The 144,179-nt window shown below is 31.6% G+C and overlaps 9 protein-coding genes across 13 annotated transcripts; 6 read left to right on the forward strand and 3 right to left on the reverse strand.

Moving 5' to 3' along the window:
* The first annotated feature begins 7,653 nt into the window (after nt 1-7,653).
* Nucleotides 7,654-11,999, forward strand: LOC118042667 (uncharacterized). Its single transcript, XM_035050373.2, is given in 4 exon segments — nt 7,654-9,086; nt 9,570-10,700; nt 10,703-11,418; nt 11,531-11,999. Coding segments are annotated over 3 exon segments (3,111 nt in total). The 5' UTR covers nt 7,654-7,786; the 3' UTR covers nt 11,383-11,418; nt 11,531-11,999.
* A 19,506-nt stretch (nt 12,000-31,505) lies between these two features.
* On the forward strand, nt 31,506-38,600 carry LOC118042668 (clathrin interactor EPSIN 2). The gene is made up of 14 exons (XM_035050374.2): nt 31,506-31,730; nt 31,972-32,086; nt 32,201-32,252; nt 32,678-32,757; nt 32,841-32,919; nt 33,187-33,270; nt 33,366-33,511; nt 33,779-34,117; nt 34,589-34,630; nt 34,727-34,822; nt 34,914-35,065; nt 35,839-36,062; nt 36,688-37,585; nt 37,708-38,600. Exons 2-14 carry the CDS (start codon nt 32,052-32,054, stop codon nt 38,151-38,153), a joined length of 2,673 nt encoding a protein of 890 aa, XP_034906265.1. The 5' UTR covers nt 31,506-31,730; nt 31,972-32,051; the 3' UTR covers nt 38,154-38,600.
* Nucleotides 38,601-40,630: 2,030 nt separating this feature from the next.
* On the reverse strand, nt 40,631-48,094 carry LOC118042669 (uncharacterized). The gene is made up of 9 exons (XM_035050375.2): nt 47,596-48,094; nt 47,290-47,501; nt 45,784-46,065; nt 44,021-44,143; nt 43,517-43,667; nt 42,276-42,496; nt 41,316-41,352; nt 41,080-41,222; nt 40,631-40,980 (listed from the first exon to the last, which is right to left on the reverse strand). The coding sequence occupies exons 1-8, from the start codon at nt 47,963-47,965 to the stop codon at nt 41,104-41,106; spliced, it is 1,515 nt and encodes a 504-aa protein (XP_034906266.1). The 5' UTR covers nt 47,966-48,094; the 3' UTR covers nt 40,631-40,980; nt 41,080-41,103.
* Nucleotides 48,095-48,453: 359 nt separating this feature from the next.
* Nucleotides 48,454-50,391, forward strand: LOC118042671 (protein WHAT'S THIS FACTOR 9, mitochondrial). Of its 3 annotated transcripts, none has more exons than XM_035050382.2 (2): nt 48,454-48,681; nt 48,966-50,391. In XM_035050382.2, the coding sequence occupies exon 2, from the start codon at nt 49,031-49,033 to the stop codon at nt 50,270-50,272; it is 1,242 nt and encodes a 413-aa protein (XP_034906273.1). In that variant the 5' UTR covers nt 48,454-48,681; nt 48,966-49,030; the 3' UTR covers nt 50,273-50,391. The 3 variants fall into 3 exon arrangements, with proteins under 3 accessions (XP_034906273.1, XP_034906272.1, XP_034906271.1); XM_035050381.2 differs by having other exon boundaries at nt 48,455-48,681; nt 49,026-50,391; XM_035050380.2 differs by having other exon boundaries at nt 48,456-48,681; nt 49,029-50,391.
* A 1,423-nt stretch (nt 50,392-51,814) lies between these two features.
* Nucleotides 51,815-60,783, reverse strand: LOC118042665 (sister-chromatid cohesion protein 3). The gene is made up of 22 exons (XM_035050372.2): nt 60,553-60,783; nt 60,313-60,475; nt 59,994-60,106; nt 59,728-59,820; nt 59,391-59,554; nt 59,060-59,296; nt 58,805-58,949; nt 58,537-58,715; nt 58,274-58,419; nt 58,069-58,196; nt 57,549-57,722; nt 56,900-57,061; nt 56,609-56,809; nt 56,396-56,530; nt 56,111-56,314; nt 55,851-55,995; nt 55,524-55,630; nt 55,125-55,259; nt 54,381-54,646; nt 54,092-54,216; nt 52,325-52,606; nt 51,815-52,012 (listed from the first exon to the last, which is right to left on the reverse strand). Exons 1-22 carry the CDS (start codon nt 60,586-60,588, stop codon nt 51,999-52,001), a joined length of 3,354 nt encoding a protein of 1,117 aa, XP_034906263.1. The 5' UTR covers nt 60,589-60,783; the 3' UTR covers nt 51,815-51,998.
* An 8,628-nt stretch (nt 60,784-69,411) lies between these two features.
* LOC140955310 (cytosolic sulfotransferase 17-like) lies at nt 69,412-69,878 on the forward strand. Its single transcript, XM_073407712.1, has 2 exons — nt 69,412-69,648; nt 69,732-69,878. Exons 1-2 carry the CDS (start codon nt 69,412-69,414, stop codon nt 69,876-69,878), a joined length of 384 nt encoding a protein of 127 aa, XP_073263813.1.
* Nucleotides 69,879-72,364: 2,486 nt separating this feature from the next.
* LOC118042670 (uncharacterized protein At3g49140) lies at nt 72,365-81,785 on the forward strand. Of its 3 annotated transcripts, none has more exons than XM_035050378.2 (12): nt 72,365-72,531; nt 73,372-73,495; nt 73,746-73,971; nt 74,180-74,201; nt 74,300-74,364; nt 75,502-75,618; nt 75,709-75,807; nt 77,254-77,407; nt 78,143-78,252; nt 78,579-78,728; nt 80,322-80,417; nt 81,498-81,785. In XM_035050378.2, exons 1-12 carry the CDS (start codon nt 72,489-72,491, stop codon nt 81,609-81,611), a joined length of 1,320 nt encoding a protein of 439 aa, XP_034906269.1. In that variant the 5' UTR covers nt 72,365-72,488; the 3' UTR covers nt 81,612-81,785. The 3 variants fall into 3 exon arrangements, with proteins under 3 accessions (XP_034906269.1, XP_034906268.1, XP_034906270.1); XM_035050377.2 differs by having other exon boundaries at nt 72,366-72,531; nt 74,099-74,201; XM_035050379.2 differs by lacking the exons at nt 74,180-74,201; nt 74,300-74,364 and having other exon boundaries at nt 72,366-72,531.
* Nucleotides 81,786-82,114: 329 nt separating this feature from the next.
* Nucleotides 82,115-89,154, reverse strand: LOC118042672 (uncharacterized). The gene is made up of 11 exons (XM_035050383.2): nt 88,567-89,154; nt 88,258-88,352; nt 87,725-87,782; nt 86,912-87,106; nt 86,281-86,357; nt 85,607-85,689; nt 85,335-85,386; nt 84,868-84,936; nt 83,954-84,040; nt 83,790-83,851; nt 82,115-82,668 (listed from the first exon to the last, which is right to left on the reverse strand). The coding sequence occupies exons 1-11, from the start codon at nt 88,682-88,684 to the stop codon at nt 82,437-82,439; spliced, it is 1,128 nt and encodes a 375-aa protein (XP_034906274.1). The 5' UTR covers nt 88,685-89,154; the 3' UTR covers nt 82,115-82,436.
* A 10,142-nt stretch (nt 89,155-99,296) lies between these two features.
* Nucleotides 99,297-99,770, forward strand: LOC118042692 (late embryogenesis abundant protein At1g64065). Its single transcript, XM_035050412.1, has one exon. The coding sequence runs from the start codon at nt 99,297-99,299 to the stop codon at nt 99,768-99,770; it is 474 nt and encodes a 157-aa protein (XP_034906303.1).
* Nucleotides 99,771-144,179: the final 44,409 nt, after the last annotated feature.

Here is a 144,179-nt window from a genome sequence, read left to right on the forward strand (position 1 = left end):
CGGATCTTGTTGCTCGTGTTGTCTTGAGTTTCATAAATAAATAGAGTCGGATATTACAAAACGTGTACGCTTTCTACATACCAAGAAAACAAATTAATTTAATTATAAATCCCCTATCGATTATTAATAATTTATTCTGCTTAGAAGTATGATTGTGGTTGTTTTTTAAAAAAAATTAATATTAAAATATATCAAAATAATATATTTTTTTATTTTTAAAATTATTTTTAAAATTAACACATCAAAATGATTCAAAAATATAAAAAATTTTATTTTTAGTAAAAAAATCATTTTTTTTAAAGTGCTGGGAATGCAATATCATGAGCTTGGTCCTATGTAATTCTAAGCAATTGGTCTGGTTTGTCGATCAAAGAAATTTTCCTTTTCTTTTTTATCTTAATTTTCTGAATCCAAATCTTAAGGCTAATAATATCCTTTATCATTTATGTGATCTAGTCCGAATGTCTAGTTCTTAACATATCTACTAAAATACATTTAATTTTATTTTTTTTAGAGTTTGTTTGGAAACACAGTGTAAATCACATTTTCTTAATTTTTTTTAAAATTTTGCTTAAAATAATTTTTTTATGTTTTCAGATCGTCTTAATGTACTGATGTCAAAAATATTTTTTTTAAAAAAAAAAATTAATGCATTTTTAAGCGAAAAGTACTTTGAACTATCACCGCAACCACAATTTTAAACACATCCTAATCTTTCTTCTTTTTTTTCCCCATAAAACCTAACTAAAGAAGCATATTGAATATTATTAAATTTTATAATTGAGTGTAAAAGAACCAATTCAACTTGAAAATTTAAGTTGTTAGGTTAGGTTTCAAGATACATTTTATATTATTTTCTAACACTCTTCTTAAAGTAAAAGACCTTTGAGTTTGAAACTTATACAGGCTCATTCTATCTTGTATTTGATTTTTATCAAATAAATATAGACGGTGAAATTCAAACTTGTAATTGCTTAATCATCAAGGTTCTAATACTATTTTAAAAAATTAATTCAACCTAGATGAAGGTTGATGTATTCTCAACGTAATTTGCAAACTAAAATTTTATTATGTAGTCCCTAGAGGTGGTTTTTCTCAAATAGAAATGGACAAATTAATAACTAGTTAATTTGATAAGCTTAAATCCCTCTCAAGAATCAATTTGTTCAAAATTTAGTTTAGATCAAGCTTTATTTCAAATCAATATTTTCTTAATTAAAACATCTTTGAATTTTTTTTTAAAAAAAACCATAACCTAAATTGACCATTGACTATGGTCTCAAGTTTAAGCTATGTAATTGTTAATATGATAGCTATTAGAGGTTTACATGGTTATTAACTTTAGTATCCATAGAATTAGTTAAAATTCATGCAAGCTGACCCGAATATCTATATTAATAATAATAAAAAAAAATCAAGGCTTTGAATAGAGTTAAACGATCGCTACATAAAATGAGACTAGGGTTAAATGAAAGGCGAGCAGCTGAAGTTTTACCATGTGATGAATGAAGAAAATTTAATATGTTGATCATAAAGCAATAATTTCACGTACGAAGTCCTTTCTTTTTTCTTTTTTGAATGCTAAAACTAAAACTTCTAAAGAGGCTTTTGACTACTATCGGGTGTGTTTAAAAATTTTGAATTTTTTATCATTTTAATAATCTGATATTAAAAATAATTTTTAAAACTAAAAAAAAATAATACATTTTAAATAAAATCATTTTAAAGTATCTTCATTATCACAACTTTAAACTGATAGTACGTGACAAAAGGAAAAGACAACGAAAAAATAAATAACCTGAAGATGGCATTTGGAATATAATTATCCACATTTGTTTACCATTAAGTGAATGAATGAAGTAGGGATGCTCTTATTCAGTTTGGTTTCATCTAAGGAGATTCTGTGAGACACAAATTAAGTTAATCAGGGAGTTATTTTTTTTTTCTTTTTTTTTTTATTAATAAGGATGTTTAGGTCAGTTTGCGCATACCTCAACTAATCTTACGGACCCTGAAATTAACGACATGTAAACTTTTAATGATTCTGAAGTAAGTGGAACTCAAATAGGTAAAATTTAGGAAGCAAATCTAAAGTTTAATTAGTTAAGTTACACTACTCAAGATTATGAAGTTGTTTTTCTTCTTTCATCTGGTTCTAGTTAATTTCTCAAAAATAGTTTTTTTTTAAACTATATTTTTTTTGAATTTTTTTATGTGTAATTAAAAATATTTTTTTAATATATTTTAAAATAAAAAAATATATATATTAAAAAAACCTCCAAAAATATCTTTTGGTTTCGCATAAGGAGCTACTGTTGAAGTTAATTCAGAGTTATTTTTCTTCTTTGATCTGATGGTGCTAATGAATTTCAGTATCTTTCACTTTCCCTGATATCATTCAAATTTATGATACATAATTAATTGATATATAATATGGATATATTATGGAATCCCATGCATGTAAATTATTTATATTTTACAAATCATTAAAAACCGGATTAAGTAAATCAAGTCTGATAACATCAATTTCTTACCTAATTTATTAAAGTTCTTCAAATTAACCAACATTAATAAAACAATGAGCCAGAAGCCATCACACTTTTGTTTGATAGATGAACTACGCCCGAGGCATTATTATTATTATTATTTTATTAACATAGATCTTTGAACTAGTTTATGAGAATCTAAATTAATTTTATAGATTTTAAAATTAATAACCGTTGATATTTGTGATATATTGAAATTGATAACAGTGTAAAATAAACCTATGCCCTAATATTATTAATGAGGCTGTTAACTGCTTCACCTACTGCTTAATGATGGGTCTAGATTTGACAGCTCCTGAGGGAACCCGAAGCCAGCACACTTTTCTGCAGCACGTTTTTAGTTTTATTTATTGTTTTTCACTTCTTTGATATGTTTAACATGCTGTTTAGAAATTTTTTAAGAAAAATATTTTAAATTAATTTTTTTAAAAATTATTTTAATTTATTAATATCAAAAATAATTTTTTAAAATTAATACATTTATAAGTAAAATAAATTTAAAAAATCAATCATTATCATATTCATAAATACTCTTAGAATATTAACTGCTTGCATATCATTACTTCTTTCAAATTTAATAACATTTACCATCTAATTTTTTATTTTAAAAAAAACCCTCAATCACTCCCCCACCCTACACCTACTTTACTTTTTTTTTAAAAAAAATTCTTTTGTAAACACATTTGATCCGGATACATATGAATCTAGATCTTTATTTTTTGTTAATTATATATTTTTTATTTTAGTTCTTTGTATACATTATCTCTTGTTGTACACATATTTTTGGATTAATTTCAACTTGCCCCTTGGATAATTAGAGGTCGTTCAAGCTTTCCTTTTGTACTTTCCATTAAATAAATGTCTCTCTTTTTCTTTTTCTTTTTCTTTTTCCAAATGTATATCATTGAGCCTCCATCATGAATTCTAAAGGAAAAAGAATGTTTCAATCCCTAAGATCTTGAAATATGATCAAATAGCACCCTTATATATATATATATATATATATATATATATTAAAAATAAAAACAAGATTTATAAATATTGAGATTAATTAATTCCCTTAACTGATATTGAGATATAGCCAAAATATATGATTGCATACCCAAATAAAGCACAACCTAGCTAATAAACATGCAAGTAATTATCTAATTATTTAACACAAAATCCCATATACACAATACATTGTATAGATAATCATGGGGTATTTAGAGTGGAGTAATAATTATTTTTTAAAGTATTTTTTTAAAAAAATACATTAAAATAAAAATAAAAAAATAGATTCTTATAACACACCGCTTGGAACGTAACGGAATTTCTAGATAAAGATTAGTTGAGTGTACAATGAAGCAAGACAGAAATCTTGGGAAATAAATGGCAAATACAGCTGCTGATGTCTTTGATTAATGGAGTTGATGACTCTATAGATAAGAAGCTAATCAAATAGGCAGAAGACTTTAATTAGTCGATGTAATTTGCCTTTCTTGGCCACTCCATGATTCACATTAGAAGCCTTGAAAAGGACTTTGAATGTTGTCTCTTTCATTCCTAATATTCCCTTTCGACTTCAGTGTTTTCCACTAGCCAGCCAGCCAGCCAGCCAGGCTGGCACTCCGGCGGCCTGGCCCTCCAGCAGCCCTTCTCTCTTCCAAGCAACATGGCAACAAAAAGGGCAGGCAGCAGTGTAGATAATGCTAATATAATATTACTACTTCATCACTAACAACTCATGCCCTATTTTCAATACTTAACACAGAAACTAAATGTAGACTTTTAGAGGTGGTGATGCATTACACGGCATTGATTTCCCTGGAGTGAGACAGAGCTGGGAATTAGGTGCCTTTAATTTCAAAGAATTCGCAACATGTTCGTACAGCCATTTTCTCCATCTATCATAATTGTGAGAGTTGTTCCATTCATATTTATTGAACCCAATTTAGAGGTTTTAAGGGGGTAAGCTCTCGTCATGGATTCACGAGCTTAATTTAAGTGATTTTAAAAAAATCAAAATAATATAAAAAATATAAATTATCAATAAAGTTTTGCTCAGATTATGGGTCAATTCAAGATTTTTATCTCTCAAAATTATGAGAGTTGTTCCATTCATATTTATTAAACCCAATTTGAAGGTTTGAATGGGGTAAACCCTTATCATAGATCCGTGAGGTTAACTTAATTGTTTTTAAAAAAACATCAAAATGATACACCAAAATACAAAATATCAATACGATTTTGCTCAGATTGTGGGTCAATCCAAGATTTTTATCTCTCAAAATTGTGAGAGTTGTTCCATTCATATTTATTAAATCCAATTTACAGTTTTGAATAGGGGGTAAGCCCTCATCATGGATCCACAAGGTTAACTTAATTGCTTTTAAAAAAAAAATCAAAATAATACAAGAAATACAAAATATCAATAGGGTTTTGCTCAGATCATGGGTTGTTTATCGTAAAACCCAAACTGGGTCGGCCAAGTCCCCGTGCCGGGCTGGTTTGGTATCCATGGTTTGATTTACAAGCAAGAAGATGTTCCATAAATGCTTCGGAGGTTGAATGGGGTAGTAAACTTGCTGGGTAGTTGATCATTTGTCATGAGCAAGAAAGGGAATTCATTAGGTCAAATTAATAAATAAAAAAGTAGTAGATTTTTCATCATTATCAAGCTGATTAATTTTTGACAGCTGTGTGCATGAACTGGGATGACTCTAAAGACGATGACTTTTATGCAAATGGCCTCGCGAGGACGGTCGGCCGATGAAATGGAAACTAGAGATGCAATATGCTCCATGTGCTTAACAGATATAACTATTGTAGACTTATTCTAGGTTAACAATTTTAATGGAAATAATTCATGCTGATTCTGGTAAATGTCCCATCAAATAAATAAAATCACTCAATTCTGTCTTTTGAATAATAATAGTTTCTAACATTTTTTTCTCGTTATGATTTAGGTTTCAAGTTTTTCTTTTTTTTTGAAGTAATAGTGTATTCATTTCATTATCTTCTCCCCCATTCATCAATAAATACAATTTCTTGATCATAGAAAAGAACATCAAATATTCTAAGAGTCAATTTTTTTTGTTTTAAAAATATTTTAAAAAGAATTGATTTTTTTTCTTTGTTTCAAATATTTTTTTCTTTAATGTTTTCAAATCATTTTGATACGCTGGTATTAAAAATAATTATTATCTTAATATATTTCGAGTAAAAAACATTTTAAAAAACAAATATTATCAAACTCTCGAACACCCCTTAAAACACACACATACTAAATTTCTTTTATTTTTTTTTACATAATCAAATGACCGCTTTGATTGGATGAAAGAACTATATTGTTAATAAAAAAAAAATTAGGTTCAAAACCGAAAAAAAAAAAAAAAAAGGAACCAATCTTCTTTTGTTGATAAAAAATTTAGAATAGTTTTTAACTAATTAGCCTAATAAAAATACTATACACGATATACCTTTAACTAACCTTATCTAAAACAAAAACCAAATTGATTAATTATTGCTTATTAAGGGACAAAACCTCAATCACTCTTCTTGCTTGCCAGGTCGTTTTCAGGAAAGCAAGGGGACATGCAGATGTCTGAAGAAATAAGTATTTGGCTTCCACTATCATTATTTCACTGCACTCATAAATCAGAATAATTAACCATTTTCTCTTTGACAGCTTATAACATGCTTGTTTCGGCTGTGTTTGCACCGAAAGTTTCAGGAAATTTTGAGTTTTGTTTTTTTTTAAAATTATTTTTTATTATGTTTTTGATGTTATAAATTAAAAAAAAAAAAAAAAAAAAAAACAGTTTAAAAACCTACTTCAACCCCACTCAAGCATGTCCTTGATATGTCTCTCTCTTCTTTCTTTTTTTTCCACCTCTCCATGGTGTGTTGCTCAAAATACCCACAAAAGCTGCACTAGTACTTATAGCGACCACGTCTCATAATTGAGAAATCACATGCAACATTTAATATTGATTAAAACATGGCCCAATGATAAGAACTTGAGACCAAGAGTTTTATTTTCTTTATGATCTCAGATTCAAGCTCTTGTGATTGTTCATATGATGATCATTGGAAACTTATATGGTCGTTAACTCCAGGGCCCGTGGGATTAATCGAGATGCGTGCAAGCTGATCCGGACACCCATGTTAAACTAAAAAAAAAAAAACATGGCATCCAGATAAAAATATATTAAAAAAAATTAAGCCTTCCGTCCGTGAAGAGAAGTTGCTTGTGATATTCCCTGTTAACGTGCATCGTTGAAGAATTAGGAGAGGTTCGCAATCTACAGAGCCATGACAGGCAGTAACGTGAAGATCTTGCTTTCTTTGACTCTTCTCATTTCTCTCATAAATCCTTAATTAATATAGCATTGTTTTCTTGAAGATCCTAGAGTTCCTTAATTAACACGATTTTAAACATATTTGAAGAATTTCCACAGCACAGCCGATCGATGAACCTGTACTCTGCTTTTTTAAAGTATTTTTGGACTGTAAGGGTTTGTCGTTTGGGATGTGCTTTTTCGAGAGAGAGAATAAAAAAAAAAAAACCCCACGATGTTTCAAATAATAATGATAATAATAATAAAGAAATTAAAGATGGCTAGAAATTAGTAATTGGTTAAGAATTTTCTCATGAGATTGTGAAAGGGAAAGGGTAGGATCAGGTCGTGATTTTTTTGAGTGTGAGGCTGGAGGCATATCGGAGCTGCCACCTGCCTTCTTTGACAAGTATTAGAGGAAGAACAATATTTTATAAGTGAACTTCTCAGAGCGCTAATAATCAAATTTGGACTTCAAAAATATGGAAAGTTTATGAATCATAAGGTGATAGGAGGCCAGCAATAAATAAATGAACAGGGGCGGGGAGGGGAGTGGAATTAATAAAAAAAGGACTTGAAATAGCGAATTAAATCATGATTAAATGATTAAATAGAGGAATATCCAAGAGCACAAAACGGTGTTTGGTTTTTAAAAAAGAAAAAAAGCATGGAAGGCCAGCTTGAGAACCCCATTTGCTAGATTAATCTAAAGACCAATTCGTACTGGTCCATGATGATAGCTCTCCTTCAACGACCGTAATTGCTATATATACTTTGTGTTCCATGCATGCTTTCTCATCAAAAAGAAAATAAAAGGACGAGTTTTTCCTTCACCTTCTCTCTTAATCCAATAAGAAAGAGAGGTGGTGTGAAAGTCCAAGACATTGCCGATAGCTGGTCGGATTTTCAGGGGGAGGAATGACTGGTTCTAGTGGCGGCCCCCTTAGGGGTCGTCTGTGGCCTCAAGTGGCAGTGGCATTGACTATTCTCTTTGTTGCAAGCAATGTAGGTTCGGTCTCAGGAGATGCTTATGTTTACAGTTCTCCACCTCCACCACCGTATCTATACAAGTCTCCACCACCTCCTTCTCCTTCTCCACCACCTCCTTATGAGTATAAGTCTCCACCACCTCCTTCTCCTTCTCCACCACCTCCTTATGAGTATAAGTCACCACCTCCTCCATCTCCATCCCCACCACCACCATACATGTACAAGTCACCACCACCTCCATCTCCATCCCCACCACCACCATACATGTACAAGTCCCCACCACCACCCTCTCCCTCACCACCACCACCATACATGTACAAGTCCCCACCACCACCCTCTCCATCACCACCACCTCCCTACATGTACAAGTCACCACCACCACCCTCTCCATCCCCACCACCACCATACATGTATAAATCCCCACCACCACCCTCTCCATCCCCACCACCTCCCTACATGTACAAGTCACCTCCACCCCCAGTACATTCTCCTCCTCCACCATATTACTACAAGTCACCACCACCACCTTCTCCCTCACCACCCCCACCATATTATTACAAGTCTCCACCACCACCCAAAAAATCACCACCTCCACCATATTACTACAAGTCACCACCTCCTCCCTCACCATCACCACCCCCACCATACTACTACAAGTCACCACCCCCACCTAAACATTCACCACCTCCACCTTATTACTACAAGTCACCACCACCACCCTCACCATCACCACCCCCACCATACTACTACAAGTCCCCACCCCCACCTAAACATTCACCACCTCCACCTTATTACTACAAGTCACCACCACCACCCTCACCATCTCCTCCTCCTCCATACTACTACAAGTCTCCACCTCCTCCTTCACCATCTCCTCCACCACCATACTATTATAAATCTCCTCCTCCACCTTCTAAATCTCCTCCACCTCCTTATTACTACAAGTCTCCCCCACCTCCAACTAAGTCTCCACCTCCTCCAACACCATACTACTATAAATCCCCACCACCACCTTCACATCCTTTACCACCACCCTATTATTACAAATCTCCACCACCACCTAAAGTCTTGCCTCCTCCATACCATTACACTTCTCCACCTCCACCTGTCATTTACCCTCATCCCCACCATCATGATTTAATAGTCAAAGTGGTAGGAAAGGTTTACTGCTACAGATGTTATGATTGGGGATATCCAATGAAGTCACATGATAAAAAGCATCTAAAAGGTACATTTTGTTTTAAATTGATTAAGCTTTACTAATATTTTTCCTTAAATTTTCACATACATCCCCATTTTTGCTTTCTTGATTTTGCATAAAATGCATATATTTTTCGTGTTTCTAATTCATAGGAATGTCTCTAAGATATATGATTGATCCATTTTCCAAACAATAATATTAATGCTTGATAGCGACCAACTTATTAGGCATATAACTTGATTATGGCTATTAATTATTAAAAGGAACCTAATTCTAATTAATTATTTTATTTAAATTAACACTAATGCACACATGCATATTATTTTGAACATCCATGTTTGAATTTCCATTCCAAATAAGGAATTGTGGTACCTTTACTAAGAATAAATGTAGTTATTAGAGAGGGTAAGGAATACTATCATTTATTTTAGTTTGATTTGCACAATAAACTTGCTGCTGTTGTGTTAGTAATGACAATACATGCTCATTTTTTTGTTGTACATGGAATAGGTGCTGTGGTGGAAGTAACATGCAAAGAAGGTACAAAGAAGGTCAAGGCTTATGGTAAAACCAAGATCAATGGAAAATACAGCATCACGCTGAAAGGTTTTAATTATAGCAAATATGGAGGCAAGGCATGCAAAGCCAAGCTTCATATGGCACCAAAGGGTTCACCATGCAGCATCCCAACCAAACTACACTGGGGTAACAAGGGTGCCTCTCTAAAGGTGAAGTCCAAGACAAAGTATGAAGTTGTGCTGTCAGCTAAACCGTTTGCTTATGCTCCTAAGACCCCTTACAAGGAGTGTGAGAAGTACAAGCCTAGTCCTGCTCCATACTACTACAAGTCACCTCCACCTCCTCCTCCAACTTACATTTATAAGTCACCACCACCTCCACCTTATCTTTACAAGTCACCCCCTCCACCACCATATATCTATAAATCACCACCACCACCAACTCATTCCCCACCACCACCATATTATTATAAATCACCACCACCTCCTTCACCATCCCCACCACCTCCATACTATTATAAATCTCCACCACCTCCATCTCCATCACCACCACCACCTTACTACTACAAATCGCCTCCACCACCTATACACTCTCCTCCGCCACCATACTACTACAAATCACCTCCACCTCCAGTTCACTCTCCTCCCCCACCATACTACTACAAGTCTCCACCTCCACCATCTCCATCACCACCACCACCATACTACTACAAGTCACCACCTCCACCGGTTCATTCTCCTCCACCACCATACTACTACAAGTCACCACCTCCACCATCACCATCTCCTCCCCCACCTTACTACTACAAGTCACCTCCACCACCGGTTCACTCTCCTCCCCCTCCCTACTACTACAAGTCACCACCCCCGCCGGTCCACTCTCCTCCCCCACCCTACTACTACAAGTCTCCACCTCCACCAGTTCATTCTCCTCCACCACCATACTACTACAAGTCACCACCTCCACCATCACCATCTCCTCCCCCACCTTACTACTACAAGTCACCTCCACCACCGGTTCACTCTCCTCCCCCTCCCTACTACTACAAGTCACCACCCCCGCCGGTCCACTCTCCTCCCCCACCCTACTACTACAAGTCACCACCTCCACCGTCACCATCACCACCACACCACCACCATACCACTACAAATCACCTCCTCCACCGTCGCCATCTCCTCCACCACCTTATTATTACAAATCCCCGCCACCTCCATCTCCATCCCCTCCACCCCCATACTATTACAAGTCACCACCACCACCATCACCATCACCACCACCACCGTACTACTACAAGTCACCTCCTCCACCATCACCATCTCCTCCACCACCTTACTATTACAAGTCACCGCCCCCACCATCACCATCACCACCACCACCATACTACTACAAGTCACCCCCTCCACCATCACCATCTCCTCCTCCACCCTACCACTACAAGTCTCCCCCACCACCCTCTCCTTCACCACCACCTCCATACTACTACAAGTCTCCCCCACCTCCCTCACCATCTCCTCCACCACCCTACTACTACAAATCCCCACCTCCCCCCTCACCATCTCCTCCACCCCCATACCACTACAAATCCCCTCCTCCACCATCCCCATCACCTCCTCCACCTTACTACTACAAGTCTCCTCCTCCACCATCTCCATCCCCCCCTCCTCCATATGTCTACAAGTCCCCACCTCCCCCTTCACCATCACCACCTCCTCCCTACTACTACCATTCACCTCCCCCACCAGTGAAATCACCTCCACCCCCAGTTTACATTTATGCTTCTCCACCACCTCCAACACACTACTAGGCTCGAAAAACTCCTCCATTCATCACAGCAAATCACGTAAGTGAAGCTTCTATTCAGTCAATTCTCACCATCTCATTTAGTGCCAAAACATTTCAATCTGTGCAGTGTAATTAATCAGTTCACGTTTCCCACTGTTATCGATTTTCAGGTTTTAATTCAAGCAACGTAATAAAGGAAGGCTCCAGTAGCGAAATGTGCAGATACGAAGCATCCCATCCAAATCCACTCAATAAGGGTCTAAGTTTTGCGTCAGAAAGCTACAACTTTTACCATTCTCCAGTCTCAAACTTCAACGTGACATTAATCTTCCACATCATCATCTTATCATGTTCAAGTATTGGTTGTGGCTTCAAAATGCTCCTCAAGATCAGGGAGTGAGATGGGAGAAGAAGTAGACCCGGATTTGGAAGTGGGCTTTTAATTAGCAGATTGTTTGTCTCTTCTTTCTTTTTAAATTTATTGATCAAATGGGGGGTTCCATCTAATTTATTTACTGTTTGTGCCACCGTACAGCCCAGTTTCATCTGGGTTCTATTTATTATGAGCAGTTGTTGTTTCCTGGACCTTCTTGTGCTTTGCAACGAGGTTGTTCGTAATAAACCACCACCTTCCTCTTCTGTCGCTCTTGTTTTTGTTTAAATGCCGCCATTGATTAGTAGCATGGCAGCAGCGAGCTAGGGCTTTCTTCCTTCTGCCCTCTGCAAACCAGAGCATCCATGGCACAAGCAACTTCAGTTGACCGGAAAACAAACAGAGGGAATTATATTACTGATAAAAATCAAGAAGAAAGAGATAAAACAGCCACACTTTAAAATTATTGAGTGCCGTAGTGGGTGTCTGCTTTTTCTTTGCTGCCTCCTCCTTTCTGTTGATTCTTTCAAAAGTGAAAGTGTTCAAAGGAGAGAGACGACAAGCCTTCGCATGCATGCGCTGGACCCATTTAATTCAAAAACCTTCGAAGCTATATACTAAGAGATTGAGACGTCAACATAATTGATTGATTGTAGAAACTTGAAAAATTAACTCTTTTTGTTTGACGTACATAGAGGACTTAATTATAATTAATTGTCTATTCTTTTCAACATTAGTTTCCATTTTTCATCAAAATAAATATGTTTTTTTTTATAGCTTGATCTTGGGTACAAAATCAGACAGAATAATTTTAATCATGCCTTGATTCCATAAATAATCAACTAAATATAATTATTAAATCCAAATTTATTTAAGCAATCCGCCGATTCAAAGCTTGGCTTAGCCAGTTTTTTTTTTTTTAAATTTCTCTTGTTCAAGACCACGTCGTTAAAATTGAAACAACATAATTTTAAGATTGATCCACATTAACCCACAATCTAAACTTTTCATCGGATAAGATAAATCTGACCCTGTTTGTTTTTGTGTTTAAAAAGTATTTTTAAAAAAAATTTAAATTTTTTTTATTTTTTTCTTTACTTCAAATTAATATTTTTTTTTTAGTATTTTCAAATTATTTTGATATGCTGTCAAAATATTTTTTTAAAAAATAAAAAAATTATTTTAATTTATTTCCAAGTAAAAAATTATTTTAAAAAATAATCAGCAATCAAATCCATATCTAGCATGTAATGAATATATACTGTTACATATACTTTGGATGTGTATTATTAGGAAGCATATCCTTTATTATAGACCGAAAACCCAAGAAAAAGATTGCATGCCACAGCTAAGGAACTTGGATAAAATATGTTTTTGTATAAAAAATTTTTTATAAAAATTTAAAAATTATTTTTTTTTGTTTCAAATTAATTTTTTTATTATTTTAGAATTATTTTAATGTATTAATATCAAAAATAATTTTATAAAAATAAATATTATTTTAATATATTTCTAAACTATAAATTTTAAAAAACAATCATTAACTTATTTTTAAAAACTTACATTTTCAAAATAAATGGTCAAACAAGTAGAACCTTCCTGCAATCAGACAAAAAAGGTTAGGTCACTAGAAAGAACTTAACAGCCACATGTTCTTCCGTTTCGTTCCTTTCTTAAAACGGTAGGTATCCTGTTATCCTCTCACGGAATATAAAAATGGAAGCATATGCTCTGGTTGTTTTATGGTGAAGGCACGGGGCATTAATTATAATTTAATCCCTATAGTTTAATAAAATTACTTAACTGATCCACTAAGTATGACAAATAATTAAGTAATTTATTAATTAGCATCGTCCATCATTAATTTAATGATTTTTCTTACCAAAATCCCTTCCCTTCCTTGTAAAATCGATTAAAGACTGGGTTTTAAGTGGCTTTAATTAATTAATTAATTAATTGTCAACTATAGGGAATAAGTCACAGGCAACTGTGGAGCAGGTGAAGTGAGAGTTGGGAGGTCTCAATCTTGATTATCTGCACGCCCCATTACAAGCTTCCAAGTCTAAAGTTCGAGGGGTCGGTCCATATGATATCAAAATTTAGATTATTATAATTATTGGATTTGTTGTCTTTCATTTAATTGCATTCTAAAGTTGAAAGTATTTTCTGATCCTCTTACAAAAATAATTCTCAATGAAAAATTGTTTTTTTTTAAACCGCCGCTTAATAAGTTTTTTCCATATAAAGCTTTGTAAAGAAATATTAAAAATATAGTAGTTTTTTGGAGTTATTTTTTATTTAAAATATATTAAAATAATATTTTTTTAAAAAAATTATATTTGACTTAGAATATCAAAATATCTAAGAATATAAAAAATAAAATTTGATTAACTAGGCAGCAATTTCAAACGTACACTGAATCATATATGCCAGAGGACGTGATTGAGATGTTAGGGTTCCATAATCTTTGCATTTTTAATTATTAATACTTTCACAATTGCTTCTTTCTTGTTTTTTTTTTTTTTTTTTCTAGATTCTAACACTTGTCAATTTCACAGATTGTTTTTTTTCTTGCAACGCCATTATGTCTATTGGACAACACAATAATTAAGTATGATTGTTAAACCTAACATTTGGTAAGTTGATGTAATTTAAAATTTGATTTAAGCTAGTTTTATTTTAAATAAATAAAAAATATTAATTCAGTAAAATTTAGTTAAATTCATTTAAACATAATCAATTTATCAATTCCAAAAAAAATTATTAAAAAAATGATAATTTGCAGGTGAAAAAAACCATTGTTTCATCTTTATTGTTTTCGTCACGTAGTAGTATGTAGATATTTTTTTTAAATAAATTATTTTTGAATCATTAATTTTTTAATAATTCAAAAAAAATTTTAAAAAATAATTTAAAACAAAAAAAATATTAAATTTTAAGCAAATAATATTTTGGTGGCAGTGTCAAACCCTCTCTTAAATATAGTTAAAAAAAAAAAAAAACACAAATTATTGTTAAACCTACTCTGGCCTGTTAGGTTAACTTCAAAAATATAAAATTCAGATTTTAATTTGGATTAAGTTTATAATTCAAATTTTAAAACTAATTGACCTAGCAAATTTTTAATAGCTTGTATCACATCAATGTTAATGATTTAAATAATAATAATAATAATAATAATAATAATAATAATAATAATAATAAAATAAAAAAACAATTGATTCATGCTAACATAATGACTCAAACTCTAGGCTGGGTCTAATAATAATGACAAGACATATATATATGTTTCCAATCCAAGCGAATAAGTCGTACATCAAGTATTAACATAAATAATAACTTTCGTTTTTTTAATTATTATTTTATTTTGCTGATTCTAATTAAATTATTTGAATATCAAATGCCACCGCTTCCATGTTTGAAAGGGCATCTAGAATTTGAGTATACAAGTACATTTTTATTTTTATTTTATTTTTATTTTATTTTTATTTTTATTATATGTAAATGGCTGAGAGTTCAAGTAATCCACGTTGGGAAGAAAATTCGATTGCTTGGAAACCTAATATTACATTAACAATTAATGCTGAGAAATTAATTAGGATTTCTCGGTGCGAAAACTATAACTAAAATATATAAAAAAAAAACTTTGAGTTTATAAATTTTGAATATTAATAATGATAATTTTATATTTTGTTGAAAAATAATACACAAAACTATTTAAGTAAGAGCTAAAATCTGCATAGTTAATGAAAGTTGAATAAAAAATTCCAAAACTTAATTAAAAAATAAATTAGAAAAATAGATAAAATTATAAAAGATATTTTAAGTATAATTTGGGCATGAAAACAACTTTATTTTATTAAAGCCCGATCCAACAAGCTTGTAGAATGACCAGCAAAATTCCAACTAAATTCAATCATTATATAAAAAGTTATTTTTATTTTTTAAAAAATCATTTGATGCATCCAAACTTTTTCTTGATATTTGTTTAATATTATGGTGCATTGTGCTTTTTAAATGTAATTTTTTAAAAAATATATATTAAAATAAATTTTTTATATTATTATTTGTTTTCATATTAGGACATCAAAACTATATAAAAAAAACATTAAAAAATCATCAATTTAATATTTTGTTATTTATTTCAAAATAAAAACAATCAATTTACTTTTGAAACATATAAAAAATAATAATCATACTTTTGATTGTTATTTATTTCATTTGAAATAATTTAAGAAATTGTGTTTTTTTTTTAATTTTATTATTTTTCAACTTTTTTATCTATTAGATTTGATCTCCATTATTTTGATTGTTATTTATTTATTTGAGATAATTTCTAAAATTATATTATTTTTTTCAATTTTATTTTCATTCAACTTTTTAATTGGTAATATTTGTTCCTCATTATTTAATAAACTTGAAAAAAAAAACACTTTATTTTATAATTCATTTTTCATAATATAGTCAAACACTAAAAAGTATTTTTCAGCTTATTTTCCATAGTATTACCTAACATCTAAAAATAATTCATTTTTCAGGAATATATTTTCCAAGAAAATCACTTTCCAAAAAAAATAATTTTGAGCAAATAAACTGGACTTACACTTGCTTGATTTGATACATGAATGATGTTCATTAGTTATTACTAGTTAAGTGGTTTGCGCTACGCCGCTGGCTCATCTATTATTTTAATAAAAAATTATCATAAGAATCTAAGACCCAAAAATGTTAGGTTTGGTTGTAACGTCAAACCAAGAGTGTTAAGCCTAACTGTAATGCAAAATCCAACAATAATATTTAACTTGTCTACTAAAATTTTTTGTTTCTTTTTAATCTTTCAAAAAAAATTATGGTTTTTCTTCAAAAGTAATAATAGTTTTTTAAAATTTATTAATGATATGATAATTAATTTTACACTTCAAATCAAATCTATGGTTGTTTTTCAATCAAATTTATTTATTATTTTATTTATAATAATAATAATATTTATAATACAAATAATATTATTTTTAATATTAATACTTTTAATAATAATACAAATAATTATATTTAGAAATCTAAGACCCAAGAGCTTTAGGTCTTGATATAGCCCAAGAGAATTGGGTTTTAATGAAGGACCAATAATATTGGGTCAGGCCGAGTTGCAGACCCAAGAGATTTGGGGTATATAGCTAAGCTATACCCAAGCTCATTTGAGTGTGGCCTCCTTTTCTTGTCTTAAGTTTCTTGTGTTTGGAAGAAAATGCCTAACCCAAGAGAAAAGAAAAAAAATAAAAAATAATTATTGGTGAGTCCTTATAGGGGCATGACCCAACGCTGATGGGTCCTGTTAGGGACATGACCCAAGTGATGGGTCATGCTCGCAGCAGGAGCCAAGACTGATGGGTCTACCGGTAACTAGATCTAAAGCTATTTTGAGTCTTTGTTGGGGCAGGACCCAACTTAATATATTCTCTTTTGGTGTGACTGTGCAGTCAGACCTAACCTCAATATATTTTTTTAAAAAAAATACAAAAACATCAAAAATATTAATTTGAAATAAAAAAAAATTCAATTTTTTTTTCAAAGCATTTTTTAAACGCAAAACCAAACATGTTTTAATAAGAAAATTCAACTCAACTTGAAATGAAAAACAAATTATCATCACCTAACTTTTGTATAATTTATATAATAAAATAAGTCACATTAATTTATTTTCTCTTTACAATATGAAAAAAAAAATCAATAAGCGAAAAGAAACAAAAATTCAAGAGGTAAAAAAATAAAATTGAAAATATCTTAAAATATTTTTTATTTTTTAAAATCTATTTTTTATATAATCACATCAAAATAATACAAAAACATCTTAATATGAATTAAATATATATATATATATATATATATATTAATTTGAAGTAAAGAAAAAAATAAAAAAATTGTTAAATTGTTTTCAAAGCATTTTTGAAAACCAAAATCAAACATGCTTTAATAAGAAATTTCAACCCCACCTCATATGATAACAATAAATAATAAAAAAAATTCAATTTACTACTGATAACAATAAATAATAATAATAATAATAATAATTCTTAATTTTACACTTGAAATCGAATTTATTATTGTTTTTCAATAATAATAATAATAATTTTTCCAATTTTATTAATTATTATATTAGTAAGATTAATTATACTCAAAATAATAATATTGATAATACAAATAATAGTATTTTTAATATTAATAATATTACTTATAAGAAAAATAATATTATTTATAAGAAAAATAATTTTAATTTTAATACTTTTAATTATGATAAAAATAGTAATATTTAGTATAGTAATAATAATATTAAACTTCTCTAGTCCAAGTTTTTATAGTAATAATCTTTTTATAAAATTTATTAACGATAACAACAACAACAACAATTGTTATTATATTTGTTTTTATTTAAAAAAAAAATTATTGTTTTTCTCTATGGGGTCTGCAACCCCTTGGGAGGTCTGCATACCGCAGGAGCGAGGTTCTGCAAGCCCAGGAGCGAGGTCTGCAAACCGCGAGTGGGTCTACGGACCCCAGACACGAGGGTTTGCAGCCTCGCGCGCAAACGAGTCTCAATGCCATGTGTCTGTAGCCCGGGACATGCAATTCCACTTGGCACGCGGGCACCAGGGCTTGCTAGTCTCAACATCAGGTGTATGCTGCCTAGGGGCTATAGCCTCACCAAAACTCTAGCTAGCCTAGGAGAGTGTGTCTATAGCCTCGTCATGCCCCACTAAACAGTAAAATCACTCATAGTTCACATTAAATCTTGATACAGTGCAATCCACTGTGAAAACACTCAAAATCCATAATAATTCTCGCTATAGTTATAGTTAATGCATCCCGCATCAATAATGTAACATTGCCCTTTCCTTCTTTCGTGAACTCTATAAAATATTAATGTGATGCCAACTTAATTTGAGTAAGTGTCTTTCTAATGGCAGACACTCGAGCAGATATTTCTAAAGATGCAACGCAGAGCAACTAGGGCAAAATTTTCTTTTCTTCTGCTTCTGTATGTCTAAATTATAATAGATAAGATTAATTTATCATGGGAGGTGACCACAAGTTTCAACGAGCATTTGAACCAAGAAGATGGAGAAAAACTCAGGCGTGCAAATTCTATCTTTCTGGACATCTCACGGAAACAAAACAATAACTATACATGACGTAGTATGTGCAAATGGCTATCTCTACGAAATTCCCAAACATAGTTGTCGGGTCCGATCCAGATTGACCTCCAAAAATAGCATGGGTTGTTGCGGGTCAATTGGATGATCATTGGGTCGACTATTTTGTTAAAATTACAATATTTTATTTTTTTACAAGACACTAACTTGGTCAAATTTAAACTAGGTTAACCGATCACTAAAGACACTAACAAGATTCGGTCGAATTAATATCTTATCCCATTTAATTATAAACCCGGTTTAAGTTAGATTCTGAATCTTAAATTTATTGAGTAACACGGGATAAATTAAACCGAGTTTAATAACTGTATTTTTCATTAAGGGTGCCCTCACCTTTCCTTGATACACAGCCTCTAAACATTACTTTGCCCTGGGAGCCTTTGATTGAATGTAAAAACTACCGTTCTTGGCGTTTCTCTCAAATAAATTGTCGTGGTTCTGCACAAGTAGAAAAAATATGTTTCAAGACATATTCCAAGTAAATGTAGATGAATGAACATGCAAATAAACGTCAACCTTCAATATCTCCTCCCAGGCAATTTCCTCAGCGCACCAAGAATCTGCCTGGCTTCTTGCTCCTCCATGATTTTGCTTCCTTTGCGGGTTGTGTTTTGAATTTGTTAGAGAATAATATAAATCATATCCTGAAACCTCACCTAATAGCTTAAGTTATTGGGTTGAGATGATTATTTCATATGGTATTAGAACCTTAATAACCTAGTAGTCACGAGTTCGAATCTTACCGTCCCAATTTATTTGATAAAATTAATTATGAAGCATCTGCATTACACCATGGATCTAGTCGGAGGCTGCGTAGAAATATGTAGCAAATGCAATAATTGCCATTCAATCTAGCACACCTCTAGCTTCTGCCATTCTGCCAAGCATGCCCAGGCAATGAGATCCCGGTGGGACTCTATCATGGAAGATATCTCTTTTTTTCTGGGGAAACCTCAATAATCAATTCTCGATTGAGTCGAAACAATTTAACAATTCTGTCCCTATTCATTCAAGTGTGATGCCTGGTATGTTTAAGGCAACATATCAGGCAATCACCAAGGGAAAAATCCCATGTGGAATCAATTATCTGTTCCCTCATGCACTCTGTATGCCTGGATTCCAAATCAACATGCATACACGAGCCACCGTATTTCAAAAGCAGGACCATGTCTCCGGCAAGACCACATGGTGTCAAGGACGCTTGCCGCTTGCTCAACTTCGGGGACAGTATTACAACTCATCACATTTCACCAGCTGGAAGCATTCACAGGGACAGTCCTGCTGCTGGTTACCTCATGAACGTGGGGTGATTTGGAGGAGGAGGAAAAGGAAGAACAGCTCGATGAAGAGGAGATGGTCCGATGGAGGATGATGTTCCGTCTGTTGGTACTCTCTCAAGCACACCAGTTGGAGTTGAGACTCCTGATGTTATCATATTTTTTAAAGAATTCGCAGAGAACAGCAACCAAGGGCTTGGGGTGGGAAACAAGAGATTATAGCCGTTATAAATAATGAACGATATGCATCTTTGAAAATTCTACCAGTCATGGCAGCCATACGCCTGGACAAGAAGGAAGACTTCGCCACGATGAATCTGCAGTTCCCGGAGATTGAGAAGAACCAAGGATTTCCAGATTATGGTAGAATCCAATTAAAAATCAGAAACAGAAGTTGACAAGATTAGGTGTTCTGAATTCCGTTGGAGTTTTGAGCTATGATTTAATGCAACAATCTTAGTTGTTGCATGCAATTTTCTTTTTATTACAACTTTTTTCTAGTTTACTTGGCAAGACATCATGTTTGTTTTTGCTTTCGTGTTTTCATCACCGAAACCAAAAAATATAGCAACAGAAACATAAAGTTGATACTTTTGTCTTGTATTTTTTATTATGGAGAGCTGTAATCCATAACAACCACGAAAGCAAAGCAAAAAACAAATCCAATATAGTTTGTTAAGAATATACTTGTGATTATTTTTTAAAGTATTTTTTATACTAAAATATATTAAAATGATGTATTTTTATTTTAAAAAATATATTTTTAAAATCAACACATCAAAACGATCCAGAACATAAAAAAAATATATCATAAACGTAAAATAATCAAATCATAACCAAAGCTTTTTTAAATATAGTTATTAAATTTGCTCAACCCATAGAAAAGCTTGGATAACCTAAAGATTTTTAGTTGAATCATGCAAGACATTGATTTGGCCAATTCCATTATTACTCAATAAGATTTTTAGTGAAAATCAAATTAAATCAAGATTTAGTCGGGTTAAATTCTTATAAAAAAAGTAAAATGTTATTGTTTTATTAAAAATGATGAGCTGTTCATCTAAATTTATAACCCAAACCTTTTGTAGATGGATATCCAAATTGATTTTTATAACTATGATTGCGAAGAGAACTATGTAACTCTAATATATATATTTAAAAATATATATATATATATATATATATATATATATATATATTATATATATATATATATATCATTATCTGACATGGTTTGGGATGTAATTTTGTCCATTATCGGACTGATAAAAAAAACTCGAGAGGCCCACCATTAACATTCCTTCAAATTCCTAATATTGAAAGAATGGGCTGCATGGGTAGCTACCAGTACTGTAAATGGAAAAGAAAGATTTATAGCTCACTTAAATGGAGCCCGTCGCAGTTAAGAAGGCAAGAAGAAGCAAAAAAAAAAAAAAAATCTGATTTTATAATATTAAAAATGATTTTAAAATATTAAAAATAAATTTAATATTTTTTAAAGTATTTTTAAAAATAAAAAACAACACAACAAATTTAATTCAAAAACCTAGCCTCTGACCAATTTAGGTAGACTAGAAAATCAATTAGTTAGAGGAATGGTGTCCCTCAACATTCGTCAAGGGAAAAATAATAGAAAATAAAATTCAGTTTTGAAGCTTGGAGGATGCCCTGTCCTCCTTCTCTTGTACTCCAACACTTATAATTATACATTCCTTGTTTCCGAGGGAAGGAAGTAACTTTTAAAATATTTTTACTTGAAAAAATTTAAGATAATATTTGTTTTTTAAAAAATTATTTTTGATATTAGTACATCAAAATAATTAGAGGTGAGCTTTAAATAAACTGATTAAACTGGAAAAAAAAATTAACCAAAAAAACCAAACAATAAAAAAAAACTGATTAAACCGATAAGAATTTTGAAAAAACTGACCGGTTCGGTTCAGTGCAGTTTTGGTTTTATAAGCCTGAAACCAAAAAAATCAAATCGAACCGAACCCAAACCAAGCCAGACCGGAAAAAAAAAAACCAAGTCAAACCGGTTTGAACCGGTTTTTTTTAAAAAAACCAAACTGAAACCGGTCGGCTTGAACCCGTTTTGATTGTTTTTTTTTTTTAAAAAGTCGGTTTGGTTATTTGTTTTTTATAAAAATCGAACCGAACCTAAAATGATCACCTCTAAAAACGATTGAAAAATATAAAAAATATATTAATTTTAAATAAAAAAAATTAAAGTTTACCCAACTTCATTTATAACACAATATCAAAAGGGTGCTTCATCTATTTTTAGAGGAATATACTTAAACTTTGTCGAGTGCATAGCATACGTTGGAATGTTTATCGGTAAGAAACACCCAGCTATATACCATATGAGCAAAATAGAGACACAAAACACAGTAACACTGTAATAAGAGATCCACATAGGGTTTAGGAAATCCCTTGTAACATCCAAATCCTTTGAGGGTGTCTTTTGATGGGTGTATATTGCTGTCAAAAGTTTTTTCAAAAAAAATAGTATTTGGTTATAATATTGAAATATAAGAGATGGAGATAGCTAGAATAATTAAAAAAAAAAATAGATGAAATAGGAAAAGAAAATGGAGTTGTATTTAGTAGTAATGTGTAAGATAAAATAAATATTTTGTGTTCTATTTAGTTGACCAAGAGCAAGATAGAACAAAACGCAAAAAAAAAAAATGTCTTACTTTTAATATATATTATTATTAAACTTGCAATATCTGAAAAATAAATAAAGATTTGTTATTTTTATCAAAATACTTTTAAAAAGTATTTGTTTAAAAATTAATTCATTACTAAGAAAATAGTATAATTAAATTATGGTTTAAACAATCATTAAATTATTTCTTCAAATATATTTAATAATTAAATCAATTATGTAATAGTCCGGCCCAACCTGCTGTATATTGTTCGTTTTGATACTTACCGTCCTTATGGTTTTGTTCCTAGTGACACAAGCCCACTTCTTAGCCTGATGCTCCTGTTGTTACCCATTTTTGGGTTCCACTACAAAAAATACATATCAAAAAAATATATTCGGAAGGAATAAAAAAAATATATATTCGGAAGGAATAAAAAAAAATAGAAGTGATAAAAGGATACTAGAACGTCATAAAATGGCTAGGAATTGGTTGAGGAGGTTCAAAAATATAAGAATTGAAATTTGACATTATATTTTTTTATTGATGAGAGCCTTGTTGATAAAGAAAATTCAAGTTGAGAAAGAAAAGTCCAAAATCAGATGTTTATGGACTCAATTAAATTTTATCCAAGGTTTAATTAAATTTATAAAGAGTTTGATTGCAAGAAAATTGATTTTTTAAGTCAATTTAGGCTTTTATTGGAAGTAATTAAAGTTCTGAGGCCTAATAATAATTTTGAAGAGTTGATTTGGTCAAATCAGGAGCTTAATTGCATAATTATTGAAGTTTGATGGCCAATTAGAAACTTAATTGAAACAATCCAAAACTAAGAGCTAAATCGGAAAAGACACTAAAATTAAGGGATCTAATTACAATTTTTATGGGAGGCTTGATTACAAAATTGTAAGAACATCCAAGGACCAAATTAGAAATATCTATTTTTTATAGGAAGATGGTGTAGTTTCAGAGCACTATTTCATCACCTTTCTTCAAAGCCGTTTCAACAGACAGTGGAGCCATTTCAACAACAAAAACAGTAGATTGCTTCAGTTATGGGGAATGTTTCATGGCTACTATTCCTCTACATGTCGTTACCAAGCTGAATGTTGCACCGCAGGGCATTCTTTGGCTTATAAAAGCCAGAGAAAGACGATGAACGGAGAGGGGAGGAGAAAAAGAACGATGAAGGAAAGGGAAAAAAAAAAGACAGAGAGAGAGGGGGGAAGAAAGGAAAACAGAGAGAATTGGGGGGGGGGAGAAAATAAAAGGGGAGAGCAAGAGAAGCAGATTAACCCGAGGGGGTGAAAAAGAAGAGGATAAACAAAAAAAAAACAAAGAGAGGGGAAATGTAAGAAACAAAACAAGGTAGAAGAAGAGAAGAACTGGCATAAGAAAAGAAAAGGCAGAGAAAAAGAAAAGATGAAACAAAGAGAGCACAGGAGATAAAGGGAGGGAATACAGAGGAGAAAGAGAGAGCGTACAAGGTAGAAGAGAATTAAAAAAAAAAAATAGAGGAGTAATAGGGGAGATTACAAAGGGGAACAGAAGATGAAGAGGGGAGAAACAATGGCATCTCTGCAACGGGGAAGAAGAAGAAAAACAATAGCGCCACCAGGCCTCTCAGCCACCACTATAGCCGGCTGCCGCGAATCCAACACCACCACCATGAATGACAGTGCCTCCATTCCAGGTAACACTCTTCTCCTTCTTCTTGTCTGCCCAATTGGTCTCTTGCATGCAGAACGTGTGCTTCTCATGTTTTTGCATCAAGAAAGATAATTAACCGGTTACTGTGTTGAGCACAACAACCAGTTCATTGTTTATTTTGGGCTGCAACATTGGCCTAGCCCTAAAAACAAAATTCAAAAAAATTATTTCAAAAAATATGTGCTTTTTTGCAAGTTTGTTACTGCATTTTGATCAATATTAGTTTGTATTTTTATATTGTAAAGATATAAATCTGGTATTAAAATATCTGGTTTTTATCAAGATATCAAAAAATAAAAATAAAAATATTTTATTTTCATGCATACGACCAAGTCTCTCAAAAATAAAAATAAAAAATAAAAAAATCATTTTGCATTTTCATACAACAAAGAAAATTTTAAAAAATATATGTATTAACATACATTTTGGCTTTAATAACCAGTTTATTAAAGTCACGAGAACTAGGCCAATATTTCAAAAATTTTGAAAAAAATTATTTTGTTTTCTTTTAATATCTAGGGTTACGACCTTATACGTAAGACATATTCTAGATATTAAATTCTTTTGTTGACGTCAGAATTACCCGATAAGATAAGGATCTCCTTACCGAGGAGGATTTTCTTAAACCATAGACGGACCAACAACTAGAAAACACAAAAAGACCTTAAATTTTTATCAAACAATGCAACTTACCTTAAGTAGGACGTATTTGGGGTGCTAATACATTTCCTTTACACAACCAGTCCCCATACCCGATCTCTAAGATCAGTTAGGGTTTCTATTGACCAAAATACTATGTGGCGACTTCCATTCTATTTTTCCACTAATAAAAAACAAGAATTCCTAGTCTCCCCACATTTGTCGCATTAGATACATGATTTGAGAGTAGATGTTTTCGCTACTGACGCCGCACACATGCGACAGCTTCAAAATACATACAATAGGTCAGCGACCGACACTACTCATGAAACCCTGGCTCTGGACGCTCACTTTTTTTATGGGATATCACAAATCATGTCATATAGAATATTTGCAAAAACATAAAATTAAAATCTAACATTGTTGAAGGATATGTAAGATAATAATTTTATCATAAACACGTTATCATTTAACGTCCACATTTTTATCATTAAATCAAATGCTTTTACAGAAATATGATCAGTTTTAATTTCTCTATATCATATATGTTTTAATTCTTGTATCAATGTTTCGGTAATTAAATTCATTTTCTTTCATAATGTTAAAAAAAAACTCACTCATGCGATAACAAAGTTTCTTCTTATATATTTTTTTTTAATATAAATCACTCTTTGGTTAACTAATTCTATTCAATTCATTAAAATAATTACAAATTATTAAATTGTATAAAATAATTTATTGTTTATCTTGGGAAATTGATTTTTTTATATTAATTTGATGAAATGGAAAAACCATAATTTTAATGCGAAATACATTCTTAAAAGGAATTTTTAAAAATAAACAAAAATAATATATTTTTATGTGTGGTAAAAAATATTTAAAAATAAATAAATTATATAAAAAAACACACTTGAAACCAAGTCCAATCACTATTGGGCTTGGAAAACAATCTAGTTTTCATGTTTTCTAGTTTTGAAGTGTAGTTTTCCTTGTCTCTTCGAACATAAAATTAGTTAACAATAACACTTTTGTCTTTTGTCTTCACACTTTTGTCTTTTGTCTTTTGTCTTCACATTTTTGTCTTTTCTTTACGATCAAACTAATGAAATTAGTTATTTGAAAATGTAATTGTAATTATTGTTTAAAATATTTTTTATTTAAAAATATATTAAAATAATTTTTATTTTATTTTTTTAAAAATAATGTATCAAAATAATTTAAAAACAAAAAAAATATTAATTTGAAGTAAATAAAAAAATAATATAAAATTTAATTTTTTTAAAAAAACTTTTAAAATATAAAAACAAATATAGTAACATAGATCATTTTGATGCATTTATATTAAAAATAATTTTTTTAAAAAAATATTATTTTAATATATTTCTAATTAAAAACATTAAAAAAAGTAAGTTTTAAGTTTAACCTACTAAGAGGGCGTTTGGCATTGCAGTGAAAAAATATTTTTTCAAAAAAATAAAATTTTTTTTTTTGCTTTAAAGTAATATGTTTTTGATGTTTTCAAATTATTTTCATATGTGATCTCAAAAATAATTTTTAAAAAATAAAAAAAATATTATTAGCATGTTTTTTCAAATAAAAATTACTTTAAAAAGCATTAGTAAATACGCTCTAATTCTTTCCTAAATTTAGTTTGATTAACGGTTGACTGTTTAAATTAATTGTATTTAATTAAATTAATTTTAAAAATAATTAAAAAAATCAAAATCAAAATAAGATTAATCGACAAGTGGACTTATCAGATGAGCCCGGCCTAAATAACTGTGCCACGAAGAACAATCACCAGTCAAGATGTTGATCATGTCAGAGACTCCAGAAGAAAAGAAATCTTGAATAATAGTCATCGAAAATGACCTGTAGAAATCCACTCCTTTTATAATATCACAATTGAAAAGGCTTTGCTTGTCTTTTCTGGATTTATAGCCACTGTAGAAATCAAAGATATAGAAACCTGTGCAAATTGCTGCCATAGTTTTTAAACCATTTAAGGCAGTGCCGGCAGTGTTTGGTGGTGTCATTAAAAAGTATTTTTAAAATCTTTTAAATTTATTTTATTTTATTTTAAATTAATATATTTTTTATATTTTTAAATTATTTTAATGTGTTGATATTAAAAATATTTTTTTAAAATAAAAAAAATATTTTAATGTGTTTTGAAATGAAAAATACTTTAAAAAGCAAATGCTACAATACTTCCAAACACACGATTAATTATTTATTCGATTAAAGAGTCGGGTCTTGAGTTATCTAGATTAATCCGAGGTAACTTGAAAAAATTATAAAAAAAAAATTAAATTTTTAATATTTTATATGAAAAAATTAAGAAACAATCAATGTAAATATATGTTATACATGTTATAAATAATAAAATTTAAAAGATTATTTAAAGGTTTTTTATTTCACTTTAAAAAGACACTATGTTAATATCTTATCCTTTTAAGTTGGAGAATTTAAACAAAAAATATTTTTTTATCTCACATTGAAAAAACTTAATTTTTTTTTTATGAATATAGAGTGTATATACTAAAAAGTTTTAAATTCCACATTGAAAAAATAATTTTTTTCTTGTAAATACAGAATATATATACTAAAAAATTTCAAATCCCACATTAAAAAAAATAAAACATTCTTATAGTATTTATATTGTGAATTTTAAAAATAGTTAATAACCAACTAAAAAATATATATAAAAAAATCTAGCTAAAAGAAAAAACAAATTTCAAAACAAAAAACAAGTCTCAACCAAGGTTTTTCGGGTCTTGAGTCGACCTGCCGGGCCAGTCCAGATTTAATAACTATAAATTAAACCCTTGAGAATCGACCCAACCAAGGAGGCGGGTCATTGGTTACATGGTCAACCTGAAAAAACTTTTAAGAAAAAAAATTTGAAAATTTAATATTTTCATATAAAAAATATAATAAACAATTTATATAAATATAGATTATATATGTTGGAAACAATAAAATTTAAAATATTATTTTCAAAATGTTTTTTTATTCTTTATTGAAAAGATATTGTGTTATTCTTTTAAGTTGAAGTATTTAAATCAAAAAGGTTTTTTTTTTTTATCTCACATTAAAAAATATAACTTTTGCTTGTATTTATATAGCAAACTTTGAAAATGATTATTAACCAAGTAAAAAATATGAAAAAATAGGAGTTTTTTACTAGGAGAAAAAACACATTTTAAAAAAAAAATGGTCTCTACCAAGTTTTGCCGAGTCGACCAAGTAGGTCAATCGGGTTTGACTTTTTATTTGTTCTTGTAGGTCTTGCACCTTATATAAATCGATCCAATCACCTGATTGATCGAGTCCCGGGTGAACCGGTGAAGCCTGGCCAAGCTTAATAACTATGCTGCCATCTTGCTTGAATTGTAACCACTGTTCTTTATTATTATATTTTTTTCATTTTCAACCAATGAATTTAACATAGAAATCAATCTTGATTTGGTTAATTCACTTGTTTCAATCGATGCTACCCTAGCATGAGTATAAAAACACACCTACACAAATTCATAGCATGACTTGATTCATAATTAAATTACTCCATCCAAGAGACTTCGGTCCGAGTTGAAATCGGCCTAAATTGAAAAAAAAAGAAGAAAATTTTGGCTGATTTAGAAGAAAAATCTAAGTTAATTTAATCAACCCTAGACCATTAATTTAATGATATTTTTTTAAAAAAATTTCTTGTCAAAATGGCATCGTTTCAACCATTGACGTGAGCCTTGCTCCGGCAGATTTTTCAACTATCCTCTTCCCCCGACATTTTTCACGATACAAGTCTAGGCTCCTTCAAAAGTTCAAAACTCCTGAAGACGTTTTCTGTTTTTGAACCCTGCAATACAGATTTCCATGGAAGAAGATGGAAATTCATCTTGTTAATTCTCTCGTTTCCTTTCTAAATTCCAAGCCTTGATTCTGCATCTTCGGCCAATTCAGCACTGCTCTCGTCTTCTCTGAGACATACTGGCAGTTCAAGATGGTTTTTTCACAAAATCAAATCTCAGATATCATCAGAAGGAATCCATCAAAAACCTCTTGGCAGATGCATCGTTCAATCCCAGCCTTGAATCGATGGAAGAAAACAAAAGAAGCAAAATTTGTGTTTTTGTAAACTTGTTGTACACGCGAGAGAGAGTCAGAGCAGCTGGGTCTCGTTGCAAGAGTTTTACAGGTGAGGAGAGAAAAGGAAAAACATTTTAGAATATAATGTCGATTGCTGCCATCCAGCTGTTATGGAAAAAAACCAGCCTGGGGAAATGAATCAACACCTAAGGATTCAAAAAAATCAATACCTTAATTGCATGGCTAATGAATTAACTGGATTAATTTAAAATAATTTTATTTTAAAAAAATCAGCTGGATTTTGATTGAATATTGGGTTGAGATACTATTTAAAGGTTTGTTTGTTTGCACGTTTTGAAAATATTTTTGAAATTTTTTTAATTTTTAATTAATATGTTTTTAGTATTTTCAAATCATTTTGATATAGTAATATCAAAAATAATTTTTAAAAAATAAAAAAATATATTATTTAATGTATTTTTAAATGAAAAGTATTTACATCACTTTCAAACAGACCTAGAAAGTATTTATGAATGCAATGCAAATTATGTTTTTTAAAATTTTGATTTTTTTAAAATAAAAAAATTATGTTTTTAAATTATTTTAATGTGTTGATATCAAAAATAATTTTTAAAAAATAAAAAAATATTTTAATATATTTTTAAATAAAAAATATTTTAAACTACCACCCTCAACTATAATCCCAACGAAGTTTCTAATTCAATTGTGGTTGCCATCTTTGTATGGTTTGTCGTAGTAATTGAGCTTGCTAGGTTTGACTTTCAAATGAATGACTTTTATTCTTACCAAAACTCCATCTCCTTCTCAACATCTACGAGAAAGGTGGAAAACACTTTTTTAGCCCCCGCAAGGAAAAGTAGATTAGTGGCTAATCGTCGTGAATGACCCTGTAACTAAACTTATTTACCATGCAACTTGTCATATTAATGGGATAAAAAATACTTATGATCTGAATTATTACGTAAAAACCTAAGAATGACGACGACGACGACTATGATTTTTATTTTTTTATTATTATTTTTTTTTAATTTTATTTTTATATTACATTAATTAATTAAGGATTAAATTTTATAATTTATTTTAAATTATTTTTTATATAATTATTTGGATGTAAAAAAAGGTCTTAATGTTGGATTTGTAATCTATTTTTTTGGTTTTGTTTTTTATGAATAATTGAAAATGAGGGTACCAACATTGGCGCTGAGGCAAAAATAGAAGTTTTTTATTTTTGTAATGTTCATTCATTGTCTTTTAAAAAAAAAAAGCAGGGTAGAGACAGTGAAGCTGGTAGAGCCCCGACCCTTATAAGAAAGTTATTTTTCCAGCCTTTTTCTTATAAATATTTATATTTTTAATTTAAAAAATAAAACAATTAAAATTTTAATCTTTTTTAATTTTATTTTCTAGCTTCGCTTCTTGAAAGAGAGATTCATAGAAAATAGCAAAGAAAAAAGAGTTTTCGAATTCATTCTAGTTTTAAAAAATTAAAATGTTAATTTTTATCTTAATAAATTTCATTTAACAATAAAATTTTAATTGAAAAGTTTTTTAGCAATTATATTGCTAGAAAAAATAAATCAGAGTTTACAGCCCAAATAAATTGTATATTCATGGCTGATTTAGGGGCGCTTTGAGTCGAGAAATTACTTTCTTGATACTCTAATGGTGATTATTTTGAGTTTCAAAAACCCTTAGCTTGAATTTACTTTTTAAATTCATCGCCTGCCATGAAAAAGCCTAATAAAGCTATTGAGATTTTTGTGTGATTTCATTAGTTGCACTGTTTGTAAGAAAACCTTAACGAAGCTTGTTTATTTTGTCATCTCATATCTTTTAACCCACACGTAAATTATATTTTATTTATTAAAAAAAAATTATTTTAATTTTTTAAATTATTATTTAAAATAATATCATTTTATTAAAAATCAATATACTCGAATTATCTCACTGATTTGTGGGTTAATATGTACAATCCACCGCATAATCCTATAGCGTAGTGGTTTTATATTAGAATAAAACAGCAGTAATTAATTTACAAAATAATAATAATAACAACAACAAAAATATCATAATCGTGGATAATTAATTAATTAATTAATCAATCACCTTAATTTCCTCCTAGTAAGCTGCGCTGTCTTTTTTTCGTTCGATTCCTCTCTCCCAATTTATAGATTTGAGACAGACAGAAGAAAATTAAAAAAAAAAAAAAAACACCAAAACCATCAACTCCATTACAGGAGCTTTGGCCTTTGTCTCTCTCTCCTCTCTCTCTCTCTGAATTTCCGAAGGGCATAACAGAGCTGATCAGATCTCATCTCTCCAAGCCTTGATTCCATTTCTCTCCACCGGATCGGACCCAATTCAATCCAATCGGATCTCATCTTCTCTTCTTTTTAAATCCTGTAAGCATCCCCTTTATGCCTCTGTTGGATTTTTTTATTATTATTATCATTCTGCTTCCTTTTTCAAATAATTCTTCGGATCTTATTTTTACTATCCACATTAAATGTTTTTGTTCGATTTGATAATATATAAGTTATTATCTGATGATTTTATTTTTATTTTTTACAAAATAAAATTGTTTCTATTTAAATTCAATTTTCCTTCCGAAAACCTAATCTGTAATTTTTGTTGTTTTGACAGTTTCTTCTTCGTCGATTCGATTTCGGACGGCTGGTAAAGAGTGAAATCGACAGTACTGCCCTTCAACTCGTCCTCCGACAATGAAGAAGGCCTTTGATCAAACTGTCAGGGACATGTAAGTCTGATTCGTAGCTGTCTTTGATTGTATTCACTTGGTTCGGCTCATTTCATGTGCTCTCTACGCCATTAACTTACGTTGTATTTTTTTTTCAATTTTGTTTTTTTACAGTAAGAGAGAGGTTAATAAGAAAGTGCTCAAAGTTCCTTCGATAGAACAGAAGGTAAAATCTGATCTTGCTCTTTTTGAAAATGTGAAAGCTTTAAGTGGGGTCGAGCCGATTCAATTTGATGTTATTATGTGATGTTGTAGTTCGAACTTGTATGTCGATGATAATTATAATGATTTAAAGCTTATTTGTGTGCGAATTGGTTTTTAGATTGCGTTCAAAAGCAATGGCATTTGATGTTATTATGTGAATGCTAACTTAAGTGGCATCGTGACAATTCATTTTGATGTTATTATATGATGTTGTAGTTTGAACATGTATGTTGTTGACGAACTGTTTTTTTATTGCTTATAATGATTTAAAGCTTATTTGTGTGTGAATTGGTTTTTAGATTGCGTTCAAAAGCAATGGCATTTGATTTTGGGAGTTAGTGGAAGAGATTTTATGGAATAAAATTTGTCAATTTTTTTTTGTTTCAGGTTCTTGATGCTACCAGTAATGAGCCTTGGGGTCCGCATGGAACACTTCTTGCAGATATTGCACAGGCATCTAGAAATTAGTGAGCTTGATTGATTTTTCTTGTGGATGCTTTCTGGTGCTTGTTTTCGTATAGAGGAATTCATTTTTAAACATCTCGTGCAGTCATGAATATCAGATGATCATGGCAGTTTTATGGAAACGGCTTAATGATACCGGCAGGAATTGGCGGCATGTCTACAAGGTCTGCTTTTTCTTTGATGGATTTGATTGATGAATGGTGTATGCTTATGCTTCTTCAAAATGTAGATAAGATAATGGTTATATTATTGATTTTTGTGACCTGTTATTAGTTGGATGTGTGCTCTTTAGTTTCTTTATGAATATGTACATTACTAAATGACGTGCGTCATGTATAATGAGCATGTGCAATATTTATTTCAAGAAATGGTACTGTAACAAGAGATGGTACTGTAACAAGAGACTGAAAACTAAGTGTGCTGGGTTTCAGGCGTTGACTGTTTTGGAATATCTGGTTGCTCATGGATCAGAGCGTGTCATAGATGAGATAAGGGAACATTCATATCAAATATCGGTAATTTTCTGTTCCTTAATTCTGCTGGCAATGAGATGTGTGTTTCGTGCTTCTTTGATCACCTGTAATAATATTTTTCTTCTACTATGTTGCAGACATTGTCAGATTTCCAATATATTGATTCCAGTGGAAAGGACCAGGGTAATAATGTCAGGAAGAAATCCCAGAGTCTTGTGGTCCTGGTGAATGATAAAGAAAGGATAATTGAAGTTAGACAGAAGGCTGCTGCTAACAGGGACAAGTAAGTTTTCTCTTGAACCCAGCTGACAGTTATTTGAATACTTTATTTTGATGCATTTTGAATATGCTAATTTTTTTTTAACTGAACTTGATTTATGTCATGGTGGCATCAGAAAATGCTTGATTTTTAAGGATATCTAGTTTGCAAAACAATTTCTATTTCAGAACACAAACATGTGATTGAATAGAAAGATAACCCTTTTCCAGAAGGATTCCCTGATTTTGTATTTTGACATTTACCATTGTATTTTAACTCTTTGTTTGGTAGGTTTCGCACATCTCCTGGTGGAATGTATAGACCTGGCTCTTATTCAAGTACAAGGGGGTATGATGACGATGGTCGCTACAAGGATGAAGATCGAAATGGATATGGTTATGGCAAAGAAAGAGAATACAACTATAGGGATGATGACCGGTATGGTAAATATGGGGATTCGTATGGTCGTGATGCTGATCGTTACGGTGAAGAACGGTATGGCAGAGATGGATATAGGGATGATGACTATCAGGGAAGAAGTCGAAGCGTTGATGGTAATGGGTCAAGAAGCAGGAGCTCTGACAGAGATAGAGATCGGGCTTTTGATGATGATGGTCAATCCTCATCTCGGTAACTGTTCTGAATTCTTTATTACTTTTGATCAATCATAACAGACCTTCAGCAGGACAATCCTTGTCTCGGTGAAATGGTCAATTGTAACTTACCTTTTGAAGTTAGGAAAGAACCATATTGATCTTGGGGTTATGTCTGATTTTTAATCTTTTCATCTTGAATTATTTCACAAGTTAATTTGGCTATTAAATTAAACATGGAGAAAGCAAGTTTATGATAATCAAATGGAGGGTGCTGGTGCTGGGAAAGTCTATATAAAAATAATTTTGGAAAAAAAGTATCCTTTAAAAAAAGAGCAAAATGAAATGGCCCCTACTTGATGCGTGAGAAAGAAGATCCATTGAATTGTACCATGTTAAAGATGTCTGAAAAAGTGAACATGCTTGTCTCTGAACTTCTGTTTTCCCTTACATTTCTTTATTATATGTTGACCTGAAAATCATGGTTGAGCTTTGTCATTTTCTGCAGCGGCAGTGGTGCTAGAGCTGATGATCAGGCTCAGGATGGAAGGTAAATTTCATTTCATGTTTTCTGAATTGCTGCTTTAGTTGTATAAAGGTCGATCAACGATGTAAAACTGAAATGATAATGTCTCACCACTGCCAGGCGGCTTGAGCGAAAACCTTCTGAGCAAAATATTGGTGGTCCTCCCAGCTATGAAGAAACTATAAGTGAATCCCGAAGCCCTGCTCACAGTGAAAGGTATTGATTTTTTTACAATTGATATTTAGTATGATTCTGCTCTTTATCACTTTGACTTTTCTGGTTAATTTTGATCAATTCTTGATGAAAGGAATGGGGAAACTTTAGCAGCACCTGCTCCTGGAGCTTCTCCACCTCCAAGCAATCCTGGACAAGCAAACACTTTTGATGTGAGGTCTCCATCTCCTGCAGACCGGGAAATTGAGGTGGCTGATGAATTTGATCCACGTGGTCCTGTTTCAGGTGCACTAATTCGTGTATTTCTGCTTGTATGCTAATGTCAATGCTCTTGTGTTGTACTGTATTGCACAGTCGTTTGCTTGCATCTGAAATCTTGCTGCATATGTTGAGACCGAGTTGCCTAATAAGGGGGGTGCTGGCTGGGATGTTAATCCATGTTGGACTTAAGTTTGCAAGGTGGTCTTTGAACTAAGCAAAGTGACTATCAAAATGAGTGTGATGCTCGTTTATTTGCTGATGTTAAGAGTTGTATTGCATGTGAGATGAAAAAAATAAGTGCTCAGGCTATTCTCTGAAGTGTCTGTTTGTCTATTTGTGGGGGTGCATATGTTCTTAATGGTGAGGTGTTTGTGTCCACATGTTCAGTGTCTGCATGAACTTGAGTTCCAAGTAGAACCAAAATTATCGCTGGAGCTCAGTTCCCTTAAATGCTTTGGTTCTATGAAAATATGGCATGTTAGACCCATCATGACACAACACTTTCCTGTGTGTGGCACTCATGTGGACAACTGCAGAATTCAGCTTCGTTTACTAAAATATCTAAGCAATTATTGCATTGCACTGCATGATGATCCGTAAAAAAAAGCCTACGAGGATCCCTTCATGTGATGTATCACCATGGTTGGTGATAGGGTGGAATTTGATGTATTTGTGGGGGAAAAAGGAAATTTTATGAGGCACTTAGATTGGCCTTTTTGGTACTGCTGCAGCTTTTGCAATAAACATCAACATCCATCATTATTGGAAATTGATGCTTTTCATTTTTCTCATGACAGCTTCCCCCGCAGCAACATCTGTTCCAACTGCCTCTGCTTTCCCTACCACCTCAAACAATGCTGAAATGGATTTACTCGGCTCTTTATCGGATGTTTTTGCTCCAAATCCATTGGCCATTGTGCCAGTCACTTCTGCAACATCATCCTCTGAAGCTGATGCCCAGGCAAGCTTTTCAGGATCCACTTTTGCTGCAACACAATCAGCCTCTAATGTTATGAACCAGGTGAGCATAATTTTGTGGTTGAGGATTGGAGTCTCTAAATTTTTTTCTTGTAAACCAAAAATTCCATATTTCTTGAGTTGATCATTTATACAAGTTTTAAAAATTTGTTGTGGTTAAGGAGCACCAGACAACACACCCCAACCCCCCCCACCCCCCAATTCCATCATGCATTTAAGAAATTCCTTCAGATGAAAAAAGGATTTCAACAAAAGCTCTTATTCTACAAGCACGAAAGGTAGCTTTTCAGATTTCACATCCAATTGAATCGTGAATTTGGGAACTATGCTAATCTCTTTTTATTATTAGAAAACCTAGTCTGTTTTTTGTTTTTTTTTTAAAAATTAGTATGAGTTTTTCCTGTAAAACAAAAAGTCAAATGTATTCAAGCTGTTTTTCTGGAAAGTATCAATAAGTGAGACCTATGCTTCAAGTTGTTTCATGCCATAGATAAACCTCTGAGCAATTTGTAAATGGAAGCAATCTCTTCCTTTATCCATAGATAAAACTTTTTGAAGAAACCCTCACCTAATATGTGGTTTTTATCTCTTAATTAAAATCTTTAGTATCAAGATTTAGGTGATGCAGCATAGCAATTGTGATATAAAATGACATTTCCTTGATGCAGGCTTTCGAAGATCCATTTGGTGATAATCCTTTTAAAGCTACTCCTACAGACAATTTCTCAGCCCAACAGCCAACTGCTTCTGCTGCCCCTTTCCAGCCTACCATGAATCAAAATGCTGAAATCCCCAATGCAGCTGCACCACCGAATGGTGATGCTTTCTCTGGCATGGCTTATTCAGCACCCAATGTTCAACCTCCTTCAACAAACACACACTTTTTTCCTCAAGAAATGTCAAGTTCTCATCCAGAAACTGATATTCTGGCAGACATTCTCCCATCATCTGCTCCTTCTGCTGCAGCCTCACAGGCAGGTTTTTCATTTCCTTCTGGCCAACCTCCACAGTCAGGGGCTAGCATGTACGGGAACTTCAATTCACCAGCAGGGAATATGGTACCGCCAGCAGTTCCACACGTGGCTCCTCAGACCCAACAATTAAGCAGTGCAAACTTCCTTCCACAGGGAGGATTCCCGGCTGCTAACCCTTCCAACATGGCTCTACAACCTCCATCTGGACCAGTGGCACATTTTAACAATGGAAACTTTCCACAACAAGGTTCTGCAGCTCCAGCTGTCTCTCAATTTTCTCACCATACACTGACTGGATCAACCCCACAATTTAACAGTGGAAACTTCCTCCCACAACATGGCTCTGCAGTCCCAGTTTCTTCACAATTTACTTACCAAACTCCAACTGCTTCATCTCCTCAACAGAAAGATGTCCTGGGTAATTTGTTTTCTCAAGGATCGAACTCTTCCATGTCATCTCAGACAACTCTTACATCTTCAACAGGGTCGCTTGCTATAGTTCCTCAACCATCCAAAGACAAATTTGAGACAAAGTCAACAGTGTGGGCAGATACTCTGAGTAGAGGGCTGGTCAATTTGAATATTTCTGGACGTGAGTATATTCAATACTTAAAAGTTATCCAAATTTGTTAAATGGTATTATGGTTGTGAAATCCTAATTTATTTCATATAGGAGTACACTTGGTTTTTACTTTCTTTTTTTGTCATATGCAGCTAAAACCAATCCATTGGCTGACATTGGAGTTGATTTTGATGCCCTTAATCGTAAGGAAAAGAGAATGGAAAAACAGCCCATGACTCCAGTTACATCTACTGTCACCATGGGCAAAGCTATGGGGTCTGGTACTGGGATGGGCCGAGCTGGTGCAGGTGTTCTCAGCCCACCTCCAAACCCTATGATTGGTTCTGGTATGGGAATGGGTGCGGGTGTGGGTGTGAATATGGGCATTGGTATGGGTGGTCGTCCTGGTTCAGGCATTGGCATGGGAGGTTATGGAGGAGGGCACCATCCCATGGGTGTGGGTGTGGGGATGATGAACATGGGAATGATGCCAGGTGGCCAGATGCCTACTGGATCAGCCATGCCTGGTGGCTATAACCCCATGATGGGTTCTGGTGGTTACACTCCCCAACAACATTATGGCGGCGGATATCGATGAGATGGATCAACTGGACTGAAGGGCAACGAATACCTGTTGATTTTTGGAGGTAAAAGGGGATGGCATTGCTAACCCCAAGTGCTACCATTGCCATGCTCGGTCTTTCCCGTCCCATGGGGTCTCTTAAAGATGTATTTGTCTTGAAGATGTATTTTTGTTTGATAGTCATAATATTCCGATACAAATCTTGATGTGATTATGTGTATTTTATGTCTCGCCATTGGTTGCATTATCATTCATTTTGAGCCAGAATATATTGATTAGTTGCGTCGCTGACTCGGCTGTTGTGAATTTGTAATACGGTGAAGATAATCTTTCTCAGGCTGTCTTCACCCCCCCTCTCCTCTCACGGAGCATATATATTTTTTTTTGTAACTCATCAGGGATTTTATACTATGCTTGGTTACCGAATGATCAATAAATCTCAGAATTCAATTTTTTTTTTTTTTTTTGGTAATGATTGTGGTGTAAATGTCTAAATTATTGATGCAGGGGGAAGAGAGGTGGAGTAAGGAGGATAGTGTCATCGTCTGGTGATTTGAATCTGTTGAGATATCATCTTGTGAACTGTTCACTACTTTAGACTATGGATTATATTTCAGTTCAGAGGCCTGGAGTGGCATAAAACTATCGAAGTAGATTGGCCTGTTGCTGCATAGCACACATACACTTATTGTGTAATTTTTTTGCTTGGGAGATAAATAAAAGTTGAGAGTTATTCGTGTATTCTTGGTGTGCTTTGTTTACGACAAGGTTGTGAGAAATTTTTTAGATGAGCGAAACATATACTAGTAAAAAAACACAAGTAAAAAGATAAGGTAAGGTTTAGTCTAATTGGGACCAGACTGCCTTATTAGGTTGGATTTTGGTGTGAAAAATGTAGGATGAATTCTTGCATGGTGGATGCAATTATCTCAAGTAATATACCATCGACAAGTGCAAGTGAATTGCTGAGTGCAAAATCCAAGGCAGTCAGGCAAGCTAGTTCGATTGATCTGGTGTCTGTTCAGCACTTCAGACTAGGACTGTGGGCTATTACTACTATACAAGAATGCAGAAACACAACAAGGCTGAGAGAGGATCAGCTTACAGGCTTGATGCTTAGAGATGTTATAACATGGGTAGTTGGAGATAGTTTTTGGCAGTTACTGTTCTTTTGACAACCGCCTAGATTTGATTAGATCTGTCTGGGAGCAGTTTTCTATGTAATTTTTGTGTTCTTTTGTAGCATGAGAGGAGAACAGGGCATGATATCGAAAAATACAACCAATAATGTGAGGAATATCGCTATAACATAGTTATATTGCTATAATTAATTCATATAACATGGGTCAATCTATCTTTCTAGAACCTTTACCAAAATAACGTTGTTATTTTCAACCCTTGGATTCATAGTTTTTGTTTTAAAAAAACATAGCTTGGATTGATTCTTTGATCTGTAGTTTTTTAAGTGTTTGGAAATAAATTTCAACATGTTTTTTTTTTCTTTTTTCTGGTTAAAAACTTTTGATTTTTTTTTTAATTTTTAAATTATTTTGATGTATTGATATAAAAATATTAAAAATAAAAAAAATATTATTTTTACATTTTTTTCAAGTAAAAATAATTAAAAAACAACTATCATCACTCTCAAACACCTTCAGTCTCTTCATTCAATAGTGTAATAAGAGATAATTAAAATAACATTTTTATCTTAATTATAATTTTAAAAAAATTTAAAATATTTTGTTAATCAACATACACTACAGTTTTAATCAACATACACTATAACTATAATTTTATATAAGATCACATTGTTTTATTAATCAACAAACTATATTTTTTATATTTTTAAATTATTTTGATTTGTTGGTATTAAAAAATTAAAAATAAAAAAATATAATATTTTTATTTTTTTTCAAACAAAAATCATTTTAAAAAACAGCTATCATCACTCTTAAACATCTATATCACTCTTAAATACCCTTTAAGACTTGCAGCTATTAAGTCTTCAGTCTCCTAAAAGTTCGTTCAGTAATGTACAAGTTCATTCAGTAGTGTGTTTAGTAGTGTAATAAGAGGTAATTAAAACTACAATTTTGCCTTAATCCTAATTTTAAGAATTTTAAAAATATTTTGTTAATCAACATTAAGATCACATTGTTTTATTAATCAACAGACTATAATTTTTGTACAAGATCTCGCTAAAACGCTCTTGAAACCTTGGTTATAAAAAATCGACAACATATAACTTTTTTTAAACCTATATTTTTTAATTTATAATTATAAAAACTATCACAAATACACACTACTACGTATAATCACAAGGAAATCCCCTAAATTCTTAATGCGAATATTGTTACGATCATCAATGCTAACAGAATAATTCTATGATTAGCATCTCAAAAAATTAGCATGGCTATAAAAGATGAAAACAGCAGCATGTGGATGGAAGTTATTGAAAACGAATCTCAATAAGAAGCAATTGAAACCTAAAAAGCAGCAAAATGAGGAACAATATTATAACTTTAAAAATAAAAATTGGAGGTACAAAATATTGGGGCCAAAACACCTCAAAACGCCCCTGACCTTTCCAGATTGGTTGTCACTTCACTTTAATTAGCAGTTTCAACATGCTTCACAAATGATTGGATACTCATTGCAGTTTTGTCTCCCTTCTGATAAACTATAGGGGCATCGCAACCACCTCCCTGAGAACTTTTTGCAGTACCTCAATCTTTACGATTTATCATGTGTCTGTGTTTTCAGTCCAAACCCTACATAAAATCATCTTGAGCAAACCTGCATTCTGTTTCTTGGTATTTATCTTGAGGCACGTAGGGCTTCTCTGCAAAATGGAGAACTAGGCTCAGGACGAAAAAAACAAGCGATATTAAATCTGTCTCGAAGAATGGCAAGAGTTATGTTTATCTGCAGCTAAAGATACCTTCTCTATTCAACTTGTGAAAAATTATTCTAGAAATACTTGAATCCTGTCACCAACGGTATCATTAAAATCTAACAAGAGCTTGCCTCCTACTTCCTCAGCTGCATCATCCAAGAGTCCTTTAATGTTCACACCTCCCAAAGCTGTGTACCAAAAATGCACGCACCAATTTAACCTTTTCACAACCTTCAAATCTATATAGCAATTTTTATTAGTTTATTGAATGCAGAAAGTACCTGGAACTATATTTGTGATCCCCTCCAAGAACCCAGCCTGCAAAGAATACAAAGAAAAAGAGAATGGATTGTTTAATCACTCCTTTCCACTTCTTGCACCAATTATTGACTTATGCAAGAAGGATCATTAAATGAGAGGCAGGATATATAAGAAATGCAGTAATTGATTAAAGCGACATTTTTTCAGGCATTAACACAATGCATCATATTATTTTACATGCAATCCCACAAGTTCCTTAAGCATGAACAAATGAAAGGAGATTTCAGCATGGTAGGTAGTTGGCCATAAATTTACTATATGTGAATGACTTGCAGTTTCTTTTTGCATATTAAGTATTTATTTAAGTGATAAGGAAGAGCGTCATCCATAAGTTGTCAAAGATTGGGACAAAGATGATATCAGTAATGGTTTCAGTCAAATGGAATGATGGAAACAAATGCATAGGAAGAGAAAAGGAAAGAACTAAAACATTTTATGATATCTTTGAATCATATGTGAAGCAATAAATGATGGTCAAGTACATTGGTGAAATGGTGAAGTGTGCTGGATATAAAACTCAACTAAGTCTCCAGTGCAAACTAGCAGGGTTGGCAACATACATCATTTCAGTAAAACACTAGCAATGCATTTCTTTTAATAGGAAAAACAATCTCACCAGGTAGGTTCATTTACTGAAGAAGCAGTGCATTTTAGTCCACAGGGTTTCAAGCATTGGCATCCGCAGGGAATGACCAATATAATCCATCATGAAATGCAGTGGTAACTTAAAAATCCATCATGTGATTCTCTAAGTAACAGTAGAATTCATATTTAAACCATGAAATACTTGACAATTTTAAAAATCTAAGATGGCAATGCTTTATGATCAGGTTTTATAAGCTGGGGTATGCACTTAGTGGTGTGATTAGTTCTGATGGAGCACAGTTAGATGTTAGCTACATTAGAAGAGGAGGACTTACTGGAATCCTAACATCAAGTTTTTCGAATCCATCTCTTCCAGTTATTTTGACTCTCAATGTTCGAGACCAGATCCCAGAAAAAGGACCTCTTGAATTATCTGCACCATAGCCACCGTATACTTCTGGAGTGATCACTTCAACAACAGGATCTTGAGGACTCTGACTTCTTTGCTCTGTATCATCTGGGGTCCTCCGTTGTATGCCATAAACATTACTGCTTGCTGATGAATGAATAACATATTTTATTAAGAGTTAGAAACAGGGAAGTAGCAATTGTGTAACTTGGATTCTTACAGGAAAGTTGGTGAACAAGAAAAATCAACAAGCACATATTAAAGCTTGATTTAGAAACAACCAAGACAACAGCATACATTCAAAAGTTTCAAAACAAGGTCTTCGGGAACAATCCAAGCAAAGTACCAAACCAACAAACTGTACTATAAGCAAAAATAGCTTAGGAGCACGGTTGAACAACTAGCTGCAGTTGATCGCCTTAAACTAGAAAAGACAATTTAGTTCAGTTTTAGTTTCAACCCCTAACTGTCTCCACATCAGCCTGTTAGGTCATTTGTTGCGGTTCCAAACAGTCCCATTTGCATTTGCTTCTTCTTCTGGGATTACACTTGAGAGGTGATATTAGGGCGCACATAGTTCTTAGGTAGGCTAAACAAGTATATAGGCCTCTCCTAGTAGTGGATTAATCATTTGGGTTGGAAACTCTTATCAAACAGACAATTGTATTCACAAATAACTTATCCAAGCAGACAATTGTGTTCCCAAATAATCAATTAGTTAAGTTATTAAAAGACAGGAAAGGCCAGAGAGCAAAACTGTACCTTGTAATTTTTGGATATTTGCATTCCCAATGGGTTTATTTTTCAGCATTCAAGAATCAATTAGCAGAAGCCTTTTTTATGTGGGTGATGTGACAAAAAAATATATAGATCCACCTAAAAGCATTCCAAATGTTTCATGCCTCCTCATCATGCAACCAATGGTATTAAGGCCCTTGCAAATGGAGCAAATCACATGATGCTTAAAACGAAAAAAATATTGTGACTAGAATGCAAATGACCAAAATCACATGGTCCATTTTTGCATTTTCTCCAAGAGAAAGAAAAGTGTAAGTAACAAGGTTTAATGGTCAGAACCAAAGTTGCCCAATCTCTTGAATCGGTAACATAGTAAACAATATAAACACAAATGGGAATCTCAAGGTGTTACGTTCAAATCTCACTCACCTCTCTGCCTAGACATTTGACTGCTGCTAATTGCATACTGCTTCTCTTCTTCATAGTAAGTGTTGAAACCTAAGATATCCTTCATTTCTTCAAAAGATGGCATGCTGCCAGGAGGAGGGATACGACCTCCTTTGATGGCAGCTAGTGAATCCTGCATTGAGTGACAGGAGTTACTTTAACAACCCTCTCATCAAGGAAAACTCTTGAAAAAGCACACTGCCAAAAGTGGCAGGGTTTATTTTTTGAAGATGATTTTGATCCGCAATTTGCCAAAAGCAAATTGCTCGTGGATTTTCTGGTCATAGAAGTATTTAATTGATGCATTACTTTCATAAAAGGTTAAAAGCATGAAAAGATATATGTTAATGGTTGGGAAATTCCTAAACTTCATGTATTTAACCCACGCCATACTGTTTGGAAAAGTTATTCAACTTGAGTAAGAATGTTAAACAAGTTTTTAACACCATATGTACATGAATTTCTTATAAGGTGAAGACATCTGACCTGCATAGCTCTTATAGATACCCCGATCAAGGAAAGAGGGTAGGCCACAAGTTTATATCCAACCTCCTCTAGTTCAAAAGGAGTGAGTATTGGTGTTTTTCCTCCTCCTTCAAGCATGTTGGCCTACATAGAAACAATAAATTTTTGGTTTATAAAGTAATTTGTTAGGAAAAACTCTTTTAAATGCATTATATAATATCCTCGTTATTCCAGTGAAGTTTAGAATCATGAATACCATAGCAACTACAAGAAATTCAAAAATTAGGAGCGAAGAAAATAATCAACCATTAATTAAGAATTCATGCACAAGATTCCTTTAGAGATTAGAAAGACTGTTAGAAACAGTACTATGAATACAAATCCCTCCCTCCCTCCCTCTGGCACACCAACAATTTTATTATGTTCCAATTCACCATTCTGGAGAGATGTGTGTGCCCTTCAATGACTCCAATTCTTGTAGTGATTAATAAAAAATTGGAAACACACCATCTTCCTTCATACACTTACCCTTCTTTCTTCTCTTCCTAAACTCAGCCCTATTTCTCTCACCAGCCCCAAAATCACAGCTGATCCAATAATGACAGTGATCAAAATCGAAGTTAGACACATAATTACTCACAATCCCCTTTCTGAGCACTTTAACATGTAACACATCTTGATAAGTGCTATCAAAGCTCAAATATCTCAAATTCAAAAAAAAAAGGACCAAATTAATAGGCATATCTGCTGATTTTTGCAATACTAGATGACATATGTAAGGCTTTATTAAGCTATTAATACCCAACTTTCCACAAATTCTCCAAATCATTTGGTTTCTTATAAGGAGGAATCTGATCCTGGGGCAGTGATATTTTAACCATCAATCTTTTTGAGCGAACTACAACCAAAACCATAAAACCCAATAAACCTCTACAATCAATACCCAGTCAATTAACATCAAGACCCAAATCCACCATGTTTTTGCAGGCAATATCCTACATAAAGTACTCAAAAATATAACCAAACTGCAAATCAGAGTAAAAGAGATTGTTGGTAGTGTATAGAGGTAGAATAGTGATAATAATAATATAAAAAAGGGGTTTTGGAGATGGAGGGTTGCGTTACTGGTGCTAATAAGTGGTCACATGCATTCCATATGATATTTAACTTGTATTCACAGACAGAACCTTAAATCAAACGGGGCATTACTATAGGGAGTTTTGCTACCTTAGACATTACACTTAAAAAGGTCACAAGCACACCTAATGACCACAAGCTTTTAGAGATACCTTGCATTGTAAGATTCAGGGCTAGAACTGGAAACTTCATTGCAACTAGAAACTTAAATTTTGGTACAGAATCTAGAAACCAAGGCTAATTTTGCCTGTGGTGCCTTTAGCTGAATGGACCTCTGAATTAGTTTGCAGCCCTAATATCCTGAAGCTCGCCATTCCACCATAATCCTCGAGTTAATTCTATGATATTTTAATTCATTAATATTGGGACTAGACCATGGATGCTAAAGCTGAAAATATGATCTAATGTGAGGCAGATTGCAAGCAGTGCTGACGCCACTACAGAAAAAAAAATATTTTGAATCCTCCTTTTGATTTCTAGAGTCACAACTCATCCATATACATATACTAATTCCACCTAAGAACTGTTGATTTTTCTTTGGGTAAATAACTTCAAAAGAAGACATTTAATAATAGAACAACAAAAATGATTCATTAAACTTGAGATGCATGTCATATTTGTGTTATATCAGGGAAAACAAACTTTACCATTTTTGGAACTAAGGGAGAGATTTCACAGAAAGACTTCATCTCTTCTCTTGAAGCTAGTGCATCGATGAAAAGGACATCTGCTCCGGCATCAGCAAAGGCTCTTGACCTCCAAAGAGATTCATCCAAAGACACTGCTTGACGAGAATCAGTTCGTGCCACAATAACAATATCTGATCCAGTCTCTTCCCGTGCATCGACAGCTGCTTTTATCCGCATTATGGCTTCCTCCCGAGACACCACTTTCCTGCCACGCGTATGGCCACAAGCTTTTGGAGACACCTTGCATTATCAGATTTATAAGCAAAAGAAATCTAAACTGCAGCAATTTGCAGCTTGACTAATGATAGGACACATCAGAGTTAAGAAATTTAGGATTAAGATTTAAGCTGCAATTTTAATAGAAGGGAAACAAGAGTCACAAGACACCAAAAGGTGTTACTCGGATCTTCAAATTCCTAGTGATATCCTGCTTCATAAGACATACAAACTAATGCTTACTCCAAACTGGACATCTCAGTTTTTTGTGACTCACAAGATTCAGATTTTATGCCAAAATTGATCTTTGGTTTCCTTGTCATATTGTATGATACGATTCTATTGCTAGTTTTCTGTATTTTTAAAAAGAGATATCATCTTCATTACAATAATAGTCCACAATTAAATTATTGTTAGATTAAAACAAAGATAGATCTTTGAAGCTAGAGCTAAAACTTATCCTACTTTACAAAAACAACAACTGAGCTTCAATACTAAACTAGTTGGGTGGAAATCCATCTACTTTCTTCTTTGGGAAATTAGTTAAGGCTATCTAAATGCCCAATTTGTCCATGGCAACCTAAAGCAAAAAATTGCAGATCCTAAATCATGAAGGTTAGATGGTTTTGGATTGTAAACCAGTACCTGGTTTAGGCACCCTTACTTGAACCCAAATCACACGAACCATAAGCACAAGAAAAGTCTAGAAACTCCTCTGATAGAGTTACATTGTTCTCCCAAATACTTTATCTCTTCCCCAGACCAACTCCTGAATCATTGACCATGTGTGGCATGCTAAGTAACAATCCACCATTAAGGCAACAAGGAGAACGAGTGCTGGTTACTCTCCTAGACAAGAATCAAGACAGGAATCTATCTTATCCACTAAGAAGAAACTATCCACGTCCAATTAATTAAAAACTGTACTGAAATGGCTAGTTGGTCCAGGGTAGCCGTGAACTGGAGAAATTATTGCATGATCGCTAGAACCACTCTAAAACAGCAATGGTCCCACATTCATCCAAGAAGCGGCAGTCCCACATAAATCATGTAAGTGAGCTAATGGTGAGCTAGGTTCACCTAATAATTTCTCGACAAACCAGCTGGAGCACCAGTCTGGTTCATACTATTGGTTAACTTGAAGTGCTAAGCAGCCAATCCAGTACAGTACAGGGTTGAGAAAACAGCCCATTCTTCTTCCGGAACAAAAAAAAATAAAGTCTTGTTTCATTGAAAAATAACACAAACCTGATCTTCAAGGATGATCCCGGCGAAGCCAGCTCTAATATAACCCTTGACAGTTCTTTTAACATTCATGGGATTCCCATATCCATTATCGGCATCTCCAATGACAGGAATGGATACAGCTTGAGTAATTTGTTGGCCTTGATCCACCATTTCTCCATAGGAAATAAATCCAGTATCAGGCAACCCCAATTTAGCTGCCGATATCGAAAATCCTACAGAAACAAACAATCAAACAAAACTCACAACCTATTTTTGTTTCTAAGAAAAGCATAGGACATAGTACATAGGAAGAAACAAAGTACATACCACTGGTGAAACAATAATCAAAACCAGCTCGCTGGACAAGCAGAGCACTTAAAGCATCAAAACAAGCAGGGCCCTGGTGAACCCCAGGAGAGTCAAGGATGAGACGCAACTTCTTTGCCGCGGAGTTATTTTTCTCAGCGGAGGCGGAGCACGTAACCATTTTGGGGCTGCTTTGAGCCACCCCATTTCTTCTACTACGGTAGAATTTGTGGTGAATATTGAAAAGAGAGAGTTGGGATTTGGGATTTGAAAAGGGAAGAACAAGTGATGCTGGTGGGTGAGTTTGAGCTTTGGTTTTGGAGGAAACCACGAGAGGGACTGCAGCAGCTCTGCTACCACAGTCTCTACTGCTAATTACTGGACCCATCATCTTGTTGGATTGCTTTGCTGCTGCTCTGCTTCCTGCTTGGCTTGCTGGCGCTTCTCCTCCTCCTGTAGAAAAAAGAATCTATTTCTCTTCGATCATTCATTTTTTTTATTTGAGACAAAGGCAAGCCCCCCAAATTTTTGTCATTTAGTCCTTAAATTTTGATCATTTTATAGTCTTATATCTTTCCTATAAATAAATTAAAATAATATTTGGTAAACCGTAAACCTACTTGGTCTCTCTTTCATTTCTGAAACTTATATGAGTCATTGCATTAATTATTTTTTTATTAAAATAACATTATTTTGTTTTTTTTATTATTTTTATAAACTTTTTATTTTTTATGCTGCTGGATTGAAAAAAATTTCTCATCCCAATAATAATAATAATAATAATATATTATTTATTTGATATCATTAACAGATATCAATTATTTTTTCAATCTTTTATATATAAATATATTCAACGTTTACCTTTCCTCAAATTAATTAAAAAAAATACAAAAATAGAGAAACGATTTTTCTTTTCTTTAAAGAACTATAAAAGGCCCATGCTTCAGTCTATCTCCAGCTGCTGCTGCAAAGCAACGTTTTCGCCAATCTGCGCATGGAGCTGCCATGTTTAACGCGAATTTCCCACTGCCCTTGCTGCTGCTGTCCATGATTGTCCTCCCGAACCCATCTTCTCCCATCACCTAGAAGACGACTTCAAACCAGCAGGTAAAAACTAAAAACCTCCCATCTTTTTTTTCTTCTTTAAATCCTTCTTCTTCGAAAAGGATTTTTTCAAGTGCAAGTAATTCTTCTTCTTACTGAGAAATGTCAAAACTATTAGCTCTTTAACTACTGATAGGAAAAAAAATTTAACTTGATTTTGGTGTCTGATTTTTTTGTGGGTAGATATTAACTTGTCAATTCAAGTCTTACTGTCTCTAATGTTGTTGATTGATGGGAACTTCTGCCATGCTGATTTTTTTCTACTGTTCTATGGTGGGTTTGGAAAGTGTAAAATGATGAAACTAGAGCCTGATTGATATCTGAACTCATTCTTTATGATCATGAAGCAGAGATGGTTTTTCTGCTGTTGTTGAAAAAGGGAGCTGGAAGCTCCAATTTTCTTGGTGGGTTTCGGACAGGATACAATTACCAGCAAAAATTTAGCTTGGTGAATGTCAAGTTAAAATGGGCGAAGGATAGAGTATTGGATGCTGTAGTGGCAGATCAAGGAGATCTTAAAGCAGCTTGCATACTTGTTTCGATCATCTCTTCCGCTCGCGGATGCCGCCTCCCTATATACCGGCTTAGACTGCATCGTGGGCAGCTTGGCCTGCCTCATGATCTGAAGCTCTCTACATTTATCAGGAGATATCCTAATATTTTCTGTGAATCTCATGTTCTTGATAGTGGAGGCACTCGTGTTCCCTGCTTTCAGTTGACTGCTGAAGCCCTAGATCTTCGCCGTGAAGAACTTGGAATTCTTGAGCAGAATCAAGTTGATTTGGTTGAACGGCTATGCAAACTGCTTATGCTTACAAGGGATAGGACACTGCCATTACAAACCATTGACCAGCTGAGATGGGACATGGGATTGCCTTATGACTATTTTGATTCTTTGATTCCACTTCACCCTGGTTTGTTTTCTTCAGTTCGCCTTCCTGACGATCGCGTTGGCTTGAAACTCCAAGTTTGGGACGATCGCCTTGCTGTCTCCCAGTTGCAGAAGAATGCTGCTCTTCAACAGAAGGAAGAAGACATGGAAAATGGCTGCTTAGCCTTTCCAGTTGGCTTTACAAGGGGCTTTGGATTGAAGAGGAAATGCATGGAATGGTTGGAAGAGTGGCAGAGACTTCCATACACTTCACCTTACTCTGATGCCTCAGATTTGGATCCACGAACAGATGTGTCTGAGAAGAGAATTGTCGGAGTTTTTCATGAGCTTCTCCACCTTACTGTACATAAGAGAACGGAGCGCAAGAATGTAAGCAATCTTCGCAAGCCACTGTCACTGCCCCAGAAGTTCACGAGGGTGTTTGAGCGACATCCTGGCATTTTTTACATCTCAAAAAAGTGTGATACTCAGACTGTGGTTCTTAGAGAAGCATACGATCGGCGACAACTTTTACATAAACATCCTCTTGTTGATATCAGGGGAAAATATGCAAGTATGATGAGAAAGGGATTTCTGGATAGAAGCAGAGGCTTATACAAGAAAACAGCATCTTCTGGTCCAGAGGAATCAATGATTGTTCATGGTGATGAACCCACTGATAGTTGTGAAGAAGATTTAGGCTGTGATTTGCTTTCCGAATAAGTCAATAACCCAATGCATGATCCCCTATGAATCCTGCAGACTTCTTCATTTTGATTTCTACTTTGAGGAGATTGTTTTTTAAAATTCTCAACGATGAATAGTATAGTTATTACAGATCACTATATTTTTTATTTAGAATGTTTAGTTCAATCGAAGCAGCGACATGGAAGGAGGGGGCTTGGATGGAACTGATAAGTGGATGAATCAGTGGCTTTTCCTCTCATATTGTCCACGCCACCAGCATGGTTTCTGAACTCTGCCGTGAGAACAGGTCATATGATCTTGGATGTGGCCATGGCGGAATCCTCTTCTTTATAACAGCTATACGTCGCTGCAGCTACAGAAAACATGTTCAGCACCTTCATCCAGAGAAGGTGAAAGCTGATTTCTCTCAGGCTGATCCTCATCCTGGAAACCTTGCTTTTCACTTATCTGTTATGGCTTTGGCATGATTGGAGAGGTCAACTTAAACACTGGAGGCTGCTTCAACTTTTCTATGCAATTTATGATAAAAATGCAAGAGGCATGCTTTCTATCTTTTGACACTGTTTCCCTGTACAGAATGAAGACCCCAATTTCAACGCAAACTAGTTGCCATCTTCTACTTTCATTGCCTCAAATTGTTTTGGATGTTCGTGTAGAATGATTATACTGAGATTCGATAAAATGAACTCACCATCAATTTTGAAATCGGACGTCTGAGGAGAAAATTTGCCCTAGTCCTGTTCAGCTGACACTTTATGTTGTTAAGAGTAAAAAGTCTCTCCTTTCAGATCCAATTACACGAAATAACAATACAAGTCTTACCATCTAACTTTTCAGCTCTAATTACACGAGATCCTAATAAAAAATATTGAGTAATTACGCAATTTAAAATGTTTTTTTATTAAAAAAAAAAATATATTTTTATAATTTTATTTTTAATATCAACATATTAAAAACAAAAACATTAAAAAAAAAAAACTCAATTTTAAGTAAAACAAGAAAAAAATCAAATTTTTAAAAAACACAAATGCAGTCCTAGATTGATGGAGACATCCAGATGATTCTTCCACTCTTCTAGCGCATGGATGTTAATAATATTTCTTATTTTCACCTTGACTCTCCTGAGCATGCTATTGGATCATCCGCTTGATATTGACATCAAGATTCATCCATGCCATGTGATTAGGAAGCGCTGCAACTGAGCATAGATAAAGGGCAGCTAAGGGTTCTGCTTTGATTGTAATGCCCAAATGGCCACAAACAACACAAAACGATGAATGGGATCTTATCCTCGCTTGATCTAAAAGTTTAAACTTCAGATCTTATAATTCTTATCCAACGTGACATTGAAGCAACACGTTGATTGGGGTAGTGGCTCTGTAATGGGGTACCAGGTGGTTGCGGTGCCAGCTCATCTGAGATGGTTTTGGGTTTTGATAGGCAGTGGGGGCGGCAAAGATTTGCCGAAACAGGCCGACAAGGATGAGTTTAGTTGGTGAGATACAGATGAGGAAAAGGAAGAAAATACACAGCCAGCCTATAGAAATTATGGAAGCGTTAAGGAAAACAGCATACACATTTACTAAAAGGGTGCTCTTGAACATTTTGTTGAATCCAAGAAATATACACCTAGCAAGCTAGATCAGACGGGGAAGAAGATTACAGACCTGCTCTAAGATCTTAATGAAAACTTGTTAGCCATGCTTTTAATGTATATAACGAAACATGATAGGGACAGTTGCTAGTTTGATGCCCCTGCATGACAAAAGAAAAGAAAAAAAACAGTTAGTTGCATGACATAATACGATATTGAGAAAAGATTATAAGTCATCACCATATGGTTTTATCTACTAAATCTATCATCATGATTGCCACATTCCTTTTATTTTCCCTTATTCAGACAACCTGCGGTCTTGTGGCCATTATGGAACATGAGAAGAATCAAGCAAGATTACAGAATTGTGTTTTTTTATAATTGGAGTATGCATAGCATGGTTTGAACTTCGCTATTCTACAGGGACCTTATGAATCAAGCTGCATCAAGCAGAGCATTAATTCATTTCGTACCTGATGTTTTAGAAGCAGAAACTCCTGTCCTTCTATGGCCTTTGTTTTCATCTCTTGAAAGTTTCAATGACCTCAACTTGGATGATGACCTGAGGGAATGTATCAATGGAGCCTCGTCCTCTTCCTCCTCATCCTGCTTCTCTTCTTCATCATGAGCATCTTCTCGATCTGAACCACTAATAGAATCCTCTTCTTCGCTTGAACTGTCCTCATCAAACAATCTCTTTCCCTCAATATTACGCCGCTTTCTTGGGCGACCACCGCGTCTCCTCTCTTTCTCATCTGCAATGTTCTATTGTTATTAGCACCATAGTACATTTGCAACATGAAATTGAGAAGAAAAAAAAGGCAACAATTTGATTAATCTCAATGCAGTTACAAGGTGCTTAAAAACCAACAAGCACTAAATAAAACCAGCCTTATGTAGAGTTTTCACTCATGGAACATGTGATTCAATGAAGAGGACTGCATTAATTAATGACAGTTACTTCCATTCAAAATATAACCAATTTCAACGCAGCAGCTAAAAAATGTACTACTGATATTAAGTTGTTGTTGTAAGAACAGAGAGAAATACCAAAGGAAAAAAATAAAAATAAAATAACTGCTTGAATATAGTAAGATTTACCAAGCAGCAGGACCAAATTAAACAACAGACTAAAGAAAATGAAAGCACCAGAAGTAGAAAAGGCTACAGATACAAACAAGACACTGTCCCCTCAATCCATCATAAAATCCAAGAATCTTGCTCGGCAAAATTAATTATTCTTAGTTTACAGATCTTAAACAAAGCACCTAGATCTTGAAAAAATAAAAAGATCTGGCACCTCACAAGGATTTCCATTAGTCCAAGGCAATCAACGACTCAATAGCACATAAACAAGTACCACTGCCATTGCCATCATCATTATCAATGCACTACGCCCCAGAAAACAAAGAGCTCCACCATTTCAGAATTAGAAGACATAAAACTAGTGGAAACCTAGATGTCCATACCACAGTTGTCTAAATCATGATCCAGTTTGTAAGATCCTCTGATCTTACCATCTCATAGATGGAAAATTATCTGAATCACATAGAGAACGGCTATTTTGGTGGCAGCATCATTTTGATTCCAGTAGTTTAGTAGCATCATTGCCATATGATGATTCTACCAATTTTACATTTGAAAGGCAAATAGACAAAACAGGCCAAATCTTGTGAAACCCAACAAGCTCGTGTAAATAAGACAGAGGCCTTACAAAACAAAATATAGAAGCAGTACCATCAAAGGAACTGAGAAATTAAGCCTACAGTCCAGATGAATAATAAAAGAGCATGCTTAAGAAGATGTCTACAAGGTTGGATCCTATTTTTTTTTAATTCATATTGATTCCAAACTTCCCATCTTCCCACTTCACTTTGACATTCCCTTGCATCTTAATTTCCACTCTTGTGCTTTTTATTTATAAGTGTATATTTTCCTCAAAACAAGAGTTATTGGCTGCCCTTTGATTGAGTAAACTACATGTGTTTTTTCCCTTTCATTTATTAGATTTGGATTACTTTTTTTTTTCTTATTATTGTTGGGTTATTGAGATGATTAGATACAGGACAAAGCAATTGCTTCTGCTAAATGCCTTTCTAATTGAAACGGGCTCTATTTTTCATATTTCTGTTTTCCTGTTGAGAAAGAGAGAGAGCGCAGAAGACAAAAAAGAAATTAGCATGATTAACATAAACATGGTAGCCTATTTGGATTAGAAGAAAAGTGAAGAGAAGCGCTACCTGGCAAACCTTCATTCTTCACATACTTCTCTCGCAAGCTGTCAACAAATGTGTGGTAAGGACGCCAGCCACTAGGATCTTCATCAGTATTTATATTCTCTGTCCGGCTCTGGACATCCTTTAGACTATTTGTAAAAGAACATGTTAGGGCCAGTTTGTTTCTATCCATAAAACAGCAATCTATAAACTATGACCAAATAATTTGCTTTTGGAGAAGAGAGGGGAAAGAACTATTTAAAGTCTATGGAAAATGCATCTGGATGGCAATGTCAAAGAAAGTAACTCTTACATTTCCAGGATGTCAACCACAGGAAGCTTGGACACAAAATGAAGCACAGCACCTTCCAGAAAAGAGAGCTGTTTTGGAGAATCTAAGAAAGCATATTCAATACCATCCCTGGCGATTTTTAGAATATCAGATCTATGCTTGTTCCGAGCAGCACCCACGAATGTCCCAGATAGTCGAGCAGCAAGATCCTTGCATTCTATAAGAGATTTGCTGGTGAAAGACTCATCATCACTTTTTGAAAGATCCACCAGATGCCGATCATAGGCCTAGTCAAACAAAAAAATGGAAAATAATATAAGCATCAACATCTTGGCATGCATTCATGCATGTGTACCCACACACACAAGACTTCTTTTGATGCAAGATATCCAAGGACAACAGTTTTCTATGGATTATCCTTAAGTTTTTAAACATTGAAGTTCAAAATATGACCTGCATGAGCACAAACTTTGAAAAACGATATCAAGAGGCACCTTCAACAAGGTAGATATACAAGAAATTACCTGAAATATATTAACTAATCATAGCATGTTAATGTAAAAACACCGACACAAGCATAAATAACCAGGGATTTGAAAGGAGAAACCACGCATAAAATAAAAGAGAACTAATAGTCATACATTGTATAAGAAAGCATATGTGAAGAACATGCAAGAGAATAACCAGAGAAATCATTTTTCATTAACAAAATTACCGCATCTTAGACCCAAAGTGATTCCCCCAACCATAAAACACAAGTCATACCCTTTTCAATGCTTCTAGGAAAATGTCTGGAAAATCATCATTCTTCTTTATGATGGTGATTAGATGCTTGACTATCTCTGCAACACTTGTTCCATGCATCACAAAGTGAGAAATGATCTCCGGAGTAAGATATTCCTGCATTAAAAATACAAGATCTAGTTAGCAAACTATGAACTACAGATTGCAGATTTTCACATGCTTGATTATGAAATTTTGTCCAAATGTGAAAAATGGTAGATCATCAAAATACATTTCTGTCACCCAGACCACTCACTACACACATTTGTATCACTCAAACAGCAAGCAAATTACAGCCATTGTCTATGATATTTATTCAACAAACCTGTTCATCACAAGCTAAAAGTAACAACTATCTTTACAGTTTAGTAGTATACACACCCTGGGAACTGCACTGCTAACTACCAACTTCGCTGAAGCAATCATAACTGCATCTCTGTTTGTCTCCTCAATGTACTCCTTGTTTGTCTCTTCATCTTCTGTCTCATCTGTGAGATAAACATTGGAGATAAATAACAGGGGGAGAACAAAATACAAAGCAAGCATCCAACATGAAATTATTTATGGATCATGCTTTTAAGCGTCGATGTTGAATTTAAGGTAACCAATCCAGTGCAGACTTCTAAAGGTGCTATCCACAGGATTATGAACCAGAAATCATCACACGAAATATTTAGCAAAGCTGAGAGCACATAAGAATTGAGTCACCTGAAATATTTAACTGTTGTTCACAAAGTTTCCAGAACCTTTGTAGAACAGATGTATCTGGACAATATCCTAAATGTTCCAGCTTTGTTGAAGAAAAATTAGTCTTTCTGAACAAACACCATGCTTCTGCAAGTATAATACAAACCTGGGCATAGTACATCAAATTGAAAGTTAAGTCATTCCAAAAACATGCAATATATATTGCCAACAGGTCAAAAGAAGCATTTGGATAGTCATGTTACAAAAAATAATTAGCTTACTCTACAAGCAAGCTGATTTCCACATTTATTCCCTTCCTTATCTTCAGAAGGGGTTCCAAGAAAGTATTCAAGTTCCTCAAACAAGGCATTGCGTTTAAACAGTAGAGAAGTTAACGAAGCTTCAGAGACAGTTTCACTGTTTACAATTGACTGCAGACTCCAGGCTACATGCAAATACATATTGAGCAGAAGAAAACTGACAACCTGGACAAGCAAGAGAAATTATTAAATACAAGGAAGAAGAAAATGAAAAGCACAAATCATATAATATAATATTGAACACACCTCATCATCCACATTTCTGAAACTGTGGAGAACCTTAACAATATCTTCATAAAAGCTCTCAATAGGTACAGACCATGCCAACTGAAGCTCATATAACCTTTTCAAATTCACAAGCAGAGAATATTCATCACCATCCTGCAAATTTGAGCATGTTACATCTCATCCATTTTAGCATCATCAAGAAAGTAAAACACAAAACTGGAAGTTTTCTACCGCTGCTTCTTTCACTGCAGACTTAAGCTTATTAATGAGTTCATCTTCAAGATTCTTCAATTTATTCAGAGCATAATCTTTCAGCTCTCCTTGACTTTCGGTGGAACAGAACTTGATAGCCTTCACACAAGATCTAAGTGCTTCCTTGTCACCGTGTATAAAAAATGACTGTTTCATGAGCTGAAGGACATTTTTGAAATTCTGAAACACAAGACAATCAGTGGTTACTCTCTAACTATCTTCCTAACAGTATCAAAGAGCTTGCATTTGGAAAGAAATGCAAACACTCACACTCTCCTGTCTCTTCAGGGAATAAAGCCCTAGGTTCATATGCACAATGATCTCAACCAATGATGGCAGTTTTGATTTGTCGGCCATGAATTTGCGCAGAAGTAGCGGGTAGTTCTTCATCATGGCGATAGTTATGTCCCGTCTATTATTTTCAAATATTTCCTGACATGTAAAGCATACTCTATGTTAAGCATGGCATAACTGCAGAAGTGAAGCATACTCTACGTTAAGCATGGCATAACTGCAGAAGTGAAGCATACTCTACGTTAAGCATGGCATAACTGCAGAAGTGAAGCATACTCTACGTTAAGCATGGCATAACTGCAGTAGTGCTGCAAATATCAAGTTACTGGAAAGAACAACTATCTTCAAAGGAAAAGGTAGCTGGTAAAAGCAGAAAAGGAATGCAAGTTATTGAAACATGAATGGACCACACATGAATTATGACAACTTAGCTTGCTTAAAATCTCAGCGCTGATATGTTTTTGCATAAATAAGTATCAAACTAGAATTTCAGAATTTTGGAAAGTTACTTGCATGAACAAAACTATTAATCAACTGAATTTAGAGTTAACAGAGTACCATAAACAATCACTTAAAACTGACACAATTTTTAAGAGACTTGATTTAAAACCAGAAAATTACACACTTTCTGAGCTTTATTGTAATATTGCTTTCGAGTATCTGATGCTGGAACAATCCTCTCTCCCACAGCCTTTCTGACAGATGCAGAAAGAAGTCTAACCAAATTTGTAGCATCGTCATCAGTAAGCTCAATTAATGGATTCGCATCCAGGAGCATGGAAATAATACACTTCCAGTCCTGCAAATGAAAAATGAATTTCCTTTATATTAAGCAATTGGAACTGTACATTCATAAACAAATTGTAGCATAATGTTTCTTAGTCATTGCCAGTAAAGTGCTCCAGGTTTATAAAAGAAAAGATTTTGCATCACAAACAATTATCCAAGAAAAAGTTTCATTATCCAGAAACTTGTCAAATGCAGAATAAAATTATAATACAAATTGGGCAGGAGTCAGTACAGGTGAGCCCACGCCCTATACTTCTCACAGGTTAAGTCAGAAATTCCACCCCAACCCATCACGATCCTACTCCTTTCCTCAAACACAAGTAGAATTCTAAATTTCAAGAGTAATAACAACATACCTTCATTGCTTTCATGTACTCCCAAACATCATCAATAACATAGTTACTGAGAATTGGATCTGCTGAAAACTCCCTCAAAATCTGCAACATTCTGCTAAGATGAACCTCAGAAGAGCCATCATCACTGCCTGGAAAAACAACGTTATGAACACTGGTTTATGGAATTTTGACAAAGATCTTATCAGAGTTCAAATAGGAAAGAAACCTTTTGAGCTAGATTGAGAGTTGTTAAATTTTTGTGCAATTAGGTGATCATACACCAATTCTCCTATGGCACGCCTGATTTCTGCTGGATCATCAATAAGTAAATCATATAACGGACCCAAGTCATCATCAGGTAGGAGCTGGTGCCTGCAGGACACAAAAAGCAAATTTCCAGTATAAGAGCCATTAGCATTGGATTTCAAAAAAATCAAAGATGTGTTTCTACATGCACATGTGATGGAACAAAAATTGACAGACAGTTACCTAAGTAATTGTTTTACAAGTCCTATGGCACAAACAGCTACAGAAACATCAATGTCATCAGCAAGCTCAATCATCCGGTTGGAAAATCTTTCAGTAAAAAGACCGAGAGTGGGCACATTATCATCCACATCATAAAGTTTTTTTAATGCTTGAACAGATGCTTTTCTGACACCTGCATTCTTCAAGTGGCATTATACAAAAAGAAGCAAATTATGACTGTTCAGCACATATCAAAAGACACTAAATCAAACCAGTTAAGATTACTTACTTTATCATTTAGTGTCCATCCAAGATACTTTAAGTATAAATCCTGCAAGAAAAGTGATGGATAGGACAAAACCCATACACCAAGAGACTCAATGCATGATGTTCGAATATTAGGATCAATATCACGGTACCGATGCACGAATAACCTTCAAAAGGCAAGGAATAAGACAAGTCAAAAGACTATTTTAATAAAAATGTCAATATTGTGAAACAGGAATTTGATCAATTATTTTCCTACTCTAAAAGTAAACCATACCCGGTAAATATTTTGCGCATCAAGTCCTCTAGTACAAGTATCTTATCATGAGTAGCTGATAACCTTTTATTTAGGGACTCTAGACGAGGTCCTTCTATTTGTTTCTTCTTTTCTACATTTAATTGTCTCTGAGTAGTTTCTCGTTGTAAGCCAAGCGCTTTAGCTACTGTTATGAATGACGCGACAAGTTGGAGACCCATCAAGGATGCAACTTGACGGTAAACTCTTGGTGGAGTGCTGATTAGAGTCAACACAAAGAAAATGTAACCAAAAGGGGCTGCTTCAAAAATTAAACCACAATTCCGAACTTCATAAAAAGATCAGTACTAACCATGACAGTGCTATTATATAGTCCATGCATTTGTCGAACAAAACCTTATCAAACAAAGGCCCATTTTGGCACTCAGTAACCAAATTGTCCCAGAATGTGATGAGGTTATCTTTGAAGTGTTTGAAGTCCTTCCTCTTTGAACTCTGATAATCTTCAACTTCACCCTACAGTTTCAAAAGTAAAGTGAGTGCTCTAAACTTGTCTTCCCAAAGCATGAACTTAAAAAAGAAAACCCCATCGAGCATTTTTCACAAAAGGTTCTAGGAAAAGGTTGGAAACTATAAGATAATGGGCATAATGAAACAAGAAACATATTAAAATAAAAGATGTAGCATACATTTCTTGCAAGATTGACAAGAGCAACGACAACATCATCAACATCAGTCTCATCCAGCAACTCTTTCTTGATACTGTACTTGGCTCCACATGCCTGAACAATCACACAATTTAACAGTCACAAGGCTGGGGAGAGGCCTGCAGCACTGAAATTGAACTTCATAGACTATTATATTAAGCCTCATGATAAGATACTTGCACATTTGTATCTGTCCTCCTTCATCCTTATTTTCCAAACAAAGAGATTTTAAAAAATTCCATGATTACCTCAAACAGCATCGTCAAGAGCTCAACCATTGCAAGTTTTGGATCCTTCTCATATCGCTCAACCCAAAGCTTCACCGCCTGAGGAATTTGTACCCCATTCCCTTTAATAACATCTGCAGCAGAACAATATTCATGAACACACACACACACACATATATATAACAGACCTCCATGATTAGCAGAAACATCTAATATTGTTAAATAACGTCTAATATAAATTTCATCACATCAATTAACATGAAATACAGAGTTCACGGCATTGAAGCAAACTGAAACCATAATTATCAAAATTAAACAAAAATAGGAGCCAATTAATCACCTATCAAGCTTTGGTCGGGATTGAGGAGGACGGCGGCGGGAGTGTCATCCTTAGCAGCACGATTACGCTTGGATTTAGGGCGAACCTCTTCGAAATCATCCTCGCGCTCCTCCACCTCCTCACTTGTTCTCTCCTCGGTCGCGTTCTTAGACCGATTCCTCTTCTGTTTAAGCAAATTAGATCAAAATTAGTGCCTAAAAGTAGCAGGTGGAAGTGCAGATCGGAAGAATTGAAACTTACAGAGCGGTTTCGGGAAGTTTCGGGGTGGTCCTCCATGACCTAGCTAGGGTTGGTGTTTAAAAATTCTTGAAATTATTTTGTTGTTGTAGAGTAGAGGGGGAGATGACTGTGTGTGTCTTGTTATCCCGCCAAACGAAATCAGTCCGACATTTATGGCATCTGACTGAGTGTTTTGAGGCCTGTGTGTGTCCCACTGTGACTTGTGTGTGTGCGCGCCCCCGCACTGAATCAATGCTCACTCGTACTGACTAGCTAGCTGCTACAACGTGTAGCGTGCGTACGTCATTCTATTAGTCTCTGTTATTGTGAATTAAAAAAATAGATGTAAGAAAAATAATTTTAAAAAACATTTATTTCGTTACAATTATTTTAAAATTTATAAAATAAATGAAAAAATAGTTTGTAGTTTAAATGAAAAGTAAGTTATTTTAATTTTTATATAAAATTAAGTTTTGAAAAGAAATTGTGAGCGAATTATGATTAGTACTTAAAAGTGTATTTTTATCAAGTTTTTATATCATCATTTTGCATTTGTAGTATCAATAACTCCTTAACTAAAATATATTTTATAATAACATATCTAATAATATAAGATATTTTTAATTTATGATAAATTTTCATATTAAATGTAGGCATATCACATAAATAAAAGGATTGATTGATAAGTTTAGGTACTGAAATTGAAAAGACAAAGAGATGGCCAAATTTAGAAAAAGAGATATTAGTGTAGTCCAAACTGGAACATTGTTCGGTAATTGGGTTATATCTAGAGCTGTAGATCTCGGATTTAGGTCTATTTTATATGAATGGAAAGGTAAGACATAGACCTATAACTTTTATGGGAGTCCGAGATTTAAAAAGGTCGTTTTCAAGTCCAAATTATAGTAACAATGGAGAAGTCTGAATCTGTCCTACAACACAGACACTGTTTAGTATTCAGCTCATATCTCGAGTTCTAGAAGTCCAAATGACCTCAAAAAAAATTCTAGAAAAATAAGACAATTTCCTATAAATTTTATGAGTACAATTGTTCCAGTTCTGATGTTAGCAATGACGTTTTGTTCAGATAAGGATTTTCACCAAGTCAAGAGTTAGTCATCCACTCAACAATTAGTCATCAGATCAATAATTCTAAATTTTGGCCTATAAAAGGAGGCATTTGCTATGCATTTAAGAGCTTAGTTGTTCAGATCAAGAACTTGCTCTTGCTCTCTCTCTTTATATTTTTTTGTAATTCTTAAGTTTTTCTTTCATTTATATCTTGTTTATACTTTTCATTTTCTTTCCTTTACTTAGTTAACTTGTATCTTATTTATGTTCTTATTTTGTTTATTTATGTTTCTCTTCTTCATTATATTTAGCTAAGTTTATTATGTCAAGATGAAAAGGTTACACTAATGGTGTAAGAATAAGTATAATGTAAACTCAACATGGACCTTAATGTTTAATATTAGCATGTTTTATCTTTTTATCTTACTAATTCTTAATACCCTGCTTGTTAAATGGTTAATCTAAATTTGTGTTGTATAACACTTGGTACAACAAATGTTTGGCACTCTCATAGTCTAACCGTATGATATAATCTACACTTGTGCTATAAAAGGACCTTGATTTGTTGTTAACATAAGTTAGCATCATGAATTCCTGATAATATTTAAAAAGTTTGGTGTTACTTAAATAAGATGATTAATATGATCATGTTAATAATTTATAACGAACTATTAGTAACAAATCATCCGATTGGAACCTCCTTTGTGTGTGGTTTCAAGTTGAATAATAAGAGTTTTTAAAAAATAGATTTAAGCTCAAATTTTTTTTTTTATTTCAGGTTGATTTCGGGTTTTGGACCGGTGTTTTATGTTTTTAGAGGTTATGAATTTGATCTAACAAGGTTCCTAGGTGTTTTGGGTAAAAAATGGGTTGAAAATGAGTTTTCAAGTAAAAAACAAATAACCCTGTGTGGCCGCATTCTAAGATTTTCAGACGACGCGTTGTCTATTTTTTCAAAGAAACTAGGGTGGACGATGTGTCCTCCACTCCATTAAATTTTTAAAAAACATTAAAGGCCTGCACGCATGGTCCTAGGCTTGCAAGCCTGCATGTTGGCATTTTCTTGATTAGGTCAAGCACTAGGCTTGGCTTACCATGCCTAGCATCATCTAACCTCATTTTATTTTTTTATATATATTATTGGATTTTTATTTTTAATTTTTTAAAATAATTTTTATAATTATTAAATTTTAATTAACACCCCTTCTCTATGATTTTTTTTGGATATTTTAGCCTTTCTTGAACAATGATTATTTTTTAATTATATTGGGTATGTTTAGTTTTTTCAGAAGTTAATATGATTCATCTGTACTTTTTTATATATATTTTTTATAGATGAGATATTTTTTATAATATTTTTAATATGTGCAACCTTGCATAGTAATTTTTTTTTTACTTTTATTTTGTTCAATAAATTTTATGTGTGTCAATCTCTATTACAAATTGATTTTCATAAACAAATTAATTACACACAACTAGTTAAATGATTGTGTTGCAATATTAAATATATTTTTTTTTATCTACATTGATATCTTAAGTTTTTCAATTATACTTTTATTTATCATTGATTACTTATTTATTTACACAATGGTTAGTGGTTTATTTAATTGTATGCGTTCAATTTACATTTACAATTTTTTTATGTAAAAAACTGCATTGAAAATTTCAACATGTTCAAGTTTATTTGATCATCTATTGTTGTTTTAAATTTGATCTTTATTCTTATGATTTTTTTTTCTTAACTCTTTTATAAAAGTTTTGTTCTTTTTGAATTTTACTCTTCAATTCAATATTGTTTGTCTTGTCCTCATTAATCGATTTTTTTATATATATGTTTTCCCATTTGCTATCATTTCCTCTTTTTTTGTCTAATATGATTTAAATAAAATCAATTTATTTAGTTGATCGAGACTAAAACAAAGTTTGCGACACCAAAATATTTTACTGAAAAATTAATATAACTCTAATATATATATTACCAGAAACTAAAACATGTGGGGAAAACACTATGAATTGCTATAATGTTTTCCCATATAGTTTTTTTTTTGTTGTTGTTGGTTTTTGGTGTTAATATTATATTATTGCTACACTATAGCTAGCTGCCTTGCTTTTCCTTTGGGCTTGGAAAACATTTGACTTACATAAGCAAGATCATGATGGTGCATTAAATACTTTAACAATTTACTAGTCTTTTCTCTTTTCAATTGAGTCTTTTCTTCTTCTCTGCAGTTGAAAGAGTTGTTTTTTGTGCAGGTTTAGAAAGGTTTTGGATTTTTTGAAGGCTTAAAAAGGCTTGGAAATGATTGAAAAAACAGGCCAAGAGACAACGAGTTTACACAACTGATTTTCATGTCTTGGGAGCTGTGTTCAGCAGTGGCTTAGGCATATGGATAAAATATATGCATAGCTAGCTACCCTGTATTTTCTCTGGGCTTGGAAAGCATTTGACTTGCACAGGCATTGATTTTGATCTTGGCTTCGCTGTAGAGTTTGTATCAGGGCCTGCATGTCCATTAAGAATCATTATGTATTAAATGAATGTGACTATGGCATCATTGTACACATATATTTGTCCTCACTTTGGTTTTCTCTGTAGCATTAAGAGGGTTGCTGCCATTTGTTCCTTGATTGATATGTTAAGTGACTTATCAATTAAAATTAAAATAATGAGTCATCTAGATCTTTGATAATCACATTTGTAATCTCCTTTGTAATAGCTTGAGTAATGTCTTTTTGAATATTTGGAGAAGTCAATTTGTTATGTCTAGGAGCTTCACTGAAAGTAACTTTTTTAATAGCTTCATTATTTTCTGGAAAGGAAATGCAAGAGTTATGGATAATTTCATCAAAATCAAAACCCATTTCAATTCATATAATAAGTATGTTGATTAAATTATGCTTAATCATTTCTAGATATTTAATTGAGGAATAATGCCTAGTGTCTATGTAAGAGGAACAATGCTTGAAAAACATGTTTTCTACTTGATATTTTACTTACAAACAAATTATGTGAAAATATTAAATTTCAATAAACTACTCTGACAATGCAAGAGATGTCAAGAATAGTGGTTTTGCATAAATATTAATTTATTCCTTTATAATAAGAAACATTTAATTGATTAAATTAGCAGATTCAAATATTTATTTTGAACATATTTATATCAAAACCCTTAAATTATCATAAACCCTACTATTTCTAATAACTAATTATAAAATAATAAAACTAAAATTAGACAATGAAATAAATAGAAAAAATGAAGGAAATTTACCTAAAGCATAAAGCCAAAGGCAAAAGAGGTCAATTACTTAACTGTATTTTGAAGAGAAATTTGCATATGGGAGAGAGACAGGGAATAATAACTCAAAAGAAAAAAAAGACTCTCGATTAGTTAGGGGAAGAAAAAGAAAGAAAAAGAAAAAATTTAGGATGATGTACTATATATATATATATATATATATATATATATATATATAAGTCAACAATAATAACTTTCCTTCCATGTATTAACTATTCACCAAACTGTTATATTAATATTTTCATATAAAAAATATTAAAAAAAATTAAGGGGTAATTGCCCATTTTTGTCTCATGTGGCTCCGCCACTTCTTAATAAGATAAAATTTGAGTTGCTTTATATTTTTTAAACCCTTAATTTTAGTCTTTAAGATTTTAATTGCTTTGTATTTTTTTTAATTTTGTTTCATTGTTGTATTTCCATGAGAATGCTTTTTTATGAGCTCATTTTTTGATTGCCTTCCTTTTTTTTGAACTCATATACTTAGCAACAATTACATCTTTATTTCTCATTTCTTATTTATCTTTGTAGCTTACAGTTACACTTATCTTCTGCTATAGAAAAAAAAATTAGTGTGGTCTTAGGTTCGAGCCCTATGGTTGCCAATATTCATGATCACTAGAGGCTTACCTTATCGTTAAATTCAGGGCCCGTGTGGATTAGTCGAGATATGCATAAGCTGACTCAAACACCCCATGTGAATAATAATAATAAAAAAACTAGCATTCAATTAATCAATGTTTTCTTATCCAGCATTGCAAGCACATTGGACGTCTTCATTGTGTACTTTTTTATTGCAACCTGTTGTTCATTGACGTCCATTTTTCTATATGTACAAGGCATAAAACATTTAGCTCTAGGCACTTTGTGAGTATCTGAGTCATTTTACGTGTATTTTAATTAATTCTATGAGTCTTGAAATTATGGTCATATAAGCCTCCAATGTCCTTGAGAGAACTCGAACTCATGACTATTGATGAACAAAAACAATGCCTATCCATTTGAACTACCCTTCAGGATTCTCTAGGCATTTTTATTCTACTTGGATTTAACTGCCTTTACTTAACTTTTGCAATACACCAACAACTTCATGAATTCCATTTCTTTTGCTTCATATTATTTCTAATTATTTTATTACTATTTATTATAATAATTAGAATTAAATTTTACTTAAAACCCCAGCAACATTACACGTGCAAAAAAGCTTGTGTGTGTGTGTGTGTGTGTATTGCGTTATGAGAGGAGGTCAAATGTCATCGTAACCTGACTTCCTCGTCCCTTATGTTAACCTTGCTGACTACTAATTTCTAATTATTTAACAATTGATCATGGGTTGTAGAGTTTGTATATATGGTTAAAAAAAAGCTTGGTGCTTTTATGGAGATAAAAAACTTAAAGATGATCATATATAAAAATAACTATTATTTTTCTTTGATGTTATGTTAGAATTCTGTATAAATTTCCAACAAAAATATTCTATCCGTTCGTCATTTATGTTGACAGTTTTCATTTTTTTAATTAATATAGATATTTAGATCAACTCGTGCGCATCTCGACTAATTCCATTGGTCCTGAAGTTAACGACTATATAAGCCTCCAATAGCCCTAAGATTTGTGGGACTTAAACTAGTAATCTCTATGGAGCAAACCTAAGACCTGATTAGTTAAGTTACACCCCTCAAAATGATATTGATAGTTTTCTTGTAGTGAATGGAGACCAGCTAAGGTACTATCAACTAATTATGATAATTTTAATATAATTGTTTACTAATCATTTTTTTTATTAAAATTAACACTCACATAGCATAAATAATTTTGATATAACTTAATGGAGATACACTTTAAATCAACAACATACAAAATATGTTAGCATCGTGGATGCGAAATGTTTAGTAAATATATTTTTTAATTAGATTTACAATTTTAATTTCAAAAAATATAAATAAATCAAATAGGATTTTTTATTAAAAAGAATATAACTTTTAATTTAATTTTTAAATCATGTTGAAATTTTAAATCATGTTCTATGGACTTAAATTCTTATAAAAATTGGTAGGTTGGCGCTAGCCAGGATCAAGATCATGTTCAAATTAGGACCATAAGTTTATGTTTCATAATCTTTTTTATTTTTCTTATTACTTTTGGATTCTTTACTTGATTAGTTTTGAGATTTTCATTTAATTCAGTTTTTTATTAATTAATTCTATTTAGCTACTATTTAAATAATTTCGTACACTATTTTTTAGAAAAAGTTAAGAATCACTGGCATTGAGAATTTATCGAATTAAAATTTTCTCTAATTTTAAGACTTAAATAACTCTAATCATTCCTTTTGCTATACCTTGCTTCAATTCTAACTTGGATAAATTAACTTGGTTACATGTTAAATCTATCAAGGGTGATTATTTTCGACTCGATTTGATTTTTTTTAATAATCAAACTGATTTTTTTAAAAAAAACCAAAACTGGTTCAAACCGACCGGTTTCGGTTCGGTTTTTAGGACAAAAACCAGTTCAAATTGGTTTGGCTCGGTTTTTTCTCCTGTTTTTTTTTGTTTGGGTTTGGTTCAGTTCGGTTTTTTCAGTTTCAGGCTTATAAAATCGAAACCAAATTAGCCAATTTTTTTAAAATACTAATCGGTTTTTTTTTCATGGTTTGGTTTTTTCAGTTATTTTTTTTTTCAATTTTCTCGGTTTAATCAGTTTTTTGGTTTTTTTTCTCATCCCTAATCATGACTCATGAGGAGCACATGCGAATATATATATTTTTTAATGTTTTGTCTTAAAAATATGGTTGTTAACAGGAATAATTGATAATTTTTACTGAAAGAAATATCAAAAAATTATATATAAAAAAAACACAAGCAAAACCAATTTCTTTACAACTTTTTGGGAGTTTTGCATTACATTTTTTTTTTGTATTTGTTAAATTGTTTCTCTTTTCAGTACAAATTAATTAATATATCCCCGTTCAACTTTCTAAAAAATAAAATAAAAATTCCCTCTCAATTTGTTCAAACTATCAAAATCTTATTAAATTTTATTGGTTAGGGACGGCATCTAACATGGATACCTGCAAGGTCAACACTATTGCTTGTATTTCCATATATTGACCTCGATTTCCCATTTTGCATATGTTTATTAACAAGGGTAATTATATAACCTAAAAAATTTAAGTTATTAAAAAAGATTTTAAAATATAATTTATATTATTTTTTATTATATCATCTCAAATGAAAATTCTTTGAATTTAAAACTTATACAAATCCATACTATCTTATATTTAATTTTTATCAAATAAATAGAAATGATATAATTTATATTATTCTTTATTTATTAGCCATAGGCACCACATCTTGAGCTCAATCTCTTCCTCCATGGAAAGGTCCCTAATGATTTCAGAAAGGTATCTCTAGGAGACGACCAACGAGCAAAGTGAGTGAAGAGAAAGAGCAAGACAAGGAAAGAAGTAATAACAAGTACCAAGCCTTGATGTCAAGGCTTCCGAGAGAGAAAGGACTTGACTGGCAGCATGACCCTCTCTTGCAGCACCAAGGATTTTGGTTCCCACCTGAGCATTACAAGAAAATACTAAAAGATATTAGTCATGTGTTTTTCCTATGAATTGAAGCAGTGTTTTTTAAGAAGAAATTAATTGATTCTTGCTATAAGATAAGTTATGAGCAATTTGCTTTATGCTATTTTTATGCTATTTTTTCATGGTATGCATGATATATTGTCGGTTTATTTGTGATTTTGGAGCGGCTTCAGGGCTAGATTAGCTGACATCAGGGGTGGAACAAGACAAAAAAATTAGGGGGGCAAGTTATAAATTAGAGGGGGCTAAGAAAATATTTCATTTATTTTTATTAAAATTACAAATATTTACAAGGAAGAGGCATTTCTTTGCAAGGGCCGGGGCTCCTGCCAGCCTCCCCTCCTTGCGCCACTAGCTGGCATGTTAGGTTCTTAATGAGAGACAAAGGTTTTTGGTATATTGGTTATATGTTGCAAGTTCATATGTGATTTTGGAGTTGCTTTGAGGCTACGAGAATGTTTGGGAATGCAAACTATATTTTTAAAAAAATTAATTTTTTTAAATTAATTTTTTTATATGATTTGGATTATTTTGATGTGCTGATCTCAAAAAAATTTAAAAAAATAAAAAAATATATATTTTTTAATATATTTCGACACGAAAAATATTTTAAAAAACGAATATATATAACCACATTTTCAAATAAACTCTCAACTGTTAGCTTGACTTGGATTGCTAAGTTGTTTATTGTCGTGCGTGGTTGGTGGATGGTCATTTTTCTAATTTATTCAATATAAAAGGGTTAGTAATTAGATACAAACCTTATTTACGATGCCCGATTGCATGGTTTTTCTTGTGCAGCTCTAAAAGTAATCCTTTACATACAAGACCACTTTAAGGCTCAACCAGCTGATGTTATCCTGGCAATTGGCCACCCGTGCACCCTATCCTCATGACCTAGTCACCTTCCTAGCCATGCACGAATCCGTTTCTGGTCTTGAGGCTCTTCCCTCACCTCGCCTCTTCTCTACTCACTGTCCTTACACTCTGTTGCCAAACTCCATGATCAGCGCTTCTGGCTGCCGTTTCGTTTATGTTTGCCGTGATCCAAGAGGTGCTGTTGTTTCAACATGGCATTTTGTGAACAGATCAACTATATATTGCCAGAACCACAACCTCTGGAAGATGTGTTCGAGATTTTTTGTCAAGGAGGTTCAGCGCATGGAACGTACCCTTTTGGGACCAGATGTTGCCTGAGAAAATTGATACTGTTTCTTAAATATGAGGATCTGAAGAGGGATCCCTCAGTTCACAGCAAGAGGTTAGCTGGATTTTTAGGTCAACCCTTCACACAGGATGAAGAAAGTGATGGTGGTGGTGCTCGGAATAATGAAGCTGTGCATTTTCGAGAATTTAAGCAATTTGGAGATCAACAAGAGTAGTTCCCCACAATTTTCTTTCAAGAACTCTGACTTCTTTACGAATGGAAAGACTGGTGATTGGGGAAATTATTTCACAGCAGAGATGGCAGCAGCTTTAGATCATGAAATAAAGGAAGAGCTGCGGATTTATATAATTTTGGTTTGTTTTGTGTTTTAAAAATGTTTTTTAAAAAATTTATTTTATTTTATTTTTTTTCTTTAAATTAATATGTTTTTGATGTTTTTAAATCATGTTAATGCACTGATATAAAAAAATAATTTTTAAAAAAATTATTATTTTAATACATTTTCAAGTGAAAAGTATTTGGAAAAGCAATTGCAATCATATTTCTAAACAGGCATAGACATGAAATTGTTGCTGGAGTTGAAGGGTATGTGTAAGATGACGACAATCTTTCTTTCTGTTTTTGTTGGGAGTGCTAAAAATCATCTCAACTTAATAATTTAAGTTTAAGTTATTAGGTGATTTCTCATGATATAATTTATATTATTATTTAATATACCTCTTCAAGTGAAAACCTTTTGATCTTAAAATTTACACAAGCTCATACTATCTTGTACTTAATTTTTATTAAATAAATAAAGATAATGAGATTCGAACTCGTGACCGCTTGATCATCAAGGTTCTGATATCATGTCAAATAACCAATTCAACCAAAAAACTTAAACTATTAGGTGAAATCTCAAGATATGATTTATATTATTTTCTAACAAAAATATAATAAATTTATTAATTTGTAATGCTTTTTTAAATACTCACTTTCCTATTGAATAAAAAAAAATTAAAAAAAAAATCAATAAACATTTAGCTTAATTGCATGCATCCACACCTGTTTTTTCTTAAGAAATCTCATGTTAAAATAAATATTATTAACTTGTTTAATGGGTAAATTTAAGATTCAGTTCACCAACAATTAATTTAAACATGATTAAAGTTAACTTAAAAATTCAACTCATTATCTAATTAAAACCCATTATTTTTTTAATTAATTTTTAGATTAACTCACCAAATTGTAATATATACTTTGTTTTCAATCCATCTAGATTGAATTGAATTAACTATAATTAAAATCTTTGTTTTATAATAAAATAAAATAAAAGTTGTGTGTGCTTATGTCACTTCCAATACATCAAAAGTAAAAAAGAAAAATGAATCATTATCGTTGTGTTTAGGCTATAGTTCTTCCAAACAAGATATTCGCATCTTTGAAAAAAATGCTAAAAAGATAGGTAGAGTGTTTTCAACCGCAAAACCGACGTCTAACTCTCCACCGGTGAAATTCATTCATATAGAGCGGAATCATGGATGTACCCGTAATTTAAAAAATAAATTAATTTTTTTATATTTTAAATTTTTTTAATGTGTTAATTTTAAAAATATTTTTTTAAATAAAAAAAATTATTTTAATAAAAAAATATTTTTTAAAAAATCAATACTTTTTAATAATCTGGAACACCTCCTTGAATAATTGTTGCATCCAAAATTTTAAAGATTTTACAGGTATATGTTAAGAATATTATAGTAAAAAAGGAAAGAAATAATCATATAATATATAATATAATGATTTTATATGTTTTGAATTATGTTCATAAATGAAGAAAAATAATATTATAGTCAGAATCAATGTAATTTTAGAGAATTCTTAAATATTTCAAGGGCACCCAGCATCAATCCACACAAACTCAAGACGATCATAAAAAAAAAAAACTAAATACATATTTACAAGAATATAATATTAATTCTAATAAATAGAGGATGATTCATAATTATAATTGTACGATAATTTTTTTTTTCTAGACAAAACAATACTAATCTCATAAAATTTCCATTATTAAATGCAATTTTTTAATATAAATTAACATTTGAATTCATGAAACGTCTTCATACAAATTTACAATCTTTATCACCATCTTTAGTGTGGCTTGGGATGGTGGACAAACGGCGCTTCTAATTTTTTTTTATTTTTGTGTATTTTGATTATTTGGATATATTAATATTAAAAATAAATTTTTAAAAATAAAATATTATTTTAAATAAAAAATACTTTAAAAAATAACCATATATTCTTAAAAAAACTCTTAAAAACCTTCAAGACTTTTGATGTGAAGTAATAAATAATTTCCGATGTGAATCAAGGAGAAGAATTACATTGTTCTTAAAGCACTCCCTAGAGTTTCATGATATTTTTTCTTAATTCTTGTAAAAAAGAAAAAAAAATTGAATGTCTAACTTCATTTTATTGCCAAACTGAAAAATAAAAAACAAAAGTATTATTATTATTATTATTATTATTGTTATTTTGGCAAGAAAATCAAATGGCATGTTAAGCCTTACCTGTTGTCGAATTTTGCCTTTTTAAAATAAAATAAAATAAAATAAAATTCTGGATACCAACGAATTTCACAAAATAGATGCCATTGCCATGTCACGCAGTGGACATCTACTGTATGTCAGTGAAAGTCTAGTCTTATGGACACGACCGCTCTGACACAGATTTTGATTGACCAATCCCTCCTCTTAACACATAACACAAACGACACACAAACACCATCTCTTTCATATCCCTCCTCTCCCCTCCTCCCTTCCCATCGCATCTTCTTCTCTCTCTCATGGTGATCGCTGCAGCAGCTATTGCTTCTTCGCTTTCACTCGGTAATTACCATGACCTTCTTTTCATGCTTTTGTTTCTTCTTTTTGTTTGTTAATTAGGGTGCGCTGCATGCATTCTCCCCCCCCCTTCCAATTGATTTCAAGAATTGAACCCGACCCAAAAGAGAACGACTCTTTTCTTGAAAACCCATTTTGTGTTTTGGAGAAAGGCTCTGTTTTGATGCCTCTTTGCTTAGTCCACTGCAAATCAGAAGAATGTATTAATAAGGCAACATTAATTTTAAGGTGGGCTTCATTTATTGTTCACTCATTTTAATGATATTAAATAGTTTGGAGGAATTAATGAATCAACATGGTGAATCTTCTGTGAATTATTCAATGAGATTAAATAGTTTGGAGGGATTAATGAAGCAACACGGTGAATCTTTTCAATTATGATCAGTGATAATTCAGTGTCGTGCATGAAATAATATGAAGACATTAGGAAAGGCACTTCAGTTTTTGATACCCCTTTTCTATAAAGACTTTTATTTGAAGGGTATCAGCTTGCTATTAATTTGTTTTCTCGCTGAGAATGCAAGAAATGAATGTGAATGAATTCAATTCTTTCTTTTCCCTTTTCTTCTAAAATTCTGGTTGCAGTACAAATACATTTTATGCATTGGTTGGGATGGGTTGATGGGGAATTAGCTTTCTGGAACCTGAAAAAAGAGAGAAAGAAATAAGTAATAAATTTCATTAATCTACTTTTGTCATTGACTGAGGATTTTGCTTTTTAATTCTTCCTTTTCAGCATCTCTGGTCATCGAATTTGCTCCTCTTAAACTCCATGGTTTTTTCATTCAAGGTGTTTTTCTTGATGTTTATGTATACTGTTTTCAGGTTCTTCCCATTGTCAACTATGCCAGGCAGATGCCTTTTGCTGCTCAACATCACACAGGGGCACAAATAGCTGGAACAAATCTCGTATTGACAGTTGCAGACCTTGTGACCTTTCCAGCATAAGGTGAATATATTCATTTTTGATAAAGATACGCAGCACAGGAAGTTGGAAATCATCAAAGCATGAGATTGATTTAGGTCTTTCATTTTTTTTTCTTCCTTTTTTTTAAAAAAAAATTAGCTACATGTTTGAATATTTTTTAGTTTTTCATGCAATTCCAAGGCATTGATACTCCTTCAATCCTGTCTCTTGTTATTAGCTGTTTTTTTCTGGAATATTTTATAAAGATAGTATTTTTTATGATAAATTTCAGGTACAGAAATCCATTTTTTGGATCAACACAGTTCCAATGGTCATCTGTGGGCCGTAATCTTTGCCTTCAGAAAGTTTCAGTTGCTGCAGATTACTCTGATTCGGTTCCTGATTCATCTAATTACACAAGTCATCGAGGTTATCATCCACTAGAAGAAGTGAAACTTAGCAAAAGGACTCGTGAAACACAGCTCACCTCTGCTGAAATAGCAAGGACAACTGTTGAGGTGGGTGCTTGGATAGTTTTATGGAAGCATAGAATTAAAATTTCAGTGTCATAGGTCTACTTGCTGTAAATGCCATGATTTTTTCTCTGTGTAAGAATTCATAGTTGTGCCTTTCATTTTGTTTTAGGCTAATACTAGTGCTTTGCTGGTTTTTCCTGGATCCGTACATTGTGAACCACATGGACAAATTTCATGGGCCGAATTTCAGTATATCATTGATGACTATGGAGGTATACTCTAGCTGTAATGTGCATGAATAATCATACGTAAAACATCAACTTGGTTGATTTGACCTAATCCTCCTTTTCTATTATGAATTTCTTCTCAGACATATTCTTTGAGATTTTTGACGATAGCAATATCTTACAAGATCGAGGAGCTAGCAACCCTGTGGTGAGGTCACACTTATTTATGTTTCATTGGATGAATCCAGAATATGTTTAAGGGGCAAGAGTGAAATATTCTTTTTATGCCCCCTGCCAAAACACAAAAAAAAGTCCCTGTTGATAACTGAACCAAAAAGGCAAAAACATTGTAGCACAATGGTGAACAAGTTGAATAAGAGCGCAAAATTTGGGAGAATTTTCGTGTACACTCAACGTTTAGAAGTCCAACAAGCCAAGAAGCTCTTCAATAAGATGTCATTTGAACCCTAGCATGTAAATTTAGGGTGACCAGGAAAAAGAAGACTACTAGAACTAGAGAAGCAATGTTGAGAGGTGGAGATTTTTGCATGTGAACAGGGAACTATAGAAGTGTATTCCTCTATAATATTTTTAGTTTCTTTGGAATAAGTGCAAGAAAAAAGATTCAAGGGTTATTCCTTGTTATCCTATTTATCAGATTATTGGACACTTGTGGAATACAGTGAAAGCTTTTGGATGACTGAAGTGATGCTGTTACACACTTGCTATGCAGTTGGTGTTATCTGTGAATGCTTAGTCCCCTTTGGAGCCTTTTTTACTGGATATCTTCTACTTATATACGTAACCCTAAAAAGATGATTTTGTTACTAGTTAAAAGGTAATAAATGATGGAAAAATGATTAGCTATAAAATAAATTTGTTGATTCTGCCTAGATATTTATTACTGTAAATTACAAACTCTCAAAGTTTTGCTCTGGTTACTTGCCGCATATTTATTTTTCAAAATAGCAGTAGAAAAACAACTGCCCTGTAATGAAATTGTTATTTTATCTTAAAGATTTAACCTGTATTCCTTGCACAATAAAAATTTGTTCAAACAGCAGAATATCATTGGCTAAAAAAAAGAAACACAGCCCTTTAAACCCCCCTAATATGTAGGTGTAGAACCTGTCAGTCAGCTAACAGAAGGCCTGCAACATGATCAGGATGCAATTATAGGGTGTGAAGCATATGTTTTTAAACATAAAGGGTGGAATATGTAATCCCTTAAAGATGTTTTTTCTTTTCTTTTTGTAAGTTACCTTAATAATCTGTGTCCTCTTTTCTGTTGCTTGAGTTGCATGAATTTGAATTTCTTCTTAAAGCATTCATGAATTCTTTTCAGAATGTTTTGATTGGGATGGATATTCCAATGTACGAGAATAAAAAGGTAGTCAATGAATACAATATTTTCAATGTTGGCAGTGAAGATGATATACCATTTGACGAGGATTACTTTGAGGTTAGTAATCACTGCTTCTCATTTCTGGGTTGAATCTTGCACATCCTTATGAGTTATTCTGCAAACTGAAGTTACATGAAAATCAAATAGGTAATGGATTCGGAAGACTCTGAAGTTCCAGTTGATTGGGGAATGCCAGATACTTCCAGCATGGTTCATCCAATTTATTTTGCCAAGTGCATGACAAAGGTGATTACAACTTGGTTTCCTAGTTAATATAGCGAATTACTGACTTGGATGGAAATCTTCATAATTCATAACTGTTCTTGGAAATCTTAATAAAGATTGTTGACAGGCAATCATTATTAATGTTTTTTCAGTCTTCTTTCAATTTAAGATATTTGGCGTTGAACTGTTTTTATTAGTAATTGTTCTACATGGTCATTGCTTAAGACATGGTGCCATACCACCATGGCAGTGGCCTGGGACTGGCTAAATTTGTATGGTTCGGAGAACAATCATTTGGTTATTACACCCATTTCACGTGGCATGCAGATTTTGTATCACTGCTTCTTTTTTTCTTTTCCTAAAAATTGAAATTGCAAATCAAATTAGTAAATTGGATCCTTGGTTGTTGTCTTACATATCTGACTTTTTTAGATGAAAGTATCCGTAAATTTTTTGTTATTCCTTTTTACAGTTGCTACAAATATTATAGAAGATTTCTTAAAAAGAAAAACTATTCTAAAATTTCAATTCATGCCTGTATTTTTTTATTTATATTCACCCCACAGATAATTAAACTCCAAAATTAATAAAACCAATTCAGCAAATTAAATTGGACCCTAGTTATTTTCTTACAAGGGACCTTGGTTATTTTCTTGTGTTATCTTTGATGATTTTAGAAAGAATAATTTATATCTTTTAACAAACTTTATTGACATGAAAAAAGACTCATTAATTTAAAGGCATCATAAAATATTTATTCATGTTTATATCTTTAAAATAAAAAGGTCATAAATGTGTAATGGATAAAACATAATCCATTACCATTTTGATCCTATCCATACCCATCCATTTGCCACGTCTATTGTTAAATACTCCTTTTGTGGTTTAGTGCATCTTGTAACTATATATAGCTTGTAACTATGGTCTATACATTCTTATAGGACAATGATTTTAGGAAATTGTGGCACTTTTTCAAAACCTTTCTATATTATCTATCATGTGCCCAGCTTTGCACAACGAAAAACCTAAGATACAAAGAACAAATAACGGTTGATCTAACTCATTGGAAAACAAATTGTGATTCCAACAAAGACTAATACTTAAGTGAAAAGGTTCTATAAACTAAACCAAACCTTTGATCAAGTTAGAGATTTTAATACACAAAAAAGTAAAGAAATCAAGTATTTGAGGATACTAAGAGAAATTTTCCCCATAAATCTCTCGAAAGAAAACATATGTGAAGAAAACATGGAAGCAATGAAAATAATAATAGAGAAGGCATCTAAAAGTTCTTTTTGTGCCACAAATTAGGTCAGGAGTGAATTGATTGAGTTAGGTGCATGATAAATGATATAGATTGATTTTAGAAGGGTGGTAGTGCCGCAAAAGGGTAGTAGGAAATTAGACCTACTCTTTTATTTTATTTTTTTTACTGTTTTAATTTACTGAATGCTTGCATCCTCACAGGCAATCAACATGGAATACTATAGAAAAATGGACCATCCATCAAATGGTGTTTCTATTGTGGGTTGTCTGAGACCAGCTTTTTCTGATGAAGAATTATACTTAAGAACGTCATTTCACTGTGAGGATAGTGATGGCTATAATTCAGACCGGAAAGGTATCTTGTGGTTATACTTACCTTGCTAAACCATCTAATGTAACTTCTAAAGTTTGCTTATTGATTTTTGTTTTGTTAGGAATCCTTATAGGATTTCTAGTTGTCAAGTGACTAGCATTTGACTTTTAATAATATTAGTCAATTAGGATAAGAATTAATTTATTTTTTTAACAATTAGGATTGAGAACATTTAACTAGTGCAGATCAGCTATTAGGAGGATTTTTACCAGACAACTTATTTCATCAATCAATTACAGAAGTTGGAGGTTTTCATCAAACCTAAATCTCATTCCCTTATTCCAACTTCAATTCTACTCATGCTTAAGCTATGTTTCTATTTTTTATGCTGTTTTTACTGTTCTTCATTCCTACTCTTCAAGTAATGGACCTACCTTGAGTTAATACACACTGGTGGAGTGGGGCTGGTGGGGATACTAAAATCAGATGGATAATTTAAGGAACAAAATAATTGTATTGTGTAGCTGCACCAAGCTGATTTTTGGAATGGAATGCTTCCCAGCCAACACTCTTCATTGATGGTTCTCATGTAACTTTTCACCAATTAAAAATATGAACTGTATTTATTCAATCAAGGGCAGCTCTAGATATTAGTGTAAACCTGAGCATTCAAGAACATCCTTTTCAGTTGGTGCCATCTCTCATTTACATTAGAACATACCTGTGATGTTGTTGTGCAATTATTCCGTCACACATATATCTTTTTTGCCTCTGTAGACACAGAAATTTTGAGCTTTAACTCCAAAAGTGATGTAAGCAGCTCTGGTTCAACTCTCCATTGCTTGGAAATCATGAGAATAGAGCTATTTTCATTGTATGGATCTCAGGTACATACGTATAACCATATTTGTAGAGCATAAATCATAACCTGCATGACATTTTATGTTTTCGTGTGGGTGGTTGGAAGCCCAGCTCACAGGGTTAGTGGGAATAGATTTTACTTTGAAACATAATTAAGACACATGTGAACAAAAAACAAAACATATGATTGCTTTTTTAATTAAGGCATCTGTTTTGGAATGATAGATTATTTCACCCATTACTAAATTCTATTTGGAGGGAAAGCATTTTATAATTTTTTTATGCAGTGGTTTCCACACTCAACAATTCAACGTTGTTCTATTACAACAGTGCATTTCTTTGGATATTGCAGTCTGCAGTTAGTTTACAAGATTTTCAAGAAGCAGAGCCTGATGTCCTTGCACACTCGACTCCAGCAATTTTAGAGCACTTTAGTGAAAAGGGAAGTAGATGCAATATTGCTCTTAAAGCTCTTTGCAAGAAGAAGGGTCTTCATGTTGAGGTAAATAAATGCTTTCGAGTGCTATCCCTCTATATTTCTGGTTTCTTGTATCAGATATTGTGCAAGCTGTATGCAGCGTGTTTATTTGCTATGATCTGTAGAACACATTTCTTGTTCACTTGGATGTGTTGAAATTGTGTCATAGGCACTTACTAACAAACCTCTGATAAAAAAGATAACAACTCAAAGGTAAGTAGCATTATTTTAGTTCTCTTTTGGTTGTCAACACTTCTCTAACCCCTTCACTTGAAAAAGAAAACCTTGCACTATTTAAACAGAAAAATAATTACAGCTTTCCACATTAAACATCAAATGAAGGACTTAAAACATCTTTATAAAGTCGCTTAACTTGAAACCTTTCATGAAAAATCAATAAATGGATGGTCATGGAGAAGAAAATTCCAAACCAAGGTGGCTTGTTGATATTCAGAAAATCAAAATTATTGGTTACAGGATCAGCTTCAGATCTAAGAGGACCCGCTACTGATTTTCTTTCTCTCAATAAAGTCAGCATCTTTTGCTCTTCAATTTCTTATTGACTTGAGCCCAAAACTTTATTTTGTTCTGTTTCTCTCCTTCTTGAAACTCTTTCAGTAAAGTATCCTGGATGACTATGATAACAGGTTCTTGATTGTTAAATCTGTTTTCAACAACAATTTGGAGCAAAACAGTTCTTTGTTCAACCATTCAACTTATTGTTGAAATCTTGAATTTGCTTCCTTATATTCACATTCTTCTGTACACGCATCAACATTTTGTGGCAGAACAAAAGTTCCTTGTCAAACTGAACAAGATTGAATATGATCTAACCATTTATCACATCATCGTCAAGTTTGCAAGTAAGCTTCATCATTTGATCTTCAGGAATCTCATTAAACTCACAATGGGTTTCAAGTTTTGACAACCACTTACAAAATGTTTTGTCAAGTAACTTGCAGTAAGAAAATTCTTGAAAACCAAGAATGCATTTATGAATAGATTGTCTATGAGAAATATTCTGACCGCAAAAAATATTGTTGTAACAATTCAATAATAGGACTCTTGAACGATTCATCTCCTCCTTATCCCCAGTTTTGCAAAATTCTTTGAGCTCCATGTTATGCCTTAAATCACTTGCAAATCTTATTCTATTGCTTCCTGAGATAGAACAAAAGCAAAACACAATCTAATATGCAATTGAGCCTGTAAGAGAGGCAAAATTTATCAAACAATAAGCTCCCAAAGAGAAGCTATAAATTTATTAGTGGAAATTAACTCGTTTTGCCTTTTGTTTTCATTTATAAGCTATGAAAACCTAATTGGAATGAAAGTGGATGTCAAAATATACATCTTGCCTGTGCACTATTCAATCAGGTCTTGTTTGGTAGTAAACCATATCAGGCTTGCTGAAAAAAACCACACCAGTCTATCAAATCATTGTGATGAAAATTAGAAATAGGAATTTGATTGGAGTCTCATTTGCAACATTCGTGTATCTCTGTTTAAGACACTTCTGCAGCGTTTATGAGAAACTTCTGTCTGCATTCCTGCTTAAGATCAGTTATTTATAGTTGGTCAGTTATTTACTGTCCGCATCCCTTTGATCTTATACAGAGAGCTAATTTGGTTGGGGTTGATAGCCTTGGCATGGATGTTAGAATTTTCTCTGGGGTGGAAGCACGAACTCATCGGTTTCCCTTCAAAGTCCGGGTAAGTAATCTAAGGCACAGTTGAGATGTGTAGAATAGAAAATGACTTGTACAGGTTGTGTCAGGTAATAGATTTTCTGATGTGAAAGCCTATCTGAATGTACAGTTGTAACTGTTCAAATTGTCTGGTTCCTACCAAAGTTGAAACAGTGTCAAATATGCTGAATAAGTTCTTTTGCATCGTGCATTGGTAAAAATCAGTAGTGTTATTTGCTTAAATTTTCGCTGGAAATCTAATTTTACCTTTGGTAATTTATGCGCATGTTTAATGCATGTTCATCTCTTTTGAAATTGGTCCCTAAAGTACAACACTTCTTTTGAAATATTGCATAGTAGTTGCTTCGCATTCCAAAAATGTCCCTCGGCATTAGCCATATTATTTGTCTTTAAAAATTTCACATCACTTCATACGTTTTGTGAGTTGTCCATCACTCTCCTCTTGACCTTTTCAAAAGTATTTTGCAAATCTTTCTTTGAAGTGCCTTTCTTCTAGCTAGATGCATATTTGTGTTTTGGGTACCAATCAAGTGCCATATAGCTCTAATTTTTCTTTAAACATCATTCTCGCTATTGTTTTTTGCTGGAATGTGCCTCATTCATTTTTCAACAACATCATTTGCTGGAATTTCCAAGCCTGGGTCAGAAGCTTTTGTTTCATTCCTTTATTCACTGCTGTGGGAAACTATGGATGTTTCTCCCAAAACTTGACCTTTGAGCACATCTGTAGAATTCATTACAGTGGCACATTCTTCTGCCCTCTGATGTAAGGTTGTTTACTCCACATGTGAGTTTTTTTATATGAGAGGCACTGGAAATGTTACTCGTTGGTGAGTTGAACGTTTCATGTACTATAAGGGCAATGTGTGCTTGCATTCATGTGCATCTCTTGCCACCTTTTTACTTGTGCCGGAAAACCAGTACCGATCACATGTACAAGCTAGGAAGATTTAAGTTTTTCTGGTCCTTTGGAAGTTAATAGAGGCGTTCATTGTTGATGACACGGATTGATGAATGTCTTGACACTGTATCCAGGACCAAAGTTTGCCCGTCTGTTGATATTTTTTGTCTATATAATTTGCAGGCTACCTGTAAAACTGCTGCACAAAAGCAGATTCATCAGCTGTTGTTCCCCAGGGCTCGTCGAAAAAAGTTTAAAACTCACGAAGATGAGCTTGGGGACTCCTCATACTTCTAACCTTGACGAGGGAACAAGAGATTTATTTTTATAATAAAGTCCAGGCTAGGTGGTTCGCTTTTCGTCCGTTTGTTTTTTAAATCTGCTGGAGATTTGTCAGCTATAGGTCGTTGTACTGACATATTTGTACATTATTTCAATAAAGGACCAGATGGGGCCACTCTGTTCATCCAATCTTATTGACATGATAAAATTTCTTTATGCTGTGCACCCCAATCCAGCATTCTTTAAGTTTTCAAGCTCGACGAACAACTCAAGGGTGGGAACGAGGGAGTGGTGGCGAAAATCTTTGGTTGTGCACTTACGTTGTTTAAGCTTAGCCACACATGCTGGTGAGACTAGGAAGCAAATCTAGAGAAATTGGTATGCTTCTCTTGGTTTTTTTTAGCCATTCAAGTTCAATATCCTGTGCAGTTGCCCCACAAAAATAGGGAAAAAGTTTTCTGACATAAACCACTTGTCAAGTTGGTGAAACAAATCCCAAAACATTCTAAACCTTAAGAGAGGTTAAAAATATACTTTAGATTATGACTGATGATATGAGTAAGGCAACAACGTGTAATACAACGTAAAAAGTAACGAAAATAAGAACTGCAATTATGCATAAAAAATTACTTCCAAGCTGCAAATTGGTGGATTATTGACCCCCCCTCCTTTTCTGCTAACCATTACCCCCAACTTTGCAGACACCTATAGTTTGTTGGAGCAGCAGTGAGACGTGCGCTCTTTCTAACCCCTGAAAACAGATCCTGCATTGCGATTTTTAGCTCCTGAGACTTTTCCCATGAGCTTGTTTTTCAAGTTTTTTCTGCATCTAGTGCCTTATTATGATTTCTTCCTCCACACATCTTTTCCCACATTCTTGCTCTCAATGTCTTGCTCATCTGCAATGCTGGTGCTAGCAAGATCATGCTTACTACTATCCCTGGTTTTTGAGCTCCCAGGGATAGTTTTTTGACCACGGTTTCCAGAACAAGCCTCCTCGTCGAAATGTTTACTTCTTTCTGCATCTTCATCGCCAGCATCAGCATGGTGTTGATCCTCTTCCTTGTCACCCCTGCATAAACAACATAAGAGTTGGGCACATGTGAAATGGTTTGCTCACAGAAGAGATAAAACGACCTATCATCATGTTACCAAGGGATGAGATGGAGACCACATGACAAGAATGGTGATATTCATTTTTCATTCCCGTACACCAGGGTGAAATTTCAGAGATATCAGACATTTTTCACCTGCATGCCAGCGAGCCATTTTCCAAAACTGAGTTGTTCGTGAAAAAGTAGTGATTTAGGAAGCATAGGGCTTCCATACTAACACACTTTTTATCACATTATGTAAAGAATAGCAGCATTCATAGATATAGACAGTGAACAGAGACCATCCTGCAATCATAGATTGTGACACTATTAAACTTTCATGAAAACTAATTCTTTTAATTTAAACTTATATTTAAAATAAATTGGGTCCCATCATTACACAATTTTTACGCATCTACCAAACATCCTTAACCTTTACCCTTCAATCACTTTTTTAAAACCCTTGACACTTCACCTCTTAAAATTTAACCTCCAATTTTTAACCATGAACTAAACACAAGCTAAGAAAATGCCAAAGAAATAAAAAGAAAAATAGAAAAGAAAAGAAAAGAAAAGAAACAAAAAACCTGGAAAATCTAACCTCCAATTCAAGTGAATACGTGTTAGCCTATCCGCAAAGCATGAGGAATATTGCAGATAAGTATCTTCATAGAAAAGTAACTTACAATGATGGACCAGGGGAGCTAAAATAAATGGAGCATCCTTAACATGACAGAATTGGGAATAGCCTAACCACTCAAACACCATCAAGGTCCGTTTCATGTAGCCTTAACTAAGCAAAGCTAGTGTACAGACCTAACATGGCTAAATAGTACCCTTTTTTGAACCTTGTATCAAAAGTCTGTCAGACCTACTTCATCCAAAATATTTTCCACAATCTAACCTCTGTAACCCTAACAGGGTTGAGCTTTGTAAGGACATGCAGTTCATTCAAACTAGAACTTCACTCATTTGCTAGTTAGTGCTCCTGATGAAGGAGCTGAGGTAAACATCAAAGCCAGAGATTTCTGCTTTTCTTATTAATTTATCATATGAAATGGAGAGAAATATTCAAAGCAAAATCCAAAAAGTTGCATACCCAGAATAAACGATCAACCCAACAGCAACGGCAGCAAAGGCCACAAAGTACATCCAATCAACCTGGATCAATATTCCCATCAGTGAGAAAATTCCCTGTGTGAACATTTGAACTTGCATAATACTAGAATTCTCACATTCATACTATGTTATTAGTTAACAAACCTTCTCATGATAAGCAAAGATGCGAATCACAACAGCCCACATGTCTGATGTCAGCAAAGACAAGTTGAGCATCGTGGAACCACTAATCTGTAAATAGTGGGAGTTAGAATATTTAGGTGAGCATATGCACACACTAATATAAACCATCCATGAGGTCAGTCTAAATAACTCTTGCCCTCTAGCATTGAATAAAACTCTGATAATCACTGAATTTCACATTTGTCCAAAAGTTACCGTTGCAAGTATTAAAAAGTTACAATTATGACAAATTATAAGATGGTACCCTTACTGGGCTGGTGAAAAACAAGTAAGAAAAAAAAAATACAAATCCTCTGAAGTTAAGACATAGGATGAAGGTGATGGCAGCTTGATAGTCTAGAATAAAATTTTAATGTCAAAATCAGTTAAGAAGTACAGGCTTGAGCAATAACTGAAGCACAACTGATGCATATGGATTAGCTCCTTTCATGTTAGCACCAAACCATCACAGATTACATAAATTGAAATGTAGGCATTCCTCACACATTCATGTCCTATTTAATGGTTGGCTTGGCACCATCTCACAAAACATCAAATTTGTGCTAAAAATCAATGGATGATAAAGTAACAAATGAAAAGCACCATTAATTTAGAAAGTGATTAATGACTAATAAAGGAGCGAAACCAAAATTAACCATTGGTAGTGTATATGAGGGATAAAAACAGATTTCAATAAATATAATCGGTGTTTTAGATGCTAAGACGATTTTAATCTAATGCATGTAAGCTACAGATTTTGAAAAAGATTTTCACTTCAGAGAGGTAGCTCACAATCATTCATCACCCTTCAAACTACAATTTCAAGTTCTTGAATTCAAAGGCAGCCCACATTCTTACAAAGTTTTAGTTAGTTCTATGGTAACTCATATCCATACCTTAAGCAAGATCGGGACTAAAGAGTAGAACAGAAACATTGCCACTGAAAATCCAAAAAACGGAAGAGCCTGAAACCAATAACATAAAGCAAACATGAAAAGTTAAACTCTAACCATGAATAATCCTCAACACTTCTATATGTATTAAATTTAAAGACAAATCAATTCTCTAACAATGTCAGACCAATTGATAACATTGAATATTTAAAATCCCACATTCATTTTCATATCTTTCTTTCGAATGTTTTTCGTCTGAGCCATTATATGTATGTATTTGAATTGATTTTGGTTAGGAATCATCTTACACCAGAAGCAAATTACAAAGACAACCCCTATACAGAACCATTAAACATCAGATGTCAAGCTATCATTCTATTGTGATTGCTGAGTCATGTCAACAGGAATAAAAGGAAAAACAAGTGTAAGATACATATGCTTTGGAAGAAGAGGATGGACAAGAAACATACTGCCCCAGCTGACCAGTGAATGGATTTAACTTCGTTGCGCTCCAGAATACTTCTGTAGATATCACTAAGGGCTACAATTGCCAAAAGCAATTAAACACTTTACCAACATTGAACAGCACAATCAAGTTAGCCATAGTGATCACGAGTTTTGGATATCATGAAGTTTTAAAGTCGATCGTAGACAATTTACACAGAATAAATTAAAGGAACTCGTCAGTAGAAAGGCTGATGTTCCTCATAGCCATCAACCTTAGCCATTAAGTTAAGGATACATTTGAATGGCACTGATTATGGCACCAAAAAAGCCCAGAAGCGACATGAGCTCAACTCTATCAGCATTTTTTACAAGAAACTCCTGCATAACAGAAGGAAATAAATGAAGATAAACCTTTTCTATTAACTGTGACAAGTATAACAATTTATATCCTTAACACTTGTATTGCTTTAAGCCCCCATTGTCTTGAAATGATGAATAAAAACTAAGACTTTAAACTATTTTTAAGAGAAAAATTATTTACAATTCATAAATAAGAAATCTTCTAACCGATATCTGGAAAATCAACTTCAGACCTAAATCACTCCCCAAAAAAATAAAATAAAATAAAAATTCAGACCTAAACCTCAAATGAAAAAAGCCAAGCACCATGTTTCTTTGTGTTTTCCTTTTCCTTTTTGTTTTTGGTTGCCTTTTTTATATGAAAAAGTTATGCAGCACATATTAATAGGAGGGTGACAAATTTTTAACCTGCCTCCAAGGCCAAACTGAAAACCTAAACTTAAACTATCAATTTATACATGCTATAATTAGCTAAACAAAAAGTCAGTAACACTTCTTTGAAAAAGTAAGATCATGAGAGAACAACTACCAAACGGAAGCAGCATGGAGGATCAGAGAACAAGCACTGATTTTCACCTAGACAAAATTATGGCACGCAATTTGGCTTACCTCACTGACATTACTGATAGCATACAGCGTTGCCCCAGCAATAACAAGAGCATCTCCTTTACGAGGGTTGCTCCCACCTACAAGAAAGAAGCCCACTTGTTAAGAGATTATCATTCAATTCTATGAGACAAAACTGTAATGGAAATGGTTACGAAATGTTATACACAACAACAATGCTACAGTTGCATCTCAAATATGAGAGTTTAAGTACATTCAGTATCTCCAAAAAGGAGAATCAAGGCATACAAGGTAAATTGATAATACCTTAGAAAATGTTGGCTTATAGCTGTAGGGAATACTGTTTTCAATATCTTTCCGTGCTCAATATATCAATGGCCACATCAAAGAAGGAACCACAGATTCATGAACAAGAACGAAAGCACAAATGTATATAGTAAAACTATTCTCCTATCTAGCACATTCATTTAGAGAGTGAAATGAGAGAAAAATCAAACAACCCTTGCCTACCTTACAAGTGAGTGAAACTATCAAAACATGAACATAACATGCTATCCTATGAAATTGGAAAATATTCCATCCAAAAGCTACATTATGATTTAACTTAACGTCATGGAACAGGCATCGGTCAAACACTAAAGAAAAATTAATTAAAGAGATAGGGCAAAGTTACCTGATCGATCACTAGTGTGAACATCTGAAAAAACAACCATAACAAGGCCTGCAACACAAACAACTACTCCAGCTATTTTCTTCAATCTGTACTTTGTGCTCAAGAAAAACCATGTAAGAACCATAACAGAAGGGATTGACCAACAGTCCAGCAGCATGACACTTGTGATTGATGTGTATTGATAGGCCTTCACCACTGCCCATGAATGAAGATGAGATCAATTATCATAAGCATGAGTCACTTTAACAATCACAATTCACTATTTATACTTCACTAATGAAAGGCCTAAGTGGCATTTCTTTTGAAAATATAAAATGCAAGTGCCAGCGAGGTCACTGACATCAAGGTAGAATAACTTGTTCCCATTATCAATTCTTCTACAAATTGTTTAAAACATGTAGCAGAACAGATACATCAGCAGCAGATGCAACTCCATACTGCTGCAAACTCGTGAGAAGTAACCCGCTTCATGATTTACACTACCACAAGGTGCAAAATATCTATTTGAAGTACTTTACTCTCGTTTATATTATCACAACTAGATACTAATCAGAGAGCATGCACAGGCTTCGGTGAAAGTTCACCAGTACCAAATTGATTATTTGCTTTATAATGAAGAGATATGCAATTTCCTAGTACATCTTCAGGATTCTTTAATCTCGTAGATACTAAAAATACAGGATCAGTAAAAGAAAATAATTACAATCAAATGAAAAATATATCGTACAAATGTTTAGCTAAAAATTCAACAGTAGAGCAGAAAATAAATAACCTATATACCCAGTCAGTAGCACCAGTAGAGTAAAGACTCACCAAGAAAATTGGCTTCTACATCGACCAATGAAAGAATAGCATAGTAGTACCATTTTGCCTGCACAAATTCCAAAAGGAGATCCAAAAACATCAACATCTAATATTAAAATTGCAGTCAAGAAAGATGAAAACAAAGAAAAGACCATTCAACAAAAAAAGAAATTTGAGCAAAAAATTCTTCGCTATCAACTCAAATTGGTTTATATTGCAGCAGCATCACTAATCTACCCCGAGTAATTATTTCATCAGGAACTCTCCTAGCACCTCAAAAAAAGACCAAGTGGAATTTCCTTCAATTTTTTATGTCCCTAACTTCTTACACCCATCCACTGCATCCCTGCAGCTTAAATACGAACATCCAATGAAGGCATTAATTCTAATCAATCACTTCCCAGCCCTCATGAAAGCTCCAATGATAGAAGTAAACTCAGCAAATGAGTTCAGTAGCACTTAAATTATATACTAAACTAATTACATCTACTAAATAATGAAAAAAAAAGAAAAAAGTAAGAAGATGAAGCAAAGAAATTCACCTTAAGTGCTTGCTTCCGATAAAGCATAATACTTCCATAAACAATGGCCAAGAAGACGTAGTTTAGAAAGGACTGAGAAGTTGGTGCATTAATTCCTGAATTAGAACCAAGTTAGAATACTACAGTATAACGAAAAACACCAACAAAGTTGTGATTTTGCATTCTAACTTAATATTTCCTTCACAAGACAACCATCATCATCTAAACAAACAGCTATGACAACGCAGGGGGCGAAGAAGGAAACGAGTTCTGAGCAAGCAAAAGACATAAAAATTAAATGCTTGAGAAATATGAAAACTGGAGCTGCACCTCTTCTAGCAAGTTCAGAGGATGAAAATCCAGTAGAAGTAATGAGGAGAGAGAGAAACTGTCCCAAACCAAGGGCCACCAATGTTTTCCTCGTCCAAAACTCCTTAAATCTCAACATGTTCTCACTCTTGCCAATCTTCTGTTAACACAAACGCAAAACAATCTACAAGGAATTTCCAAGAACCAGCTAGGTGGTTCAAGAAGTAAAAAAAAACCAACTCTTTTCTGTTCAAAGGGATTGAATTAGCAAAAGAACAAGAACCCTCTTCAGTTTTGATCTTTTTTATGATGGAAAGGCCAAAGAATACAATGTTTCGTGGTTGGTGATAGTGATGATGGTGGTGAAAGAATTTGAGTGGGTGACTTGACAGTGGAAGTGATAAAAGAGAGGTTGTTTTGACAAATTGAATTTGCTCCAACAAAAAGAGAATCAAGATCAACCAACGGCTGTTTGGAGTTCCCGGGTTCTGTGCGGAACTTGACTCCAGCCGTTGAATTTTGGGAGAGAGAGAGAGAGGGAAACAAAGAGGTTCGGCGATTTTGATGGCTCAACTTTCTTCCCTGAATAAGTGGTATTGTTTTTTGCTTCGACTTTACCTCATAGATCACGTACAAGAGCTTTTTTGAATTTTTAAATCAATTGAATAATTATAAATTATTTATCCAAAAAGATTAAAATTCGGGGTTTTCAATTGATATAATTATGCATCGTATTTCAAGTTTTGAACTTTTGATCAATGGTGTTTTGGCACCTGATTTTCTTAAAATTATGGTTATTTTATTTTGTATGATTTGATTTGAATGAATTTAAAATAATATTTTTTAAAATTAAAATGATATTTTTTTAAAAAATCAAACATTTCTTATCTTAAGAAGATAATTGATTGGAATGAATCAACTACTGTTTTATTTAATTTAAAAATCAAATTAATTTAAATTTTGGATTATCAAGTCATTAGATTTATCTATTTGGATTAGAGGTGAGTAAAAAAATTAAAAAATTAATTAAACCGAAAAAAAATAATTGAAAAAATAGAACAGTAAAAAAAAATCGATTAAATTGATTAAAATTTTAAAAAAACCAACCACTTCGGTTTCGGTTTTATATGTCTAAAAAAAAAAAAAAACCGAACCGAATTAAACCCAAACAAAGAAAAAAAACCTAGTTAAAACTAAGCCAAACCAAAAAAACTGAGCCAAAATAGTTTTTGTTTTAAAAAACTAAACCAAACCGAAACCATTCAGTTTGAACGGTTTCAATTCAATTTTGATTTTTTTAAAATAAAAATTCAGTTTGAATATTTTTTTTAATAAAAATCAAAGCAAACAAAAAATAATCACCCTAATTTGAATTTAAAAAATATTATCAATGTTTTCAAAAACTAATCACTAAAAAAAAATACAATGATGAGTAATGTCATTCTCGCTCTTTTGTAAATTGCCAAACATCTTACTAATTTATTCTTAAAAGTATAGGAAAATATTTTAATATTTTTGTGATTTAATTAGCAAAAATGACGTATTAGAATAATATTGACTTTTCCATTATTAACCTGGACGTCGATTAGAAGGCTTAGAGGGACTCATTCATTCATTTATTTTGAGACATTAAACATCCACCTCTCACCCCTTCATGCATCCACATAAAGAGTTGACTTTATTATCTCGTTTTAAATTTTTTTTTATATATATATATAGAAGAATGTTGTATCTCCAACAATAATTATTAGCTAGCAGGACAGAGCAGCTATTAAAACCATAAAAAAGAATTCTTGTTTTTGTGTTTTAAATTTTTTTTTTAAAAAAAATTAAATTTTTATTTTATTTTTTTACTTCAAATTAATTTTATAATATTTTCAAGTTGTTTTTATACAATGATATCAAAAATAAATTTTAAAAATAAAAAAAATACATTATTTTATTATATTTTAAAATAACAAAATATTTTAAAATGCTACTATTACTCTAACAAAGTCTAACCATGACTACTTGTAAGTTTAAGGCTTTCATCACCACTAGATGAGAGGGTAGTGGAAATGTTTAATTTTACTTGTTCTTGGAGAAACTTTAGCTTATTGAGTGAAGTATATTTATAAAACTCAATCCGTCTTACAATATTGTTTGAGATTTTAGTTATTAATTTGGTAGGTCAATTTTGATCTAAATCAATCTAAATTGACTTTATTTTAAGATTTTTTTTTATAAATAAAATAATATTATTTTAAAATTTATTTTACTTGAATTTTAATTGTATCAATAAGGTTGTGAATGTTAATTTTTATATAGTTTGACATGAAACCCACTAGATTGATCACCGAATCAGAGAATATTAGTAATAATTAACTCGTAAAAAAACAATTTTTCGTAAATAAACTAATGTATGCATGAGCAGAGGCGGGAGTCCCACATAAGAGTAGACAAAAAGGGTACAAGCCACCACTTTATTTTTTAACAATAATAATAATTAAAAAAAAAGGGCCAAAAGCTTCATGATAATCTATTTGACCGATGATTCTGCTTGCCTTGGCTATAGAGTTCGCCAAAAGGAAAATGCAAAGCAAAAGGGACAGAAAGCTTCTTTTTTCCTTGCTAAGCAAAATTGACTACTTTCACACCTTTCCATCCTCTCGAAGCCTAACTTGTCAAAAAGGGATAAAGTTAGAGCTAAGAGGAAGTTTTATACGTGACAAAGTACATATAATTTAATTAATAAAAAATTAAGAGGTATTAGTGATTTATTGTAGCATGTAAGAACTTCCATTGTGAATGAGTTTTTTTTTTCATTTTAATCCCTTATTTTTTTTTTATTTGGTTATTTAACATTGTGTCAATATTAGGTTAGAGTTAGTTTGAGAATTGAGTTTCATAACTTTTCTCGTTTTGCCTTCTATCAGGTTATTATATTCGCATGATCCGGTTTATAGGGCTTGACTCCCTTACCTGGGGTTTATTGGTGTTTTTCTTATCCTTTTGCTAATTATTATTTTTTTTAATTTTATCATCCTATATTTGAATTTGAAAATTAGATATCATAATTTTTTTTTATTTTTTTTTTATAAAATTATTCTGACCTCACAACCTAGTCACGGCTTTGGCATGCTAAATCAAGTTAACTTGGATCACTTCTTTTTTTAAAAAAAGTTTGTTGTTCAATATTAGGTTGTTTAAGAATTGAGCTTCAAAGTTTTTTTTTTTTTTTTTTAAATATTCTTTTTATGCAAGTCATCATGATCATTTTTTATTTTTTAATTTGGTCCATGTAGTTGTATTTATTTGTTTATATATATATGAAGCCATTTTATCTTGTCCATGACCTAAATTGCAAAAAAAATTATTCTTTGTTTTATGTAATTTTATTTTTTGGCTTGAACCAAGATCACCCATCTAGTAATTATTAAATTACATGATATTTTTAAAATTAATAAATTTATTTTTATAACTTGTATTTTTGAAAAATCATATTTAATTGTGTTATCCACAATATGTTTTTTAAAAAATAGCATTCAAATAATTTTTATTTATTCTTCCCCTTTCTTTTAGTTTGGAAGTGAGTTTATTTAAAAGGAAAACTTTAATGATGAATCTATTGGTCTTAAAAAAAATCCAAAGAAATTATTGGTTATTTATTATTTTTCATAGAATTTTCCATGTAAAAACTAGAATGAGTCCCATTTGGATTGACTCATAGAATATTAAATCCCGCATCCTCTTCTAAGAGTCTTGAGTTCGAACCACTTATTTGTAATAAAAAAAAATACTAATTTTGTTTTTCAAATAGGATTAAATGATACTTAATTGTATATTTTTATTGGAAATATTAGGATTTAAAGATGAAGGAGGATGGGAGGGGTGCAAATATATATTACATTTTGGACCCTTAGCTTAACCGATAAAAAAATATAACAAGTTGTAAAATAATGTTGTCAACAAACGTTTAATAAGTTGACGAGATATTATAAAGTTTTGTTTTATTTATAGCGAGAATTATTTGGAAATATGGTTGCAGTTGTTTTTTTAAAGTACTTTTTATTTTTGAGATCTGCACATCAAAACAATCTAAAATATATAGGTACAACTGCGTTTCTAAACGCTCATTAGAAGTTGATGATTAAATTTATTCTAACCAAACTATTCTTAATAATTCAATTTGAATTCTTATGATTATGTTGAATTTGGGCAGGAATCAAGATATTTACTCATGAGTACATATTTTTAATGTAATTATGAATCAAAATATATTATAAAAATTAATAAATAACGTAAAGAGTTAGTGCTTATAAATTTGAAATTATTCAATATTAATTCCAACTTCAACCTTACATGAAACCAAAAAAAAAGGTAATGACAAAAGAAATCCAACAAATCTAATATTTACAAATAGTTTTTTTTTTTTTTTGAGAAAAAAAAGCTTGATATGAAAGCATTTTATGCATACCATATACTAGATTGAGTTTGGTTCTTAATCCGTGGAGGGGGCATATATTCTTAATTGGGAATATGTTGAATATAAAATTCTTTTTAAGCTTTTTCTTTATTTTTATATTTTAACAACGTCCGTCCTCTTTATTTTCTCTAAGAAAAAGGGAACAAGGAGCTCCAACAGAAGGAACATTTTTTTCCCTTCAAAACATTCGATTTGTGTCCTCTCTTGATTGCAACAGCCGACATGCAGGGCATTGGCAGCCCGGCACCATTCTTCTCAGCACTTTCTCCTCAACACCTACCCCTTTGAAGTATCCACACCTATTTATTAATTCATTTAAACCATATATATATATATATATATATATAAACCCATGCTTTTTTGGATTCAGATTCTTACAGATGTAAGGCATGTATCATGCTCCATCCTCATTGTTTTTAATTTTATCATTTTTTTCATCAAAAACATATAATTTCTGTTTATTATGTAGTTCAAGTAGAGATTATTTAACTCAGCTATACCGGATTAATTTTTGTTTTAATATATAAAATAATTTCTTAGCATTGCTAACATGCTTTCTAGTAAATTTTTATTTTTTAATCATGAATTTAAAATTTAAAATATATTGAAAGATATTTTTTTAAATATTAAAACGATAAATATTGAAAGAAAATTTTAAAAAATATTAAGATAACGATATATTATATTGATTTAAATCAACCTGAGTTAATCTAATAAATTTATGAAACAGATAGTGATAACTCTATAGAAAGCAAATAAAAATAAATTATAAAGTTTAATTTTTAATAATTAATTAAATAATGAAAAATAAAATAAAAATAATTAAATTAAAAAAAATTAAAAATAAAAATTCAAATTAATTTGAATCAACCTTCTATACCTAGACCTAGAATCTAGGCCACAAGATTTATATTGGGTTGGTGGAGGATAAAAAAAAGTAGACTAAAAATAGTAAAATGGAAGAAGAAGGAGCAAAGCATTGTTATATTAATCATTACTTTTGGACGTTTGATTATTTTTCTTAAAACGGTGATGAAGCCTTTGCTCTCTTGCTTTTATGAAATGACAAGGCTTCAGCTAGCCGCGTAATGTGCCCTTATATTGCCCTTCCCTTTCTCTTTTGACCTATCAATACAATAATGCACGGTTTTGGTCTTTTACTTTTTTTTTTTAATTTTCCATCGTTGACTTCGACTGCTCCACCAATGCGAAAGATTCTGATTTTTACATCTCCACTGTGGTAGTGGTAGGAGACTTCTTCACACTCCTGCCACTACCGTCGTTTTGCTCTTGTTATTATTTCTACTCACGCCTTTTTTTTTTTTTAAGCAGGAAGGGCCTGCTTGTTAAACTTGATCCAATTTTAACAAATTAAAAGTGATAAATAATATTGAAAAATAATATAAATTATATTTTAAGATTTTATTTAATAATTTAAGTTATTAGATTGAGATAATTATTTGATATGATATTAAAACTTTAATGACCAAACAATTACGAGTTCGAATCTTACCATTCTCATTTATTTGATAAAATTAAGTACAAGATAATATGAGCTTGTGCAAATTTTAAACTTAAAATATTTTCATTTAAGAGGGTGTGTTAGACAATAATATAAATCATATATTGGTAAGACATTTATCAGCTTATGTTATTAAGTTGAAATAATTTTTTTAACAGGTGAGTCAAACCGATCTGATTCAACAAGTTAATCTAAAAAACTTAGTGGCTTAGCTTATATTAAATTTTTTAATATGATTGTTTAAGATATTAATGCGGTTAAAATAAAACTTGATAGGTTAATTTATGTTGTTACCCAATTTCGGACCCCCACGTGCTGGAGAGGGTGTATACCTCTTTTGAACAGAGTATAGGAGTTTAGCTCATGTTCGCTAAAAAAAATTTGACGTACACCTTTAATAGGTCCTAGGGATCATTGTTCTTAGAGCAGATTCTCAGTCAGATTTGGATGCTCAACATTGTCGGATCAAGAACCTTTTTGACCAACTAGATTACTGCCAGATTTTGTTTCTCTAAAACGATTTTATCTCACTTCGACTCCTTCATCAAAGATGTAGTCCTGGACGCGTAGATAAATTTGGGCTTTCGAATCGCTTGATTTCAATATCAGAAGCTCAAAATATTCATGTTTGAATATCTAACGTGAAGGCAGAGAATTCTGCCGCGAGAAGGATATTGACTCGAGTCTGCACTAAAAGAACTTTATTGTTGGCCTAGTTTTTGTGTTTTTTGTTCTTAGTTCATACTCTCAGTCATATCAGGATTCTCGGTATTCGTCAGTTTTGAGTTTAGACTTGGAGATCCCTTTTGACCAACCACATTACTGCTAGATTCTGTTCTGTAAAAAGATTTTATCTAACTTCGACTCCTTTATAAAAGTTGTAGTCCTAGATGCGTAGAATAATTTTGGCTTTTGAATCACTTGATTCTAATATCAGAAGCTCAAGATATTCCCATTTGAACATCTAACGTGAAGGTAGAAAATTCTGCCGTGGGAAGGATATAGCCCAAGTTCATGGGGCTGATTCAAAGGATTTTTTTGGGACCAAGGACTGAATCGAAAAGTTTTAAAATGAGGGATTGAATTGAAGAAGGATATTGAAAGCTGGAGAGGGAGGATGGATCATCATAAATGATAGGATTTTTTCCACACCAATAAGGAAAATGAGACCTTGCAGCTGCACCATCCAACTGATTTAAAAAAACGCAAGAGAGGCAGAGTAAAAAAACGCAGAATAAAGGGAGTTTCTTGTTTTGCGTTATGGTAGCACCGTGAGGGAAGAAAAGAAGAAAAGAAAAGACGGAGAGGGAGCTTTGCTGCTAAAGCTGGACAACAACGTTTTGCTTGGTTTTATTTCATCCTCTGCAGAAAAGAAAACAGTGAGACCTGCAGGTAAGTCTTAACTTTCTTCTCCTTTGCTGCCTTTAAATCTGTTTGCACCTTTTTCTTTTCTCTTTGCTTTGCTTTGCACATTCGGTTTTTTTTTACTATGTACACAATGAACACTTGCCTTGTTTTGTTCCTGCCGTGGCTTTGAGTTTTTGATGAGTGACTATGTTAAGAGGGCTGGCTTTTGGTGTTCCATTTTTCTTTCTTTCTTTAGCTGTTTCAGATTTAAGGAACCAGGGAAGGGGGCTGTTGTTTCTTCATCATCAGCTCCTTTCTTTGTTCGGTTTTTTTTTTTTTTTTTTCTGCTTCTTGAGAGATTAGCCGGCCATGGTTTTGTTTTTTTCCTATATACGAATAAAGCATGCTTTCCCAGTTTCTGTTTTGTTTCTCTCTGTTGGCATGGTGAAATGAATAAGGCAGTTCGTTTTTAAGGTGAGGAAATAATGGGGTTGTGAGGCACGGACATAGGGGTTAGATTTCAAAATTTCAGTTCTAAAACTGTGGCTCCCTCATACATACGGGTTTATTCCTTTCCAGTTACAAAAATTTAAGTTGATTTGGCTTTGATGGGTTTTTGTTACGAATTGTTTCAAGCTTCTTGTAATGCTTATAATATGTATGATGGCTTGCTATTTTCCATTTTGATGTTTACGTCTAATGGTGATGTTTGCGTTTCGACAAAAATATAAAAAATGTTTTTCTTGTGTGTTGCATACGGCCAATACCCAACATGTTTTGAATTCTTTTTTTATGTATGTATAAAAAAAAATATTTGAAGTTTCAACAAAGGTGTTTTTGCATGGATTTCGTAAACACAACAAAAAAATTATTTTCTTGCATTTCTGGATTTTACAACATGTTTGTAAAACTCCAAAGGGTATTGGTCAATATTTCAAAAAAATATAAAAATCCTATTTTGGGGGGGAATTAATCTATTATTCACCGCTAATGTTTGGATAAAGAAATCCTTAAAGGACGAATATCCAAAATATTATTGGGAGTAATAAATCTGCACACATTCATGAAAGAAGCCTTGATTATAATCGAAAACATTTCAAAAATTTTCTTACTCCACGGTTTTGCGAGCCGTGAGAGTATAAAATATAAAAAATATAGGTTTTTTTTTTTTGTAGCGCCCTAGATTTCTAAATTTTTTTTCCCATTTCCTTGCGATTTACGAGTCGCAAACTCTTGAAATACTAAAGGGAAAAATGAGCTTTCAAACCACATGGAATCTCCTTGGATTTCTATCCAAATAAATTTTATTTGAATCAAACCTAGGAAAATTGATGGGATTAGAAAACACCAACACCATAGCAATTATAGAGCAAACCAAACATCAAGCAGCTTACCTTAGGTATGGCGTACTAGGGGTGCTAATACCTTCCTTTTACGCAACCAGTCCCTTGCTTTAGAATCTCTGAAAGACCAGTTAGGGTTCCTAGTGACCAAAATACTAGGTGGCGACTCCTTCACAAAAAAAAACAAAAGACCCTGAAATCAATCGAAAGTCGCCACAACGCTGCGCTTCGCCACGAGGGTGCGACAATTTATGTTATTATTTTTATTTTTTCTTTTTAGTAATGCAAAATGATATACATGTTAAACTTGATTTGGTTTGTTAGATTAATTTAAAACTAATCCAAATTAAATTTCTAATTAAATCGTTTAAAATATTTACTTGATGAATTTTCAACTAGGTTAAAAAATTGACTTTGAAAAAAAGCTAAACTAGGGTTAGAACCTTGGATTTTTTTATTAACTTGAAAATTCTTACAAACTCATCAAAACAGATAAATATAACTCAATTTAGTTTTAATATTTTATATAGTTTCAAATAATAGAGAACTATATATATATATATTAACACTTTACATGTTTGAAGAAGAACTCTATTTTAAAAATGACAATTGGATGTGGCCTATCACATATCAGATATCATTCTATTTAGATTGGATTTTTTATTTTTTTTGAAGTTGATTTGAAGTGTTTAAAAGTATAATAATAATTATTGTTTAAAGTATTTTTTTGTTAAAAAATATATCAAAATAATATATATATTTTTATTTTTTTAAAATTATTTTTGACATTATTATATTAAAATAATTTAAAAATACTAAAAAATATTAATTTGAAGTAAAGAAAAAAAATAAAAAAAATTATTTTTTTTTAAAAACAAAGGGGTGTGTGTATCACTCATATCTCTTGTGCCGCCTTTGCTTTTTTGTATGGTTTTTGAGCGTTTACATAAAATCATGACAAATCCTCGAATATTTCAATTTTAGTTTTGGGAGAAATTCATTAAGTCTCGAAATGTTTAAAGTTAAACAAATTGTCTGAAGACCAAACCTCAGCTCTACACCTACAATTTGTTTCCAGCTTAGCACTCACTTGATTTTATCATGCAATAAGATCATGCTCTAAAGTATTTGATTGGAACAATGGGAAAACTTGGTATATCAAAACAAAAAAATAAAAATAAAAGTTCATGTACTTAATTGAGAAAAACTAAAAGTTGGTGCACCAACATTGAAATTTCTCTTTAGCAAATGTCAAAGTAAAAAGGGAATAATTAAAGTTCATATACCCAGTAAAGAAAAGATATAAAGATGGTGTATTAATAGTATAGTTATCAATAAAAATAGTAAAAAAAACCTCTTGAGGGGTATACTTCAACTAATTAAGTTCTAGGTTTGCGTTATAGAGGTTACTAGTTCGAGTTTCACAAATCTTAGGGCTACTAGAGACTTACATGATCGTTAATTTTAGAGCTTGTGAAATTAGTTAAGGTACGTGTAAACTGACTTGGACACCCACATTAATTAAAAATAAATAAATAAAAATAGCAAAAAAGAAGAAGAAGCCATTTTTGATAACATGGGCCATTGATTTGGAAGTCTAATGGACTAGAAATTATTCTAGCATTCTTTATTGTCCCCTTGAATCATGAATTGTTGTCTACTACAAGCAACTAGTAGAATTTCTCGAAATCTAAAAGAAATTTCTCTGCGACAAACTTTGGGCTCCTTGTTTGTTTTCCTTTTCTTGTGCAATTGTTCTTCCATTGATCCAAAATGAGCATGATGACTGCTTTTGGTCATACAAATATGTATGTCCAAATTACACAGATTCTTATGCATTTACACATTAATGGCATAAATTTAGCATTCAACCTTTGAGAAAATAGCATTAATCGACAGCAACATGACCCCTCTATGTGTAAATACCATAGTTTCTAGCTAGATAACACCACATTTCCAATCTCCATAGTCGTATATTTTTCTGCCAAATCTTCTCTCTGAGTTGTGTAATTTTAATTATTGCCTGACTTAAGTACCAGAGCCAGGTCAGTATTGATCTCAATCTCATTACACCATGACTCGGATGAGAGGCTTCAAGATTTGTTGTGGTGTGACGACAATTTTCATCATCATTCTCATTGCTATTTTCACAACCTTAGCACTTACATTATTTAAGCCTAAAAATCCCAGTATCATAGCCAACCCTGTTGGTCTTGAGAACATCCAATTCGGTGGCTCTCCAAATGTGACACTGAACGTCACCCTAGGCATGGTTGTCACCATTGACAATCCTAATTATGGGAGCTTCAAGTTCACCAACAGCACAACTTATCTTGATTACCATGGAGTCATTATAGCAGAAGTTCCAATTCCAACAGACTTGATCCCAGCACATTCCAAGGTTAACATCATTACTTCTGTTGATCTTATGGCCGATGAGTTGATACAAAATCCTCATTTCTTGCAAGATCTTATAGCTGGGAGATTTAACTTCGTATCCATATCTTCTTTACATTGCCAGCCCCAGCGCCAATTGTCCGTGTTCTAGGGCTTATAGCCCCATCAAAACTGAAACTGACCATTTTGTCCCCAATCATTTCTTTAATGTCAAATGCATCCCACTGAAAAGACAACTCCATTCATTTTTCGTTGTTCTCGCAACTCTTTGTGACAAGGACAACTATACCATTATACTATTTCAATTCACAATATTTTGTGTCTAGATAAACAATAATAGAAACACTAAATCCTTTTAGTTTATATTATATAATTTATTAGAAACAATTTGTTCCTCACAGAAAGAGAGAAACAAAAAACGATAGCACAGTGAAAAAAAATAAAAAAATGTAAGGAAAAAACAAGAGAAATGACGGGCTTACCTTTAATCTTAAGCCAACATACACACAACAATACTTTTACGTGTCAACATTATAAGCTTCCATTGAAGCATGTATTTCTCTATCCTAATAAATATATACAAAACAACTCTAATTGAAGATAATAACAAACATATGTAGATGTTGAAGATTTTTATTTATAGATGGATATATATTAAAAAATAAATTTTCAATTTCTATCAATTTACTTAATTAAATACTATTAACTTTTCATCAAAGAATTTTGGTATAGTTTTTTACTATGAAATAAATAATTGGCTGAACTATATTATATTAGTTTGTTGCAGGCCGCACAATTCGGCAGCGAAAACTGTTATGCTGCAGGCGCCTCAATTTCGACAGCGAATGCTACTTCGCTGCAGCCAATGCATTTATAGCAGTGAATGTTAATTCGCTACAGGCAACTCAATTTTGAGAGCAAATCATAATTTTCCTGCAGATAATATGCTTTCAGTAGCGAATGCTGATTCGCTCCAGACAATAACACAATTTCGACAACGAATGCTAATTTGCTGCAGACAACTCAATTTCAGTTCTAAGAGCTTAGAAATAATAGGGGAAATGAGGTTTGGTTCATAACTCATGGGTTATAGTAGCTTTAAAAGGGGTTTAACAAGTTTTTTCTTTGGTTCTTTTTTTGGTTCTCTCCCTCTTCTTCTGTTTAGTTTACTTTCCTTTTCTTTTTTAGTTCAGTCGTTTGTCACACTCCCTCTCCCTCATTGGTTTTGACCATTCATCCTACCCTCCAAATTTTTTTTCCTTGCACATGCAACAAGATGAACATGCAGCTAAGATGGTGTGGTTCATTTTTCTGGTCAGAGAAGGGTCTACTACAACTATTAGGGTCAGTTTTGGGAAGGAGGAAGGGCCACTTTCTCTCTCTCCTTGCATTTATACTCCCCATTAAATGAGGTGGGGTGTTTAGGGTTGGTTTAGATGTGTTCTTGTCCTTGTTTTGGTATGTCCAAAACTGGTTTTATCCCTCTCTCTTAGCTCCTTAAGACAATTTGATTTGTTTCCTAAACTTCTAATTAGACTCAGCTGCTTTCGATACAGATTTCAGAAACGAAAACTGTATCGCTGTCAATTCAGAAATCAACAGCGAAAACTAAGTTAGAAATCAGCATCAAAACTGCATCGTTGTTGATTTAGAAATTGACAACGATTGTGAGATCGTTCTTAACTTTCAATTTGTTTTTTTTTTTTGGTGTTTACTGGTAAAGACATACCTTATCATACCAACACAAGATCAACCAAATTTTCTAAGAGATAGTCTTGAGAATATTCTGAGTATTCCTACTTCTTTTGTTCTTTATAATAATGACCCTATAGACCTTAACATTCCTATAACTATTAGAAAATAAGTCTGACTCTATACTAACCATTTTATTACAAATTATTTATCTTACAAAAAACTTTCTAATACTCATAGAGCTTTTACATCTAAGATATCTTAATTATTCATTATAAGAAATATTCAAGAAGCTTTAGATCATACAAATTTAAAATTAGTAGCTATAGAAGAAATGAATGCTTTGATAAAAAAAATGATACTTGAAAAATTGTTGACTTGTTAAAAGAAAAGAAAAATTAAGGTGCAAATGAGTGTTTATAATTATATGCAAAGCTGGTGGAAGCATACAAAAAGTACAAGACAAGGCTTATGGCAAAAGGCTTCATACAAATATATGACATTGACTATTAAATTGCATTTGCTCTAGTAGATATAATAATCTAAATTACGGTGTTATTATCTTTAATGGTGAATTTCAACTAGCATTTACATCAATTGGATATAAAAATGCTTTTCAAAATAAAGACTTAGTAGATAAAGTTTTTGTGAGCATACCACCTGAGTTTGAAGAGGAAATTGACAAAGATAAAGCTTGTAAACTAAAAACGTCTTTATATGGCCTCAAATAGTTTTTTAGAATATGGTTTGAATGTATTAGAAAGGTTGTAAGACATCATAGCTATTGTCAAACAAATCATATCATATTTTATAAACATTCAAGAGAATGTAAATTTTTTATCTTGATTTTTTATGTAGATGACATAATCATGACAAATGATGACAATATCGAGTTGAAAAGACTTAAGAAAAAACTTGTTAGGGATTTTAAGATTAATGATTTAGGTGCTTTAAAAATATTTCTTGGAATGAAATTGTTCAAGTTTAAGAAAGGTATATTTATCATTCAACAAAAATATATACTTGATTTACTTGGTGAAATAAGGTTGTTGGGATGCAACACAATTAAAACACCAATTGAAACCAACCTAAAGCTTCAACCTGCCAAAAACAAAGAAGTGACGAATTAAAAAAAAAACCAAAGACTCATGGAAAAACTAATTTTTTTAGCCTATATATATATCAAAAGATATCCTTTACAGTAAGTATAGTCAAGTAATTCATTCATTAACCTAACACGAAACACTTTAATGCCATTAATTGAATGTTGAGGTGCTTGGAATGGACACACAATAAATATTTATAGTACAACAATGCATATTGGGTTGGAAGTATAACATCAACTTCTGGTTATTATACCTATATTATAGGGAATTTAGTTATTTAGAGAAGTAAAAAACGAAGTGTTGTGGCAAAGAGTAAGTTGAGTTTATAGCAATTATATATGAGATTTATGAATTTTTGTGAATTAAAAGTCTTTAAAAAGACTTGGCTATTCTTAATATAATAATAATAATAAGATCTCACCAAGCATTTTCTATGCTCATGATCATATTGTTCATGTATGCATGTCATGTAATACAGATTTTGATTAAAAAAAATGATAGGGCATGGTGATAGTGAAATCTTATTAATCATCTTACATGTCTGTAGTGATGTTTCACTTGTCTTGTTATATGGTATAGATATAATGACATAAACATAGATAAAATGAAAACATAAACAAACATATTATTTTATTTTCTCCACTATTAGATAATGAATTGCTGCCATCCAAATTCGACTCAAGTTGCCCAAAAAAAGAAAATAAAATGACTTTTGTTAAGTCCCCATATCAATTTCAAGCCTTCTAATTATGGGCTCCTCCCTACTAGGTTCTTGGGGTAGAAAGTTGATCTTGTTAGTATGACTATTGAAATTGGGCTTATTAGATTACCTGCAAAACAAGCCCCCAATGAGCTTAGAAAACCCTTTATGCTTAAGTTAATATTAATATATAATAAGTGAAGTATTTAGGGCTCTGTTGTGTATGAATAATGCATAGAAGTGAAAATACGAGGGTTGAAGAAGAGGGTGTGAGCTTCGTGTGTGTTTATGAGAGCGGTACTCCATGTTTACATGAATTTATATACCCATTACAGTCTATTTTAGGGTTAATTATAATAAAATGCACTCAAAAGGTTGGATCAAATCATATTTAATTGGGTTAATAGGAGTATAAGAGATGATTTTAGGTTTCTCTCAACCCAATCCTTACCCTCTGTTTGGGCCTATAAATTATCAAAATGAGCAGAAACGTTTTTTCTGGACCCATCAGCAACCCTAAAAATTCAAAGTCTTTGACGAGGTCAACGTTCTTATAGCATGGACAGGACGACAACTAGACACATCTTTAACATGTTAGAACTACCATAAAATCTTGCAAGACATTGACACAAACCAGACTCCAAGATTTGCAGAATCAGCAACACATCCATGTGCAAGTGAAAGGATTTTCCAATCACACACTTGCTGTTGTGGTCGGCATTCCAATCAAGTACAAATGAACGGACGCCCTTTTATTCAACGATGTACTGAAATTCTGGAAACAAGAACGTGCACTTTGATTTTGTTCGGTGTACACGTTTAGATTTTAGGATTATGTTATGTCCATATGAACGAGTGATTGGCAAGTTTGCTACGTAGATAGGTTCACAACTTTAGCACCCTGTCTTTCACTTCTACAATTATACGAATTTAATGTCCACTATGAAATAACTAACTAGAAAAAAAAAAAAAAAAATCACCGCGAAGAAGAAGAAGAAGAAGAAGGGTTTCTATATACACTTTTTTTTTTTGGATTCGAGGAAACCCCACCTCCCGGAAAGCGCACTTTGTGGGCCCAGGTGAGTGAGTAAAACCCCAGCTGTCTCAGGCTCTTACAAGAGATGCACGTCCTGACTCGAACTCGAGACCTGCTGTGCAGATCTCAAACCCTTTGCCATCACGCTACATCCCTTGGGGACAAAATGCAATACAAATTTTCTATATACACGTACACACATATACCATGCATTAGAATCAACATATTTGTAGAATTCATATTTATTTATGTACTGATATTGAGTTAATTTATTAAAAAATCAATTTAACTTAAAAAATTTAAGTTATTAGGTGATATTGTTTTAATATATAATTTATATTATTTTATAACATATTTTTTCAAGTAAAAATCATTTAAATTTAAAATTTAAATAGATGTACACTATCCTAGTTATAATTGTGTGATGATGAATGTATGACCGAATGTATACCATATCTTGCACCAACTTTGCTTCCTTGTATATCAACACATATATTTATGAATATTTTATCGTCATATTTGTTGGGTGTATGCTATGTACATATGAACGAGTGATTGGCAAGTTTGCTACGTAGATGGGTTCACAACTTTAACACCCTGTCTTTCACTTCTACAATTATAGGAATTTAATGTCCACAATGAAATAACTAATTAGATAAAAAAAAAAAAAAACACCTCATTGCAAAGAAGAAGAAGAAAAAAAGAAGAAGGGTTTTATATACGTGCACACACATATACCATGCATTAGAATCAACATATTTGTAGCATTTCTGTATTTATTTATGTACTAATATTGAGTTAATTGGTAAATGTTCAATAAATTATTAAAGAATCAATTTAACTTAAAAATTTAAGTTGGTAGGTAATGTTTCACTATATAATTATATTATTTTATAATATATTTTTTAAAATAAAAATTCTTTAAATTTAAAACTTACATATCCTAGTTATAATTGTGTGATGAATGCATGACTGAATGTTTACAATATCTTCCACCAACCTTGCTTCCTTGTATATCAACACGTATATTTATGAATATCTTCTCGTCATATTTGAAGATACGAGATTCGGTTACAAGATTTTATGCTTTTTTTTTTTAATGCTCTTCTTAATTCTTCTTGTAATGTTATCTATGGGCCGGCAAAATAAAAGAAGAAAGAAGTTCATGAATAAATAAAGTTCTTTATACAATGTTGCAAGCAAAGCAAATAGCCAAATACTCCATCGGTGGCATTATATATTATGGTTTGTAATTGCAACTTAATTAATATTCCTCGTCACACTGTTAGCCCACGAAGATTATATATTGGTACGTAGGAAGCTAGCTTCTAGAATCCATAATTCTCTCTAGAGATCACGGGGCATATTGTAAACGAAACCAGACGTATAATTATTTCTGCATATGTCACGAGATGTTGGCAACATGTTTTCTTGGTTATAAAGTCAACAGGAAATGCATCAGCAAATTAATATCTATCACTTCTCTCTCTTCATGGTGACGAATTAACTCATGATCGTTGAATTTGAAACCACATGCGGCTATATACGACTATTATTCAGTAATGATTAATTAGTATCGATTTCATGTAGGAATCATCAATGTATTTTGACTTGTTTCGTTTAATTTTTGGTTTAGTGTGAATTTGTTTTTGTTTGGTCTAATATTAGGGTTATAAATTTTCTTGTATTTATTTATTGTAATGAGACTGATACCTAGACTACAATTTATATAGTTAAAGCTCTGCTCACGCTGCTCATGCTTTCTCTTATTATTTTATATTTATTCTTGATTTCATAAAAAAAATATTAATTTCAAAGAATTGCCTAATCAAAATACACTGGCTGAAATCTTAGGGTTAAAATTAAAGAGAATTTATTAATTTTTTTATAAAAATTCAAAAATGATATTAACACCATGGCTTAGAAAATGTTCAACAATCAATTATTCCTCCCGACCCATGCATGTTTCGTCAATTGGCTAGAGTCAATGCAGTCTCCAGCAGTATGTGGTGTACCTTGACCGATAATCACGCTAATCCATTTTCATCAATCAGGACCTTAATTCTTACAGAAGCAATAACTACCTTGGACATCAAGCTGCACAACCTCCGGCCGAAAACCTAGTTTGATCTTCATGTATATATATAATGACGTACGGCTAAAAAACCATGTCAATTTAATAATTTAAATTATTAGATAAAAATTTTAAAAATAAAATTTATATTATTCTTTAATATATTTTTTCAAGTGAAAGCTCTTTAAACTTGAAACTTACACATATTCATGTTATTCTATGCTTAATTTTTATCAAATAAATAGAGATGATGAGATTTGAATTCTTGACCGCTTGGTTATCAAGGATTTGATACTATGTTAATTCAATAATTTAAACTAATAAATATTTAAATTTTAAAATATAATTTATATTATTTTTTTTAGTAAAAATAATGTTTTTTCATCCAAGGCCGGCCGGCTGTGTATGGCACTTTAGTACCTTTTGGAATTGGAACTTGGACGATGGTTTCCACCCCGTTAGGCGGAAAGCATGCAGCTCTACCGTACCGTTCCCTAATAATTTTGCTGTAATTTTCATACAAGTCATTGCTGTATAATTTCTACCTATTCTATCGAAACAAAGATTTGTTAATAGTTCAGAGAGTATAATTCTAAATAGAATAATTACTCGTTGACTGAGTGGTTATTTGAAGCTGTTGTAATTATAGTGTTTTCAAGAGATTATGGGATATAATAAAATAATGTTTATGATGAAACGAGCGCAAATATTTAATTGTTGGTAATTATAATAATTACATAGCATTAGCAACATTACAAAGAAATTAAATAATTTTTCAGGGTATAATACGTAATCTACTAAACAGTCATAATCATTTACTTCTTATGAAGTGAATAGTGTTCATTTTATTTTTAAATATAACAATTTGTTAAAAAAAATAAAAAACAAATAAACACATGCATATTCAGAATATATTTTCTTATATATTTTTCTCAATACTTAGAATACAAGACAAGTAATTTATTTATAAAAAAAAAAATGAAAACGTTAAATGATACTAGAAAACTCAAATATAATGAAAAATCAAGAGACTAAACCTAAGAGTCATGAAATCCAAGAAATTCTAATAGGCATTCAATATATACATCTTTACAACTATTTAGTAATGTGGAATGCTGCGGAAAGTTCCTGCAGTTTAGTCCTTATTATTTATGAAAAGAAGAAACGTACGTAGCTCATTCATTTAATATTTCATAATTGGATCCTTTCTTTTGAAATGTTTTCTCTCCCTTTATCAAAATCAAAATATCCTCTCATCTGATCCTTTATTTTCATACAAAAAAATAAAGATTCTTAACAAAAATAATCATCTCTATTAAGAATCTATTACAACTCTCCAGGGATCGAAGTGTAATATAAATGAAGTTTGAGAAATAAACTATAAATGTTAAGAATATTAGAGATTGGAATGAACATTTGTCGTAATAAAATAAAATAGAATTGAATCACATGAACATTCTGCATCTGGGATAAAATATACCGATCAATTTTATGCTGTCTATAAACGATACAACACTACAAGCAAGCTAACAGTACACTCAGAAGGTATCTTGTACTTCTTGGCGTGGACTTTTCATTTCTGCTACTATTTGTACACAATGTGCAATTATAGGCTTATTTATTTATTTTTGTATTTTAAAAATATTTTAAAAAAAAATTAATTTTTTTTATTAACTTCAAATTAAAATATTTTTAGTGTTTTCAAATCATTTTAATGTACTGATGTCAAAAATAATTTTTTAAGAATAAAAAACATCATTAACATGTATTTTGATATAAAAAGTTATTTGAAATCGTGGTGGTAAAGGGTTTGAGATTTGCACAGCAGGTCTCGAGTTCGAGTCAGGGCATGCACTTTTTGTAAGAGTCTGGGATAACCGGAGTTTTACTCGCTCACCTGGGCCCATAAAGTGTATTTTTTGAGGGATGGGATTTCTTCGAATAAAAAAAAGTTATTTAAAAAGTAATTACAACCACGCTACCAAACAAACACCGTAATTTTAGACCTAACGTTTTGTGAGAAGTACATGATGGGAGGGAGATATATGGCTTGACATTTGGGTAGGTAAGAATTCTAGATGGAGCATTTGTAGCAAGAATAAGAGATTTAACCACCTTTTTACTACAAGTGAAAACATCTAGTAATTGATTTGCAATATTTTGTAAATGAATTACCTTTTGAACTTCAACTTTATATTAATTTGTCCTTGGATCAAAATGAGATAACTTTGAGTTATTCCAACTATTTTTTTGTTATGCTTCATACACTAACTTTTATTTCCTTAATGATGGGAAAATATTCTCATCAAAATGGCAGTTTTCAAAACGTGCCTTAAAAACATCCTTAGTTAAAGGTTTAAGGAATCTAATAATAGATGGAGAATGAAAACCAATATAAATTTTTATTTTACATTGTGGACCCATTTTAGTTTGTAGGGGCGTCATATGAATATATACCACACAACCAAAAGCTTGTAGATGAAATATGTTTGGTGGTATACCAGAAACAAGTTGCAAAGAAGAATATGTATATGGTAAGCACTTAGTCTAATTTTAACCAATGATGTAGCATGTACTATAACATGTCCCTAAACAGATGTAAGCAATTTTAATTTCATAAGTAATGGTCTAGAAATTAATTGAAGGCGTTTTATAAATGATTCTGCTAGATCATTTTGAGTATGTATATGAGCAATATGATGTTCAACATCAATTTCAATAAAAGTGCAAAAATTATCAAATGCTTAAGAAGTAAACTCACCAGCATTGTCTAATCGAATTTTCTTGATTGGATAATCAAGAAATTGCGCCTGTAGTCTGATAATATATGCTATCAATTTAGCAAATACAACATTTCAACTAGAAAGTAAAAAAGATGTAACCATTACTTGATGCATCAATTAATACCATAAAATATCTAAAATATCCACATGGTGGATGAATAGGTATATATATCTGCTTGAATTCTTTCAAGAAAAGATGGTGATTCTATAACAACCATTAATGAAAATGGTTTGATAATTAATTTACCTTAAGAACATGCAACTCATGAATTTTCACTTGGTAACAGAAGCTTCAGGTTCTTTAAAGGATGCCCATGTGAATTTTCAATAATTCATCGCATCATTATTGATCTAAGATGTCCAAATTGATCATGCCAAAGCACAAATATTTTTGGGTCAGAACTTTTATAGTGTATCACAACATTTGTTTAAATAGATTTCATTATTGTGTAATAGATTCTAAAAGAGAAAGCAGGTAATTTTTCAAGTACAAGCTTCTGGCCTGAAATACAAGAAATAATATAATTTTTTTTCCATCTATTGTTTAAATATGATAACCATTAACACGTATATCTTTAAAATTGAGTAAATTCTTCTAGACTTAGGTGACTATAATGCATCTTTAATGCCTAGTTTTGTGTTATTTGGTAACAAACTATTAGCTCTTATAGATCCTTTAACATGTCTACTAGACCTGATATTGTAATGACATTAGTTTTGGTTATTGTCAAATATTTAAAGTATTTCTTTTTCTTGAGAGTTGTTTATGTTGTTGCATTATTTGCAAGACATAAGACTCCATAATGAAAAGCCATGCCTCTATTCAAAATATAATTAATTTTTATTAATTAATTGAAATAAAATTGACATTGTTTATTGAAAATACAATAAGATGTATATCTTAATACAAATAAAAATATTAATCATCCTCAAGGATTCCACCACTAAGTATGTCATTTGTTTTATCTAGGTTTTCAAAGAAATAAAAAACATCAAGATAAGAATTATGACCTTCAAAATCATCTTTATGAATAAAATTAATCTCAACTTCATTTTGTTTTAGAGAGGCTTGATATAAATCTGTAAGATGTTTTGGCGTTCGAGAAGTGTAAGACTAATAACCATGCATACCACACTTATGACACTTATCTTCAGGTTTATGCAAATTCTTGCCCTTTTCTTATTTAGGTTCATTGTGTCTCAACTTCTGATGGTATGATGAGTTGTCTTTTAAAGAATGATCTCTTCTCATTTTCCATTTATTTTTTCTATCTCTATACCCTTGGTTCTTTCTTGTCTTTTGGACAAAGGTTTCATTCACTTCAGGGAATGGTTTAGAACCTGTGGGATGGGATTGATGATTTTTTCATGAAAAACTTATTATTTTGTTTAGCCACCAGAAGATATGAAATTAGTTTTGAATATATCTTGAGATTACATTCTCTATATTTTTGCTACATGACAAATTTGGGGCATGAAAAGTAGAGAATGTTTTCTCTAACATTTGATTTTTTATGATATTTTCACCATACAATTTCATTTGTGAAGTAATTTTAAAAAGAACACAATTATATTCACTAATTGATTTAAAATCTTACAACCTCAGGTGCAACCAATCATAACGAGCTTAAGGGAGTATAATAAACTTTTGGTGGTCATATTTTTCCTTTAAATTTTGTCACAAAACAAGAGGATTTATATTGTGAGATATTCAACTTTTAATCCTTCATGGAGATGGTGGTGAAAGAAAATTATTGCTTTTGCATGATCCTGTAAGGATATGTTATTTTTTTCTTTGATGGTCTCTCCAAGATTCACAACTTTCAGATGAATCTCAGTGTTAAGGATCTATGACAAAAAATAATTCCCAAATATATCAAGAACAATAAATTCAAGTTTCGTCATATTCAACATTATTTATAAAAAAAAAACAACTTATTAAATAAAATCATGAGTATAAAAGAAAAAAAAATCAATTTTTTAAGACCGTATTCAGTTCTTTAGAAATACTAGTTCTTCAAGAACTGTATTTAATTTATTTAATTCTTTAGAAACTTACAATACTAGTTCTTCAGGAACTTTAAATCTTGATGAATAAAAAGGAAAGAAAATTTGTCATAAAAAGGAAAGAAAATTTCAATATAAATTAAGTAGATGATTGTGCTTATAACATGTTAAAAAAATAAAAAACAAGTAAAAACATACATATTCATAATAAAACTTAAAAGAAAAGTTCATACATTTTCTTATATATTTTTCTCAATGCTTAGAATATAAGATAAGTAGTCTATTTATAGAAGAAAATGAGAACATTAAAGGACATTGAAAAACCAAGAAATTAAACCCAAGAGTCATGATGTCTAAGAGATTTTAATGGGCATTCAATATATATAATTATAGATTTAATAACAAAATTTACATATAAAATATAATATTAGATAATGAGTTAAATTATTGAGTGATATGATAAATACAACTTTTTATAATTCATAACTTGAAGGTACTACAATTATAATCTTCCAACTGCCAACATGCATCTTTACAACTGTTTAGTAATGTGGAATGCTGCGGAAAGTTCCTGCAGTTTAGTCCTTATTATTTATGAAAAGAAGAAACGTACGTAGCTCATTCATTTAATATTTCATAATTGGACCCTTTCTTTTGAAATGTTTTCTCTCCCTTTATCAAAATCAAAATATCCTCTCATCTGATCCTTTATTTTCATACAAAAAAATAAAGATTCTTAACAAAAATAATCATCTCTATTAAGAATCTATTACAACTCTCCAGGGATCGAAGTGTAATATATATAAATGAAGTTTGAGAAATAAACTATAAATGTTAAGAATATTAGAGATTGGAATGAACATTTGTCGTAATAAAATAAAATAGAATTGAATCACATGAACATTCTGCATCTGGGATAAAATATACCGATCAATTTTATGCTGTCTATAAACGATAGCACACTGCAAGCAAGCTAACAGTACACTCGGAAGGTATCTTGTACTTCTTGGCGTGGACCTGCCATTTCTGCTACTATTTGTACACAATGTGCAATTGTAGGCTTATTTATTTATTTTTGTATTTTAAAAATATTTTTTTAAAAATTTAAATATTTTTTATTAACTTCAAATTAAAATATTTTTAGTTTTTTCAAATCATTTTAATATACTGATATCAAAAATAATTTTTTTAAAATAAAAAAACATCATTAACATGTATTTTGATATAAAAAGTTAATTGAAATCGTGATGGCAAAGGGTTTGAGATCTGTACAGCAGGTCTCGAGTTCGAGTCAGGGCGTGCATTTTTTGTAAGATCCTGAGATAGTCGGGGTTTTACTTGCTCACCTAGGCTCATAAAGTATGTTTTTTGAGGGGTGAGATTTTCTCAAATAAAAAAAAAATTATTTAAAAAGTAATCACAATCACGCCATTAAACAAAATAGAATTGAAACACATGAACATTCTGCATCTAGGATAAAATATACCGCTCAATTTTATGCTGTCTATAAACGATAGCACACTGCAAGCTAGCTAACAGTACACTCGGAAGGTATCTTGTACTTCTTGGCGTGGACCTGCCATTTCTGCTACTATTTGTACACAATGTGCAATTATAGGCTTATTTATTTATTTTTGTATTTTTAAAAATATTTTTAAAAAAAATTAATTTTTTTTATTAACTTCAAATTAAAATATTTTTAGTGTTTTCAAATCATTTTAATGTACTGATGTTAAAAATAATTTTTTAAGAATAAAAAACATCATTAACATGTATTTTGATATAAAAAGTTATTTGAAATCGTGGTGGTAAAGGGTTTGAGATCTGCACAGCAAGTCTCGAGTTCGAGTCAGTGCATGCACTTTTTCTAAGAGTCTAGGACAACCAGGGTTTTACTCGCTCACCTGGACCCATAAAGTGCATTTTTTGAGGGATGAAATTTCCTCGAATAAAAAAAAGTTATTTGAAAAGTAATTACAACCACGCTACCAAACAAACACCGTAATTTTAGACCTAACGTTTTGTGAGAAGTACATGATGGGAGGGAGATATATGGCTTGACATTTGGGTAGGTAAGAATTTTAGGCTTCTCTTGGAACGTCAATAGCTTAGAAGTTTTGAACACAATGTTGGCATCACATATATAGCTTGGACATTCTAGTCAGAGTTCAACGATGACAATTAAAGAAGGGCAGAAAGTCTCCATACTAGCTAGCATGCACGCACATGAGGACGGGAATTCATTCCTCCACAGGCTGGACTCATCACTTAATGTATATATATAACATACATCATGACCTAACTTATATATCATCATTTCAGATCATGGTGATTTAATTTTGTCTTCTTTTTCAACCGGAGTAGATCGTATGTTTGCGCGGGATGCAGCTCGTGAAAATCATGTATTATATGGTTTTCATGAGACGTGCACGTCTTAAACAAACAAACACAAACCTTCTAACCTTCTAGAGAAGAGTGATAAATAGACATGTAATACTATACTTATTAGATTTGGTTTGAGGAGATTGGATTGCACATTTGTCAAGTCAACTAGGATCTTTCCTAAAATAACTTTGTTTATTTAGAAAAAAAAAAAAACTCAAACTATATTATGTCATATAAAATTAAAAAAATATATCAATTTAAACAAAAAATAAATTTTTTTTTGAGTTGAATTGACTAGGCATCATTCTAGTTTGGTTGAGTCAACTTGATTACAGATTGATTTGTCAAGTCATCTGAGTTTGATCGAGTTAACTTTCAAAATATTTTAAAAACATCAATAAATTAAGGACTAGATTTTGACAGGATTAATTTTATGTCAACCGAGTTATAAATCGACCTGAGTTTTCACTGAATCAGTTGAGTTTTTCCTCATATTTTTTCTTTAATGCAAATTGATCTAGGACCCAAACCAACTAGGTCCATGATGAATCTTTGGACAAGTCCAATATTTATAACTACGCTGTCATGTCAACTATTTGATTACAACCTCTAAAATACATGAAGTTGTTAATTTGCTCCATTCCAAAAAAATAAAAATTCACAATGCTAAGAAACGTCAAGTAATTCAAGAACTTAAAATAAAGTGGTCATGAATGTGATATGAGTACGTAGCTCAATGTTTACTTATTTTTTATTTTTTGGGATAGCCCAAATTAGTACCTAACTTTTGACCCTTCTCAATTGGGTTCTACACTATATTTTTACTATCAAGTCCAAACTGTATAAAAAAGCCCTCAATCAGATCCTTACATTGACAGATATGCCCACCATTATCTACAGGCTGGGAATCTAATTGAGAGTATAGAGACATGTCTTTTGAATAAAGGATCCAATTGAGGATTATTTTTATATGTTGAGGACCTTGATTAGTTGAAAATATTATATGTTGAGGACCCGATTGAGAAAAGGGTTATAGGTTAGAGACTAATCTGAGCTCAATTTTTTTTTTTTTTATGTAATGAATTAATGATGATGATGATAATGATAATAAATAAATAAATAATACTCCACAATCTCTCTATTGATACGTCTTTATGTAATTGATCCAAATGGCTTCTCGTGTGGTGTGTGTATATATTATTTCTAAACAATTTTAAAATATATAAATTTCACATCAATTTAATACATTAAAAAATATAATTTCAAAGAATTCATAAAATAAAGAGAATTAGCAAATCCCTTCCGCTATCAAACCATCTCTTAAAGTTGCAAAAAAGGTTTCACTCCCGTTCGTTGTTCTGATTTTTTTTCTTCCTTGAAATGGCCAGCAGCTTTTACTTAGGTTATAGACAAAGGTGACGCTCTCACATAATTTCTGAACTTCCATAAAATATCTCTTAAATTTTGAACGTGAGATCTTTTAAGTTTTTATGACGTGAGAGAAGCTGGTCAAATGATGCGAGTCATCTTCGAGAAAAAAAACTGCAAAAAAAAATAAAAAAAGATGCACCAAGTTGATTTGTAATGATGCAACAAAGACCTGTGATCTACCACTCCAATAAAATTCAAATCACATCACCAGAGGTCGTTAACTCATTTGATTGATCACCTAACTCAAGTCCCTAATCTATTCGTAGCGATTAGTTCAAATAATTTGTAGCTTATTTGGATTCTAATGGTTATCCTATCAATTTGTCATGTATTATTGCTCTAATCCAACTATCCAATCCAGTATGGTGACATTTCATTTCAAAATGGAACACAAGCATTGTCCCATATAATGTTGTTATCATTTTGGAGCTCTCCATATACAAAAGAAAACAAAAACATATTGGAAGAAAATAAAAATATATATCATTTAGAAGAATATTATACTAGAATGTCTAGAAAATTGATGAAGATTGGTAAAGAAAAATCAAAATATACAAGGTTGAAAAATTTGATAGCATATTTTCGATTGATCATGAAGACATTATTGGTAAAAGAAAATTCAATTTAAGAAGAAAAAAATTAGAATTAGATGTTTAAGGACTCAGTTGAACTTTTTCAAGGTTTAATTGAATCTAATGAAAGTTTAATTGCAAGAAAAATTGATTTTTGAAGTCAATTTAGGCTTTAATTGGAAGAAGTTAAAGTCTAAGGGTCAAATTGTAATTTTTTAGAGTTAATTTAGTCAAATTAAAGGTTTAATTGCATAAAATATTAAAGTTTGACGGATAATTAGAGATTTAATTGAAGAAATAAAAAATCAAACACCAAATTGAAAAAGACGCGTGAATATAGGAGCTAAAATTAATCAAATTATGGGCCAAATTGAAAAAAATAGAAGTTTGATGGTTAATTAAGGGTTAAAATGTACAAATTCAAAACCAACAACTAAAATGAAAATAGCAGTCAACTTTGAGGTTTATAATTGAGTTTGACAATGGTGAAATTGCATGAAAATAAAAGTCCAAAGGTAATTATGGGTATAATTAAAAGCAATTAGAAGGACATAGATTCAATTGAAATTAGTCAATCCCAAATTAAGAACTCTAAACTATGTGTCGTTCAGATTTAATGAAGAGAAGGTGAATGATGCATCGCTTGTCAGCTTGCATCTCTGTTTTGACAGTGTTGGCTTATTGAGTTGACAACTTCAAACAAATGAATGTGGAGTTACTGACTTATAAATTGAGTAAAGTTGGATTTAAATGAAAGATATGCACTCGCTCTACTAATTTCAGGTGGCCTTAGGCGATGATAATGTCATAATTGCTCTGAAGAAGCCTCGAAAGTTGAAAACTCAGTCAACCCCAATAGTGCAACCATCATGCAAAAATCAATTTACTTTACGTGGATTCATACATAAAGGCTCCTCAATAAGTTCTTATGAAGGGTTTACAACACTTTCTTCAAGATCAAGAGGTCAAAATGGATTCAAGACCTCTCAAAACTCTAGCAAAACCCTATAAATACCTCCCTAAAGATTAAAAAAGAAAAGAAAAGAAAAGAAGAGAGAGGTTGAAAAAAGGGAAAAGAAAAGATAAGATAAGGAAACAAAAAAGAAACATAAGTATAAAGTTTTAAAAGCCTAAACAAAAATTCTCTTAACCTATACAAGTTTATGAGAGGCAAAAAGGTTCCAAATGAAAGCCATGAGAGAGTAGTTGTTCTAGGTATACATTGTTGATCTAAAAGTATGTCCTTTATGGTCTGCTTTCTTAGTTTTTGTTTTTTGTTTTTTTATATATTTATGTTTACAATCATAGAAAAGAGGTTTGAGATGCTTAACAAGTGATGTTGTATTCACCTCTTTGTTGCTATGTTTTTTTATTTAATGATCATTTGAAGTGTTTTTATATTTTTGATATGTTAAAGTTGTTATTTAAGTTTTTTTTTTTTATATATAATGTTGTTTTAGTTTTTGTTTAACTTAACCTATGCATGTTAAAGTAAGAGTGTTTGCCATGGGTTTGTTGGGCCTGTTCTTGCACAAAATGGATTTAGAAAACCAATTTCAAATCTATGTTGCATGAACATATATGTTGTTTTAAGTTGATAGTTTTTTATTTGGTACCTAATGCTTGATTTCGATGCTTTGATGTTTTTCTTTTTGTTAGTTTTTTATTCAAATATATTTGTGTATGATATTGTAACTTGTTGGGATAAAAAAAGCATATTTTAAATGCCAAAAATACCTATTTCTAGGCTTGGAAATGGCCGCCTTGGCTAGGCATTTTTCTAGGTTTTTAGACAATGTTTTTTGTGTAGTTGGGAAGAACATTGTCTTATCTTCTAAGTTTGGATCAATTTTGGTTTATATATTTGAACATAACCCTTCCTTACACATGATTAACTAATAATTTAGTGTTTATTTGTATCAATAATGTGTTTAGATGGTTTTTAATCCTGGGATTTTGGTTTTAAACTAAAAATCATTTTGACAAAATCATGATATTTAAGTGATAATCAAAGTGAATGGATGTTAGATTATTGATCCTTGCATGATTTCCAACATGTATGTGCCTTTGTTTTGACCAAATCTGGTTTTAATAAATTGAATAAGAGTGTTTAAAATTTGTTGCTAGGTTCGTTTTGGCGTTCTTTGCTTTTGATTTGTTTTGTTCAAGTTTTTTTAAAATTTGTTTTTTTATTTTATTTTTGGGTGTTTAATCTATTTTTGGCTTTGGTTTTGTTTTTAGATTGTTTTCAAGTCAAACTAATATTTTAAGTTCAGTTTATGGTCGAACTAAAAATTTCAAGTCAACTCGGTCGAGCTGGGAAAAAAAATTTTGAGACAAAGGGTTTAATACCCTATTTCATTTGACATCTTTTGTTAAAGGTTTTTTTTTTTTTTTGGTTTTAAGTGTGTGTTTGACAAACACCTTTTAGGCTTATTTTAATAGTCATATTTCAAGAAAAAAAAAAGAGTTTTTGCTAAATAAAAGCATACAAAATAAAAACAAAATAAAAACATTTTTTTTTTTTTTGCATATGGCCAAAAATCCTAAAATTATTTGATCTTTTTTTTTTCAAATAAAATTTAAAATACTTTGGCATGTTTTGTTTTCTAAAAACAATATTTGGCCTACAACAAAAAAGATGATATTTTTCTGTTGTTTTAATACCGACATGATAAAATATTAGATCACACATGATCAATAAGGGTAAATGTTAAATGTGTGACTTTTATCATGTACATGACTATAATGCGCTACCTCGGTTGTACATCTACCCTTTTCCTTTGTCTTTCTTTATTCTATAATTGTTTTGCCTTATTTGAGCTTGGATTATATGAAAATCAATATTAAATCAAAGATATTAATAGAGAATAAGAGGCTAAATTGAAAGAAAAAGACTTAGCTCGAGTGGGATAAGATTTTAGCCTTAATTAAAGATGTATTATCAAATTAAGGATTAAATTAAATGAAAGTCAGAACCTAATTAAAGAGTTATTAGTGAATTAGGGATTAAATTAAATAGTTTAAATGAGATTTGAGGCTTAATTGAAGAGTTACCATTGAATTAAGGACCAAAATAAAGAAAAGAAAAAGGAAAGGTTAGTGCATTTGTAGTACAAGCCAAGATGTAAAAAGCACTGCAAAATTTGAGTGGTACATGGGGGCTCTTGACACCTCCCAAGATGGTCTTGTTTGGTGTTCTTGGAACTACCTCGACTTCCCCATCTTCCCTAGACAACGTGTGTATCATAATTCTCTATGACGTGGCACTGATGACCTTTACCCTTCTATTTTCTTGTCTTTTTTTTTCATGTCTTTTGGATTCCGCAATCTAATTTGTTTTTATCTTCCAGTACAACCTCTCATTTTTATTTTTGTCAATCCTAGTCTCTCTAGTTTAAATCTCTTTGAAAATAAAAAAATTTGAGCAAATTTTTACATGGTCGAATAAAAATCAAATGCTTAGATGTTTTTTGACGACACAAGAAGTCCATAGATAGAAATTGAAACAAAATACCAAGTCTGCTTGCAAAACATATCAATATAAAATGATCAAACTAAATAATAATAATAATAAAAAAAATTACACTTTGTGAATCTACAGTGCAATTGAGTGAGGGGCTACATGGAAACACCTACCTACTTTATAGTTTTATTGCTAAATATTTTTCTTGATCACAAAAAAATGAGTATATGATTTTTGTTGGATCAACTAGTTGGTTAGTGATGAAGTCATGAAGACTTTATACAGGAATGAATGTTTCTAGCTATATCTTGAGCTTGTTTAAATATGCACAAATGTTTTCAGCAAAACAAGTCCTTTATAGGAGCATGAGATACTCTAATGTTTAAATTAGTAAATGTAGGAGGAAAAAATAAAGTATAGGGAGAGAAAATAGAATGAAGTTGTATGAAGTGTGTATTTGAAAATTTTATATGTTTGAAGCTTGTTGAATTTTGTTGAATAGCAGCTGATTCCTTTTCGTCCTTGGCCATTAGATGTTGTAACTTCTTCTTTAGTCGTTGGATCTGCCTATAAAATTTAGTTTACTATGCAAAAATGTATATATTTAGAAGCTAAGTATGAATAATTATGCACGGGCAATGTAGAAATGTGCATTTCAATTCTGCATAATTCTTAGCTGTTAACGACTAGGAATCCTAATTGTTAAGGTAGGATGTCTAACCATTTTTGGACTTGGTCTAAATACGTATTATTATTATTATTATTATTATTTGTTCCTTCAAGTTTTTTAAATAATCACGTTTGAAAAACTTTGACCAATAACAATTTTGAGAAAAAAAGTATTTATTGTATAAATATTATCTTGTTTTATTTATTTTTTATAAAGAAAGTTCCTTGCATTGCTAGGACATTTAGAGTGCAAAAATTTTGAATTTTTTTTTTTAACTTAGAATGAAATTTTTTATGTTTTTATATATAGTTTTAATGTATTGATATCAAAATAATTTTTATAAAATTTAAAAAATTTATTTTAATATTTTTTTTAAATAAAAGAAACTTTTCACTATCATCACTATTATAATTTCAGACAGATGCTTTAAAACCCATGTAACTGTTCCTGTTTCCATTAACAAAAGCTACGAAACTGAACACATACAGAATTCCAAAGATTCTACCCACGCTTGCTTCGAACCATTACCAGCCGTCTATCCAATCAACTTACTTTTGCTAAAATCTTGATTTTTATTACAATAATTACTGGGTGTGTAGAAGAGGAAAATTGATGTATGACTTTTGAAAACATCAACTATACCTATGACAGATATCTAAAACTTCTTAGGCAAGAGATTCTTCTTCTATGATGAGCTTTGTTTTGACTCAGTTAGTCAACAAACCATCGTTAATTTTAGGTTTATATTGCAACAAACAATTCTCGTGATAATCATTATTACCATTGTTTTGCGTTGAAACATTGCAGTTCATCCACACTCTACACTTACGCAATGTGATTCTCTATTTTTACTAAAGTCAAAATATTAAAATTATTAAATAACCAGTTTAATAATTTAAACTGTTAAGTGAGATTTCAAGATACAATTTATATTATTATTTAACATATCTTTTCAAATAAAAACTATTTAAATTTAAAATTTACATATATTCATTTTATTTTATACTTCAAATTTTATCAAATAAATAAGGATTTTATTAAATAAATAGGGATGATGAGATTCAAACTCGTAACTACTTAGTCATCAAGGCTTTGATACTATATCAAAGAACCATCTCAACCTAATAACTTAAGCTATTAGATAAGATCTTAAGACATGATTTATATTATTTTCTAATAAAAATAGATAATTAAAAAGGGAGCATCAACTACTTTTTTCTTTTTTGACTCTTGCATGATAAATTATATTAGACAGAAATAAGTATTTTTATATAATAATCAAAGTTTTAGTAATTGTGTCTTTTTATTGCTTTAAACACAAACAAAACATGGCCTCTCTCTCTCTCTACTGTTTTTTGTTCAAGGATAGTAAACAAGTATTATCTAACTAAATACACTTCTCCTTTGAGCAACAACCTCTAGCAATTATTTCTTGTTAAGCCAAAATAAGAAGAATTGAAGTCTAGGAAGTAATCATATTGTTTTCATGAATATTCTTTGCTGTTTACGCAATCAAAGCGAGAATAATTGCATAGGGATTAAATATTTACTCATATAATAATTATAATAGAAAATCATCTAGAAGAATATATATTAAAGTTAAAAGAGTCAACCCAGAAGGAAATGTAAGAGGTTGTGATTTATTAGAATGTCCTTAGCAAGGCGCTTGCTCTCTCTCTCTCTCTGACACATCGAACTTTAATGCTTATGCACATGGAGGGGTCTTCCATGGGCAGCCATTTCTGAATAATTTAAATGGATGACCTGCGAGAGGATGGAGATGAATTAATTTTTAAACCAATCAATCTAACCCTTGTTTTCTTTGGTCTGTTTTTAATTTCAATTCATTATAATTTTATCTGTTGGGTGATGCAAGCAAAACCTAATTAAATACAGCAACAAACAAAAACAAATATTTTTTTATGAATGAAAAGGACTGCAAATGTAAACCCTAAATTTATAGGATTATTCTTTTTAAAATAATAATAACGAACTCTCTCTTATAAGATTTACAAAGCCTTAAATAAATTAGAAATCCTACCTCAACTAGGGAAAAAAAAATCAAAAGTTACAAAGAAAAAAAGCTTAAAATTAAAAAAAAAAACATAAAATCTAGAAATAAACAAGAAAAATCATAAAAAAAATATCAAAATCAAGCATTTGAACGAGAATCTTGATATATAAAGATTTAATAGTCCACATGACAATACAATGATTACAATAAAAAAAAAACATTTGAAAACTGTTATAAAATTTTATACATGTTTCAATGACCGGATCAAAATTTATATCTATTTCGAGTTATTATTTTAATTTGGTATGAATAAACTTTTTCCTAGACCTAAACCTATTTTCTTGTTTATAAATATATTTGTTAGTTCATTATATTTATCTAACTAAGACATACCATAATTTATTACTTATAATCATTCATTATCACAAACACGAGTTTAAGATGCATGTTACTTAAAACCTTTAAGACTCGGTTGTGATTCTCATTGCCACATAAAAAAATAATGACGTAAATATTTATAAAATTCTAGAGTGCTATGTCAGTGTATATTAATTATCAACTAGCTAAATATAATAGCTTTTAAATCCTGCCAAATGCATTGATTTTTTTTTTCTTTTTAGCCAAAAAAGAAAATTTTGAAATGGTATTGTTTGACTAGTTGCTGGCATATATTGGAAGTATGTGGTATTAATTAAATATTAATCAATTATAAATAAAACATATCTATACAATATGATATGCACCATCAATTAGTGCATGTATAGCCATAAAATTGCGTTCCCAATTTGTTTTCACTCTTTTTTAACCTAAGACGACGTGCTCCCTAATTTCTTAATCAGGTTAACCAAATCTCTCTTGCTTGCGAGGCAATTTCTCTAAAAGAAATTTCATAGTGAATAAATTGATATAAATAATTAAGAAATAAGGAAAATAAGAAATAAAATAAAATGTAGAACAGTGTTAAAATTTCAACTCAATTCATGATAAAAAAAAAAAAAACCCAGATAAAAGAGTTATAATGTTTTTATTAAGAAAACTCATTCAATGCATTTTGAACCTTTTTTTTTTTAATTTAAAACTATTAATCTTGCTCATAAACATATTTATTAAACATTACACGTGAAATGTTGCTATTATTGCTATATCATTATTATTAGATGGTACTATTTAGAAAGATACTATAATGTCCATGCTAGGTAGGTGGAACGTTAACGCTTTCAAGTTTCCAGTACTGAATTTCATGTCTTCTACACTTATCCCTTCTTCGCCACCCGCATAAAATAAGAGATATAGTTTAACTGATTAGATTTTAAGTTTGTTTTTTAAAAGTTATTTATTTGAATTTTTATAAGTTTTAGAGTTATTGAAAACTTATAAAATTATTAATTTCAAAATATGTGTGATTAGTTGGGTACTCGCAAACTGGCTCAACACCATGTTAATAAAAAAAAATTTAACTGGAATACCTGCCAAGTTTTCCTTTTAACTTACATATATAAGTTAAACCCATGTTTTTTTTTCTGTTTAAAGCAATTAGCATTTAGTAATTCCAATTGTTAAAAATGAAAGCTGTCGGTAGTGTTTGTTTTCATGGTTGAAAAAGTGTTTTTGTAGGATTTTGAAATTTTTTTATTTTAAATTAATTTTTTAAGTATTTTAAAATTATTATTATTGTTAAAAATAAATTTTTAAAAATATTATTTTATACATATTTCTAAATAAAAAATACTTTTAAAAACAATCACTAATTCATTAAGCCTCTAAATAGACTGATCTCTGGCATATTAGTTTACTTCAGCAAAAAATATCAGTTGCTTCATCTCTATTATTATGCGTATTGATAGACAGTGCAATGCATCCAAGGTTTGACATATTTTCAAGCCGATACCAGAGGTTTATCTCTAATATCCGTCCAGTCAAGGCCAAATCATTCTCTTTCATACTGAGAATTGTACCGAGTTCTTTACTTTCTTTTGACCTAATTAAAGCTGCACGTTAGGGAATTCAGACGACAATTTTTCACCTAACTATGCTGTCAAAATAAATTTCAAAGAAAACAAAATTGATGGCAAAAACGAACAGAAATCAACATATTAATGGAGAAGCTTTCAGGGTAGAACACTAGTGATTCTGCCTTGAGTATCTCACATTGAAGTCCAGCAATATCCATATTGCAGCCCTAACAATCTAGGTGCGGTAGGATCAAGGTTTCGCAGGTGTTTTTTCTTATGCTTGTAGACAAATGTTAACAATGGCGTCGAAGTTCATCTGTCAGGCAGATTTATTCTGACATGCCCAGGCAATGACTTCACACAATCTGGCCTTTCTAGCTACTTCATTTACTATTAAATTACCGTAACTTTAGCCTTTTACTCGTATTTTATTTCTTATAGGGTTAATAATGACTTTCCTTCTACTAATACTGATATTATTTTATTAAGTTGCATGCTCATGAAAATGATATTCACATGCATTTGCTTAATTTGCCCCGGAACGTTTCGCTTTATTTTTTGAATATATACAACACAGAAGATTTTGGTTTTACAGAATGAAGTAAGAGAGAAATATAGCTAGAGAGACAGAAATACATTTTAGAACACCTGGTGATAATCCATATATTATATAATATTTTTTGATATATGAACTACAACTCCCTTCATAACGGCTTTGAAAATTATTAGTTCTGCTGCAAGGAAGAGACATAGAGATATATATTTATAGAGAGAGAGAGAGAGAGAGATGGACGAGGGAGAGGGGGGGAGAGGAGAAGGGGAGAGAGAGAGAAGAGAAGAGTTATATATATGAGTTTAACAAGATAGTTAACTAACATGGAGGAAGGAACCAAGCAACAATCCTCTCTTCTTTAAGTCTATGCAGTCTTTTTCCCACAGTACTTGAAATTCATTTCACATCTTTCGCCTTGTCTCGAAAGGCCCTTCTTGGCAATGTTGCTTCTAAACCAATGCTTTTTCTATATTAACCCTACAAAATCGTAAGAAATCAATATAATACTTGATAATATGTACCAAAATAATTAATTACTGAAGAAAAGAGAAAAAAGGAAGAAGATTTTGGGAAAAAATAGAAAGAATCAGATAAGTTTACAAGAGAACTGTTTAAAAATATCGATCATTTTGTCTTCCTGGAATTCATATCTATCTGCCTCTCAAATCACTAACCTGTGATGATCCTAAACATTGGAATATAGTTTTAGAAAAGCTCATTTTTCTGGAACCTTTTTTTCTCCCTTAAAAAAAAAGAGAGAAGATGGAGAGAAAGAATAATTAATCTAAACCTTGGGGACTATTCCACCAGGAGAACTAGCAGTATCCTCCAAGGAATCATCAAGAGAAATCTCTTCGGCTCTTGTTTTCTTGGAAGTTAGCTTTTCTGGCAAGGCCCCAAAGGAAGAGCAGGCAACAACATGATTTGTTTTTGAGAATTGATTTCCATGGAGGAAAAGAAGCAAGCATCAGAAACCATTGAGGAGCTATCAAAACTAGAGCAAAAACAAACTCTGGATCTTTCTTCTTTATGAGTAGACAAATCTTCCAAAATAAGACGTCCAACCACTCTCCTCAGCAGGAGAGACTGTTTGTTTTCTTTCGAACCAACAAACAGCTTTATTAATGGGACGGATAAATTATCAGAGTTTTCCATATATCAGAATCTCTCTGGAACAAGAATAAATTGAGGAGAGAAACTAAACCAAGACGGTAGCTTGCTAGCAAGGTAGTGGTAGCAGTAAAATGGTATGGCACCTGCAGGGCTTTGAGAAACCTTTCTAAAGAAGGGTTTTTTTTTATAAATGGAAAAGGAGACGATGATGATGATTGATTAAGGAACGCAGGAAAAGGGAACCAATAATGTCGAATCTTGGTTTTGCCATGTGGGCCTAGGGGAAGTTGTGGGGAAGTTTAAAATTGCAGTTGCAACCACAAGAACAGGCTCAAAGAAAGAAAAAGAAAAAAGAAAAAGCAAAGACTTGGGGACTGGAAAACAGTGAGTGAAGAACGTGCAAAGAGGAGAAAATAGAGAAAAAAACTGAGTGTGTAGAGTTGAAACCTTTGAGGTTTCAAATCGGATTCGCAACACATCATTCTTCTTTATCATGACTTGCCTATCAACCAGATTACAATTATTGTCTTAATGCTTCGGCAAAATGAAATGGTGGATGGCCTTTCGGTTTTACTCTGGAATTGAGAGCAGGAAGAAAGAAGGGCAAGCCCAAGCGTGCTGCCATGGTGGATGGCTTTCTTTAGAGAGTAACAGTCTATTTTGTTTCGCTCTTCCTTTATTCAATAATAACATTATACATATATAGTAATGAACCTTATTAAGGTTTTTTTTTTTTTAAAAAAAAAAAAAATTTGTCTGGTCAGATTTGATAATTTTGTTTTATTTTATACAGTAAACTACCGAGTTTTTAATCCTAGACTAAAAATAATTTAATACTTACCTTACCCAGAGATATTTTTTTTGTATTTTTTAATTTTTATAAATTAGTGTAATTATTTTTGGATGCTCCTTAAAAACAAAATTTAATTGAAAGCACTCATCTAAGGGCTTTTTTCATCATTTTTCATTGTTTTTATTATAGTTTTCAAGGGTGTCTAAGGGTGTTATTGTAAATTATATTATTAAATATAATTAAAAAAATTATTTGAAAGGTGCGTAGGGGGCTAATCCGACCATCAAACGCTACCATTTAGGGCTCTTGACGCCCTGAACTAGATGAGACGACTTGGTGTGCCGAGATTCGTGACAGTTTGGCGTTGAAAAACCATTTCTTTTTCTCCCATTCTTATCTCTTCCACACCTAAATTTTTGCAACAAAACCACTTAAAAAATTCAAGAACATCCCTTTAATTTATTCGTTTCTTCAGATCCTGGGTCCATTTTATTTTTATTATACTTTTTCTTATCTAGAATAGTCTATTGCACTTGGTCTCCTTTAGATTGCATTTTTTTTTTGTTTGGAATACGTTTTTTGAATTGATTTATTTAACGATTCCACCCTCCTTTGCTCTTTTATTTTTTCAATCAAATTTAATTTATATTTTTTTGATTTATTGTCAATTTTCTAGGCCTTGACAAGTTTTTTGTTTTAAATCATAAATGATTTTATTGTTTAATTTCACCTTCTTTATTTTTTTTTTTTCTATCAAATTTAATCTCTATTTTTTTAATGCCATTTTTTTGCCTGCTTTGACAAGTTTTTTAAAATTTTTAAATTGTCTCACAAATAAAACTTTTTGATTGGACTCATATCCAAGGATTTCACTAGGTTGCAAGTTTTTAAAAATTTGATTAGGTTTTGGATATTTGTCCGGGTTAGCTTGGTTTTACAAATATTTTTCAATAGGCACCCCAATTGATTTTTTTTTTTATATTCTTTAAAACTTGTTCCTCATTCTTTTAAATATTTTTTATTTAATTTTGACATTATTTTTGTTTTTTTTAATTTCATCCTCCTAGAGTTTGTTTTTCTGTTAAATTTTTATCCTCATTATTTTTTTTATTGAAATTAGATGGAATTAGGGTTTTTTGATTGAATAAAGTCAAAGATTTCACATATTTGCGACTTTTAAAAATTAGACCAATTTTAAGAGGTTCATTTTGCCCTTTTAAAACTTTTTTTTTTTTTTTCTTTTTCAAAAAACTAATTTTTTTATCCTCTTTCTTTTTGGCTTTTGTTTTTGTTATATTTTTTTGTGTTTTGATTCTATTAGGTAATCCTCAAACAATATCTTTTTATTTCATCTTTTATAAATTTTTAATTTATAAATAATCCTATCAAATTATAAATATTTTTTCAATTTTATCCTATGATTTTTTTTAATCTTTTAAATTTGATCCTCATTCTTTTAATTGTAATTTATTTTTCTTGGGATCATGTAATTTGTTTTTTTTTTCAAATTTCATCTTGATTTTTTTTCTATCAATTTTTATCTCTATTCTTTCGTTGCTTATTTTTGTAAGTTTATTAATTAATATCCTTTTTCATCTCAATTTTTTTATTAAATAGCAAGAAGATTTAAGTGATGACCGGCGTGGGGGGAAGGGAATTTACCTGAGGCAAATGTTCTCGAATGGATGAGTTGACGATGCGATGTTAAGTGAACTGTTCTCTGGTGGCGCTGCGGTGTGCGGTTACCGGGAAGCTCGATTGGACAGTGGCGGTGGAGAGGAAGCACGGGGACGTGGGTGGGCAGCTATGGCTGTTTCCTTCTTTCTCTGCGGTGTAAGAGAAAACCGGTTTGTTGCCTTCTTTTCCCTCCGTCAGTTTTGCTCTTCCGCCTTTTGTTCTTCCCTTCTCCGCGGTTGGTCTCTCCTCTCGGCTGCTCTTTCCCTCTCTTTCTTCTTTCTTTTTCCTTTCTTCTTCCTCCTCTGCTCTGCCCTGTTTTTCTTTTCATTTCTGTCTCCCTCTCAACTGGTCTCCCTAATCGGTCTCCCTGGATCTTTTTAGTTTCTACTGTTTCGGTCCTGTCTCTTCACTTCTTTCCCTCTAAAAAACTGTTATTTCTCTCTTTTGGTCTCTCCCTTCTCTCTCAAAAAACTATCGTTATCTCTCTCTCGGTCTCCCCCCCTTTTTTTGCTGTTTTTTTTTCCTTTTTTCTTTCTTCCTTTCGAGTCACTATTTAATAGGGGCCAGGGGAGCGGGGGGTCAACCCTGCCTGTCCCATCACCCCTATGCATGGGGCGCACGTCGCCGAAAGCGGTGGCCAATGGAGGCGTCGCTTGCTGGGGTTGTCACACGATTTGCTCTGGCATCATCATCATGAGACGGGTGGTGTCCCTGATTTTTGGCTCTAAAAGCCACCTGAAGAGGAAGAGATAAGGGGAAGAAACAAAAAAACTTCTCTTCCCCTGCTTGCACGTCCAGGGGAAGAAGAAGAAATAATGCCGCCTTAAAACGACACTATTTCGTCTACTTTTTTTTTTAAACGCATGAAATAACATCGTTTGTGCTTAAAACGTGCCGTTTCATTTAATTGAAAAATGGCGCCAAAGCGCCAGATTTCAAGTCAATCCTTCAATTTGCACGCGTTTTGCATTTTGGTTCTTATTCTCGGATTTCTTCAATAAAGTCCCTAATTAGCCATTAAAAATCAATATTTATGTAATTAAGCCCCTGATTTGACCAAATCAAATCTTCAAAATTATAATTTGACTCCAAAACTTTAATTTCTTCCAATTAAAACCCAAATTGACTTAAAAAATATATTTTTTTTTTCAATCAACCCTCCATAAATTCAATTAAACTTCATAAAATTTAATTGAGTCCATCAACATTTGATTTTGTACTTTTCTTCCTCAAACAAAATTTTCTTAATCAATAGAGCTCTCACTAATCAATGATATATTGTCAAATTTCAACATTTGTATTTCTGAATTTTTCTCAACCAATTTTTGACCCTTTTTTGGACGCTCTAGCCATCCTCTTTTCACTGATATTTTTTTTTTGATATATTATTTTTTTTTTTTTTTCATTTTTTTCATTTTCTCTTTTCTGGTACAGGGACCCAAAAATGGGTTATAATAATAATAATTATTATTATTATTATTATTATTATTACTGTAAAAAAAATAATATCTATTATTTTTTAAAATATATAAATTTAATAGTAATACATATTAAGGGTACAATAATTTTTTTTATTTTATTTTTTATTTTGTTTTATGCACTACAACCAAACAAGACATAGAAATAGTTATTTTTCCTTGTACACCATTACTAAATATAATTTTACATGTCTTTTTTATCTCTACTATTTCTATCTTTATGTCTTGAGATGGCAATGATACACTACCTAAAAAATAATCTTACACACTAACTAGCTAGCCCAAGATGCTGTTATAATTATTAGCCCCTAAAATGCTGTAATAATTCAATCCTTGCCTTTGACCATCCTGGGGGTCCATGGAAGAACACCTTCTTGTTTTGATTCTTTGATGTCATAAGCACAATGGTCATTGTTCCAACAACGAAAAGGAAGTCATGAGCATTCCTTCTACTTTTCTTTTTCTTTTTTCATCAAGTGGAATCAAGAAAAAAGATGGATGATAGAAGAAGAGATTAAGGATGAGAGATTATATGTCTCCTTTGTTTGTGATAAGAATGGTAAGAATCAAAAGAAATTATTAAAGGGATCCCTTAAATAAATTCTTTCTCATAATTTTTAATCTTCTCAATTTATATAAATTGACTCTCATCCTTCTTTTTTGTAATTCTCAAAACTCTCAATTGTATAAATTGACCCTTATCCTTCTCCCCCTCTTTCTTTGTAACTTTCAAAACTCTCAATTGGATAAGTTGACTCTTATCTATCTTTTCCCTTATTTAATTTTTTATATTAGTTTATTAAAACAATAAAAATTACCTTTAAAACATCAATTTAATACTTTTTAAAATAAAAAAACCATTTGAAAAATACTTTAAAAAACAAATTCAACCACAAAATCAAACATTCCTTTCATCCTTCCACTTTACCTTATTTATTTGTCCTCCTATTCATCCCTTCTAACAAACAAAGACAACATGTAATGCTACGATGCGTTGTTAATTAAGGTGTCTTTTTATTTAAGAAAAATTATATACTGATTTTTTTTATTTAGTTTATTATATCCTCATGAAACTCAATAACTAATTATATACTTATTTATAAAAAAAAGCTACATGAAACTCGTTAACTAACCTTAAATAAAAAGTTATAATTCAAATAATTACTCGTTACTTCTTAATTAAAATTTAGTGTTAGTTTGTACATTCATATATATATAATCATATTTTTGTAGATTTAAGTATCCATTTTATAAAAAAAATCAACTATCCTCCTAATTGATTCACATATATTAATTAAATTAATGTATAAACAATCCAAAAAACTTAGTAGTTGCCTGGGGCTGGTGCTTGGTCTATGTAAGTCTTAACAATAAGAACGCCTATCTTTGCATGCCTTAGTTACGAATGGATTAATGATCCACATCAAGAAGTAGCACATTACATAGCTTTGTTTTAATTCTTTTATTAAATTGAATTAATTCATAGGTTTTAATGAATCTCATATTTAAAATAATTTTAAGCGTGAAGAATTAAATTTGAAAAAGAACTAAATATTTAACTATGGTACAAAAATAAATAGATATTTTAATTTACAATTCCAAAAAGTAGAAGTTATCTGCTGTTCCCGGCTCTCATAAATGGCAGAAATGACTCCTCAAACTCCACATTATCCATATACCTAAATTCTTTCATTTATAGAACTACAGCTCAACTTGTGCTGTATGCAGCTGTTGAGTAACTATAGTCAAAATTAACTCAATGTGTATACTCTTTAAAAGAAGAAGAAGAAAGATTTACACCCACAAAATGTTAAAGCTAATTAATGATTGATTTTTTGAAATTTCTTGCCCTAAGTTAAAGCCAAAAGTCTTTAAGTTATCATATCTAATTAGGTCAGTCTTTAAGCCCAAGTCCCTCAAATTCCTTTTCATTCCTAATTTATATGTAATATATACAACTCGACCATTAAGTTTTTGTTTATATTTGCTTCTAAATCTCCATAAACTAGACGTTTTTTTGATGTACAATGACTTCACATGGACATATAGTTAAAAAAGTTGGCCCTCCATTGTATGATTTGAATCCAACACGAGTACTCTTTCACATGATTTGGATCTTGCCAAGCTATCAAATATACACTATCCCCTTCATAATTTGATGAGTTTGGTCTGTAGAATGAAGTTGGCTGTGCAACTACTTGATTTGATGAGATTGAGCTCCATCAGAATTACATAATATAGTCGGCAAGCTAATTAAAATAAGATTTACGTATCAAGTCTTAATTTTTAATAATCATCCTTTTTGTTAATTGGTATCGCCTATCCACTAATTAATCATCCTTTTTGTGGATGAATATAAAGCCTTTCCTTGTTGAGTTTTCGAAACACACAAATGCGATAAAAATAGTAATTTTAATTTTTTTTAAAAAAATCCAAGAATCTCAAATTAGACAATCTATGGTTGTTTAAGTTTGAATGAAGATACATTCTTTATTTTTTAGCTTTGATTAATTTTATAAGATTAAATTTTCATAAATCACAAGTTATTTAATTGTTCGATCTATAATAGAGAGAGCTACACAAAACTCTTTTAAGAGAAGAATTTCTAAGTTTTGAGTGCCAACTCTTTCTTTTTATTTGTTTCTATATTATATATAAATTCATGATTCATAACATTCTTTTTATTTGTTGTTTAATTTACTCATTTATGTCACTATATTTTTAATTTATTAAATTAATTCTATTCATGAAATTCATCATTGTATTTTTGAAACTCAATTAATAAAAATTACTAATTTTTCATCAATTCTCAATGTTAACTAAATGAGCTAGTTATGTAGTATTATGAAATATTTTTATATATGAGATAAATTTTTATATTTATATAGGGTTTAAATCATTGAATAAATTAACTTGAAAGATAATAAATTCTTGGAAATAAAAACTCCTTGATTAAACTCTTTTATTATTTTATCGACTTGGTGTAGTTTTGGTTTTAAAACTGATTTCTACCAATTTTTACATAAAAAATTGAACTATTAATTCTCTATAATAAAAAGCTTTGAGGAAGCAAACTTCTTCTTCTTATTATTATTATAGATTTTAACATCTATAAAGCACAACAAAAAAATACTCAATTTATTTTTGAAGATAATTTATTTAGTGATATAGTCCTAAACGAATACAAAATATCATTGCATAAAAAAAAACATTTAGTAATATCATATCTGTATACATAATTGATATTGAGATTTGATAAAAGTTAGTTACTAGATTATTTGGATAAATTTAAAGAATATAAGAACTAATTGATCAAATTAAAATTAAAAATGAATAATTGTTACCAACATAGAAGTAAATTTAGGGATTTTGTCAAAAAAAAAAAAAACTCTTTCTTTCATTAATAGTTTTTTATGATCTTGGAGATTTGTTCTCCTTTATGTGTACAGCTGGTGGTGGGGAGCCATGTCACGTTGTCATATATGGCCGAAGTGTCGGTGGCACTACTTGGCCCATCGCATATGTCTTGGTTCTACCAATTAATGCATGGTTTGTGCCTGCAACATTATCACTTGACTGGGCTTCATGTGAGCTGGGTTGGTCTTACTCAAACTAAATTTCCTTCAATTTAGCCCAAGCCTAACCCAAGCTTTAATATCATTAAAAAAACAAAGAAGTGGGTAAAAAAAAAAAAAAAAAAGTGGGGAAAGAAAGAGATCATGGCCCGATAAAAATTTTTTTTTTTTTTTTTTATTAAACCTGTATTAACTCAACAAGTTGACTTGGGATTTCAAACTATTAGTTCAAATCAAGTTTTTTAAAAATATAATTTAAAATTAATCTGATCGATTAATAAGTCATTTTATAATTTATTAATTTTAAAAAAAATTAAAATGATATTATTTTTACACACTTGGTTTAACTCCGGCCTTCACTTATGATCCAGATCATATGAAACCTGCATTTTGTTATCATATTTTTATTTATTTCCTTCTCCATCAATACATTTACAGCACAATTTGATGCAAACATTTAATGTGAGCTAAAAATGCCCGAATCCTTTTCTCCATTAAAGCCCAACTATTGAGAATATATATGAAATGTTCTTTTCCCATTGTTCTCCATTAAATGAAGAAAAGAAGATTCAATTTCACAATAAATAAATCATCCACCAGAATACCTTTCTTATATCTAATGGCATTTAAGGAAGCATGTCCAGCATTAATACTTTATTCAAGTATAAATTAAATAACTCGCTAGGTTCTTCATTTTGCTTGTCCAGAGCACTTGCATGTTACGTTGCATTCATCTCTTCAAAGCAACATTTTGCTCATTTCAAATCCATGTATAATATAAATCAAGTGTCGTTTAACAGAAATATATGTATAAACAGAAATTGAAGGCTTTTGCCTACGACTAACTCATCAAGAATGATAAATCTGTGAAAAAAAGATAAGAAAATTACAAAGCTCTCTCGTTCTTCTCCTAGAATGCTGCCAAGATGCGACATTTTCTTCGTTTTTTGTTACATTAATTGTCTAAAAGATTTGAAAATTCAGCAGAAGGGGAAAACAATAGCTTTTCACTGTAACTTTGACTGTAGATGCAATGTTTGTCTTCGTATATACCCAAGATTTGAGTTATCAGTATAATCACTTTTTATTGATTTAAGTTTGATATAAATTATTTTTGTTATCAAATCATTTGTAGTGAAAGAAGAAAGCCTTCATGCATATTTTGTTCTTGTAAAATCCATTTTTAATTTTTCTGCTAAAATCATAGTGATGAAATGTAATTCAAATTAATATTAGTTCTTATAATTTTGATGATGAAATTGGAATTTAATAAATGAAACTGATTCAATTGAATTATTGATTGAATCCAAGAACATATATATACTTTTCGATTTTAATTTTCTTGATGATGACACTCTATTCCTTGTGACGTTGATGATGCATATTTACATGGGTTAATATGATTAATTATTTACTAATTTGACTATATTATCATAATATTTTTTATGTTAATACATTTGAATAAAAATATTAATAGATATCTTACACAAAAAATATTTAATTTAAATTTTATATAATTTTTATAGCAATTTTGGTTTTCTTCAACTCAGTATCAATTTTTTTTTTATCAAAACTGAATTTATAATTTTTTTGTCCTAAAAACTAAAAATAAAAAGTTAATAAAACTATATAATATTTTTTTTCAAATTTAATTTTTTTTATTATTTTAATTTCTTAAAGTAACACTATTATATTATATCATTTGATTCCATAATTTTTATTAAGAAAAATAATTTAATTGAAAAAATAATAAGGAACTAGATAATGCATAAATGAAATCCTATACTATCATATTATTTTTAAATAACTTGAAAGACCTTGAATCTAGCATCTAGAATAAGAGATGAGTTTCTTGATTTTTTTTTCCCTTTTATATCTTATGAAAAAAATATTCAGTATGTATTTTAAAATAAAGCTTACAATATGAGCTTTCTACTTATTTAGTAAAAATAATTTATAATAACCTAAATTAAAAGATTGTGATTCAAAGTATTTAATTGAAACCTTTCATTATATTTTTTTTTTCTTTTCTCAACTTAATATCTATATTTTTATTTTTTTTATTAACACTTAAATATATTGATACATGTTCGATTCATATGTCATGCATGGCTGATAATGTCCCAAAATCTAACATGCTTAGGAATGAGGTTATTCGGTGTTTGGATAATGGTTAATTGATCGGTCAGCAGAACTAGGGGTGGGCATTATCGGTTTGGTCAAGTTTTCATCTAAAAAAATAATCAAACAAATTTTTTTTTAAAAAAAAAAATCAAAATTGAAACCGGTTCAAACCGATCAATTTTAGTTCGATCTGGTTCGGTTAATTGAAGGGAAAAACCAGAAAAAAAACAGTTTATTTTTTTTGGTCTTTTTTGGGCTTTTTTATGACTTTTAATGGGGTCATTTAAAAAGCTTGTAATTGATATAAAAATGTATATTCATTGTTTAACTTTCCTTTACTAGAATTCATATCAAATGACATGAGAAATATCTTTAATTTGCACCCAGCAACTCTAATCAAAATCCAAAATAAAATTAAGACCTTGAAAACAATGGGCTTAACCAAGAAAACAATGCCTTTAATAAAACTAAAAAAGTACAATCTGCAAGAATCCCTTGAAATTAAAATAAAATGCATTAACTGTTTTTATCTCAACACCCATAAAAACAAAACAAAAGGAAAAATGTTTGAGCCTATAATGACTGGATAACCAAGACACCCTTAATTGGTATGCTTGAGCCTTTTATCCCAATGAGAAGAGTTTTAACTAAGGTTAGTCTTGAGAGGGGTACTCATATCCATGCCATTAGTTCTTGGGAGAGAATGTTGATCATGCTGCCATCGCCCACTAATACCCAATACACTTGATGGTTGGAAAGGATTGTAGAAATGGCCATGACATTTTCATACGAGAAAGATATTCCCTTTTAATTTTCTAAAGTGAAGATAAGTAGTTGTAAGGACTTTTTTCCCATACTTTATTTTCCTTATATTGGAATAACCTCTTGTATGGGTACCAACCAAGATCATGTAGATTTTGGATAGTGCAATTGTGGATTGACCGAGCTCTTCCCTTCTTATCTTGGGATGAGAATCCCTTTTCAAAAACTAGTGAAGATGGTCCTTGGCTATCAATCTTTCAATTTTCTTTTTCAAGATATTACACTCATTTGTGTTATGTCCCTTTATCTTTATGGAATAAATAATACTTATTAGATGTACAATTTTATTGAATGGTATTGGATAAATTCCTTACCCTTGATGGTGATAAGGACTTTAGAAAGAGAAAGATATTTATTAGAGTAATACACATTTCAGGATAGTTCAGACATTCCCTAATCTACCTCTTTTAACTTTTTCTAGGGTTGTTGTTCCTCATAGGATAGCAATCTTGCTTAGGAGACCTCTTAGGAAGAATTTTTTCTTTAGAGAAACGAGAAGGGCTATGTCACAACACACTTGTCTCCTCTACTCAAATATTGTTCTCCATGGTTTACTTCATTTTTAACAAGTTTATGTTCGGTAAAGCATATAATTCTTTTCATAAAGCTCTTCCAATCACTCCATTTATAAGGGCTTCAGAGGCTATAAGCTCTATTAATTCTTATACCTTGAACATTTTCTCATTAAACCTTTTTAGTTATGTTTGTGTGGACTCACCATTCACTTGAGTGATCCTAAAAAGCTCCGTAGAAATCTTTCTTACTAGGATGCTTGTGCTAAACCCTACCATTAGTTTAGTACAAAGTTTACTAAAGCTTGTAATGGAGCTTGGCTCTAAGTTGTTGTACAATGAATGTACTAATCCCTTGAAGGTTATGGGAAAGATCTTGCACGTGGCATAACTATCCTGGATGACTATTTCTAGGTTGTTTCTCATTTTTTGTACGTGCTCCCTTGGATCTAAAAGACCATTATAATTATCCAAGGTCATTTTAATAAAGACATAGCCATTGAGAATATGTTTGCAACACTTGTATGGACAAGATGTTCTCATGCATATACTCCTATATAGGTTGTTTCTTGCTTTTATGTCTAGAAGGTTCTGAAGAGTTTGATGTTTTTAACGTGGGGCGACAGGATTGATGGATAGCCTCTTTTCCACGATAACCAAATAGATTTCTAGAAAACTCATTATGAGCAGAGGCATCATAATTATGAAAATGCCTTTCAAAAAGGTCAGACGACTTTTAAGGATGAAAATCTCTCATAGTTTCATTTTTTCTCATATTCCTCTAGGTAATGTAATTGTTTGCAGACATTGGGTGTGCCTTATTACTATGGAGGTGGTAGGGTGGATGCAGTGACTTACTAAAGTGGTGCCGAGACTTGTCAAAGTTTATTTTGCTTGCTGATTTTCTAACACTACATAGGTGATGAGTTGCACCTAGTTAAAAAATTATTAAAGGGTTGGCTGAGTAAGAGTATCTGTTATGGTAAGGAGATCTATTACACATTCTATTCCAGAAGTGTTTTGATTCTCTACCATTGATGATGAGTAAGAATGTCAATAAACATGTTCTTAAAAAATTATCGATTGTTTTTTGATCAATTCTTATAGACAACGCCAACTGATGATGTCCTGAAATCCAATATGTTTAGGAATAAGGTTATTTGGTATTTGGATAGTGGTTAATCAAATGTTCATATTAGTATTTCATTATCCTTACCTCTAGGAAGTATAAAATCAATGGAAGAAGTGTTGGTAATTATAAAACAGTCCATATTAGTGGGATTTAGGAACCCTCCAACAATAAAATTAGTAATTGTGAATGAGGATGGGTAATATATGAAAGAAAAAACTTTAAATTTCAATAATAAATGTGTTTGTTCTTCTTGTTTTTGTGTGATTAATGCTTTAAGGATTAAGATATATAAGCTTGGAGAGTAAGAAAAAGTGAACCCTTTACCTGGTGGTTAAGAAGGTATTTATATTTATTAAACCTTATTATTTTGGTGGAGTGGAGGGACAAAAAAAACAATTTCTGCATGATGACATTAATGAGGGTTAAATATCCTTCACATATAATTAATGAGAGATAAATATCCCTTACAAATCATTAATGAACATTAATGAGATAAAAATATAGTAGACCATTGAGAGACCTTTTATACAATTACAAGTGTAGGGGAGATAACTATTGACATGAATATATTATGTCAATAATCTAAAAATAGAATCCTATGATCATAACATAGAGCCAAGCCTAGGAGAGATGGGTCGATAGTTCATCAAACCCATGATACCTTAGGCTTTGCTTATGGTTGAACCTAAGTATGATTAGGTCCAATGACATGCGAGACCCACGGTACCTTGGACTCAGCTCATGGCTGAACTCAAATATGTTGGTTTTGGCAAGATGCCAGACCCATGTTCAATTAGATTTTCACCCTATTATGGGTCTAGGCTATTTCAAAACACAAAAAATATTGATTTATTAATGATCAAGTGTCAGATCCATGGTGTCTTGGGTTCATCTCATACTTGAATTCAAGGATGTTGATTTTAGCATCTTGATAAACCTATGATTAATTAGGTTATTACCCTATTATTATGGGTTTGAGCCCTTTCAAAAAGATAAAAAAAATATGAAGTAAAAAATATTCATTCAACCATGTAACCGATTTGAATTGTATCCATTATGAGAATCTTACGAGACAAAGAACAGGGATAAAAAATTCTGCACTTGACATAAAGTGGATGAGATATCCACTTTTGATGCATTCAAAGAGAATTATATATGTGTGTGTTGTGTGAATTAAATGATCAAAAGAGGGGGGCAAAACAGGTTATTAATTGAACTTTTAACAAATTAGAGCTTATAATCCATCAAAAACTTGGAAGAAAGAAATGCTCAATTTTGGCTAGTTCCCATGAAACCTTGATCGATCACCAGGGCAATCAAGTGAAGAAAAAAAAAAAAAGGGTGAGAAAATGATGAATTTCTTAAAAGAATGGTTACCAAAACATCACGAGAGTCATGAATTCTGATTGATGAGTAAAAGAATTAATAAATTTCATGCATCAGAAAAGGGATTGTCTAAGTAATAAATGAACAGAAGAAGACCCGCTCATAAGGAATTTATGATCACACGGTTTGATGCCCTAGGATACATAAACGAAATGCCGTTGAAGATAGGCTGGTCCAGCTGCTAGGAAAAAGACTGATTTTGGTGTAAGAAGCTGGCCACCATGCATCATATCTGGTCTTAAATGGATTCAGGAAGAATGGAGACACGTATTTCTATCTACTCCTCGACAATACACAAGAAAACTCCTAGATATATATGTTTTCGATAATATGATTGCAAGATGTCTTTATAAAAATAATGTTTAATTAAAAATATATTAAGTTGATGTTTCTTTTATATTTTTTTTATTTTTAATATTTACATATAAAAAACGAAGACGGAAAATAAAGGAATTGCTTAAATAAAGAGAGCAGCTTCACTCTCGTTGAGGTAAGAGAGAAAAAAAAAAATAAATGAATTGCTTTGAAAAGCAGTTTTTTAAGAATAAAAAAAATAGTGTTTCAGCAGCGTGAAACAAAAAAATAATATGTTAGTGAGGAATAAACCATTAAAAAAAAATACTCGAATTATCAATTTTATATTTTTCAAGTGAAAAAGGAGCTCGAGCTCGAACAATATAAACAAACAATCCCAAGCTTATATAATTGTGAAATTCATCACTTATATGTGTGTTTCAACAATTTCTTTCTTTAAAATGAACATTACTTTGTAATCATAAGGTGTAAACATTAATTAGATTATTGGTCTACATTTTCTTTTCTCTTTTCAAAATGAGTTTGTTTCATCACTCACATGTTAATTAGTCTACATATGAGTTTGTTTTAAAATGAAAGGGATCGAATTTGAATCATAGACATCCAACCATTAACTTTACGATAAGAATTCATCTTAGTTCAAAAATTAAAATTACAAAAGTAAAATCTAAAAAAAATAATATTTTTTGAAATTTTTAAGATAAACAATCCAATAACATGTTGGATATACATAATGAAATTACTTTGTTTAATTATATTAAATTCAAAACAAATTCAACAAAAAGAAAATTAATAGAATATATTTTATTCGAGATTATCATCGGGAATTTTATATCATCATTTCTAAATATTATTTGTCAGCACTCCCTAAAAAAATAAATAAAAAGATAAAAAAGAAAAAGAAAATAAATAACCTTCTTGGCCCTCTAGTTAAAAATTACCCTTGCTTTCCAGCCCAATCATCCACTTTTATAATATTATCCATGGTGGGTCCGTTTTTGAAACTAATATAATAATCCTGCAAAAGCAAATAAAGTAAGAAAAAGAAAGAAGTTAGATATGCAAATCAACGACGTATAATTCAATGGGCACCGTGCATTGTCATTGTCAAAAATAGAAAGTGATGTTTGTGGCTATTAGTTGAAATAATTCTAACTTAGGGCCCCATTTATAAATTGTTGGGCTAATTTTGTTTTCCCTCTCTTATAATCAATGGGCTAATTTAACATCATTTTTAATTATTGAAGTACTATTTATTTATTTCTATGTTTTAAAAATATATTTTTTAAAAATTAAAATTAATATTTTTTTAGTGTTTTTAAATTATTTTAATATACCGATGTTAAAAATAATTTTTTTAATTTTTTTTAATATATTTTTAAATAAAAAATATTTAAAAAAAATAATCACATTTATATTTTCAAACAAAAGCTTCTATTATTGAGGCCTCTATAAATCGCAATCAACATTTCTTGATGATAACATTTTGACTTGGGAAATGTGTATTTTCGCACAAGTGATGTGGCCAACAAATTCGACTCACATTAGAACTTGGACTTGTCAAATAAATTTATACCATGCATGGACTCACCAAAGAGCCATGCATCCTTTTCTTATGACAATGACTACATTAGATTTTGACTCACACTAATTGTTTTTCATGATTAAATTTTAATTTTTTTTATTTTAAATTAATATTTTTTAAGTATTTTCAGATATTTTTGATGTGCTGATATAAAAAATAATATATTTTTTTAGTATTATTTTAATGTATTTATAATAAAAAAAATACTTTAAAAAATAATCGATATTAGAATCTCAAATATCCTATGAATTATAAAAGCTTAAATAGCTTTGTTACACATTCAATATTTATAAAAAAAAAATATTCTGCTTGTATTATAATACTAGAAAAGTAACGTTATAGTAATAGTACAATGATAATGATATATTATAATATAAAAGTAATAATGGTGGTTGTATAGTTTGAGTGGAGATAGTGCATTCATGGTGGTGGTTGTTTGGGGTAGAGGTGACAATGACATCAAGGTAGTAGGTGATGATAATATAGGGGGTAATTTTATTTTTTTGTAAAATATTTTATGAAATTTTGTAAATTAAAAATATTTTTTAAAAAATAATTTATATTTAAATTTTTATTATAAAATATTTTACTTTCATATTTTGTAATAAAATAATCTTCAAAAAAATATTAGAAAAATATTCTACTATAAAAAAGTCTACGGAAAACAAACCCAGTTATTATTTGTACCCTCTTTAAAGGGGAAACGTTGCAGTATGACCAGAAAAAATATGGATCGTCCGATCTGATCAGCTTCAATCGCTTTTCCAACGGAAACTGGTCCCTGATTGTACGGCCACAAGCAGCCCTTGCACTGGGCCTCATTCTGAAGGATGAGCTGGCATCACATGATGGACTGCTTCTCCCAACAACCACCCTTGGATCACGTACGAGGTGGTCCTCAATTTACAAAACAGATAACTACCAGTCCCTATTTTTGGACTTATTGACAATTAAGTTCACAATCTTTAATTTTCTTTTGAATTTTAGGTCAACCGTTCATAATTGGAACATTTTTATCTCTCTATTAGCATTGCTAACCACCTTTTGCAATCTACTTGTCCCTTTATCGCAATAGGAAAATTTTACATAGGTGTTGATATTTTTTTTCATATAATAAATAATATTATTGATTTTTTTGTTTGATTTATGTATTTTTTTTAAAGAATCAACCTAGGGATAATATGATAGATTAATTATATATTACTTCTCTATAATTTTGGATTTGTGAGTTAAAGGGAGCTATTGGCAATACCATTTTTATTCACTTTTCATTATATATATAGGAAATTGTTATCTTATCGGTGGAGTCATCTTTAAGTTGAAACATTATATTTTATATAAAAGATAATGCTGATATTTGATATTACACATTTATATTTTTATATATATCTTGATTATAATAATAGAATGAAAAATGGACTAATAATATGCTTGGTTGAAAAAAAACTTTGAACAAGTTATATACGAATAACATATCAACAAACATGATAAATTTCGTGAATAAATCAATTAAAAAGTCTAGAAAGGAAGCAAAGTGAAAACTTAGATTAAGTGTTCATTCTAGTGCTCATGTAATTTTTATATCCAACTTGATACCACAATTAAAATGAACTCACACACTTTAGTACTCTGCATGCATTAAATGACTGATAAATAATATGATGTAATCTAAGATAGATGGTTGTAAGAATTCACTTAGGTTAATATGTTAAGACTAGAATTGTGCATTACCTAGTCGAATGCTTATTCATCCGTGATGAACACCTGGAAATTCTACAGGAATCGGTCAACTATTTGAGTTATTAGTGAGACTATAACGGGTATAAACAATTAGCTTTTCATTGAAACATATATATAGCTTTCGGAATTGATAAACTAGAGAGGGATTCCAAACATATATGATATACAAGTTATTTTAAGTGTAAAAACACTACAAAATCATCAATCCTTGATTATACTCTAATTTGTGCTATTAAACCTTGATATTCTAGCATAAAAGTATTTAATCTTATTTTCACTATACTTAAACTCCTTCAAATGATATAAGTGTTATCTCGTGAGATATAAATATATTAGAACTTTCAATTATATTATCCATTTTATTGAGAGAGTTAATTATGATAACAAAATCACACTTGTAAATCTTTGAGAGTTAGATAAAAACTTTAAGCATTGGTGAGGTAATCTCAAGAAGAAAAAAAATCTTGCAGAGGGCATGTTTTCAAGTTTGAAAAATCTTGAAGATGATATATATTTAAGTGGAAAAAATCTAAGAGGAAATATCTTCAAGTGGTGTAAGAATCTTGGTGTTAATTCATCAAGTGACTATTATATTCTTAAACTTTGACAAGTGAAAAAATAAAGTACTTAATTATGGATTAGTACTTGAGATGTGGATGTAAATTTGCCAAACCACATTAAAAACGAGTTTGCAAATTCTCTTCCATTTATCTGTTTACTTGAAACACTTTAATTATATTGTTTATTTGAAGTTATTTACATTATTTGTCAATATTAGTGATATATCTAATTCACTTATACTCTTATAGGTTATAGTTGACTTAATCATTGAACAACAAATATATACAAATAAATATTCTTAAAACTTTTATTTGTAAATATTGTTTTTAAAAATTTTTCTATGTGTGCAAATGTTTTTTTAGGAATTTTTATGTGTTATGATACATTATGTTGTTTATTATAAATAGATTCGAGGTTGTGTCAACAAGACCGAACAAAGGCGATTGAATAATAGTGGTGGCCTTTGGGACCTATTTTGAATATAATCAAGGAACACGAGCTTAAAATCCAAGTAGACATTACTATCCTCTTATTTCTAACCCATGTATTCCAAAAAAAAGAAGAAGGATTGGGCTATATTGCTGAGGTCAAGTCCCAAATCACTATTTTAGAATATAATATTCTTTTACCTTTAAAATCAAATACATATACTAGTTTAAGCGAACATTAACATGTATACGCGATAGGTATCTTTATCATAAGAAAGAAACATGATGCAATTTACCTAAGGTAATATATCATCTTCTATTTGGTATAATTAGTCCCTTACCTAGAACCTTTGAAAAATCAATTAGGATTTTCTTATTTTCTTATTTTTATCCCAATCAATCCCTACTAATTCATCGAGATATTATCTATGAAAATAAAAATAATTATAAAATAATTTCAACTACATTTTATTACATATTCTATTGTTTGTAGGGGATAAAAGGAATTGAAGTATGATTTTAAAAAGTGAAGAATATAAATGTATAAATCTCAAGAAAATTAGGGTAAACTTCATCCATTTCTTCTATTTAGAAGTTCCATTACTTTAGCTTGAAGTAGTAAACTAGCAAGATAACATAGAAACAAAAGCTTTCTTAAAAACACAATTAGAAGTCATTGTAACATAATTAGAAAGCATATATAGATATTATCTAGAGGTCAAACCTTATAGTGATTATGATTTCTTTTTGTCATAAATCAGAATTGGAGTAAAGTTGATATTGAGATTTGAATATGTCATTGAATTATAGTCTTGTTGTCATTGCCACAAAAGGAGAATGAGGTTACCTTCCTTGGTGTACTCTAACCTAATTCTCCT

The sequence above is a fragment of the Populus alba genome, chromosome 2, assembly GCF_005239225.2.
Source record: "Populus alba chromosome 2, ASM523922v2, whole genome shotgun sequence".
Taxonomy (NCBI): domain Eukaryota; kingdom Viridiplantae; phylum Streptophyta; class Magnoliopsida; order Malpighiales; family Salicaceae; genus Populus; species Populus alba.

Bases quoted from the DNA above. Each gene is read 5' to 3' on its own strand.
- LOC118042671 (XM_035050382.2), top strand. From the start codon at position 49,031: ATGGTTTTTCTGCTGTTGTTGAAAAAGGGAGCTGGAAGCTCCAATTTT.
- LOC118042672 (XM_035050383.2), bottom strand. From the start codon at position 88,684: ATGTTGAGATTTAAGGAGTTTTGGACGAGGAAAACATTGGTGGCCCTT. The intron at 87,107-87,724 runs GTGAGTCTTTAC...ATTCATGGGCAG, and splicing joins TGTAGAAGCCAATTTTCTTG to TGGTGAAGGCCTATCAATAC. The intron at 85,690-86,280 runs GTAAGCCAAATT...TCTGTTATGCAG, and splicing joins CTATCAGTAATGTCAGTGAG to GAGTTTCTTGTAAAAAATGC.
- LOC118042669 (XM_035050375.2), bottom strand. From the start codon at position 47,965: ATGATGGGTCCAGTAATTAGCAGTAGAGACTGTGGTAGCAGAGCTGCT. The intron at 46,066-47,289 runs GTTTGTGTTATT...TGATAATGCAAG, and splicing joins GGATCATCCTTGAAGATCAG to GTGTCTCCAAAAGCTTGTGG. The intron at 44,144-45,783 runs GTAAAGTTTGTT...GTTTCTATGTAG, and splicing joins CTCCCTTAGTTCCAAAAATG to GCCAACATGCTTGAAGGAGG.
- LOC118042670 (XM_035050377.2), top strand. From the start codon at position 72,489: ATGGTGATCGCTGCAGCAGCTATTGCTTCTTCGCTTTCACTCG. The intron at 73,972-74,098 runs GTGGGTGCTTGG...ATTTTGTTTTAG, and splicing joins TAGCAAGGACAACTGTTGAG to GCTAATACTAGTGCTTTGCT. The intron at 74,202-74,299 runs GTATACTCTAGC...ATTTCTTCTCAG, and splicing joins TATCATTGATGACTATGGAG to ACATATTCTTTGAGATTTTT.
- LOC118042665 (XM_035050372.2), bottom strand. From the start codon at position 60,588: ATGGAGGACCACCCCGAAACTTCCCGAAACCGCTCT. The intron at 58,420-58,536 runs GTAACTGTCTGT...TGTGTCCTGCAG, and splicing joins CTTGTAAAACAATTACTTAG to GCACCAGCTCCTACCTGATG. The intron at 55,631-55,850 runs GTGACTCAATTC...TTTATCTCACAG, and splicing joins ACAACAGTTAAATATTTCAG to ATGAGACAGAAGATGAAGAG.
- LOC118042668 (XM_035050374.2), top strand. From the start codon at position 32,052: ATGAAGAAGGCCTTTGATCAAACTGTCAGGGACAT. The intron at 32,758-32,840 runs GTGAGCTTGATT...CATCTCGTGCAG, and splicing joins GCACAGGCATCTAGAAATTA to TCATGAATATCAGATGATCA. The intron at 34,823-34,913 runs GTATTGATTTTT...TCTTGATGAAAG, and splicing joins AGCCCTGCTCACAGTGAAAG to GAATGGGGAAACTTTAGCAG.
- LOC140955310 (XM_073407712.1), top strand. From the start codon at position 69,412: ATGCACGAATCCGTTTCTGGTCTTGAGGCTCTTCCCTCACCTCGCCTC. The intron at 69,649-69,731 runs GTTCAGCGCATG...GAGGATCTGAAG, and splicing joins CGAGATTTTTTGTCAAGGAG to AGGGATCCCTCAGTTCACAG.
- LOC118042692 (XM_035050412.1), top strand. From the start codon at position 99,297: ATGACTCGGATGAGAGGCTTCAAGATTTGTTGTGGTGTGACGACAATT.